At 55.4% G+C, this 139,914-nt stretch overlaps 3 protein-coding genes across 9 annotated transcripts; all 3 read right to left on the bottom strand.

Moving 5' to 3' along the window:
• Window positions 1–2,355: 2,355 nt before the first annotated feature.
• Window positions 2,356–3,436, bottom strand: PIN4 (peptidylprolyl cis/trans isomerase, NIMA-interacting 4). The gene is made up of 4 exons (XM_041484596.1): window positions 3,146–3,436; window positions 2,918–2,985; window positions 2,683–2,802; window positions 2,356–2,531 (listed from the first exon to the last, which is right to left on the bottom strand). Exons 1-4 carry the CDS (start codon window positions 3,183–3,185, stop codon window positions 2,373–2,375), a joined length of 387 nt encoding a protein of 128 aa, XP_041340530.1. The 5' UTR covers window positions 3,186–3,436; the 3' UTR covers window positions 2,356–2,372.
• Window positions 3,437–5,760: 2,324 nt separating this feature from the next.
• NHSL2 (NHS like 2) lies at window positions 5,761–21,508 on the bottom strand. Of its 4 annotated transcripts, none has more exons than XM_041484593.1 (8): window positions 21,477–21,508; window positions 12,487–12,639; window positions 11,551–11,687; window positions 11,256–11,460; window positions 10,258–10,389; window positions 6,992–9,181; window positions 6,763–6,895; window positions 5,761–6,441 (listed from the first exon to the last, which is right to left on the bottom strand). In XM_041484593.1, the coding sequence occupies exons 1-8, from the start codon at window positions 21,490–21,492 to the stop codon at window positions 6,129–6,131; spliced, it is 3,279 nt and encodes a 1,092-aa protein (XP_041340527.1). In that variant the 5' UTR covers window positions 21,493–21,508; the 3' UTR covers window positions 5,761–6,128. The 4 variants fall into 4 exon arrangements, with proteins under 4 accessions (XP_041340527.1, XP_041340526.1, XP_041340528.1 ...); XM_041484592.1 differs by lacking the exon at window positions 21,477–21,508 and adding an exon at window positions 15,809–16,521; XM_041484594.1 differs by lacking the exon at window positions 21,477–21,508 and adding an exon at window positions 15,809–16,521 and having other exon boundaries at window positions 10,258–10,338.
• A 41,486-nt stretch (window positions 21,509–62,994) lies between these two features.
• MID2 (midline 2) lies at window positions 62,995–126,406 on the bottom strand. 4 transcript variants are annotated; one of them, XM_041484589.1, is made up of 10 exons: window positions 126,384–126,406; window positions 110,284–111,005; window positions 83,738–83,833; window positions 79,981–80,088; window positions 77,730–77,878; window positions 77,133–77,260; window positions 76,006–76,149; window positions 72,191–72,352; window positions 67,286–67,493; window positions 62,995–67,104 (listed from the first exon to the last, which is right to left on the bottom strand). In XM_041484589.1, exons 2-10 carry the CDS (start codon window positions 110,947–110,949, stop codon window positions 66,702–66,704), a joined length of 2,064 nt encoding a protein of 687 aa, XP_041340523.1. In that variant the 5' UTR covers window positions 110,950–111,005; window positions 126,384–126,406; the 3' UTR covers window positions 62,995–66,701. The 4 variants fall into 4 exon arrangements, with proteins under 4 accessions (XP_041340523.1, XP_041340522.1, XP_041340524.1 ...); XM_041484588.1 differs by having other exon boundaries at window positions 126,252–126,386; XM_041484590.1 differs by lacking the exon at window positions 126,384–126,406 and adding an exon at window positions 126,315–126,335.
• Window positions 126,407–139,914: the final 13,508 nt, after the last annotated feature.

Genomic DNA, 139,914 nt, shown 5'->3' with positions numbered 1-139,914 from the left:
CCTCAGGTCAATTGCCGTGTTCTCTTGTGGGTCTGTGCCTTTAAGCACAGAAAGTTTAAAATTCTCAGCATCTAGGATTCCAACACCTCTCCATGCTGGCAGCCCTGGAATCATCTTTCTACCTTCCAGGTTTTGCTGCTCCTCTCCCCTGAGAAGATGGGGACAGTACAGTCCCATGGCCACTGTACAGCCCAGCTCTGTGGTGCTGCAGTTCCTCCCTCCTTCGGGTTTTAAATAAGCCAATTTGGGTGCCTTACAGACCTTCCAGTTCCAACCTCTGCCACAAGCAAGGACTTCTTCCAGTAGACCAGGTTGCTGGTCCAGGTGACTGGTCTTGAAACACTTCCATGGATGGGGCAGCCACAGGTTCTCTGGGCAACCTGTGCCAGTGTTTTATCACTCTCACAAGAAAGAATTTCTTCCCAATAGCTCTTCTAACCCTGCCCTCTGTCAGCCTGAATCCATTACTCTGTATCTTGTCATCCCAGTTCTGGATAAAGAGTCCCTCTCTGGCTCCCTTGTAGGCCCTTTCACATACTGAAATGTGCTATGAGGTGTCCACACGACCTTCCCCAGGCTGAACAGCCTGAAAAGCCCCAACTCTCTCAGCCTTTCTTCACAGGGGAGATGCCCCAGTCCTCTTATCGACTTCATGGCCTCTTCTGGACTTGCTCCAACAGTTCCATGTCCTTCTTGTGCTGGGGGCCCCAGAACTATGTGCAGGACTCTAGGCAGGATCTTGGGAGTGCAGAGTAGTCCTGCTGCCTGTATTCCTTTGTGTGCAGCCCAGGACATAGGAGGTTTCTGGGCTGGGAATGCTCACTGCTGGCTCATGTTTTTTCATGAGTTTTTTTGTTAACCATCACCCCAAAGCCCTTCTCCCAGGGCTGCTCTCAATCCCTTCTCTGCCCCTTCTGTAGCTGTGCCTGAAAATGTTCTGACCCAGGTGTAGAACCTTGTACTTTTCACGTGTTCCCATCTCTCCAGCCTGTCCAGGTCCCTCTGGATCCGTCCTTCCTTTCCAGTGCGTGACCACACCACACAGCTCAGTGTTGTCAGCAAACTGGCTGAGTGCCTCAATCCCACAAACCAGCAGCTTAAAAGCTCCTGATTCTGGCTTTCAGTGACTCTGCCCCTCACCAACACAACCTGTCTGGTGTGTTGGTCACTGGGCTCATCCTGCCAGTCTCACCTGGTAACAGCACAGCAGCAGATACAGATGTTTCCTTGTGCCATGGCTTTGCCTTCTGCAATACTACACTGTAGCACAGGACACCCACACCTGGCTGAGCTGTGCAGTTTGGGAGAGGAGCTCTTTGTATTTGGAACCAGAGCAAACACGGCAGATTCTGCTGGTGCAGTTGTCTTAATGTGTTTTTGCCAAAAGAAAGAACAGGGCTCTGTTAGCTGGAAACAAATGGTTTATTAACAGAACACCATTACATGGGGCAGTGTCTGCTCTGGGCAGCCTGTCTGCCCTCCACTGCAAGCCATTCCTTGGCTTCTCTGAGAGTTCCATACTCAGCAAAACCAACACCCTGAAAAGGGAGGGAAGACCTTTTCTTCTTTGATGTTTCCTCCTCATCTCTGAGCTCTGTGCATGGTGCTCACCTGTAAACAAAGCTGGTGCCTGTTGCTGGAGCTGTAGCTGGTTCGGGGGCTCTGTGAGCAGGAAGGGGACCATGGCTCTAGGCTGGATTCCTGAGATGGCAGGAATCTTGCTGGGCTGCTTCCCTTGCACACCCCACAGCACAGGGGAGAGCAGGAAGTGGCACACAAGTGTTTAGCGACTTTTTTTCTTATCCAAACCTGTGTTATCCAGTTTCTTCCCCCAGCTCTGAGTGGGCAAGATGGAGCGGTAGGAAGAGATGAGTCTGCGCTCAGGAGAGCTCTTCCTCCCCTCCTACCCCCAGCTCTCTTCCCTGCCTGGCCTGACCCAGCTCCAGTGTTACCCACCCTCCACTGAAGGGACTGTTCTGCAGCTCTGGAGCACAAACTGCACCATGTGAGCTGTCTGCATCCTCCTGGGGAGGATGGAGATGGAGACCAAGCCCTGGGGACCCCTCTGTCCCTTTCTGCATAATTTCTGTTTGCAGATAAAAACCTGGGCACCTCATTCTGCTGACAGACCATTATCTCCACAGATGTGGAGAAGCAAGAGGCTGGCCTGCCAAGCAACAAAGACTTCAACATCTATAAAAGGCTCTTGTTTCACCCTTCCCAGGGACACTTTACCTCTCCAGGCAGGGCCCTGCTCTGCTAGCACAGCTGCCTCCAGGCATGTTGCTGGTTATGCCCAACTTGCTCCAAGGCCAGGGTGTCTGGGAGTCAGGATTCAAGCAGTCAACAAGGTCATCATGGTCATTCACATTTTATTTTCTGCCTTCCACCATGATAATATGGTATCCGAACTTGGTCTTGACGGGAGGGTCTGTGTACACGGGCTTGTCCATGCTGCTCACAGGCAGGGCAAACGCTGCCTCCTGGAATGGTCCCACCATGGAGCCTCTGGTCATCCAGCCCAGGTCACCCTGCAGCAAGGGACCGTCGGGGTTAAGCTCTGAGACTCAGAGCAGGGAGGGTGCGTGATGTGGCCGTGGGACAGGTCCTGCTGGTGACGAGCAGGACCCAGGCTCCTGCAGCCGCTGTCCTGCCCCACTGTCCTATCCCGGACTCACTCACCCCTTGCCTGGCCTTGTCTTCGCTGTACTGTGCTGCCACCTCGCTAAAGCGCTGTCCGGACTTCAGCTTCTCCATGGCCTCCATGGCCCGGCCGTGCTTCTCGCACAGGATGTGCCGAACCTGGAGGGGCGGACAGCGGGGTTGTGGCGAGCGGGGCCGGCGGGCGGGACGAGCCTGCAGGTGCTGGGGCGGAGAGCCCGCACCCTGCCTGGTCCCCGACGCCCCCCGCGCTCACCTTGACGGCGCTGCCGCCTCCCTTCGGGCCCTGTGCTTTGCCCTCGCTGCTGCTGCCGCTGTCGCCGCCTGTGAACCGAGCACTCTGACACCGGCCCGCTCCCCGCCGACCCTGCCGGGCTCTGAGACCAGCTTGGCCCCCACCGCCCCAGAACCCCCGCCCGGCCGGTCCCGGTGCCGCCCCAGAACCCCCGCCCGGCCGGTCCCGGTGCCGCTTAGCCCCGCTCACCCTTCCCGGCTTTGCCGCCGCCTTTCCCTTTGGGCGCCATCTTGCCGCCGTGAGGCCCCCGCGCCGCTCACTCCACGCCGGGCCGGACCGCCCCTGCCCCGCCCCGAGGTCCCCGGCTGCCCGCACGGTGTCGGCGTGGAGCGGCCGGGCGGGGCCGAGCCCGGCGGGGGCCGCGGGATACGGGGTTGTGCCCGCCCGGACGAGGCTGGAGCCACCGGGCACACAGGGCAGCGTTCGGCATCCGCGGCCGTACCCAGAGCCCGCCCAGGGCTGTCCCCAACACTGAGGGCTGTCGCCTTCGTCCATCCCACCGGCCCCAGGATTCCAAGCCCAGTCCCAGTCTACCCCTCCCCACTTCCAGTGCTCCCCGCGTCCTGTAGCCAGGGCCCAGGGCTGTCCCCAGCTCCCCCCCAGCACGAGGGCTGACCCCAGCAGTCCCCCCGGCCTTTTCTGTCCCTCTCATCCATCCCACCTGCCCCCGGGACGCCCAGTCCGTCTGCAGCCCCTCACACCATCCCCGGACCCCGCTCCGGCCTGTCCCCAGTGCCCAGCCTGGGCAGCCCCTGACACCTCACGGTGTCCCTGCGCCCCGCCGCCCCAGAGCCACTGGGGACACAGGAGTGCGTGGCAGACGTTGTGAAAAGTCCCAGCTAATGGGGCCGGTTCCCCTCGAGTCACCCAGGGCTGTCAGGGGGTGCCCACCTCCCCAGCCCCGGTCCCTTGGCAGCCCAAAGAAGCACAGGCACAGGCAGGCAGCAGGGAGCACTTTACCAAGCTGGCGAGATAAGAAGTACAACATTCCATAGTTGGCACCTTGGCGGCCCCCACCCCGGGACAGGGCTGTCCTGCCAGCCGGACTCTTCCCGGGAACCCACTGCCTTCCCAGCGGAACAGCCGCAGTCAGAGGGAGCAGGGAGCGAGCGGCCAGAGACGAGCACTCAGCCAGGAAGAGCCCCAGGAAGAGCACGTTCCTCTGGCCAGGGAAATTAGGATCTCCATCCCATGGCCAATCTCTGTCCCACAGCTGCTCTCTGGCCCATTTGGGTATTTCACCCCAGCAGCATTGGCTACTCCAGCTGCCTACTCCAGTTGCCAGTGATGCTGGGGTTGTTGCAGGGGGGTCCCTGCCCCGTGCTTGCCCCCAGCCCCCTTTGCCGACTCTGTCCCTGGTTTCCTGAGCAGTCATGTGCAAAATGTACCAGTCCCCAGAGCTTCCCAAGCTGTGCCCTGGTCCCATCCTGCACCAGCACCCTGCCATTGGCTGTGGCCACGGGATGGTGGTGAAATGTGGACATTCATTAGAGCTTTTTTGTGATTTTTTTTTTCCTGAGTTTCTCAGCCTGGCTCTTAATTACAGGCTTAAATCTGCAGCCCTGGGAGAGGAAAGAGAGAGATGGGTGAGTACCAGGAGGGAGGAGAGGGGAACCCACTGGATCCTCAGTGGGATCAGATCCAGGATGGTGGCAATGATGGGGAAGTGTTTGCCCAGGCTGTGCTCCCCAGGGATGCAGAGCTCCTGGTGGGGCAGAGACCTCCCAGAGCAGCCCAGGCCCCTCGGAGGGACAGCTGAAGCACTGCTGTGGTGCCTTGCTGCTGCCTGGACCCACTGCACCGCTCCCCCTGCAGCACAGGAGGGTTGGAGTGTGTGGAAATACATCAAGAAATCAAGCAGAAATTTCCCTAAACAACCTGTTTTCTTGTCAGCTGCGGCTGGCCCTTCCTGTTTCTCTGGGTGTGCAGCCGTGCTCCTGCTCGGAGCTCGTGTTTCCTCCCTGCCCCGCCCCGAGCCCCACCACAGCCTCTGTTACTGGCTGCTGGGCCCCCGTGCTGGAGCCAGGCCAGGAAGAGGCAGCTGGGAGCGAGGGGGACAAATCCCACCCAGGGACGTGCAAACCCTCTTCCATGGCCCCGTGCACATGACCTGATGGCACGTGTCCCACTCGGCCTTGCTCAGCTCCCTGGTGGCCAGTGGGCACAGGTGAGTGGTGGGCAACCCTGGGGGGACCCAGGTGTCACCAGGGAGGTGGCTCAGGTGATGTCCATCTGGATTCCAGCCACCACCTTGATAGTATCTCAGGACCTCTGGTTGCCAAGGCAGTAGGAGAAGTTGTCGCAGGGTCTGTCGTGGAGATGCAGGAGGCAGAGCTGGGGACGAGCTTCCTTTGCATGGCACAGCACCCTCATTGCCCCACTTGGCAGCTGGGTGCAGGACCCCCAGCATGGGGGCTGGCAGGGAGTGGGGTGGCTGCCAGACCCCCTGTGCACTGAGGCCAGGGGGACTGGCAGTGGAGGTGACCCCAGGGTTTGTTTTTGGACTGAGAGCTGAGGAGCTCCAAAATGCAGCATTTTGGGGGCTTTCAAGGGGTGGGGATTTGGCTTGAGGTGGTGGCGCTGGCTACGGACGCCAGGTGCCAGTTCCCTGTGTGACAGGGAGGATGCTCAGGGCAATGACAGGGGAACCTCCTGTGAATCTTCAAAAGCAGCCGCAGATCCAGCCGAACCCCTGGCATCTTCCCAAAGTGCATCTGTGTGTCCAGCTGAATTCAACTAGGGGATCTCTGCATGGGAAACTCAAGGTACAATGTCAAAGGGTAGAGAATCAAACATCACCATTGTGCATTAGAAAATCTGTTTAAAGTACCACATGCCAAAGGGACCAAAGAGTCTCAAGCTGCTTTCCTGCGGGCATGGGGCAACTCCAGGAGCTGTGATCTTGTTCTGCTTCCTGGGCAGGTGCCTTCAATCCCAGGAGCTGGCTCAGCCAGGGCCAGTTCCAGCCACTTCCCTCGTGGGAAGGGCCCAGATTTATGACAGCTTGGGGTCCAGCCACTGCCTCTCTGCCAGCAGCTCTCCAAGTAAGGAACAAAAGCCGAAGAACCCCCAAGCAGGATACAGGGGCTCCCCAGTATCCAGGACAGCCCTTTGCAGCAGCGCTCCCTCTGCAGCCATCACCACCCCTCCAGCTGGAGGGGCCCCTGTGTGGTCAGGGCTGGCTTTTGGGGCTGTTTGCACCATCCAGCTCAGGGGCAAACTCTGTGATAACCCTCCGGGCCAGCGGGTTCGTGGTCTTAAGCAGTTCGGCAGCCGATGGCCGAGTACCAGGGCTTGTTTTACTGCTCTTCTTCTGGAGCAGAGCTTTAAAATCCTCATTCCTGCTGGAAGACTTCCCACTGCTGCTCGCTGCTGCCAGAGACTCGCCAGCTGGGGAGCCTGAAGTCTTTACAGGTGAGTGGGAGGTGGGTCGGCTGCTGAAGGTGTCACCAGGCTCTTTCCGCCCCAAGACCTTCCTCTTTGACCTAGGCACCAAAGGGACACAGGTGGGAGCAGTCTGGGGCTGGGGTGAGGTCCCAGAGAGAGCGGCATGGTAGTGCCCAGCCTGCTCTGCTGGGGCAAGGTGACAACATGAGCATGGCAGGTGGTGCTCATGGCAGGTAGGACTAATCTGGACCCTCCTTGCTGGTTGCACTCTGCTCAAGGTAGCAGCAACTGGGCTGTCCCCAAGGATGAACATTGACCCCAGTATGGAAAATGGAGCTGTCATGGTGGAGGGACACTACACCCAGAGCTGTGACAGTGGGCGCAGGGGCTGTCGTCTCCAGTGCATGCACCAGCCTTACCTGTGGATCACCGTGAAGAGATCCTCCGTAGTGCGGGATGTTGTGAACACCTCATCGTCCTCCTCCACGATGGACTCAGCCGTCTTGTCGCTGGCAAAGCTCTTCTCTTCTGTGCCGGCTTCTGCTGAGCTGCCTGTGGGCAGGGAGAAGACAGCAGTGATTCCCCTGTGCTGCATGGGGAACCTTTATCCATGGGGTGATCCCACCACAGGGGTGGAGAGACCCTCACCTTGCTCTGAGTCAGGCTTGCTGGCAGGCGTAGTGCCCACAGCCTTGGGGGATGGTGGATCCTCAGCGTCAGGGTCACAGCAGGTGGGGTCAGTGTCCAGGGTGATGATGGGGCTGGGGGTGGGTGGCAGGTCCCTCACACCAGCTCCCAGCTGTGCTGGGGCTGGGATGAGCGGCAGGTACAGCACGCTGGGCTTTTTGGGCACTGGGGGGGGCACCTTGGCCTTCCTGCGCTCCACCTCAGCACCACTCCGCTCTGGCCGCAGCTCGTCCAGGCTGCCCTGTGAGAGCCGCCGGGGCCCCGTTGGGGTCAGGGACAAGTGGGGCTCCCCCAGACCCCTCCTCAGCTCCCCTCTCCGCAGCACCACGAAGGCATCATGTGCCAGCCCCTTCTCCTTGGCGGTAGTGCCTGGTGGGGATTTGGAGGACAGAGGACCCTCCTCCTGCAGAACTGGGGGCTTAGGCAGGATGCACAGGGGGCGCCTGGCCAGTGGTGGCTTCTCTGCCACGGGTGGCTTCACTTTTCTCTCCGGCCCTGGGCAGGGGACATGTGCTGGCTCCTCTGTGTGCTCTGGGCCATCAGCATTGTCCTCTGGCTCTGAGCGGCTGATGGAGCGGAGGCGGACAGAGCGCAGGTCAGACTGTGTCACCACGGGCATGATGGGTGTGATGGGACTGGTCTTCTGGGCCAGCTTGCTGCCAAAGGTGGAGTCAGAGTGGTGCCGGCTGACCTTAGTCTTCCCCTTCAGGGAGATCTTCAGCCCTGAGAGGTCAAGGTGGGCGGGTGGAGTCAGTGGGAGGTCAAAGGACAGCCTGCCCTTGGGGCTCCTCTCCATGGGGGACGTGGGGGGCAGAGAGGATTTCCTCTCGGGGACCAGTGGCCTCACACGCACCTGGTGTGGGGAGTGCCCGAGGATGGTGGAGGTGGGTACCGTGGGGGTTGGGGTCTCCGACTGACTGGAGTACCCACTGGATGGGGACATCAGCCCTGTGGGCCTGCCTGGTGAGGATGTCTTGAGGTCTGCCTCGGCAGAGAGCTGGGAGGGCGTCGTGGCCCTGGACACTGAAGGGGACATGAGGGACTCAGAGCTGCCCCGTGTCTTGGCACACTCAACAGCTGTGGTCCCTGTGGTTGTGCTTGAGCCAGAGAGGGACTGGTAGGGATCACTGCCAGCCCTCCAGTCTGTGAGATGCCACTGGTGTGGGGCAGCTGTGCTGTTGGGCTCTCTGCCTGCACTCCCCTGGGGGTCGGTGTGCACCAGCCGGTGACCCTGGAGCTCTGGTGGGATGCACAGGCTCTTGGGCCGCTGGTCCTTGGGCAGTGCCGCACTGAGCCCCACATCACCGTCCTGCCCCTCTTTGATCAGCGAGACGCTGCGTGTGGGTGGCGAGGGCTTCTTCTTGGCCTTCTTCAGGGAGATGCTCTTGGAGCGCCGCCGCCGCTGCCCCTCAGGCTCCAGCCCCAGGGAGATGTTGTCAGTGCTGGTGCTGCCCTCGGAGCTAGCGCTGGGGTAGCCCAGGGCATAGTTGGCGCTGCCCCGACGGGTCTCAGCATATGCAATGTCCACAGAGCACAGGGACCCTGAGTCAGTGGGCACTGACAGTGACCGCTCACGGAACCGGCACCCTGCCCGCTCCACCTCCAGCTGTGCTGGCCCTGCTGCTGGCTCCAGCTCCTCTCCGCTTCCCGGCAAGAAATTCCCCTTGGCTCCCTGGATGCACCCGGAGCTGGGGGGGGAAGCAGGCACTGGGCCAGAGAAAAAGCTGGGCCCATTGCTGCCCATGCACTCTTCTGTGGCACTGAAGAAGGAGGTGGAGGCGGCAGGTGAACCTGGGCTGGGCGATGGGACGAAGCCACCTGGCGAGGTGCAGGTGGGCCCCTTGCCTGGGCCGGGGGTGAGGTTGGCGAGGCTCCCATAACTCAGGGGGGTCGAGGGTGGAGAAAAAGGGGTGCCCTGTGTCCCATTGCAGGCACTGGCACAGGAGTTGGTTGCCCCATCCATGGCAGGAGGTGGCTGGCAGCAGCGGGCCCCAAGGTCACTGAAGGTCTTCCTCAGTGGGGCTGAGAGGGGTGGACGAGGGCTGATCTCCTGGAGCGTCGTTCCCCTGCTTGTGGTCTCAGGCACAAAGCTGCAGGACAGGGACTCACCGATGGGTGTGTGTGTGCTGGATGTGGGGCCGTTGGCACTGCCTGCGGGGAGAGACACAGCCTGGTGAGCACTATCCTGGCTCCCTCACAGGGATGTAGCCCTGCTCTGCATGCTGTCGCAGCCCATGGCCAGTCTTGAGGCTGCATCTCTGCCCAGGCATAAAATGTGGATCTGTTGGCTGGAATGTGCCATGGACAAATAAACAGCCATGGCAGGAGGCTCTACCCATGGGGACATCAGTCCCATGGCAACCAAAGTGTTGCCCTGGTGTGCTGCTCCATGGTGGGGACACAGATGCGGTTCAGGAGGAACCAGGTCAGGAATCGCCAGCTGGGACAGGGAGGGACATGGTGGCTCACAGTGCCACCCCATCACAGGAGCCAGCAACCCTGCTCTGAACACCCTTAGCAGACAGGGATGCTCAAGGCTGTGGTGGGCTGAGATCTGACTGACACCAAGGAGGAGCTGTGACCATCCTGTTGATGGTCTGACCACTGTCATGGGAAGAAACCTTCCTCCTACCCCATGAAAACTGCCTTGGAGCAGCTGCTGCCATGGCTTCTCCCCCTGTCTCTACCTGCCTCCAGAGAGAGGCTGGCTCTGATTTCTCTACACCTTCCATAGGGGACAACAGGACAAAGCCCCTGAGCCACAGTGGCTGCTGTTCCCAAGGGTCCAATGCCAGCCTGGAACACTCCAGGCACTCTCACATGGCATGGCCAGCTCGCCAGCCCCAGCAAAGATCTGGCCAGGTGTGTGCCCCACAGCCATGGCACCCTGAGACACGGTCTGCCCATGGGGAAGGTGGTCACAGGGAGCTGTTGGAGCCGAGGCTGGGTGACTCCCACCTCAGAATCCTGACTCAGGATGAAGGGGCTGTCCTTGATGCCATGCCAGTTGCAGGCCAGCCCAGTGTCACCAGTGAGTCCAGCACCTCAGGACCTTGGGAGGGCACAGAGTCAGTGTGATGCCTGCACCTCCCCGCGGTCCGGGTGTCCCCAGGAGCCCGTCTGTGCCTGGGCTGGCTGCCAGCCCCGGGATGGCTGTGCCACCATCAGGGCAGTTCTAGGGGTTGCCAGCCCTGCCCGGGTGCTGCCTGCGCGGTTCTTGCCGTCACCTTGGTCTCGCAGGGACAGGTTAGGGAATCCAATAATGGTCCGTCTACGCCGCAGGGTGGACTTTGGGTTCATCGCGGTCTCTGTGTTAAACAGGGAGTGACGAGCACTCGCGTGCCTAGCAAAGTGCTGCCCTGTAGCCAAAACAAACAGCGGTACGCCGTGGTGCCGGGAGCCGCTGCTGGGCCAGGAGCTCAGCCCCCTCCATCACCCGTGTTCTCTGTGTGTCCCCAGCCTGGGATGGTGACACAGGTGGGAGTGTGGGATGCAGGATGTGGGACGGTGTGAGCCATGTGGGGTGAGCAGGGGGGAAATGGAGGCACGGTGGGAATGCTTCAGATGGAGGTGGGATTGATGGAAAGCCACAGAGACCAGCCCTGCACTGCGTCTGCGTTAGTGAGGCCGGGCCCCACACCACTGTGTTGAGCTAGACTGGGGATGGGTACATGAGGCATGGAGAGGCAAAAGGGACCAGTGTGGCCCTGGCACAGCTCTCCATGATGGAGGGAAAGTGCAGAGAGACACCTCTGCCCTTCAGAAGGGGCACCTCACCCAGCCACCAGCCCCCAACTCTGACCTGGGCCAGAGCATGGCACCTGCGTCTGCAAGGACTGGGCAGGACCGTGCTGCTGGGAGCTGCAGCCCTGAGAGGATGAGCAGATGGACAGACAGGGGAGACAGGATGCACAGTGTGTGGTAAGAGCCCAGGTGACAACAGACCTGGCTGGCTGGGCATTACATCAGGGATGTGAGACCTGCCAGCAGCATGCCCAGCAGACCAGATGCACAAAGCTGCAGACGGCACGAGAGATGGCTGGGAGTGATGGATGCCAGCATGGCCCTGCTGTCCCCTCTCTGCCCTGGTGCCCACCTAACCCACAGGAACACAGCTTGCAGCCACAGCTCCCTCCCACCACCCGTCCCCTGCCCCAGATGGCTGCGGGGTGCATCTCTGCCTGCACCCCCTGTCCCCCCGCCTCGCCGTGGGGTGCTGCCCTACCGGAGACATTGATGGGGACAATGTTGGTCTGGATGGAGCTGGGCTGGTGCCACTGCTTCTCCTCCACGGGGGGCAAGGGGAAGGCCCTGGGCCAGGGGGGCTGCTTGTCCGGGCTGGTGGGGAGGCTCAGGGAGGTGTCAGGAGGCCGAGCACTGAGCACAGTGCTGCTGGTGGTCTCCTCTTCCGCCGTTCGCTGGCTCGGGGGCTACAGGGAGAAAGGCATATCAGCCACTAAAGGGACAAGGGTGGAACACAAACAGGGACTTGCTGCCCGCCCTACCACCTCAGAACTCACCATAAGCACGAACTCAAGGCGCTTGGCAGGTGGGGGTCGAGGTGATGGTTCAGGGGAGGTGTCGGGGGGCAGGTGACCAGCAGCACGGAAGGTCTGCCCGGTGACCCTGCTCTCGGTGTACTGCTCCTCATACTCCTCTGCAAGAAAAACGGCACCTGGGACCCCGCTCCTGCTGCCAGATCCCAGAGCAGGGGGGCATGTGAAGGGACGGTGACTGTCCCCTCTGGCTAGCTGGCCATCCCTGCTCAGGACAGACAGCTCAGAAGGTGAGGAGGGGAGACCCCAAGGAGGGGAACTGAAGAAGTGCAAAGATGCCAGCAGCTTGCCCCACTCCTCCCGGGGTGCAGTCAGGTGATGTGGTGGGTCTCACTGGGAAACAGCCCCACTGGGGACAGCCAGGAACTCAGAGTGTCCCCATCCTGTAATTGTTGAGCTAATTAATGCTGGTGGCTGTGGACTGGCGGAAAGCAGGGCTGCTCAGGCTGACTTAATGAGATTACAAGCTGGGCTGCTGATCTCATCTGATGCTTGAGGAGCATCTGAGCCAGGGCCATGTGACAGCCTGGGCCAGAGACTGGAAGGAAACAAAATCACTGGCCACATCGATCAAGTTAGGCAGATTAGTGGTAGGTCCCTTAGGCCCTCATGAGAACTGTGCTGTGTAGGGGCTTGGGGGTGCCCTGGTGGCCCCACTGGCATCAGTGGCCCCAGCAGGCAATCCTGGTCCCACTTGCAGCCGTGACTTGGGAGCAGAGATCAGTGAGGGACTCCTGGAGGCTGGGACCCCCAGGAGGGGCCTGTGTGAGGCCTGTGAGGTCCAAGGAGTAGCTCAGACATGCGTGTGGGAGATGAGCTCACTTTCACAGTGGTCACCTAGCCCGGGCAGCACCCACCCACCACCCTCACCCAGCGCACTTCAGCCCCTCTCCTTGCTACCTTGCAGCAAGCTCTGGAGGTTGAGCTGGGCCTCCTGGTGCAGCTGCTCCATGCCCGGTGGGCGCCCAGCTGCCAGGAAGACGTTCACAGGTTGCTGCCATGGCAGCTTGGCAGGGGCGGTTTTCTTGCTCTCGAGGTCCAGGTTAGAGGTGGCTGCAGGCAGGAGAGAGTGGGGTCAGAGTGGGGTCAGAGGCAGATGGGGGGCGGCTTCCCTGCAGGTGCTGCCGCGAGACAGTACGGTGCCAGCACAATGCTCATCCCACCCCAGCTCTCCAGGAATGCTGGGATGTGGCTGCATCCCACCCTGGCAGGCTGCTGCCTGCTGGGACCAGCCCTCAGTGCCGCCGCCACTCTGGGGGCTGGATGCTGTCCCTGAGGGCTGCCAAGAAGGGAGCTGGCTGAAATTGGGGAAGGAAGCCAGCCCTGCCACCCGTGCCTAACCGCGCCCGGGCGCAGGAAACGCTGCACACTCCGGTGGAGCAACATCCTGGCTGTGGAGGAGCAGAAGTTACAACTGAAAGGCAGGAGCCAGGGACCTGCTGCTTCCATTGCACTGCAGCTCAGGGTTCACATGCCCTTCCCCAGCGTGGACACCCCCAAAGCTCTCCAGGGAAGGAAACCTCTTTGAGGATTGCTCAGACCCTCTGAAACACCCTGATGGGCAGAAAAGTCCCTGGGAGCAGGATCTGGGCTCAGCAGTGAACTGGCCCTGTGGGGAGCTGAGCGCTGCTCCCACAAACATGCTTTGCCATGGGAACACTGCAGCCCTGGCTGCACTGCTCTGATTGGAAGTGGGTTTGTACCTAGCACGCATTCAAGGGAGTGCCACCATTGGCACACTGCCTCCAAGGGCATCCACCCCGTCAGGCACAGAGTGGGTCTCCATGAGCTTTACACAGTGATATGGATGACCAGGATCTCATCCCTGGATATTTAGGGCTCATCCTCCACTGCATGGTCTTGTCCCCATCCCCATCAGTTGAGATGCTCCGATTACCAGTGTGTGTGACAAACACTTCCCCTCTGCCACCTGCAGTGCAGTGCCTGGCCCCAGGACCACACTACTGCCCTGCTGCCAAAGCCTGCTCCATGCCAAGTCCCAGCTGAGGCAGCAGAAGCAATCCCACATACCTGGGAAGGGGAATTGCCCCAAAACAGGCGTGGGACCCCCAGCACAAGACACATTTCCCTCTGCCCCCATTGGTCAGGAAGCTGTAGTCCAGCTCATCTGCACTTCATTGTGAGCATCCCCCCTGCTGCTCATGGTGCCATTCTGCCTCCATGTGCCTTCCTGCCCCCAGATGCCCTCCGGCCTACAACACTCCTGTGCCCCTGGGTGCCCTCATGCCCACCCTTCCCCTAACTGATGGAGCCTGCACAACACCCAGCTCCCCAAAGCAAGGTGCCATGTCCCCACCCTAGTTACTTTTACAATTTGTTTCCATAACGACGGGTCTTAACACTGGGTTTTTTTTCCTTTCTTTTTTTTTCCATTCCTCCTCCTCTAAATAATTTGACTTGTTTCCATACCAACCAAGAGGTGTTGGGGTGTATGTGTGCATGTGTGTGCCATGCACAGGGTAAGGTTGGGCATCTGCCCAAAAACCTGACCCCAGTGCCAGGGGCAGAGACAACACCTTCCCCTCTGCAGACTCCAGACCCCACAATCTGCTGTTTTTGGCGAGGTGGGGATCCAGTGCTACCCTGTAATTTCTGAGAACAGCCCAGTGGTGCACCCCAAATCCTGGCTTGCTGCACTCCCTGCCTGGCTCACTCAGCCCCAGCCTTTGGCCTCAGCACAGCTGATGCTGCTCACCTTTTGCCCATATATCCTCCTGCAGCCACCCCCCACCAAGGGCTCAGGGACATCCTGAGCAGCCCCTGCTGCCCCTGCAGCTCTCCAAGCCCCTACTGCCGTGCCCGGAATACGGGAGCTCACCTCTGCTCCTCGGCCCTGCTGCCGAGTCACCCCAGCCACCCACCTCGGGTGCCGACCACGTGGGCAAACCACAGCACCGCACCCGGGGCCGCCCTGGGCGCGGCGGAAACGTGGCAGCACCCACGCCCAGCACCCTGCCCCGCCGCGGGGGCAGCTTTGGCCAGAAGGGGAACATGCAGTGCCGGGGGTCCTCCCCCGTGGAGCTTCCCCCTCTTCGCTGACACGTGCTCATTTGGGACTATGAGTGACACTGCAGTCCTGAACCGCTGTGGGCCGTGGTGCAGGCACTGCTGGGCTGCTGACATTGCCAAGGTGCTGGAATCACCAAGGCATCGTGGGCTCCATCTCCCCAGCAGGGGAGAAGGGGTGGGGGCAAGAACTGATGAGAAGAGCACTCTCCTGGTGCCCAGATGCCCCAAACGTGCACTGCAAGGACAGCACTGTGCCAGAGTGAGCAGCACCCTGAAGCTTTGGCTCCCTGGGAGCAGCCACTCTGAGGGTGTTTTGCGAGCAGTGGCTCTGAAGGTGTTTTGGGAGTAGCACACCAAGCCCACCGCATGGCAACTCAGCAGTGGGGTGTAAGGAGCCAGCAGTCCTGGTTCAGTGCCACTGCCACAGTGCTCCCGAGAGACAGGCAGTGTTTGGGAGCAGCCTGATGCAGTCTCAGTGCAAGGGCAGGTTGTAAGTGTCCAAGGAAGCCCAGCTGCCACCTCCATCTGTGGGCATGGGATGCCCCAGCCAAGTGGGAGTGTCCAGCAAGAGGAGACAGTGGCTGGCCAGGATAGTAGAGCTGAGCTGAGCCAATGCCCTTGGCAGTGACCCTCCTACCACTCTTATCAGCGACAGGCTCAGAGCACAAAATACCTCTGAGGGGCTCTCACCCCGTAGCAAATGACTGCACTACATGAAGGCATCCTGGGACAGCAGAGCCAGAGGGACAGCTCCATCCCACCAACCCCAGCAATCTAGACCTAAGCCTGTCCAGCCTTTCTGCTGAGGAAAACTGAGGCATGGCTGGTGGGGGGTTCACCATACTCCTTGCTGGCACCAGGCACCCTCCTGGCCCCAGGGTGTGCAGAGAGGAGCAGGCAGCATCCCCTACCCTGCCTGCCAATGGACATCTGCCTGGAATGTTTCCAGAGTCAGCACCATCAGCTGCAGCAGATGCTGCAGCCTCGGAGTCCTGCTGAGCATGAACCAGTGTCCAGGCTCAGGGTGTTGTGGCCATGGCAGGTACACAACGACTGAGGCTGAATTCCAGGGAAGTTCGCTTGAAGGGGAGCTGAGCTCTACTCTCTCCTGCAGGAACGGAATCCCTGCAGGTCCCCCAGCCCCTCAGTATCTCCTGAGTCACCCCTGCTCCATGCCAGTATCCCTACTCACCCACAGCCCAGGCATCCCGAATCCACAAGGAGATATTTGACAGAGCCATCAGAGCTGTTTCAATCCAGGCTGAAGCTCCTGTGAAACGATCCTCTCGCTTGAATTCACTGCCAAACTTCTCTCTCTTAGGCTCTCTCCCCACGTGCAGGAGGTGCCGGGGGCACGTCTGGAGCCGCTCGGACCCTCTCTGCCAGCATGGAGCACTGTCAGGAATGATGTAACGGCAGCAGCAGGCGATGCGCCATCAGCAGAGCAGCCATGGCAACGGGTACGGGCACAGCGGCAGCTGCCGCCGCCGGTCCGGAGCACCGAGCACGCCGGAGGGCGAGGGCAGTGAACCCGGGGGCCGAGACCGATGCTGCCAGCGCCCCGAGCCCGCCGGCCGGAGCCGTGTGCCGCAGCGCCGGGACCGTGCGCCACCAGCTTCAAGCGAGTGCCGCGGCCTGCCCCGGTCCTGGACTGCTCGCTGCCGGCGCGTGCGGCTTGGGGACATTCCCGTGCTATGAGCCAGGCGCACGCTGCTCCACCGCGAGAGGAGAGGAAGTGAAAAGAGCACACAGAGGGAGCTGGCAGCAGCCACAGAAACACCTCCTGTCCCAAGCTCACCCCCTGCCGAACCGGACCTGCCGGACCAGCTCCCTGCGGGATGTGGAGCTGCGTCCACGTGCACGACAGCCCCAGGGCCGGATGCCCACCCAGGTCTGAATGAAATCCTGAAGCGACTCCCTGCTGACAACCCCAGGCCCAATGCCACAAGGCAGTGGTGCTCACTGAGCAGACCTGCCCTGTGTGCCACTTGCACACACTGCGCCTGGGATGAGCCCTCACTGGGGAAGCCAAGAGACTGTGCTTTCTCCAAATCTGACCCCCTCCAGGACACCTCCCGCTGTCACATGTCTGGTGGCACAGCTTCAATCCCCCAGTGAGGCAGGGCCACCTGCACAGGTGTCTGACCTGCTGGTCGTTGAGGCCAGAGGGGCAGGAAGCCTTTGAGAGGTGCCATGCCCAGACCCCAGCTTGGCCATGCCAGGACCCTGGTACAGCACGTCCCCGTGCTCCCACACAGGTGCCCAGCAGGACCAGAGGCACTGAGAAACAACACTGTCTTGACACACCGGATCTGCCGGAGGTTTTCGGCTCTTGTGCTCTTCCAAGCTCCCTGTCTAACAAGGAATCAGCTGCTTTTTGTAGTGATGGGAGATAAAGGCACTGCAGAAGTTGCTTGCGGCAGGGCAGATTTGGCAGCTGTGAGGGTCCCTCAGCTCATGGGGAGAAGGCTAGATTATGTGAGGTTTCTATGAAAACCACTAGCAGCAAACCAGTCAATAAGGTCCCTGTCCATCGGCAGGACTCAGAGCTGCAGTGTGCAAGGACATTCAGTCCCAGCAGTGCGATGGGCCCTGGTCAGGGAGTTTTGGCAGGAGGGGAGGTGTGTGTGCTGCAGGATTTGGCTGGCAAGCCTGGCCCAGGAGGAACCCACTTGTGCCATTTGCCCGTGCTGTGGGGATGGGAACCACCCACAGCTGTGCTGGCAGCAGGGCTTGGCCCAGGACCATGCTAGTCAAGGTGGACTCAGGCTGCTCCCTGACAAAGGGCTGAGATCCACTGCTCCCAGGGCCAGAGCAGCAGCACTAGGGCAGGCACTGGAGCCCCAGTCTGGCTGGACCCAAATTCTTGCACCAAGCCCTCCACCACGGGCCAGTGCCCAGAGCCCTCTCCCAGCCCTGCTGTGGCTCCTTGGGAGCCTGGCAGCCTCCTCATACTGCAGCCCTCACTCTTCCATGCTTCCCAGCAAAACTCCAGCCACAAATCTTTCCTGAGAGCGTCAGGAAGCCTGGCATGGCAACCTGTCAGACCCAGCCGGTCCTGGCAGCCCAACATCACCGCACCATGGCCAGAGGAACCAGTGGGCACAGAGAGGCCATGGCTGGTTGCCCACCAGCCTTCCCACGGTGATGTCCCCAGCCTGGCTGGGGCTGTTTGGTGGCACATGGAAGCCCAGACAGTGCTCACCACTCTGCCCAGGGTAGGCTGCCTGTGCCAGAGGCTGCTTCCAGAGGCTGCTTCCAGGAAAGCATGGCTTCCCCTGTGCCCAGCTGGTTTTACACTCCGCGGGGCCAGGACAATGTGAGGAAGTTGCCTGAGAGGGAAATGTGGCCAGAGGCCCTGGGACAAAGGGGCCTGAGACCTGAAATCAGCTACAGGAGGACTGAGAGCAGTGACAACAGCGAGGGTCCTGGGTGTCCGTGATGTTTGTGTCGACCGACAGTCCACGGTCCCATGGTCCTCCCTCCTGCTGTCAGCACCACGTGGAAGGTTCTGCCAGGAGGGCACAGAACCACCGGGACAGGCAAGACCTGTCTCCGCAGGACTGATGAGTGGTCAGTGGGACATATGGGCTGGGAGTCTCTGTCTTTCTCTTGCTTTGTCAGAGAAAGGACACCCCACTAGGCTGGGGTATGGCAGAAGGATTTAAAAGGGACAGGGACACTCCACAGCTCAAGTCAGCCTGGGAAGGTGGCACAAAACTGGTACTGCTGGAAGCACTGACCCTGGGGGCTATTGCATGGCCTCCAGAGGGTCTGCGCCCAAGAGCTGCCCCCAGCCCGGGGATCTGCCCTGCAGAGTGAGCAGTGCCTGCAGATCCCACCGCCCCCACTGCCCGCCTCAGCCCTGCCCTACTGCCTGCCTTACCTGCCCGGTGCCAGGGTGCCAGGAGCCACTCCACCTTGGCCATGGCTGTGAGTGCTGGGGGAGGCTGCTCGCTCCGGCCACCCAGGAGCTCCTGCCTCAAACCAGGCTGAGAGCACTGAGCTTCCCCCCGTCCTCGCTGCCTCCAGCTCCAGCGGGGAGAGGAAGCGACCAGGAACTGACTGTTTGAGTCAGCGCCACAGCCCATTGTCCTGGCCCCGGCCCCTCTTCCTTCCCCAGGGGAGGACGGTGGAGGGACCATGACTCTGCACAGCCCATCCCACATCCACCCGCCCTGACAGTGGGTCACCCAGGAATGCACATCCCTCTGTGTACATCCCTGCTGCAGCACCTGGAGAGGGATGCTATAGCCAGGACAGACTGGACTCCCCGAGCTGGACAGGGTCATGGAACCAAAATATCCCCCAGCTGTGGCTGGAGCACCATCTGAGAGTGGTGGGTGACCTGGGGGGGGGACACAGCACGTGGGGCCCTGTCCTCTCAGCAGAGCATGGCTGTTCCTACATGGAGCAACCACAAGCCTCCTTGTGGGGAAACGAGCACCTGGAGCCTGTGGCTGCCCCTGGCCCGGCTGAACCGCTTCCCGCCAGCTCCCCCAGTCCTTACAGCTAACAAAACTAGGGGCCCTTCTGAACCCCCTGGTTCTTACCTGGGAGCTGCCAGAGCTCCCAGAGCTTCATCTCACTTCAGCTCCTTCCAAAGCCTGCAGCAAAGGCTCCTCAGGGACCACTTTCCCAGTGCCCCAGGGCTTTGTAAAGTTGAGCTGGCTCCTCCCAGGGGATGGAGGCTCCTGGGAGCCAGGGCTGCAGGAGAGCCAAGAATGCTGCCCCAAGCACAGGCTTCATTCAGGAACATTCCCCACCAGCAGCGACCCACACCCACCACGGGGCTGCTCCTTATGGAGCCTCAGCTCCCTCCCCTTAGCAGATAAGCTCCAGCCTGGACCTGCTGCCACCTCTCTGCATGGAAACTTGTGTGCAACTGCTCAGGGATGCCCCAGGCACTGAGGTCCCAGCAGCCCTGTGAGTGTCCAAGTATTCGTTCAAGCTTTACACCCAAGACAAGTTTTGAGCCATGCAGTGCCAAATCCCACCCTTCCCTGACCCCAGCCAGATGCAGCTCTCTTCAGGGAGGCCAGGCACCTGAGGGAGATATGCTGGAGATCTCCAGGCTGGAGGGCAACTGTGACCTGAGGACAGAGATGAACCAGCTCTGGCCACGGCCTGGCCCTACAATCCTCCTTGGGCCCTTCCCACAGCTCCAAGAATTCCTTTGACAATCCAGAACTGTGATTAGTTCTCCCTCTGAGTGACACCAGGTGGGAGAGGCAGGCAGGGGGCAGAGGAGTGGCCGATGCCCTCGGCACTGCTCATCTTCCATGCCTGCAAATGGGAGCCAAGGGCACTGTGCTGGGGAGTGAATGGCACAGCATCCCTCATCCCCCACAACCTGCAGGCCAGCACCTTGTGGTCCAGGCACTGCCTCCTGGTAGGGAACGGGCCAACATCCCATGATCCCTCTGAGTCCCACAGTTCAATCACTGCCCACTTCCCATGCCCCCAAGAGGGGAGCCAAGGATGATGTGATGGATACCGACCAGCGCCACACCTCTCACCCCCTCAGACCCTCAGCTCAGCCTCTCTCCTGGTCGCCTCCTGTGCAACCCCAAGTTCTTGTGCCCCATTTTGGTGCTTTGCACCATCCGCTACAACAGCGGTTGCAAAATTAGAAGGTGTCAGGTTGTGCTGCCACCCTCTCTGCCCACTGATTATTAAGCTGTGACAGTCATTTGGGCTGTGACAAGCAGTTCCCATTCTCCTGCAGTTTCTAAGCAATCTTCCCAAGGTCTCTCCCAGGGCTGTCAGTTCCCTGCTGCTGCCCACACTGCTGTGTCCCGCTCCCAAGCCAGCAGGCAGGGAAAGGGCAGCAGGAGCTGGGGCCAGCAGAGCCCAGCATGCTGCACTCTGGGACTCCAGGACTCTGATGGGCCTGGCGCCAGGAGTTGTGGCAGACCCCAACTCCCGGCTCTTCTGGCATTCCCAGGAGCTGGGCTGGAAGAAGAGTTGGAGCACTGGGGAGGACTGCTGAACTGCCTGGACCACCTACATGGGGACAAAGGAGTGACCAGACAGGTCCTGCTTCTCTGACCCTGCTTCCTCAGAGGGCACCTGCCCTCACTGCCCACTCCCAGCTCCACGTGAGTCCTCTGCTCCCTCTGCTCCCCCTCAAAAAGCTCCCTGCAGAGCTGCAGGGCTGTCCGCCTCCCTGAGATTGTTTGTGGTACAGGAGCCCCCAGACACCCACCACCACTGCGATGTGTGGGAGAAGGGAGCTGGGCTGCGGGGGCTGCACAGGCACTGGGCTCCCTGCCTGGGGGGGCCCAGCTCCAGGGACAGCAACTACAAGGGCTCCCCACTGCAGGGCTGGCTCCCCACACCTTGGGGCTGCATCCCTGTCCCCAGGGCTAGCTCCCCACTGCCGGGGCTGCAGCCCCAGGCCCAGGACTGGCTTCCCACAGCTTGGGACTGGATACCCATGCCGAAGGCTGGATCCCCACTGTCCCGGCTGGCTCCCCACACCTTGGGGCTGGATCCCCATGCCCAGGGCTGATTCCCCAGTGCATGCGGCTGGCTCCCTGTAACCCGGGGCTGGATCCCCGCAGCTCGGACAGCCAGCACCTGTCCCACACGCCGGGGGACCGCGGTGGCCCCACCGCCAGCCCCATCCGTCAGGAGGGCAAGCCGTCCCCGTCAGGAGGCCAAGCCTCGGCCGGGGTGACCTCTGCCCGTGTCCTCCAAGCGACCCACCGGGACCGGGCAGCGAAGAGTGCCGAGCCGCAGCCCGAGCAAGCCCGAGCCGCCCCCTGTCCGCCGCCGCAGCCGGGGGTCGCGGGGGTGGCGGTGCTCCCGGGGGCGGCGGGGGCGCGGGTTCGGTCCCGCCCCGCCCGCGCCGGTACCTGTTGCCGAGCGCATCCTGCCCCGCCGCTGGCGCCGCTCCGAGCCCAGGCGAGCAGCGCCGAGCCGCGTCAGGCGGCACCGGCACCGGCCCCCGCCCCGCCGCCCCCTCGGAGCCGAACGGGCGCCCAATGGCGGCGGCTGCGGGGGCCAGGCGGGGGCGGCGCGGGACTCGGGAATACCGGGGTGATGGGGATGGGGTGGGGGGATTGGGGCTGGGGAGTACTGAGGTGGTGAGAATGGCGGTACCGGAGCTGGACACCCCCCGAGGCGATAGGGATTGTGGGGTATCAGGGTGATTGTGGGGCGGTGCCGGGGCCGGGCACCCTGAGACCACTAGTGTGGGGATACCACGGCTGGACAGCCCCCAGGGCGATAGGATCGGGCTGGGGGCCCTCGGGCTGGGTAGCCCCTGGGGAGTTGTTTGGTTTAGGGATGAGTGGAGGGAGTCCTGGGGCTGGACAGTCCCCGGCGTGGTGGGGATGAGGTGGTGCCAGGGCTGGGCACCCCTGAGGCAATGAGGGTGTGAGGTCCTGGGGCTGCGCACACCAGGGGTGTTGGGGCTGGGTGGGGACGCCAATGGCCTGTGGGGTGGGTGGCTGATCAGGGGATGGATGGAGGCAGCTCTGGGGGTTGGGTCGGGGACTGACAGGAGGCAGAGGTCAGCTCCAAGAGCAGCTGGAGCCATGCACAGAGGGAAACAGGAGGTGTGGGAAGAGCTTTGGGGCTAGGTTTGGTCAGGAAACCTGTGTGAGAGCTGCAAGACATTGCAAGAGCCAGGCCTGGGGGTGATGTCATCTCAGGCAGGAGAAACAGGGTCGTCTCTGTCAGTGCCTCCAAGGTCCCCATTCCTGGTATTGAGAGTCCCAGGCAGTGCCATGACTGTACAAAGCTCAGCTGCATGCAGGGACCCTCAGGAGCATTGGATCAACTACTGCCCTTCGGTTTCTTCCCCTGGCTCAAACCTCATCATATCCCTCTCATGGGGAAAAAAGCCCTTCCAGAGTGCAGAAACCTGTCCAGCATGCCAAGACCTCCCACGCGCAGAGCGCTTCACTCCTGGGAGCCAAGAGGCATTGGGATGGCTCAGCCCAGTTGCTGTGTCCCAGGACCGAGCATCTCTGACACATCGGATCTTGGCATTCATATAGCAACAGAAAGGACCAGAAAGCGCTGGGAGGTTGTTATGGAAACAGCCACAAATTGGATCAGTACTTGGTGCAAGGAGCAGTTTATGTGACTGATGTGGGAGCAGGTGGGTGTGACAGCCGCAGCGGTGCGGGGGCCCTGCGGTGGCACCCCGCTGCCCATGCTGTGTCCCTGTTCTGGGGCTGGGCTGTGGCAGTGCCTCAGCTCACAGGGACCCGGCCATGGGGCTGTAGGTACCTCACCCAGCCTCTGCACTCCCCAGGGAGGTGAACGACTGGGGCGAGTTGGGGGTGGTTCGCAGAAATTCCAAAAAGAAAATACTTTCTGCCGCTTCCCCAAGCCCCAGCTGAGCCCAGCACACGGTGTCAGGCAGGGGGGCAGCGGTCCCTACACAAACAGCCCCACTGTGAGTCATGGTGCTGCGATCCGACAGCGTGGCCATTGTTCTCTCGCTGCCCTGGGGAGCCCCGCCGGGTGCCCATCACTCCGAGCCACTTGTCACCTTGTGCGGGGCAGCCCCAGGCCCCGCATCCTTCTCGAGCCCCGTGGGCACACATGGCTGCCTTTGCTGTCCTGGCCACACGGCGCCTGGGAGCCCAGACAGATGCGGGGGGCTCATCCAGGACACCGGGCTCACCGTGCCGGGGCCCAGGGCAGGAGGGTGCCGGTGTCTGAGCGGGGAGGTGCCGGTGCCACGGCTCAGTCCGGCCCGGCGCGGGAGCGGCTCCGCTCTGCCTTCCCGGAGCAGACCCTCTCCTGGCAGAGAGCGCAGCTATGAAGAAGCCATAAACATTTGCTAAGTGGCCGAGCTGGTTATTTTCGGGCCAAGAGGCCATATTAAAGCTCACAATCAGCGAGGCAGATGAGCTCATTGGAGAAGAACGGCTTGGGGCCGGGCCAGAGCCGAGGAGCGGGGCCAGGGCTCCCGGCCCCGCATCGGCACCGTGGCGAGTCACTCCCAGGGCTGTACTGGACCCTGAGAGGTGCCACGTCCCAGCAGAGCCACCGGCAGGGTCCCCGCCAAGCTGGAGGGCAGAGCTGGGACACCGAGCCCCACAACACCTTATGTTGCTGAAGGTGACCCCCAAGCTGCCCCTCGAGGCCTGGCAGGGGATCTCCGTGCTAGGCTGGAGCTGCCATGACACCTTCGTGCCACCTCGAGTCCCCTCCAGGCTCTGCATTCCTGGGATTCCTTCAGTGCACCAAACATATTTCGTTGTTCTGTGTGCTGGTAACTGCACTGGGGGCCTGACCGTCCTGCCCAGGACTGGCACTGTCAGGGCTGCCCTCCCTGCTCCCGCTGTGCCAGGGCAGCAGGATGCAGTCACCTGGCTCTGCTACACCCTGGGCAGTGTGAGAGCTCGGCATGGAGCGGTGTGTGGGGTCAGGCAGAGTGGACAGGGGTGCCCCAGCCCCCATCACCCCACAACCTGCGCCCACACCCCCAGAGCTTCCTGTGAATGCCCCCCAAAACAGCTGTGCCAGAGAGCAGCGTGGAGCCAGGCTGCCACCACGTGCCATGGCACCATCACTAGTACCTGTAATTTATGAGCCTCTTACAGCAGACGTGGGGTGCGAGGGGTGCCATTGGCACCTCCCCCGCACTGCCACTGCATCCCCCAGCCCCTCTGCAGGGGCACGCCGTGCACCTTCCTCCTGGTGGGGTCTCTGGGGAGGCTTCCTGTCCCAGCCCGAGTGGGTGAGGAGGAAGAGGAGGGACACATCCAGTCCTTGGGCTGGGCACGGGCACTGCCAGGGAGCAGAGGGCACCGCGTCCTCCCGGGGCTCTGCCCACTGCCACCATTGATTTCTCCTGCCTGCGAGCCCTCCCGTAATGAGCACTGGGTGCCCAGCTGGCCCCATCCCACCATCCCCATCCCTTGGTGCAGACGGGCAGGAGTGAGGAGCAGGCGGCTGTGCCAGCCCTGGGGCTGCTGCTACCTGCACCCACCTGCAGTGACAGCCACCATGTCGCGCACTCACGACTCCCTGCCCTTGTCCTCCGGCGCTGCTAGGCCCTCCCGGGGCAGGGCAGGGAGTCCCACAGGCAGGAAAGGACAAAACTCTTACTTACCCAACTCTGCCTCTTCCTCTCCTCACCGGGCCCCAGGGCAGGGGTACGGCAGCAGCCCCACACCTCAGGGGATGCCCCGAGCCCCCATGGCCGGGATGGACTGGCGGCTGCCCTGGACGGGAGCGGGAGATGGCCACAGCGCCAGCTCTGGCAGTCGCTTGCTCGCACTAAATCGAACCAGGTTTCTGGAGAAAGGCTGGATGGAAACGCTTCTCCCACCCCAGCCCAGGCCCTTCTTAAAGACATAGCTACACAACCCTGCTGCGGGTGCTGGAGCCGTGGAGATTGAGCGGGGATGGAGCATCCTGCCAGCCGGCGTCTTTCCGGTGGGTCTGAGAACCACAGCAAGGGATGAGATTGGTGGGGAGGAGATGGCATCCACCACCTCTGCTGTCAGCTGTGCCAGCCTGCGTGGGTGCTGTGGGCAGTGGCAGCTGACCCTCCTCTAATTAGCAGGGGTCAGGCAGCCAGGTGAAGGTTTCCTGCAGCTGGCAGCACCCTGTGGCTGTCAGGGAGGTGGCTGTCCATTCCCCCCTGCCCTTGGCTGGGGTTCCAGTGCAACAGGAAGGGAGCTGGTCCCACACAGGCAGTGCCTTGCAGGTGGCCTCAGCAGCCCACGCTCTGCCTGACAGCCAGGACCACCCGGGAGGCTGCTGCCTGCAGCTGTGGGGAGGGGAACACCCAGGGGATGGTCCCCCCGTGCTGGGTATGCAGTGGGGGGATCTGCTCTCCCTGCTCACAGGACACAGCTACGGGAGAGGCCCTCGGGACGGCTATGACTGGATGGTGATGGACCTCTCTCTGTCCAGTGGAGAGGTGTGGGCATTAGGCAGCCATGACCACAGCAGCCAGCTGGGAGGGAAGGGAAAGCACTGGAACAAAATCCTGACACAGGGGGAGGTGATCTCAGGGCTGACCCCAGAGTCCTGCCATTTCCACAGAGCACAGACCAAGCACGAGACAACTTGGGAGTGTCCTTCCAGAAGCACTGACAGCACAGATCCTGGCACCGTCAGCATGCCAGGAGCCCCCATCTCTGCAACAGACACACGTGTGCACACGCAGACATGTATAGAATCACAGACACACATGTGCACACTCAGACATGTACAGAATCACAGACACACGTGTGCACACGCAGACATGTACAGACTCACAGACACATGTGTGCACACTCAGACATGTACAGAATCACACACGTGTGCACACGCAGACATGTACAGAATCACACACGTGTGCACATGCAGACATGTACAGAATCACAGACACACGTGTGCACATGCAGACATGTACAGAATCACAGACACACGTGTGCACACGCAGACATGTACAGAATCACACACGTGTGCACACTCGGACATGTACAGAACCACAGACACACGTGTGCACATGCAGACATGTACAGAATCACAGAAACATGTGCACACTCAGACATGTACAGAATCACACACGTGTGCACACTCAGACATGTACAGAATCACAGACACACGTGTGCACACGCAGACATGTACAGAATCACAGACACACGTGTGCACACGCAGACATGTACAGAATCACAGACACACGTGTGCACACTCAGACATGTACAGAATCACAGACACATGCATGCCAGGGGGGTTTGCTTTGCACTGAGGATGTGCAGTGCCCTGCTGTCCCCTTCCTCCTGCCGGGCTATGGGCTCTGAGTCAGGATCCAAGCTCACAATGGGGCCATGCTGCTCCATATGGATGCAGCCGGCCATTCAGGGTGCCAGGAAGGGAGGAAATGGCCTCTCACAGCCACTTTCTGGGTAACAAGTGGAATTACCTTTTTCCCTGTCTGCTTTTATCTGCTGCCATTAATTAACTCAAGGAGTAATGATCCTCCTCTGATCCCTGCACTGCCCACCATGCCCAGTTTCCCCATGCCACGCAGCTCCCTGTTGGCTCCTGGAGCTGTCCCCAGCTGCCAGACACTGTGCTGTGCCAGGCTGGCACTGTGCTGTGCAAGGTCAGGCTCCAGTGGACACACAGGGGACGGTCATCCCCCATGTGGATGGGTACTACTGCAGAGCCACACGCCTGCTGCTGCCCAAGGTGCCAGCCTGATTCCCTGCCAGGCATCCCGGTGCCAAGGTGAGCAGCCAGCAGGAGAGCAGAAGGAGGATGGCAGAGTCTGCTGGCACAGCTGAGGAGAGGATTCTCTTTGCCAGCATCCTTGGTCTGTTTGGCACTGTGCCAGCTCCTGCTCAATCCAGACTTTGTGCTGGCAGCCAGTGGCTCCCGGGCACGCGCAGGGACTGGAGTATGGCCAGCCCTGTGCCAGCACCTGCAGGGCAAGAGGCAAGGCCAGCGGGTATGGCGCTGGGCACTTGGGGAGTGCAGCCCAGGCTGGGAGCTGGAAACCCATCCCCAAGGGACTGCTGGGCTCCTAAGCAGCCAGGAGGGTCCCTGGTGGGTCCCTGTGTCCCTCCTCAAGGGTCATCTGCTCTCCAAAGCACAGCCCTGCAGCCACTGGTGCCTCGCTGCCTGGATAACTTGCACAGGTGCCATGGGGAGCCATCCTGCACTCCCACCTCTGCCTCCCTGAGCACCACAGAGCTCCCTACAGCTGGAGAGCCTGCTGCCAAGGCACGCTCCAGCGCTTGCTTCCACACGGAGGTGAACGCATCCCACATGCTGGCTTAGGATGACGCAAATTCCAAGGAGACACATAGCTGAAGCCAATCCATGTTCCTGGTCCATAAGTGCTGCCATATTCCCAGCCAACGTGAGGCTGTAAGTGCTTCCTAAGAAGAACCAGGAGCACCGGTGCTCGTGGAGTTCCTTCTAAGCTTGCTCTGCAGAGGCGGGCCCAGGCAGGAGGAACCAGAAACACCAGGGGTGTCTGAGGCTGCGAGGGAGCAGCAGTGGCTGTACTCCCTCGTGCTTTCATGCAGTTCTTACTGGCTGATGGGGGTCCCTCACCAGAGGACCTGCTCTCCCCAGGGGACCTACTGCCCCTGAGGGCCACAGCCCAGCTCCTGAGCAAGGGCCACCAGCTCAGCTCTCACATGAATCCTTCCAAAACACCACCCAAGGGTGAAAACACTTACTTTGGAATGAGTGTTTAGATCCATCCAAGCAGGAGTCTCAGCCCTGAAGAAAACCCAGGAGGGTGGAAGAGAGCTTGCAGCAATGAGCTGGAGATGCTGTCCTCAACATCAGCTCTAAGGATGTCCCCCGTGTCCCCCCCAGCATGGTCAGGCTCTGCCGGAACCCCACACCCATGGGCAGGGGAGCCAGGGGAAACTGTGGAGGTTGGAAAAGCCCAGACAGGGCTGCCCTTTCCTCACAGGAACATCAGCAGGGTATCCCGCCCCTCACACTGCCTGCAGCACACATTTTTGGGAGTGGCCACCAGCCCACTGCCCAAGACTGCTTTCATCCAGAGCAGGGCTGATGGGGCCGTGTGTTATCCATCCAAGCAGCTCTTGCTGAGCCGTCAGACGGTTCCTGTTAAGAGGAGGGTGTGGCTCCTCTCCCCCTCCTCTGGCAGCCAAGCCAGCTATCCAGCCTTGGTCTGCATCCCACTTCCCACCCATACCAGCAGCCTGGGGAGATGTGCTCGCCCCTCTGACACTGCAATCACCACTAGCTTGGGGAAATGCAGGCAGAGAAAATGTCTTGGAGGTCTGGAAGGGTTTTTGGAGCTGCTCTTCCCTGCAGAGGAGGCTGCAGTGGGTTGTGGCTGGGATGAGCAGTGCTGGGCTCCTGAGGGGGAGGCCTCCACAAGCCTCTTCAGCACTACTGTGTAAGGCTTTGGCACTTCTGTGGGGTGAGCAGCCCTCACCCCACACTGGCCACAGCCTGTCCTGGTGGTTAAGAAGGCTCCAAGAGCCATTTCACAGTGGTGGTTGTGGCCATGGCAGGCCAGGGCTGCTTGGGAAGAGAGCATCAGGGTGAACTGAGGCCATGTCTCACTCTAAAGTGACACCTCTTGTCTGAATTTGGGACATCTCCTTCCCATGGTCCTGCAGTGAGAGCTCTGCACCATTCCTGGCACTTTGTTCTAACTTGAAGGGCACTAACCCCATGGACAGGTGCTGACAAGGGCAGCTGTGTGGTCAAAAGAGTGGAGCTCAGGTCGGTTCACGTGGGTGAGCCTTGGGACTGCAGTTACAGCTTCAGCCCCTGTCCCAGGGACTGAAGGACAGACAGCCACTTCAGTCTGGCAGGAAACTCCAGCATGTCAGAAGGGTTTTTTTCTTTCTTTCATTCCTTTTTAAAAAATCCAGTCTCAGAATATGGGGAAAAACATCTGTGCTAGCTCAGGCAGGGAAGAGTTGAGCAGAGGGTGTGGGGGGCAGTGGCTCTGGCTGGCCGACAGCTCTGTCTCGATGGCTGGTTTCAGAGGAGGCTGGGAGGTCAGAGGATGGGAATGCTGCACATTTCAGCAGGAGCAGTAAACAGCTGCTCCTGCCAGCACAGCCTGGGGTTCCTTCCAGAGAAGTGTCCTGCAGCTCTTCAGGGACTGCACCTTGAACAGCTCTTGGCGCTGGCCTCATCCTCTGCTTTGCTGAGATTTAGTTCTGGAGCTGCAGGGTCCTGAAGAGGAGGTTGAGTGATACTGGCATTGTCACCCTCCAGGACGTGGCTGTGTCAGTGGCAGTGTGTCAGGGACAGGGGGCCTGGTCCATGCTCTGCTCTGGCCACAGTGGGACCTTGCACCCAGCCGTGGCATCCTTGGCTAGCTGCACCGAGGGATGAGGAATGCTCCCAGCTCCTGGTGACAGGCGTGAGCCCTCCCTGCTCCCCCCACAGCCAGTGGATAAGAGCAGAGGAATCCAACAGCCCTTGGCTGCCGTCTCCTGCTGGAAACAGCCACACTGCCTCGTCGGACAAGTGTTTCCCCAGCCCTTTGCTGTGTGATTTCTTCATCTGGAAGCAATGCTGCTCCACTAGCATCTCCCCTTCCTCAGGAGGATAAGACAGCTTCCTCAGCTCACAGCTTCTGGAAGCACCAATGGACATGTCCTTCTGCACGGTGGTGACCTGAACTCCGGAGCCATAGGGTGAGGAGGCCCATGGCTTTTGAATCTTTCTAACCTGTCTGGTAGGAATCAAAACCAGGCAAAGCCTTGTGACCCAGCTGAGGAGGCCCAAATCTGGAAGCTGGCCCAAGGACCATGCTTGGGCAGGGGAAACCAGCACAGGCCCATGGGAGCTGGAGTCAGGTGATCTGCGAGGGCTGGACAGCCACCCCCATGTCCTGCCTGCACTGCAGATGGGCTTTGGTCATGCCTGGAGCATTTCTACATCCTGAGAGCTGTCTGGTGCCCATCTTGTGTGCTAAAGGATGGAGCTACTCCAGCCCAGGCTGATGTTGGGTCTGCAGCAAGGACGTGCTGCGGCTGGTGCTGTCTGTCTCCAGCCCTGCCTGGGAGCCACCTGCTGGACCTCCAGCCTGATCTCTCCCTGTCCTTACAAGCTGGCCAGACAGGCTGTGACATGTCACCTGGACCCATACTGCCGAAGTAGAGGCTGCAGCAGGGCATGACTGGTCCTGGGTGATCTCCCCTGGAGCATCTTCCATGGGCTTCCATACAATTTTAAGAGGGGAATTGTGATTTTTGCCATTGGATCCTCTTCAAGAAACGAAAACGGAGGAGAAAATAAGCCCCAAACCCAGTGTGGGGCATTGTTAAATGTTTGCTCCTCACTCCTGGGTCCCTGCTGTCCTGCAGCTCAGTGGGAAGTGTCCTCTCAAGCCCTGGGCAGCCATCACTCTCCTGCAGTGCTGGTGCCTCACAAGGGGCTCCCTTCCCCCCAAGACATGATTTGATCCCCCACCATGGACTGATGCTGGAGCACTTAGCAAAGCAAACTGCCACTGAAGTACCAGTCAGAATTTTGTTCTTTACCCAAGTAAGTTCAGTCACACTGGAAGCTCTGGCATCCTGCTGGCTGATAGCGGATGGATGTGGAGCAGGTGAGGGGGTGAATGGGCTGTGTTCCCTCAGGATGCAGGGAGAAATGAACCTCCTAAGCCTCCTGAGCAGCAGGAGTACCACTGAGCAGCAACTGAAAGTGAACTTGGCTCTGTTCATACTGCCCCATCCCTTCCCACAAGATAAATCACAGCATTTTTATCATTACATGCCTCTGACCCCAGCTCTGAGCAAGCCCAGCACATCTACTCACATGCATATTCATGGCCCTGATGAGGAGTGGCAGCACAGGAGGACAATTTGCTGCTGCCTTACACACACACACCTGCAGCTACCGGTGGTGTTGCTCGCCAGGTGCTTGGAATTAACTGAATACACAAGGGGGACCTACACGCTCCACCTGCTCACAGCAGCACCGGCAGGCATCCCTGACAATCCCCCCAACAGCATCACTCTGCCGTCCCCTACACCACCTCCTCCATGGTGTCCTCCACTGTCCCCCCACACTAGTGCCTGCCACCACGGTGGCACACACACAGTACTCCTGTGGCCACCTGGAGCAGTCCTGGCCTGCTGGCCAGACACAGGCAGTGAGGGACCATCTGGCTTCGGGCACGATCAGCTCCTCCTCCAGCAGACCCCGGTCCAGCACGTACAGTGATGCTGCTGCCAGGTTTGACACATGCTGGTGCAGTGCACGGGTCAGCTGGGGTGACCGTGAAACCTCAGTGTCCCCTCATTCGTCCTGGGCAATGCACAGGACAGTGGGAGCCCCTTCCCAGTCTAATGATGGGTCCACAGCGCTGTCAGGAGCAGTGCAGCTCCCACACTGAGCCTGGGTGCTCTCCTCGCTCCCAGCATCCGGGACGCGAGCTGTGAGGATCTGGCAGTCATTTCCCATGGCTCCAGGCGGATGGAACACCAAGGGAGCTCTTGCGAGGGGACTTGCCAGCAGCAGAGGCACACGCTCTGCCAAGGGCCTGGGAAATGCGCGGTGCTTGAGGGGAACGTGCTGGAGAAGCACAGCCCTCCCTGCCCCGCAAAGCCTTTAAAATAAACTTCTATAAACAACTCCAAAATGAGCTTATTTTAAGATCCTCCGAAGCAGCGCTGCCTGTTCCTGACCCAGCACAGCAGCCTGTGCCAGACCAAAATGCTTGGAACGGGAAGTGGAAGCAGTCCGAGGCAACCCAAACCCTGTGCCTGTCAGGAGAGGGGATGAGCTGACACAATGCCTAGATGACAACCCAACATTTTCCCCAGATACACAACACCCCGAGTGAAAACTGCCCCACACTGGGCATGACAGCCCCCTTGGTCCCCTGCCCCAGGATGAGGTGAAGCACCTGAGGCAGGGACAGTGTGGGGGTGGCAAGGACCAGCCCTGACAGCCCAGTGTCCCCGTTTTCTCAAAACAGCTCCCAGTAATTGCTGACACAGCATGAGGTGTGCTTGGCTGGCAGCCTGGAAAATGCCCACTGTGAGCAGGGAAATAAAGTCCGGGCAGAGGGAAAGGCTGCAGGGTTGTCCTGGCCTCACCCCAGTGCCCTGGCCACCAGCATGCCAATGGCGCCTCACCCCAGTGCCACGGCTCCCTGGCTACCGGCACCATGGGCCTTGGCGAGGTATTGCCACCCCTACCCTGCTCCCCCAGCCCTCCCTTTTGTTGGAGCAGGGATGATGGACCCCAAAAGCAGGAGCTGGCATGGGTCACCCGCCCGGAGAGGAGACACGGGGTGACAACGTCGGAGGAGCAGCAACGTAGCCCTGCGGCACTGGGGCAGGGAGCGGAGCCCCTCGGAGCGAGAAGCGGCCCCAGCAGTGGAGATGGGGCCCGCAGGACGGTGTCCCACGGTCCGTGTCCCTTACCTGTGGCGGCGGAGCGGAGCGGGCGGCCCCGCAGCAGCGACTGCAGGCGGGAGGCGCGGCGGTGCAGGCGGGCGGCGCGACGGGCCAGCGCCCGCAGGTGGCCCTCGATGTCCCCCAGGAGAGCGACCGAGTGGCCGCAGAGCTCGGCCAGCTGCCGCAGCAGGGCGAGCGCCGCCAGGCTGCAGGTGTCCCGCAGATCGGTCAGCGGCCCCGCCGGCCGGACCCGCACTGCCACGCTCCGTCGGTAGAACGGCATGGGGCGGATTGGCTCGCGGCGGATCGGCTCTGTTTCCCCCGCTCCTGTTGTCCCCCGGCCCGGTTCGGTTCAGCCCAGGCAGGCACTGTTCCCCCCGTCGAGCCCCGCGGCTGCGAGGGCTGTGGTCCGGCCGCAGAGCCGGGGCTCGGAGCCGGTCTGTGGGAGGAGGAGGAGGAGGAGGAGGAAGGGGAGGGAGGGGCGGCCCCGCTTGGGGATGCTCGGGCCGGCGGCGGGGCACGGCGGCAGGAGCTGCGGGGACGCTGCGGGCTGGCTGCCGGCCGGAGCCCCGGAGCTGGCGCGGCTCGGGCCGGGGTACGGGCACCCGTGCCAGTGCCGGCCGCTCCCTCCCGGTGCCTTGCCCGGGGGCGCGGGCTCCCTTCGGTATCGGCAGTTCCCCGCTGCGGACTCCTCCAGCGCTGTCTCCAGCTGCAGCCGTCCCTCCTGTGCTGGGACCGAGGGCTTGCGGAGCCCCCCGAGTCCTGCCCCGGCCTCCTCGGGCTCCGCGGCTTCAGCGTCCCCCGAGGCGGGCGGCGCCCAGCAGGACACACCGTTAATCCCGCATTTCCCCCGAATTTCCCGTGGGTGCTCCTGCTCCAGCAGCTGCTCCCTCCCCGTCTCCCTGCTCCAGCTCCCGCTAAAGCCACTATTTGGGTAGTCCCGCGGTGGCACCAGGGTGCAGTGGAAACGTCCTGGCTGTCCAGTCCCGGGGAGATCCAGGCTGCATGGCTTCTGGCAGCAGTGAGGGCAGCAGCAAAAGCTGAGAGAAGAGTGGCTGTGGTGGATGTAACCTCCAATCCAGACTGCCCAGCACGCCATCCCCAGCAGCTCCAGTTGCCTGGGACAGAGCAGGACTAGAATTCCTACTGGGAATTTCCCGTGATACCGTTTCTCCATGCATGGTGAACCTTGCTGGATTCCTGAACTATTCTTGCTCTGCTTGGGTTTGTGTAAATGTTTGCGCATCCAAACCTAGCTCCATGGGGCTGCTACCACTGAGAACTATCCTTTCCCTTTCCCTTTCCCTTTCCCTTTCCCTTTCCCTTTCCCTTTCCCTTTCCCTTTCCCCTTTCAGCTTTGTGACATTCCCTGAGCTCCTCTCTGTGCAGAGAGCTGAACAATATCTCATGCAGGAGTCTTGGAGCTATCCCGTGTTGTCATTCCCTGCACCGATGGACCTGTAGTGGTTGCCACTGCCTGGATGGAATTTGAGGCAGAAGGAGCTGAGGAGTGCTGGTGCCTGGGCTCTGTTCCCAGCACAGACAGGGAAACTGAGGCACAGTGCCACACCCTGCTAGGATGTGGGGAGGGTGAAGTCAGCCCGATTCTCTTGGCTTGGGCAGCCTCAATCATGAATCATCATCCGGGTGAGGAGAGCATCTGGAGCCCATCAGGGCTCTGCTCTCTCCCCATTCCCAGCCCAGCCGCCCTTCCCAGCACTGACCTCTCCTCCTGCCAGCCGAGAAGGAACACATGGACAGTGTGGCTTTTACTGTGGTTTTTTTTTTCAACACAGATCTGTGTGTCTTGAAATTCAAGCACGAGGCCTAAACTGTCCTCCCCAGCAACCTCAACACCCACTTGGGCAATGTTGTGCTGGTCAGGGCAAGGGCAAGCAACCCTACTGAAATGGGAATTTATTGAATTTTTATCTGGTTTTCAGGCGGTTTTCCTCTTGTTCTGCCTCATGATGCAGGTTTGTTGTGGCAGCAGTGCCCAGGTCTCGAGGCTGGCTTAGCGAGGAGGATTTTAAGTCAGGTAAGTGCCAAGGGCTTTTCCTTTTGCTTTCTTTGTGCCTTTGCCTTATTTCCAAACCTTTTTCTGTAGCTGGAGAGGTGTGAACACCTTGCCATTGAGTGTGAGCTGAGATCCAGACTCCGGGAGCCAAGGGATTCATAAAACCATGGTGTAATGCAACAACCTCAATAAATGACAAAAATCTGGTCACTTAGCAACTTAAACTGGTTTATTTTTTGTCCCCTAAATGGATTGTATTTTCTTGAAGTCTTCTGTCAAATATTTAGTGTGAGAAAATTACAAGGGCCCTTTCCATGTGAAGTAAACTGCATCATGAAGTCACCACATTATTCTGATGATCAGGAGTGGGGCTGGGCTGGGTGGGAGGGCTGGAAATGAGGAGCCACAGCCCCCTGATGGCTCTGGAGCTGTGGACAGGCCCAGGGAGGGATCCCGGGAGCAGCAGTGCCAGAGCATTGTTTTGGTTCTGGGCAGGACGGGCTCCCTTGGGCGGGCAGAGCCGGGTCCGGGGGCTCTCCGGGGTGCAGTTGCCGTGCCGGATGTGCGAAACCCTGGCGCGGGGAGGGAGCGACGGACTCGGCATCCCGTGGGAAACAGCTCCGCTGGCCAGCGGCTGGGCAGGAGCGAGGCCAGTTCTGCAAATACTGATTGCAACCAGATGTCACAGGGATCGCCTTCCCTGCTCTGGCTCCGCTCAGCCCGGCGGAGAGCATCCCCTCCGAGGAAGGGGAGGCGTGCCAGAGGGGACACCTCGGGAGGGCTCTGTGGGGCTTTGGCTGAGTCTCGCTGGGTGGAGGGGGTCAGGGGATGGTGGTGCCCAGACCCTGGAGGGGGTCAACAGACGGTCTTGAGCTTCTCCCCCGTTTGTCCTGAGGACTCCCATTGCCTCTGCCTTGTGTCTTCTCACTAAACATCTGGCGATTGAGTGAGGATCATCGGCTCTCCACACGACTGCGTGTCCCATATTGCATTCCTGGATGCTGGTAATTCCAGAGCAGTGTCACTGGTTGGGCCAATTCCAAGACGTTCAGTGTCCAGCAGCCAAATTCTCTGCTTTTGCAGAACTGCTTCTCACTGCTCCAAGACCTCTGGAGCCAGAGCAACACTCAGCTGGAGCCCAGAGCCGTGCAGGTGAGCCAAGCGTGGCTCCTCATGGCCAGCTGTGTCACCGCCCCCACCAGGGGCTCACTCCTGCTGCTCGGATGCTGGACCCCCCGTGCCCAGCGCGGGGACCCTACCGGCCTCCCAGTGCCCACTGGAGGGTGCTGTCTGCCAAGATTTGCTCCACGGACGCTTCAGAGCAGCTCTTGGTGAGAAAAAAAATAAGGAACGGGTTGGAGTGGTTGTGGTGGAATCTGCAAGAGACAGCAGTGGACCCTGTTGGGCACCACGCAGGATCCTCACCGCGGCCTCATGCCCCAGGACCAGCTCCTGCCCCCGTGTGCTCCCCCCGTTTGATTTGTCCTCCCAGGCCCTGCTGCGGGGCGGCGGTTCTGTGCCCGAGCCGCGCCCCTCTCCGCGGCCCAGAGCTCTCTGCCTTGGAGCCGGGGTGCCTGTGCCTGCCCGCCACCCTCTGGGCTGCCTCTGGGACGTCCCTGTCCCGCTCCAGAGCCCGACAGTTCCTGCAGCCCCCCCGCTCTCCCTGTGTCTCCTCACCCCGTGCAATGGTGCCGAGGAGATCCAGCGTGGACACACAGGCTGCCAGGAACATGGGTCTGCTCAGACATGATCCCGTGGCCCAGAACACTGAGACAGGACAGGGAACAGCACCTGGGATGAAGATTTTTCTCCCATGCAATTCACTTTATTTCCCAGGCTACACACAGGTTTTTTGGAACTTCATCTGAGGAGCATGAAATATCCTGAACCAGGCCCATGGATCCAGCTCCCACCACCTCCCAGTCCCTGTCTTCCTGCTAAAAATTAACTGGCACAGCCCATACCCCAAGGGTATCCTACAACCAGGTCTGGTCACTGATGCCATTTGCTACCAAAATGTGTTACAGCATCCCCTGTTCTTGGCTCACACGTGGTCCTAATCATTATAGCAGCTCATTTTCCCTCCAAATTCATTCCCTCCCACCCTAGCAGTCCCCCCCGTGCACTCCAGGGGCTGGGCTTTTTGCTCCTGAATAACTTGTGTAGGTGCTGAATAACTTGTTCATTGAAGAGAATGTTCAGCTACAAACTTGTCCTCCACCTCCCTGGCTTGGCTGTTTGGAGGTGCAATGGACTTTCTGGGTTCAATTAACTTCCCTCTGTGTTGTCTGTGGACTGGGCTGCCCTGCCCAGCCCTTCGTCCTTTCCATATTGCTGTGGAAAACATTAGCGTGGGCAGCGCTGAGATCCACAGTGAAAAATTGAATACCAAGTCCCTCAGTTTTCTGTTCAAGTAATTTTTTCCATACAGGCACTATTCCCCTAGCTCTTACCTGTCTGTAGTCCTGCAGGTCTCTGGCTACCCCAACCATCTGCACCTCCTGCTGGGAGCAGGGGGAGGACCAGGGATGTTTTGGAGGCACTGACATGTTTTCCATCACAGAATCCATGTCATCCCATCTGTGCTCCATTAGCCTATTTTTAATCACAATTCAAAGCCATTTTCCAGGAACAAACACAGACTCACTGGCCTGTAACTCCTTCAACCCTGGTGATGTTTTGGTTCCAGGTATATGAATCGCTGCCAGGTAGAGCAGAGGCTGCACTAGCAGGATGAATGTTCATAGCATCATGGAATGGTTTGGGTTGGAAGGAACATTAAAGGCCATCTCATTCCATCCCCTGCCATGCGCAGGGGAACTTCCACTATCCCTGTTTGCTCCAAACCCCATCCAAACTGGCCTTGGACACTTCCAGGGATCCAGGAGCTGCCATAGCTTCTCTGGGCAACCTGTGCTAGGGTCTCATCTCCCTCACAGGGAAAAAATTTGAGAGCAGATCAGCAATTAACATCTCCCTTGTTGTATTATTTCACCCGCTGAGTCACGGTTGTGCACCAAATTGGTTTTTATTCCCTACAAACCTCAGCTCCTGCAACCCAAGACACTGAATTCCTCTGATGCCCCACGTGTATGTGCAGACTCCTGGCACCACGTCCCTCCTGGGGAGGGAATGTCAGGACGAAACACTGCACTTCAGTGAGGAAGTGATGTGAATTTCACAGGTTTCATGTATTTTTTGAGTTTACTCCCTCCAGATTTCCTTCCACACCCGGACAGCACGTGCTGTTCTTGCTTTGTGGTGACCCCCCTGAGCCCCGTGTGGCAGACCAGCACAAACTGGGGTGTGAGGGGGTCCACAGCTGGTCTCTTGGAGGCTTCCTCCCATGAGAGAGGCCATTCCCTCATACTGACATGTAAAGTGTCCCAGTACTGGGGCCAGGCTTGTGCAGTGCTGCCCATGGCTGGGATGGGGGATCCCTCTGGGATAGGGGGTAGGGGAAACAGGGGAGGGAGGGAGTGGCAGTGTGGTTCGGAGAGTCTCAGAGGGGGCACTGAAGTGGGGCATTGTTCCTATACCACAAGATCCTCCAAGTGGGGAAACATCCCAGCAAGCACTGTGAAACAAAGAGCACATGGGGCAGGAGGAGCCTGAGCAGGAGAGGAGACCTGTGGATCATCCCAGGGGGCAGGACCTCTGTCCATCACCCACTGTGCCCCAGCTGGACCCACGCCAGCGCAGGGAACAGTCACGGACACGCTCACGGGCTTGGGGTGTGCTTAGAGCAAAGCACCTCCCTGCCAAAATGTGACTCTACATTTTGGGCTTCGCACTGTGTCCTTTCCTAATCCAAACTTTTAGTGTCTGATGTGGCTGTGAATGACTGAACTGAGCTGTGTGTGGTGCAGCAATATATCCAAATAATAGGGGCTGCTTTATATGCAACCTATACCTCAAAGGCATGCTACACCACCAACATATTTTTCCCTGGCTTCATATAAATATTTATAGGGCCTGGGGTGGGGGGGTGGTGGTGTCAGTACATGAAAATAAATAGTGTCACTTTTTGGTACCGCAGCACATATTTCTAGAACAGAAATTAATTATTTCACGTGTACATATCCAGCACCAACGCAGACCACGGAAGGGAGCGTTTGACGCCGTGCTCACCCCTGGGTGGCTCTGAAGAGCTCCTCTGTGAGGACGTCCCTGTCCTCTCCTTCGGGGTGTCCCTGTCAGCTCCATCCCGGCACCGGCACGGTGGCTGGGTGTGATGGGGACAGCTTGGGGCCTCTCCTGTGGGTGTCACTGTGCAGTCACTCTAGAGCTGCCGAGCAGCGCTGTCTGGGAGGGGATTTGGCCCAGCAGAGGGAAGGAAAATATTCCTCATGGCCTGACATGCTGCCAGTGTTGCTGACGGCCAAGAGCTCTGGATTTGGGCGCTGGTCCCCCTTGGCCTGTCCTTTTCCAGTTGCTCTCCCCCTCCTGCTAAAATCCTGGACCTCACTCTTGGTTTCTCCTCCTGCCTCTGGCTCAGGCTCCCACTCCTCCTGGGCAGCTGCTGGGGCTCTGAAGGGCTGTGGTAACTCCTGGAAGTCCAGAGCCGGTGGGAAGCAGACATGGAGGAGAGGACCTGCCGTGGGTACGGGTTTATTTTTGACTCCCTTTCATCCCTGCTCTGATACATTCAGCTGTTTTGAGCCTCCCACACCTTCAAAAGCCACTTGTTCCAGTTTCTCTTCGGGTAAAACCTCACTTTTGGGTTGAAAAGCTCTTTTTGGAGGAAGAACTTGATCCACGTTAAACTTCTCACTGCTCAGGACCCTTCTTCCCGCCTCGAGACACAACCAGCAGAGGCCGAAATCTGGGTGCCGCCTCTGCCCACGCAGTGCCCAGGCAGCCCCAGGGCTCCTCCCGCGGTGAGGGGAGCAGGGACAGAAGATGCTCCCGTCGAGCCCAGAGCTGTGCAGCAGCTCCGGTGGGAATGGAGCAGCCAGGGCTGGAGAGGGAGAAAAGCGACGGCAGGGAATGGGCGGAGCTGTGATTTCTCGTCTGGAAATCAATGAATCAGCGGGTCTGGCACTTTTCTGGCATCTCATCCCACTCAGACATCCAGGCGGGAAGCAGCGCAGGGAGCCGGGGGCTCTGCCGTGCAACTGAAGTCGGAATCCAGTAAATACCTAAAAATAGCAACCAGCTGATCCCTGACCCCATTAGTCATCTCCCTCCCCAGAAGTGCAGATGAGACCAGCCTGGAGTCCAGCTGAAGCCCTGCGCCTTCCCCGAGGGAGCTTTGCTGAGGACTCACATGTGTCCGCAGCAGCCCAGCGTCATTCCATCACTGGTGGTGAAGGTGGGGCGGCAGCAGGGGTGGGATGTGGGGTGGGATGTGGGGTGGAAACGCCTGTGTTTCCTCTTACAAGCAGATCCACCCGAGACAAAAGTCGATGGTTTTGATTTCTCCTTTTATCTCGCAGCAGTTATGTCATTTACGTCCCAGCACTGTTGGCCATTTCAAACTCAGCATTCCTGGTGAAATCAGCCAGAGGCACTTGATGGTTTAACTTGTGACAGTTTAATTCCCTGTCCCCTGTTAGCATCAGCTGGTCTCCGTTTCAGAATTAGCAATGGTAATTGATACCTGAGCACGGGATAACTGCTCCTGGGCTGTGCTCCAGTCAGCCCCAGTGACAGATCTGTCAGTCACCAGGTGATTTATGCAGGCTCAGAGCCTCACAGGGATGGGTTTTGGTGCTCCTGATGCAAACTGCTTTTATTTTTTCCTCACAGCCTCTCATGCTCACTCACAAGTTGATGCCCGTCGTTATCATGGTTTATTTGTCTGAGCATGGGACAGGGCGAGCACTGCATTTGTTACACAGACACGGAGTGGGGGCACCCTGGACCTGCGAGGGAGTCCACATCCCAAAGCTCCTGTGCATGCCAGGAGCAGCTCTGTGATGTGCCAGCTGCGGGGCTGCAGCCCCCGGGCACCTCTGGGGGTGGTAAGGCAGCACCTTGCAGAGCCCAGCCGCTATTCCCCTGCAGGGCTGGGCAGAGGGGGTCAGCATCCTGCCCAGGTGCTATTGATTAGGTGGAACATGCTTGGATGGGGGGCTGGTGAGCACCTCAGCACAGCGACAGTGCCCCATCTCCCACAAGGACCGGAGCTGTGGTCCGGAGCTTGTCTGGCATCACTGCGGGATCCTCAGAAGCCAGCCTGGGGTGTGTGGCAATGCCTGCGGGGTGCCTGGCGCTGCCAGCAGCACTCCTTCCCCGGTCCCCGTGGGCTGGAATGAGGTGCTGTCTGCCGGGGAGGGTGGGGAGCTGTAAAGCTTTGCCTGGACGGCTGTGGTGCTGCCCTGAGGGATGGGGTGCGGGAGCAGCTGCTCCCCGCGGGGAACACTCCTGTCCCAAGCACAGCCTTGTGCTGGAGTCACCTTGCTGCCCGAGGCCAGGCACCTGTGGCCGCGGTGTGTCCCAGCTCCATCTGGCACACGTGGAGGCAGACGCTGCCCCAGGAGCCCGGGACGGCTCAGCAAGCAGCCGGGAGGCACGGGGAAAGCACTCACCAGTGTTAGCACACAGCCAAAAACTAAATAAAAGGCCCTTTGTCCTCCTTCTCATTAGTCTGTGTCTCCCCATGCAGGGGAAGTAATTATCCATTTCTTCACGCTGTTGTGTGTTCTTCGCTCTGCCTCGGGTTCGTGCCCAAACACCTTGTCTGCAGAGTGAATTGATGCTTCTCACTCCCCCATCCCCTGAAAGGGCTCTGTGTTCCCTGTGTTCCCTGTGGATGGGCTTTGTCTGCCTTTGTTTTGCCTTTTTTTTCCTCCCTGGTGCCCACTTAATTAACCAAATAGGGGCAATTTTGCCTTTAGGGCGGGATTATTTCCCACATGGGAGAAGAGCTCCAGCTCTCCAGGCTGTGCCTGCGCTCCCGTGCAGGGATACTCACCAGAGCTGAACCGGTGTGGGAGCTCAGAGCTCTGGACCCCCTGCTCCAGGATACCTCTCTACCCATGGGATGTGGCCACCTCTTCAGGAAAAATAGATTCAAGGTTATGAAAGTAAAATCTCTGCTCTCTTCCACCAGATGTTACCCAAAGGAGTCTGAACTGCTGTGACCCAAAGAGCAGGAGGTGATTTTCTGGGACAGGATCTCATGGTGGCTGAGGAAGGAATAACTCTGGCTGTGCCAGGTTTTAGTTCAGGTGGCAAATTGTGTGCTCAGCTCCTGGGCAGTGTGTGAGCTGCCTCAGCCTGTGTGTCCCACACGGTGTGTCTCCGGGTGGGATGGAATGTCCTGAGAGAGATGGGATTCCTGTATGTTCCTTTGACAGCCCTGATGGTTTCCCATTTTAGCCTTGAGCACTTAAAACCCACCTCTTGTCTCCTGGTAATGATTAACTGAGAAGATGTTGTTGAATTAAGACTATTGATGTCCCCTCCTGAAGGTCGGGCTGGTAATGAAGTCATATGATAGTGTTTATGCTCATACTAAATTAATTAGCTGCCGTTTTCGTGCCTGTTAATGATTTGTTTGTGATGTTCTTCGTTGTTGTAATGGGGGACCAGTGACTGATGGACCTCCCTTCTTTAGGAGTGTAATTTAAAAGGCAGCAATTAGGGCATTTATGCAGAAGTAACAGCTGGGATCCAAACCTTGGGTAGGGTGTGTGATCCACACTGTCTGTTAAATGCCACAGTTACAGTTTATGGGCTCCTGCCTGAATTTACATCAGGTTGCTGCAGTGGGATGGGATCTTTGAGAAATCCATGAGTGTAGAACAGAGTTCACAGCCTTGTGACGAGGCTGTTCCCATTGGAGCTGGGAAGGTGCAGGGCTGCATCCCTGCTTTGCTTGTTTAGGATCTCTGTAAAGCCAGGTGTGGAGCTACTCCAGCCCAAGTTGGGGGTGCAAGTCACTGAACTGAGCTCAGCCACATTCCAGCTGGGGCAAGAAGCACTGGTGTTGGTGTGGTATGGTGGGGCATATTTCACAGAATCATGGAAAATCCCTCCTCCCTCCAACTTCTTCAATACAGCTGTCCCCCAGAACTGCCCAGGCCACCACTAACCCATGTCCCCAAGTGCCACATCCACACAAATTCCATGAGTTTGGAGCTGTCCCTCTTGGCTCTGGCCAGTGCCCTCTGGGGCCAGCTCTCAGCAGGGTGTGTGGGGCTGCTCTGACCTTCCTGTTCTCGTGGAGCATCTCCAGAGCTCCCTGTTGTCTCACAAAACTCTGTCTGTCTTGTAGGAAACAAAAGATCAGAACAGGCTTCAGAAGAACGGCTTCTTGGCAGATTGGCTCTGAAATGGAAACGGGTCCTCACAGAGCTGAAGTTTCCCACTCTGTTATTACCACTTCTCAATATTCTAAAGATATTTAAGGCATTTTCTGAACATACACTGGGGAGTTACTTTGGGTCTCTGTCATTGAGACCAGCACGGATCTGTGACTTCTTTTTGGGACAAGCTTGTCACCTATCTCTAGTTCCGTAGAAGCTGTAACCCATCCCCTCACAGCCCTCCTGTGAAGAGTAAAACCAGGAAGAACCAGCACTTGTCACACGGCCTTCACAGCGCAGGACTGTCACTCCTGTCACTTCACCTGTTTTTCTGCCATTGGCATCCACAATTGTGCCTAACTTAGAGGTGCCCTGGCACTGCAGTCAGGGCCAGGGCAGAGAGGGAGCTGGGTGCCCTTCACCCTCCCAGAGACAATGTGCCACTGGAGCAGATGGACAAGGGGCAGAGGACGTGCCGCGAGGGTCACATACATCCCTACATTTTCAGCCAACACTTAGGCAGAGAGGGAACAATATTCCCTGTGTCTGATGAATATTAAATATTCCCCTAGCCATGAGGTCCCGGTGTGAATCAGCATATGTCAGAGCTGCCTCAGTGCTGGCCACTGAGAGGGGCATTCATTAGTAAGACATTTTTATGCATGAAAAGAAAAACATTCTGATCCCTGTGGTTGGCAGCAGGCTGGTGTTTTACAGTTCTGGGAGGGAAAGAGGGATCTGCTTGTTGGCACACTGCCCTGAAATGTTTATCAGCAAACATTTGTCCTTGTTTTCTTAAATAAAAAAATTGCATATTGCATGTTGGAGTAACAGTCTGCTGGAAACAGGCCCTTTGGAAGGGAATGGGCAGTGGAATCTCTGGTTGCAGAGATGCACTTCTCTTCCTTTAATCAGAAGTATACACATGGTTTGGGGGAAAGTTCAGCTGGGAAGAGGAGCAAGGGGATGGAGGAGGTTAGTAGCAGAGCCATTAGGAACACTGGGAAGCAGAAATGGAGATGCAGGGGTATGGAAGCACCAGGAGCAGCTGGGCATGGGGAATTAGATGGAACAGTGGACATTAGATGGGACAGTGCTCCATCTAATGTCAGGCTCGGTCTGGACCCAGAGGCCAGTGTTACCCAGACCACAGCACACACTTGATCAGAAGGAGCCTTTGCTCCGGTAATGGGAAGGGGGCACCAAGGGACAGCATCACACAGGGATTTCTCTTCCAGAGGGCAAGTGGTGCGTGAAGATGCCCGAAACCAAAGGCAAAACACTGTGGGCAGTGATGGCATCTGGGCACTGAGTTAGCAAACGTGGTCCCCAGACAGAAGATCCCTCCAGTAAATGAATTTCAGAATTTTATTCTGAAATACATAAGAGCTGCTGCCCTGGGCTGCAGGGGCTGTGGTTACAGCAGCACATGCTGCCCCGGGATGGGGACCCTGAGGTCACCTGCACAAGACCCTCCTGCAGTTCCCAGGCATTCCCAGGGCCAGCTCCTTTGGTGACACCACTCCCCAGGTCCTTGCACTACTGGCTGCAGGGAGAAATGGTGTGAGACTGGAGGCAGGTTCAGCTCGCCTCGGCCTCTTCATGGGCTTGGGGTGCGGCACAGAAAACTTTCTTTTGATCCTTTCCTGGATCACTCTATCTATTTAAAGTGATTCAGTCACAATGTGGGTTAGGAAAAGGAGTGATTCATGTCAGCACAGAGTCACTCGCGCGGCAATGGAGCAGGTCAGCCACAGATACTCCCCACAGAACCTCCCCAGCAGAGGGGCTAAGGCAAGTGCTCTTCAGCCATGGCCTTATAGGAAGATCAGAACTGGAGCCCAGCTTTGGAGGAATCCTGGAGAGACTGCCAGTTTTTGTCCTTAGCTTGTGGCCACTAGGCAAACTCTGCATGTGCTGATGCCACTGCAGACATTTCCCCTCCCTCTGCAGCCTGGAAGGTATTGGCTCTCAAGGTTCATGTGCAAGGATTTCTCTTCTCTTGCTTCTCCTTTGTTGAATCAGTGGAGGCAAATTAGGGCATGTGGAGCTAAATTGAGCATTAACTGTACTCCCTTCAGAACTGCATCTGTAGCCTCTCTGGGGAAATCAAAATGATTTCAAAATGTGACTGGGATCAGATCCTTCCCTTTCCAGTGCTGGAGAACTCTGGGCTTTTCAGAGGGGTCTCTGAGAGAAGCTCCTCATGAAGAGCAGGGCTTTGTGGAGGCATGAGCATGCAGATTGGCTGGGAAGGGGCTGGAGTGTCCCACCTGCCTTGGCTCCCCCTCCTCAGCTCTGCTCCCACATCTCGTGGTGCTGCTGTGCCTTTCCCTGGTTTCTGCCATGCTCCTTGTGCAGAGTCAACAGCTTGGGGTGGTGGCATCAGTCCCTGCAGTATCTCTCACAACCCAACTCCCCACTGCTGCTGCAGGACCTGGGAAAGCTGCTGAGAGTCTGGAGTGAGAGCTCCAGAGACTGTCCCACCCCTGCGGAACTTTGTGTGGGTTTGACGTGTGCTGGAGCCCCCATCCCTGCCCAGTGCACTGCCCCCAGCTCAGCTTCCTCCTACAGGAATCCCTGGCAGCAAGGACAGCATGGGTTCCCTGAGTCCTGGGGAGCCAGACCCTCCCTTTGGGCACTCCTGTCCCACAGGAAGATCTGTGGCTGGGGCTGCTCTCCATTACCCTGTGACCAGGAGCTGTTTTCTGTCACTGCCTTCATGTATTTTTTCCAGATTACAAGCTTCAAAGGCAGCGTGATGGTGAACCACCACCAGCACGTGGAGTGGTGAGGGACATTCCTCCTCACTCTGAAGGCACCTGGACTAGGGCTGGTGCAGCTCCTGCCTCTCCTGGAGGAGCCCAGACCACCTGGCCAAGCCTGAGAACTCTGGGATCAGTATTTCCTAGGCACAATTTGGCCAGTGATGGTGGAAAGGTGCAGGAAACTCCTACTTGGCACCTCATGGCTTCTGTGGCACAAGGTGAGAAGTCCTGTCTGGAATGGTGCCTGCAGGAATAATGGGGTAAAAGCTGATGGAGGGAATGGCTCCAGTAGTGAGGCTGGACTGGGTGGGAGGGAGCCTCTGGCTACACATACCAGAGTCACTCTGGGGCTCTTTCCCCTTCCCACTCTTCCCAAGCTGCCCTCTCCAAAAAGGCTTGTCCTCAGGTGGTTCCATCTATAAATTCCAGGTGAGTTAATGAGACCTGAGAGATGCTCATGGCTGCATCAGCACCAGTGAAATGGTGCTCTCCAGTGCATGAGGTGAAAAATTCAATGAAAAACAGCAGGAGCCACAGCCTGGGGTGGGCTGTCCATCCTTCCTGCTCCCAGTGCCAGCACCAGGAAGGGGGGATGGCAGCAGGATGAACACAGGAGCTTTGATGTGCAGGGTAAAAGCTGCACTTGGGGCCTGCTGAGGGTGCCAGGGCTGGATCCACAGAAGCTGCTGACAGAGGAAAGCGTGTGTGGCTGGCTGAGCTTCCCTCGGGAAGCATTCCCCTGGGGGAGGCTTTACTTGCTGCCTGAGGTGAGGAGCTAAGTCAGGCTGTGTATCTCAGGAAAGTCCACATCCTCAGGGGCTGCAGGATCTTGACAAGCCCCTTGGGAACTCTGAGTGACTCCTGGAAAATCCTTACATATATGGAAAACCCTCCTGCACTCATCAGCTATTCACCAGCAAACCTCTGCCAGCCAAAACCAGAGAGCTTGAGTGCTGCACAGAGGAGGAGAAAACCCTGAGAGAGTGGTCTGGTACCTCAAGAAACAGCTGATACCCTCTGGAAATAGATTGTGTCTCTTCCTCTGGCTCCTGAGCTGACCCACCCTCCCTCCCTGCCCTGTGAGTGCCACTCTCAGGCACTGCCAGGCTCCGGGAGCAGCAGCCAGGTGCTCCCAGAGCCTGAGCAGGGTCTCCTCTTGCTCATTGGATGGGAATTGAGCAGTTGCAAGTGGCCTGATAAGGTTTGGAGGGAGCATTAAAGACCATCTAGTTCCAATCCTCTGCCATGGGTGGGGGGGGTGAGATGCCTGAGGGATTTTCCTGGGATGCCCAGTAGCCTGTTGTAAATACCCTGGGGGTACTGTAGAACACACCTGGCCTTTGGAAAAACACCCACATTCCCTAAAACAGTTTCCCAGCCAAAGCTGAGATGTTATTTAATGAGCCTTGAGTTTGGATAAGGCTGATTTAAGCAGATCCTTGGGTTTTCTCAGCTATACAGGGCTCCGAATGAGCAAAAATCCAAGTTTCTGCCAGGAACAAATGTGTGTTTGCACAGATGGGAGGGTTACCTGGTTCTCTCCATCTGAGATGGGTTATTTACCATAAACATGTTTGCACTGGAGTTGTGAAATGAAGGCATGCTGATTGAAAACCTTGGAGCAGCTGTTGTCTCGGCATCCCCCAGGAAACTGTCACTGCCAGCTTTTCTTCCCATGCAAGTGACACTGCAGATCAGCCTAGGGAATGAGTGCTGTGTTGAGGAGGGGTTTCTGTCGTGCTGCCTGGGGAATAGCAAGTTCCTGTTTGATGCATTAAGCAGCACGTAAAAATTTAATCAAAACCACATTTATTATACATGATAGTGGGGGAAAGAAAACCTGGTAAGGGTTTCTACTCTTCATTAACTGCCTTTAAATGACTCAAGAGGAGAGAAAAAGTGCTTCAGCGTAGCAGAAAAGCTTGAAAATAAGAGTCTTGCCATTAGTATTGTCGAGGTGACCCAAAAAGTGTTTGGAGCAGATAAAGTCCCCCTGGATAAAGTGCAGTGCCTGAGGCAGCAGCTCGGAACAACCCAAGGCATTGTGGTGTGCTGGGGTCTTCATTCCCTGGGGTCCCTCCGTTCTGGCTGGTCCCTCCTGTGTGGCACCGGCTGGAGCTGGCGCTGGAGCAGGAGAGGCTCTGTCTCTGGAACTGGCTTTTGCCACGCTGGATGCAGTGGCATGGACACAGCCAGTGGGTGTGACTCCATGTGTGACTTTTGCTTCTCCTCCAGGAAAGGCAGAGGTGTCCCCAAGGTGCTTCAGGTGTGGGCAGGGCTCAGGGTGATCTCAGGTGGATGATGGGGGCTTCCACTGCAGCTCACCATCCCCTGGATGCTTCCTCAGCAGACAAAAGCTCTCGTGCCCCTGGGCTGGCGCTGGGGGAACTTGGCTGCTCCTCTGCTCTGTTTAAGCAGAGGTTTGGTGAGCTCGGGCAAACAACACAAGCTTAGGAAGGCAAATAACTGTTATTTCCAAGGTTACAGCTGAGTGGAGGCACGACAGCATCCTTCATTGGTGGAAGGGAAAACCAACAGGGAAGAAGCTCTTGGACTAATTCAGAGCAGAAGGAAAGGGAGGAGGCAGAGCCTGGTGAGGATGAGGGAATGGAAATCTGGGAGGTCTCCTCGGTGGCATTCCTTGTGCTCAGTTTGTCCCATTCTCCTTTTCTCTCTGGAGCTGAGGGCACCAAGCACGGTGCTGTGGAGCCCACTGGAGGGGAGGGCTCGTGCCCAGCCCCATCCAGGCAGCGCCTCACTCGGGGTGAGGAGCAGAACCTCATGGGAAGCCGTTCCTGGGAAAAGCCCCTGGACTAGTCTCCATCTTTCTGGGACAGCAGGAACGTGTCTCCAGCTTCCTGTAGGATTTTAGGCAGGGACAGAAGAGTGTGGAGCACGGGAACTCACTTCTGGCCACTGCTGTTCTGAGACCGTGAGGGGCCGAGAAAATATGGGCAGGTTTTTATGGAAAGGGTGAAAGCCTAAAGTGCAGATTGGAATTCTTATGGAGCACCTCCATAAGCCTCTTTCCTCATGGCATGCAGCAGCACTGCCAAGGCTGAGAGTTGTGCTGTGCTTGTCTGAGCGTGGCTTAAACAGCTGGAAGGGTCTGGAAGGCTCAGCCTGTAGGAGGGGTCAGGGCAGCTGTGCTGCTCCTGCCCTGCATCCCAGCAACCAGTGCTGTTAGACCCTCTTCATGGGGTGGGAAAGTGTCCCCTCCTCTTAAATAACCCCCTTTGCACCCCCTTCTCTGCCTCCTCCCTGCGCCCGCTGCCCTGGGGCAGCAAGAGAAAGGCTGGGGTTGGCACTGCTAAGAAATCAGATAAATCAGGAAAAGAAAATATTTTTTTTTTCAGCAGTTAAATGAAAAAAAAGAAAGAAAGAAAAAGAAAAAAAAGAAGAAAGAAATGAAAGGAGAAAATCTGGTGAGAGGAAAATTAATCTGGAAATCAGGTCTCTAGGAGTCAGGGGGAAATTGTTTACAGAGAGAAAGTTATTGCAAAATACTGAATGAATAGGATTTTACCCTGTCAGACAAAAAATGCAGCTGAGGGAAGGCTGAGCTGGTGGCAGTGGTAATTGGTTCTGACTGTAATTTAAACAAGGCAGAAGCTGCTGGAGCAGGGTCTGACAAAGAGAATTCTCCTGCTTGTGAGAGGAACTGGGTGGCCTATTGCTGGAAAACAACTTTGTTGAAATGTTTAATTTTGTGATTTTTTTTAAAGGAAAACAAGCCTATTTCACTTTCCAAATTGATGTTCTTAAATGCAATGTGGGGGTTTTTTTCAGATTAAAATGAAACAAACCTCATCCCAATGAAATAGTTCAATAAGAAAATGGTAATGCTTCTATTTTGGAGAAATCCAGAGTGGTTTTATTTGTTTTATTTTTTGCTTTAATATTGGGGTGAAAAAGAAATCCTTTGCCCTGATCTGGTGTGCCTTTGTGGGACTGGAGGGGTTGGTTGTGCTGGCTGCAGAGTCTGGGAGCCCTTTTGGTAGTGAGGGGAGAAAATGTTGAAATGTAGAAAACACATGTCAAGAACATGATGAGGGATTAGGAGGTTATTTGGCTCTGGCTGTGTTGTTGGGTTTTCATTGGAAAATCAATATTAATCTTGTCCCCATGTGTCAGCAGCAGCCACTCAGACTCCTGCAGATCCGTGGGGATGAGCTGGTCAGTCAAGTCACCTAGATCTAAACACTTGGAAGGTATGTGGAGAAGGGAAGACTCCTTTAAGGCCAACACCATGTTAAAATGTGGGTTTTTCCTGCCAAGACTCCCAGCCAAGGGAGCCCTGTTCCCACCACATCCCTTTCACTCCATCCCTGCCCCATCTTGCCTGGAGCTCCCGGCCAGCGCTGGGCGGACATGGGAGCTCAGGAGAGCTGTGCCCAAGCACCGGCCCCTGACCAGCACAAACCTTTACTCCAGGGCAGCAGCACCAGAGGGCTCCCATTTCAGTCCAGTCTCACACATGGGACACTCCCAGGGGTTTGGAAATCCACAATGCATCCATGCCTGTGGTGACAGCTGGAGCTGTCACCAGCCAGGGAATACAGGAGATAAAATTTTTATTTAATAACAACTGTTGCCATAAAAGAGGGAAATGTGGAGTGAATGTCCCAGAACTTCATTGCTATCCATGGATTTAACTGAGGAAAGTTACTGCCACCACTGCTCATATGAAAAATTGTCTCCTGATGACTCCTGGGCAGAAGCAGTGCTTCCCAATTTGTGCTTTTTTGGTTTAATCTGATGTCCTAGCACAATGCCATCAGAAGGAGCCAGAGCTGTTAAATCCATCCAAGCCACGCTTCCCAAAACAGCTCCTGAATTTCCTTTCTCTCTCAGTGCTATTTATATTCCTTGTGCTTATGGCGAGAACTCAGCTCCAACGCTGCCTTTTCTGCAAGTAAATAAACCCTCTTTTCTCCTTTTGTATTCCTTTTTTTTTTTCCCAGTAGGGCTGAAATAAGCACTCGAGCAGCAGCAGCAGGGTGCAGGGGGCTGTGAGCTGGGGCTGAAGGGGTGAACTCCCTCCCCATCCAAAGGGATCAGGTGAGAGGTGTGTCACAGCCAGGCATGCTGGGGACCCCAGGGCTGGTTCACCAGGACTGGGAAGGATGCTGGAGCAGGGAAGCCCATAACCCCACTGGAGCCCAACCCCTCTCCACATCACAGCCACATCTCAGCCACCTCTTTCACGGGCAGACCCCCCCAGCAGCCCTGGATTAAGCTTTGCCTCCTTTTTTTAATTTAAAATCCGGCTGCCTGCAGATGCATGCGCAGCTTCAGTGACTCCTCGGTCCAAAAAGCTGCTGAGTGGATAAATGGTTTGAAATGGTTGATGCAGAAACTGGGTCTTGGCATTTCCAGGAGGAGGAGCTCCCATGTCTTTTCATTTTACAAAGTGCTTGGAAATGAGTTAAAAGATCAGCTGAAATGGAATGGAAATTGTTTGAAGTTCTCTAAATATGTGTATATGGGTACACACAGAGGGGAAAAACGGGAGAAAGGGGGAATTCTGGTTTCAACTATTTTCTTTTCACCTTAGGTATATTAATTTTAATTCAGCTTTTCATCAGGTTTTGTAAAAAACTCTTGCTTTTTATTTTTAATTTTCTTGAAGATGTTTCTGGGATCAGGATACAGCATCAGCAGCCTGGGGAATAGGGAAGGAGACTGGCACAAAACCTTGATATGTCCCAAGGTAGTGGTGATGGAAAGCACCTGTGCTAGGAGTTAGGGAAGGAAGGAAAACCTTTGTGCAATATGAGTGCATCTGTACTAAAGGCTTACACAGCATCCACACTAAAGGGTTACGTGGCAGAGGTGTGATTATGTGGCTCATGCAATTATCACCATCAGGGAGGTGTTTTCCAGCACAGGGCTGAGGAATTCCATTGCTGATGAAATTTCCTTCCTCTCTAATTCCTGAAGCCATTAATCTGAACAGACTTTTATCATCCCCTTGCTGCCTTCCTGTGCATGCAGGATGATAAATGATCCACGGGCCACTCTGGGTCGTTGTGTTGTGATTTACTGCACAGCCTTGGCTCTGGGGCTGGGCTCTCCCTCCCTGCTGTCCCCTGCCACCGGGCTGGGCTGGGCTGGGCTGGCATGGCTTTGCAGGGCAAGGACCCAAGACTGTGTTTGGGGACTGGAGGGGGACTTGACTTTTTTGTCCAGATAGCAGTTTCTGCTTAATTTTCAAGACTTGGGTTGACAAAAGCATCTTTGGAAGTAATGTAACAGCGTCCTGCAGCGATGGCAGATTCGGAGCCAGAGGCGCTAAACCTGGGATGTTGTGCAGGGAAAAAGGCAGCTGCTCCTGCTCATGCTCTCCATGGCTCCTCCGTGTCACCAACACTTTGTTTTCTGACCTGTGTTGTGCACCACGTAGCTCGTGCCTCCCCGTGCTGGGGGACGCTGTGGGAATGGCACAGGGATGCCTCCTCTCCCTGTCACCATTGCTCCCATGTCACACCATTACTTGCTTAGGTCAAGCACCTTTGGTGATGGAGGGGATTTAAGCACCTCATTTGATGCTGAGCTAAAGGTGGGAATGTGCACTACTTTTTTCCCAAAAAAACCCCCCACTCTGGTGGTTTGTCTCTGTTTAAATCACATTTCTTCTCTGGGAGCCTTCTCTGCAGCACAGCATGCTGCAGCCTCATAGAGGGTTTGGAAATGGGGAAGGATAACAACACAAAGAGGACATGTCCCTGGCTCCTCCATTTGTGTTGTCCTGTTCTATTTACCAGCTCTATGATGTGCTGAACTATTTTACCATCATCCATTTTCTTCCACAAAATTTCATTTGAATTCCCAGCCCTGATGTTGTGGATGTACTGGACATCCATCAAGCTCTTGCTGCCTCTGAGAGCGCTCCTGTCCCTCACTCCTGTGCTCATCTTCCCTGCTTCGAGGGAAACAATGGCTGATCATGTATTCCAAATGCCTTGTTCCTCTTCTGGACTTATTTTCCAGCACAGGAATGTTCCCTGTCCAGCATGGATGCTGCATACCAAACATGCTGCAGAGCCTCTGACGTGTTCACTTCTTTTCTCTAATAGCCTCAGGTTTATCTTCTCAAAATCATTCCAAAGATCTTGCTGATGACTTGGGAGGAAGTAGGCATGTGCTTGGTGGTGTCATTGTGGGTGTGAATCTTAATGGCAACCTGCAAGGTGTGTCTGACTGAGGGAGGGGTAGCACCCCCCCCGTGCCACCATGTACCAGCAGTCCTGTGTGCGCTTGGGGATTAAAGAGACCAGTCTAATTAAAACAATATGAATCCGGATTTCCTGAAGTTGGACTGGTTACTGTTGTGTCATGCTGCAGCAGCCTGGAGCTGTGAATTAGCCTGGTCGTGCCTGGCCCCGGCGAGCTGCATGGCCAGGGCTGCCAGCACCGGGCTTTGAATCACATCTGCTCAAGGTCTCCAGCAGACTAGAAAGGCTTAATTCCATGGCTTCAATAAATAATGTGTCTGTTTTAAACACAGACAGTAATTCATGGCCTCTGTGTAACAGTAGCTCAAAGATCTTAATTTAAAAGGTCTTTATAAGGATGATGCTCTCATGTGCTGGGGATAGTTACGGAGTCTCTCATTTTCAAATTACTGGGTAGAACTGAGCCCTGTTTTAATCTGGCCATTAATTAGAGGGAGTAATTGTTGCCCAGTGTCTCTCCAGTCGCTCTAATGGGAACAGGAGCAGTCATTTAGTGTGGTGCTGGTGGACGGAAGCCTGTGGCACTCAGCTCTAATTGGGTCCCAGCCCTGGAGAGGATGGGACCGAGCAGAGCCGGAGGCTCCAGACTGCCTCGTTCATGCCTTTGGTCGTGATGAATTCACTGTCTGACTCCCGTGACCCACGGGCGGGGACGATGCAATCCGCGCTAATGAGAGCCGGGCTTGCCGGCAGTTCGTGCTGCCGGCACGGAGCGGGAGCGGGCTGGGGTGGGTCCTGTCCCCCGGGACCGGCTTCTGCAGAGCCCCGTGCCCGCGGGGAGCTGCGAAATTGGCACGCAGTGTCTGACCCACGCCTCTGGCTTGTCCTGGCTTTGGGACGTGGCAAGGGGCACTCGGCAAGGGGCAGGGGCTGCGAGGGAAGGGGAATGGAGAGGGAGACGGAGCCGAGGGGCATCTCCCGGGTAAAGGATGCTCGAACCACGGGGAGCAAGGAGAGGACCAGGAACAGGGAGTGAGTGAGGGTTTGGGAGCTGTTGGGGGGACTGCGAGGGACAGGGACAGAGAGAGCAACCGAGAACAGGGAGAGGGACAGGGAGCAGAGACTGAGCGAGGCTACAGGAGGGGGTGGAAAGGAGGGAGAAGAACTGGGAGCAGGGAGAAGGACTGGGAACAGGAAGCAAGGGAGGATATGAGAGGTGATGGAGAGGAGAGAGAGAGGAATTGGGAGCAGGAAATGGGGAGGATAAGAAAAGCAATGGAGAAAAGCCCATCCCATGGAGCAATAGGATCAAGGATGGTCTGAACACCTGAACCACCATTTGCCTTTCCTTGCCCAGTGTCCTGGAGGTGATTTGTCAGAACAGGGGCTCCCTGGGTCCAGAGCCTGCTGCCCAAGCCCAGTTAGGGTTCTCCCAAAGGAAACATCCAAGATGAGGAAGCCAAATCCACATTGTGTATTCCCATCTCCCTCTCCACTGGTGTTTTTGTCTGATTCCCGTGCCTCACTCCATCCTGGAGGGCTGCAGTGAGCTCCATTGAACTCCATAGATCAAACTCCCAGGATCTACTTGGGGGGAGGGGATGAGCAAAAAAGGCGACTTTAGGAGGTGTTTTTCTTCTGCAGCCAAGGTTTCAGAGCTGTGGCTCTCGGCACCCACATTGTCCCAGCACGGAGAGGGGGCGGTGGGAGAGAAGGAAGGCCTTTGTTGTGGGGCAGATATTTATTGAACCCATTTTCACCAGTGGATATAAAAATTGTTTTCATCCTGATCAGGCTGCAGTTTCCTCCCTCTCCTGTCACATGCTCCTGCTGCCACTCACCCAGTGAAGCACTGCGGCTCTGAGAGGTGGCTCCTTGGAGCACCCAAATTTCCATGGGTGCCTTTGGTGGAGATGGATGGGGGTTGATGGGGGCAGTCTTCTGGGATTTGGGGCTGCAGCTGCTGAATGGAACAGTCTGGGCAGGGACCAGCATCACTGTCAGCACTTGCACCCCGAAAGTGTCTTAAAGTGAAACGGGGTCATTTCGCAGCAGAGGGGAGAGGCTCTGCCTGGGGATGGATCCTGTAGGTGTGGCCCTTGAGGACGTGCATAGTGGTGGGCTTGGCAGTGCTGGGGGCATGGCTGGGATTGATGGTCTCAGAGCACTTTTTCAATCTAAATCATTCCATGTTCCTGTGTGCTGCAGGCTTGCAGGGAGAGAAGCAGGCTTGGAATCAAGGATAATCTCCACATGCTGAAAAAACAGCCCAAAATCAAAGATAGAAAATTCAATAATAACAAGGGCAAAGCACTGCACTTAGGCATCAGGAAAAAAAAAATAGAAGCATGCAAGAAGATGAAAGGAGGAATAATTGGCTCTGCAGTGGATTCCCACTTTTTTATTTATTTACTTCCAATTTTTTATAAAAGCAACTTCCCAGACCTGGGGCAGCAGGGCCAGAGACAGATTTTCACACTTGTGGGGAGACCAGAGAGTGGGCAGAGGGGCTGGGATATTCTCTGGGTGTCCCTTCCTCCAAGCACCTTGACCCAATGCCAGGTTCTGCTCTCCCTCGCATGAATTATTTCACAACCTGACTGACTACAGGCAGCCCCCACCCTTCAGAGAAAGCTCGAATGTTTGGGATAAAATGAGGTCCAGGCTGAGAGGTACCCTGGCATCATCCCAAATGTGCCCATAGCAGGATGGAGCCAGCCTGGAGCTGCAGCCCCACATCATCCCTCACCACTGGAGTGACTCCAGGACTGGGAGCTCCAGGCTGCAGAGACAGAAGCACTGGAGTTAATGGATGGGGAGCAGGATTCAATGTGCTTTAGTGTCTGTTTGAAGAGTCATGGAACACTTAGGGCTATTTAATTGAAAGTAACTGTGCAAAACCCAGAATTAATTCTTATTAAACATTCACAGTGACATTTTCTTAAGTGGAAATTAAACAGGGATTAAGGTGAAGCCTCCTAAGACTCTCCCTGTTGTGACCAGGAATATTTTAAGGCACTGGAGTATGTTAAATTTGAAGAAATGAGCTGATCTGGATGCACTCGTGTTTTTCCCTCTCTCTGTGTGGCTGCTCAGGCAAGCAGGGGGAGCTGGAAGTAGAACCATAGCAAATGGAATCATGGAATGGTTTGGGTTGGAAGGGACCAATCAGATATTAAAAAATATCTGATTCCAACCCTTGGCCATGGACAGGGACAACTTCCATTATCCCAGGTTGCTCCAAGCCCCATCCAACCTGGCCTTGGACACTTCCAGGGATGGGGCAGCCACAGCTTCCCTGGGTACCCTGTTCTGATGGGAAACCCCACGGGAGCTGTCCGTGTGTTTGAGGAAGGAAATAGTACGGACAAGGAGAGGGCTGGGAACAAGGGAGGGCTGGGAAGAGTGGCCAGGAAGGATGGAGTGTCAGGGAAAGGGGCACCTTGAAGGCCCTCTCCCTTTCTGGGGCAGAGCCCTGGTCACTGAGCAGCAGCCACGTGGTTCACACTGTTCCACTGATGAGAAGCACGACCGGCTGAGAAGGTAAAAATTTAGCTGGACATCAGGGCAGGAGAGCTCCTGTGTTTTTTATATTATGAGGTTCCCAAGAGAGGCTGTGTGACACTGTGCCCAGAGCTGGAAGGAGGAGGCTGCTCACCAGTTCTGTTCAGCACAAGGCTCCCAGCTTCCGGGTCCGGCCATCTCCTCATCCAATGTGCTATCCAATTAATTAAATATTCTCTCTTCCAGATTGCTGGCTGAGGGTGACACACGCTTAATGAACAGCTGCAGGTCCCTAATCACATTGGCAATTAGGAATGTAATTAGAGCACTTGCAAATGGTTTTCATGCTGATAAAACATGACAGAATGGAGCATTTTCACTCACTGTCAGCTGCCAGACAATCTGTTACCCATCTAATGGCAATTTAATTACAAATTCCTCCACTACCCTGGTTTCCGGTCACTTGGGTCCATGGATAATTGGGCATCTCTTGGGTTCTGCTGAGGCGTCGCCCGGCAGCGCTGGCCTGGAGCTGGCCGTGGAGCACAGGGATTTCTGGAGAGGAGGGCCGGGAAGTGCTTCCCTCCCACCTGCCTCCTCCTGGGCCTGTCTCCACCTGAGGGAACGGCTGGAGCTGTGCCAGGGAGGGTTAGGTGGGAGATCAGGAAAGGTTCTTCCCCAGAGGGTGCTGGCACTGCCCAGGCTGCCCAGGGAATGGGCACGGCCCCGAGGCTGCCAGAGCTCCAGGAGCTTTTGGACAGCGCTGCCAGGGATGCCAGGGTGGGATTGTTGGGGGGTCTGTGCAGGGCCGGGAATTGGACTTGATCCTGATGAGTTCCTTCCAACTCAGGAGATTCTCTGATTCTAAGAGGATTGAGGGGAAATCCAGGTTAAATAGAGTGCAGGGGCAGGCCCAGACACACGGGAAGGGCTGTGCAGAGGGACAGGGGGTTGATCCCAGCTCTCATGGTAGGATTGATTACCTTGACCGATCCAGGGGAAAATCCCACTTGGCTAAGGAGCCTTGAGGACACAAGTGTTCTGTACATGATGTCTGATGTACCTATTCCCTCAGGGATAAAGGGCTCCCATGCCATTAGCCAGCCCCAAAGTGTTCCAGTGCTGCCTGCCCTGGGCAGGTGAGGGTGGCAGTGGCACAGAGGGATCATCCCCACCTGGCCACTTCCCCCTTGCCCACCTTCCCAGGCCATCTGGGGCTTTGGCCATCTCCGTGCTGGCCACCTTGGGCCCCTGTGGTGGGGACTGGGTTGGGAAGTGCTGGGGCTGTAGCTGGGGACAGTGGCTGTGGCTGTGCAGGGGACAGGGCTTAGGCTGCATTGTGGCACAAGGATGAAGGTGCTCAATGGGCCCAGAGGATGTTGCTGTGTATTTGTGCAGTGAGTGAAATAACACTGTTAATTTTGTCATCAGCAGCACTTCTCTCCATCCTCCAGGTGCCGTGTGAATGTTAAGAGACTGTTTAATTCATTATCAGGTGGAGCAGGATTAAAAAGCCCATTTTACAAATGAAGACACCACTCAAGAGAAGTTATTCACATCAGGGAGACACACTGGGAACAGAACAGATGGATTTTAATGAAAAATGAAGGGTAAAGGTCTGCCAAATGATGGACATATATTTTGGTACATGAAAGCTCAGAGCCCAGGTATCAATTAAATCATCAATTCCGAAGCTGAAGGTGGTGATGGTTCCTCGTGATCATCAGTCACAGGTAATTTTCTCATTGTTCTGGTGTTTAGCTTCCTTGAATCATGGAATGGTTTGGATTGGAAGGGACCTTAAAAATTACCCAGTTCCATCCTCCAGTTCCATCCAGTTCTTCCTGCTCTGCCCTGCAGCCCCTCAAACCACTTCCCCATCGCTGCTGCCCTGACAGCTCAGCACTGGCCCCGTCCCTCAGGTAATCACTGGCAGGCTGTGGTGGCAGAGGCACCTGGGCACTGGCAGGGGCACGGGGGGTCTGTGCCAGGCGGCTGCTGAGTGCGGAGCAAAGGCAGCGGCTGCAGCACACAGAGCCAGGCTCATCCCAGCATCCGGCTGATCAAAGGCAGTGAGCCCAGCACAGCTCCTGTCAGCGAGGAGCTGTAATGAGGATTTTCACACAGACAGCCTCTGCACAGAGAATCCCAATGATGGATGTCAGCCTGCTTGCCTGTGTAAATAAACAGGGACAAATTAGAGCCAGGGAGGGAGGAGAGCAAGGGCCACGTGGAGAGAAGGCATTTGGCTCAAAGTGGTGGGGAATAGGGGGCAGGGAGGCTGTGGCTGAGGGAATTTTTGAGGCTCAGTTGCTCACTGTAGCTGTGGAGGGCTGTGTGTGCCTCGGGGATGAGGCAGCCTCTGCTCTGTGCAGCCCTGGATCCACTGTGTGGTGCAGAGGTACCCATGGGAGCCTTCCTGTGCCCCCCTCCCTGGGCAGGACTGGGAGCCCACTGCTCTGTGACGTGGGGTGATGGGGCTCTACTTCAGCTCTAGGAGTCCCAGGGCACTCTTGTCCCTCCCAGTTCCTTGTGCCTTAATTTCTGCTGGTGTTTACTTTTAAAACTCCTGGGAGTGCTTGGCTCCTCGCATCCTGCACTGACCCAGTTCTTGCTCGTTGCCATGGAGAACTGGACTCAATTCCATTAACAGTCCCTGTGTTGCTCCTGCCTGGCTCCGAAGCCTGGAGGATGCAGTGGTGAGCCTGGATGGGATTTTCTCAGGAGAGGGGCCAGGACAGTTCCTGCAACTCAGGACTGGCTTCTGGAGCTTAGGACAGTTCCTGCAACTCAAGATGGGTTCCTGCAGATCAGGAGAATTCCTGAGGCTCCCCCTGCAGCCATTTTTAGTCTGACACACAAGCACTGATGTCCTCACCACCTCTCTCCTGCCTCTCTCCCTCCCTTTCACATGTCTTAAATCCCAGAATTATTCAATAAAGGCTTCTGGTCTCATTCCAGGTGTTGTCCATCACTCCATAGCCAGACCAAGAATATTAAGCTATGCTCAGTCTAACGATCAGGAACACTCAGTTTTAGGGGGTGGTTATTGAGATGAGTATTTAAAATCTCACGTTCCGTTAAGGATTAATTTGGGCCAGCCCAGACTCTAATTCGTTCACCTTGTGCAGTCTGTGAAAAGGTCAGGGTGTCATTTTCTTTTCTGTCCATTTATTTAACTATTGGGGTTTTTTTTCCCAGCCTGGAGTGAAATCACCAGGTAAAGGGATTTTCATTCCTGGATGGGAGAACTGTAGCATGTATTCCCAGTGAGGATTATCCCACCCCAGTGCAAGCCATTGCTGTTGCAGACAGGACAGATGAGATATCTTGATGTCACTCACTATATAAACCCAGTGATTTTTCTTATCTCTTCACTTTTGCAGCTTCCCAGAGCAGGGGGGAAACCCCAGGGCTCCCAGGCAGTGTGGTTTTAAGCTTCTCAGGGGAGGGATTTTTAAAATTTCCTATTTAATGACCTACAGAAGAAATGAAAAGTAAAAGGCCAACAACAACCTTCCAGTCAGTCCCCCAAAACCTGCCATTAGCCTTCCCAAGCTCATGCCACACTCTGTTTTTTCCCCTCCTAGTTGACTTGTGGAATGCATTTCTGGTTTGATTTTCAGTATTTGCGATGCTGAAACCTCTTGTGTCTAAAGTACATTCCTGGAAAGCAGCAGCAAAGCTCATTCCATCATCTCAGAACAGCCTTTTCCTTTCTGTGAAACAACCTGCCATGTGAGTGATGGTTTTAAATTGGCTTTCACAACGAGGGATGCCGTTTCCTAGAAACCCGAGGCTGACAGAGAAAGGCATCAGATAAAGCAGGAAGAGAAAGGGAAGAGCTCCTTCCTGGGCTCATGCTGACACTGGCTGTTTAGGGTAAAGAGGTGACCAGGGATGGCATCCCTTAACCAGCTTCCCCTGGTTTCCAGGAGCTGTGACAGAGAACCCTGGACCATCACCAGCACTCGTGAGAGCTGGAGCAGTGTTTGGCACTGGCTGGAGGGAACACGGGAGCAGTCCCACGGTGGGGATGGCTCTCAGGGAGTTGTGGCCAGAGGACACAGAGGTGACACTGCCACATTTCTTCCCCGGCGCCACCCCAGTACAGGCCGACCCATTGCCATCTGCTCTTCCCTTGCCCAGCACCCCCCAGTCATGCCCATTCCTCAGGCTGGCACCAAGTGGGCTCTGAGCCGAGCCAGCCTGAGCAGCCCCAGCAGGGACAAGCTCCCGGCTCTGCTGTCCCAGTGCTCCTCATCCCTTTGGGCCTTGCCTTGGGCTGTGGTTTATCCTGGAGATGGGTTCCTAGTTAATGAAACCCACGGGTTTCAGGGATAATGAAGTGCTCCTATGGAAAGCTTCAAGGAAAATGCCTCCTCCCCTCCCAGGACTCATTTCCCCATCTAACATGGTGGTTCTACGGACAATGAAGCAATCTCCAGAGCTTCCTCTCACTCCATCGGGGTGGAGGGAGGAGGGATGGGGCGAGTGTGAGTCCTGGCACCCCTGGGACCCTGCTTTGCCAAGGTGTGCCCTTCCCAGCACCTCCCATTCCGCCAGCTCTCCAGGCACTGGGCTAACATCCATCCTGGTGATCCGCAGCAACGCCCACGCCCAGCCCGAGCCAGCGAGGCAGGAATCCTGCCAGAAGCACGGGGGAGCAGAGTGTCAGACACATCCACGCAGAGAATTCCTGCCTTTCTGGAAGCTCTGGATGCACTGAGCAGACGGTCCAGGCTGTTGAGCTGCTGTGACAGCCAGGATAAGCCCCCGATGAACCCCCGCAGGGCCCGAGGCTCACCCGGGACCGATGGCTGCACGGGGGTGTTCTCACGGCAGTTTCGGGGTGGGCTGACAGCAGAGCCCAGCAGTGCCTCACCTCTCCACACCGAGACTCTGCTGTTCCAGTGCCCATTTGTGGCCATTCAGGGAATGTTTCTCCTTTGGAAGGTTTTATTTTTCAGTTTAAAAGAAAAGAAGGTTCCCACACTGTGTCAATCCCATGGAGAGGGGAGCAGTCCTCTCCCAGGGATGACTGTTCCACGGTAAAAGGAGACGATCTGTGTCCCCTTGTATCTGGGAATAACCAGATTTTTGCTTGTTGTGTCCTTGCTGCTCGCTGGCTGTTCACTGGGCTCTGGGCAGGCTGGGCAGCAGGGCTCCAGGTCCCTCCTGCCATGGGTTGGGGCACCTCTGGCTTTTGGAAACTGTCAGGATCTGTTTGCCTAGTGGCCAGAGCTCAGGAGCACCTGCAGATCCCTGCCAGACCCCACACACTTGTCCCAGGACATGCAGCAAACCAGGCTGGAGCAGAGGGATGGGACGGAGGAAGGCGATGGGGTTGGGACAACTCCCTGGCAAGCTGCAGTGGTCTGGGGCTACCCTGCTGGTCTCTGGACCAGGGAATAAAATGTCTGGAAATGGAGGCTGTGGGCCCTGGGCACTGCAGCTCCCCACTGCTCAGTGTGGGGCTCTGGGCAGTGGGGTCTTTGTGGCAGAAGCAGGAGCACAGCACCAGACCCACTCATCACTGCTGCATGTCACTGACAGCCCACAGCAAGGGCGCAGCTCTGACCAACGCAAATGCCACAGGTTTGTTCCTAGCGAAACAACTCATCCTCCAGGCAGGTTCCATGTGCTGGTGGTTTATCTTTAACAGGAAAAGCTTGGAGCAAAGGCATAAAGTAAGAAATATTTAATTCCACAGTGTTGGTTTGCACCCTGCTTTCCACTTAAATATTTTAGGCATTTGTGCTCCAAAAATGGGCTCTGTCTTCTGCGGGTTTGTGTGCCTGCGCTCCCCACCATGGGGCTGCCCCCAGTGCGCCTTCTCCAGCAGCTTCTGCCCAGTGGCACCACTCCAGCATGGGCTCTCCCCACTCCCTGGGCCAGTCCTGCCTGGTGGGGCCCCTGGAGAGCCCAGGGATGTGCAGCCAGGGCCGGGAGAGGGGAACCTCCGGGCTGCTCCCTGCTCGCTGCCAGTCCCTGTGCACGGCAGGGCTCTGTGCAGGAGCGGTCACAGCCAGCGCTCAGCCCCACCACCAGCTCCATCCCCACCCCCTCCAGGCCACGGCTGGGGCAAGAGCACCAGGACATGGCTGGATATGTGTAGGAGTGTGCCCCCGGTTGACAGAGTGACAAAACTATCCTTTGTTCCCCAAAAAAGGAAAGAAGCCCAGAAGTTTCTCTCATTGATTAGGGTAAAAAGCCACCTCATAGGACCTCCGGGACTTCACCTCAAACTTAAGGGCAACTAACTGGATAGAAGCCAAAAAGTCCCACCTGACCAATTGGGTAGCAAAAGAAGAGAACAAAGGAACTGAGGGCTTTTGTGAGGTGTTTTTACCAGGAGCAGATCTCTGCACCTAGCTCGGGTTTTTCTGTTTGTTATTTTACCTTTTATTAAATCTTTTTGTTTCCAGCACTGCAGCAGAAGCCATCCTGCTTATTTTATGCCCCCAAAAGTAGCTGAGCTATCTTGGGTGTATTATATAGGCAAGCTGGCACACTCAGTGTCCTGGGCAATGGGACATCATCCAGGGGCTGGCAGCAGGGTGCTCAATATTTCTGTGTACAGATGTTTTTGGATGGAGCTTTAGCGTCCCCTGTGCCTGGCCACCCCATAGGCTCTCCAGGCTGGGCTGAGCCCAGCACAAGGAAAGCTGCTGCTGGATGGTACCACAAATCCCTCTGCTCCTGTGGATGCACAGCCATATGTTTTGCCAGGTTTGGGGAACACTGTGATGGCCAGCAAGAATATCCCAGAGATGCCCTCACCTTATGGCCTCCCTCACACAGAGACATACCCAGTAACATATATATATTATATTATATTATATATATATATATATATATATATATATACACACATGTTAACAAAGAAGTTGCAAAAAAACCAACAAAAAGGGAACAACCCAACAGGAAGAACAGCCCTCCCCCCAAGTAAAATGGAAGCAGGAATGTTACACGTGGAAGGGGAGGCTGAGGGGAGCCAGAGTCCACACATCCCGAACTTGAGCGCTGGTGTCAGAGTGCAGAGGAACCAGCAGCAGCACTCTGGTCCCCTTCCATGTCCTCAGCAGGGCCCAGGGACGGGGCTGCCGATCCCCAAATCACGGTGACGACTGGATGGGCTCTGCTTTCAGCACCACAAGAGGACAATGTGGGTGACTGGGAAGGACGCCCAGCCCCTGCTCGGGGTGTGGGGCTCCCCAGTCCCCATCTGGCTGGGTATGAGACAGCAGGTCCTGGCATGAAATTAGTGTAATTTCATCAGGTGCAAATGTCATGTTAAGGGCTCATGGTCTCTGAGCTGAGGATGCTGAATGCTCCCTGAGCCCATCCCAGCAGCGCAGGCCCCATCCTCGGCACTGCCAGGGCCAATATCCACCTCCAGTGTCTGGCATCCCATGGGACCGGCAGATGTTTTCCCACGAAAAACATCCAACTTAAAGGGTGATTTAGCTTCCCAAAGTGAAACGAGGCCATGAGCCAGGCTGTGGGGACGGCAGGCTGCACCCTCCCTGAGCTCCTACGCTCCGGGGCTGGAAGAAGCAAACAGAGCTGCTCCTCTGCTCAGGAGGAGTCAGAAGGAGGGGTGTATTCCCTGTGCTTGCCCTTTCAGGCACCAGGGGCAAGCAGCCTGGAGCAGAGGAAAACCCCTCTCAGCTTGGTAGGGCCGGCAGCAGATCCTTCCCCAAGGTGCTGCCCACCCCCCTTTTCCAAAAAGCACAACCCAGAGAGATGGCATGCTGGGGAACACTCTCCTCCTGGGCAAAGCTGCCACCGCCAGACTCACCAAACATACATCTCCTTGGCCAGGTCACTGGCAGGGCTCACCAGATGAGTTCTGAACTGGCTCCAGATGAATTCAACCTGTCTCTGGCACAGCCCCCATGGGATGAGCCCTAAGAGCCCTGTCCAAGCCACGCACTCCCAGAGCCTGGGTTTTAGCATCACAGGATACCCCAACAAACCCACCCTGTGTTTGGGAGCATTGTTGAAATGCCCCTTGACCTCTGGCGGCCTTGGGGCCGTGACCATTCCCTGGGGAGCCTGTTCAATGCCTGACCATCCCCTGAGTGAAAAACCTTTTCCTGACATCCAACCTAATCCTGCCCCGACTCAGCTCCAGCCGTTTCCTTCAGTCCTGTCACCGGTCACAAGAATGAAGAGATGGGTGCCTGCCCTTCCACTCCCCCTTGGGAGGAGCTGAAGGTGACAAAGAGGCCTCCCCTCTCTTCTTCTCCAGCTGAACAAACCAACTGACCTCAGCCACTCCTCACAAGGCCCCTCCAGACCCTTCTCCATCCTCACAGCCCTTCTTTGTTCACTCTCTAATAGCTTCATGTCTTTTTATATTGTGGCGTGCAAAACAGCCCTCAGGGCTCAAGGTAAGGCTGCCTCAGCCCAGAGCAGAGCATGACAATCCCCTCCCTGGCCCAGGTGGCCTGATGCCCCCAGAGCAGGGATTTCCCTGCTGGCTGACTGAGATCCAACTGGCCATGGACCGGTACCCCAGGGCCCTTTCACAGCTGCTCCACAGCCTCTCTTTCCCCAGTTCATAACATCAGGGTTGCCCCATCCCAGGCACAGAATCTACCACCTTCCCCTGTTAAACTTCTCATGGTTGGTGATTCCCCATCTGTCCAATTTGTCCGGGTCTCTCTGCAGGGCCTCTCTGCCCTTGAGAGGGTTGACAGCTCCTCCCAGCTTAGTGCTGCCAGCAAACTGACTTAATATCCCTTCCAGTCCTGCATCCAGGTTGTTAATGCAGATGTTGAAGAACACAGGGCCGAGGATGGAGCCCTTCAGAACCCCACAAGTGACTAGTGCCACCCTGATGTCACCCTTTGTGCCTGACTCACGAGCCAGCTGCTCACCCACCCCATGTGTTTATCCTGCTGTCCAGAAGGATCCCGTGAGGGATTGCTAAATCCTGCTAAAGTCCAAAAAGATTCCATCTCATGGTTTCCCTGGATTGATCAGGTGGGTAACCCTGTTGCAGAAGGAAATACAAGCAGGGGTAGTTCCCTATCAGCAAACTCCACAGGGAGAGGCTGGTAGAACTGGGTGGTCGCAGCTCACTGGTCCCCACTCCCACTGAGGCACCACATCTAGAGGAGGAAAAGGGGTTTCAAATGTCACAGAGCAAAGCCCAAGCACCAGCTGCCTTGGGCCACCATAATGCCTGAAATCCTTGCCCCCCCAATGTCCCAGCCACTCACATGCCCACTGGCCCCAGACTGTGCCACAGACCCCCATGGTGGCAACAGGAATTGTGTGCCAGCCCAGCTCCTCCTGGTCTCTTAAATAAATCTGGAGACTGGAGCTTGGCCAGGGGACTTGATGCTTCTGGCTACTGGGAATACTGGAGACAGGCAAAGAGCTCCCAGTAACCAGGGACTCTGAGACTCTGGGATAGACTCAGTCCTTTGCCACAGAGCAAACGGATGGCTCCACACTCACACCACCACAGAATCATGGAATAGTTTGGGATGGAAGGGATCTTTAAAATGCACCCAGTCCAATCCCCTGGCATGGTGGAGAACATACCAGAAATCAAGATTCAGTGTCATAAATTGAGATTTTGGGTCACAGAGCATAGAGGTAGTCTTTGAGCAGGACTCTACTGTGGGCTTGGAGTAGGAAGTTGAGTTTTTGCTGCTGGGACACCAGACAGGACACTAATGGAGACCTATGTGGAGCAGGGCACTGCTGGCCAGACCCTGTGTCGGGAAGGAGCAGCTGCCAGTCTCTGTCCCAGGGGCCAAAGCTTCTCAAGGATGCAGGCCTCCCCGGTTACTGGGAAGCTCTCAGAGGAGATGGTGGGCTGGGGGTCCGTGGCTCTCCACTGCAGGACCTCGAAAATTATCAGGAGCATGCCATCTGCAGCACAGACAGCCACTGGGAACACCCTCAGTGCCATCTTCACTCCCAGACCACCACCCTCCCTCCACAGGGCCACCATCCACCACACAACCACTGCCAGTGCTCACCGAGCCCAAGGGCTCCAAGCCTTAATCCACCCCACCAGGGAAGCTACCGAGCCTCAGCCACACGGAAAGTCCTCTCAGGAAAGTGCTGCTCAGTGCTCTGGGTCCCTACACCAGCTGTCAGCAGGGTCCAGAGCCCATCCCTCTCGTCCCAACCTGCGCCTCATGGTATGCACGAGCCATTCCCTGACCACCATGGCACCTCAGGTCACCCTGAAACCTGCCCTGGCCTTTCCAGCCCCCCAAGGGAAGACAGAGCCATCGAGGTGACAATCTTCTTGGGGAGAGATGGGAGCAACCACCAAAGAGCTGCTCCAGCCACTCTTGCACACCCTGGAGCTCACCAACAGCAGTTGATTTCCAGCTGTGGTTTGAGGTTCTTCCACTTTTTCCATTAAAGTAAGATGGATGGTGCTCGACTGCTCAGGCGCCACAGTGGCTCTCTGGCACAGCTGCCAGTGGGCAGCTCTGGCCAGCTGTACCCACCGGCATGGCCAGTGCTGCCACGGGGCACGGGCAGGCCTGGGCAGCCTAGTGACAGGCTTTCATTCCTGACACGTATGGGGACTCCTGGGGCTGGCAGTTACACTCCTGCTGTTCGGGATAATCGATGAAATCTGGGGCAGGAAGCCCCGAGAGGATCATCAGGGATTTGTTCCAGATGGTGAAGGTGGGACACACTGGCAGGATGAAGGAGACTTCGAAGGTGTGGAGGTGGAGGGAGTTGGCCGGGTCGTAGAAGGAGAGCGCGTTGTTGTCATAGTCCAGGAGGACACCGAGGCGCTTCATCTGCGGGTGCACCTCCACCAGCATCTCCTTGTTGTTGTGCCGTACAACGAAGTTGTTGTTGCAGCGGGAGAAGACCCAAGAAGAGGAGTTCTTCCCAATCCACTCGTTTTTGGGGGCTGACTTGTAAGCCACACCGATGGCATACCTGCAGGAGAGGAGAAGCTGTGCTCAGCATCCTCCAGGCTCGGCATAGCACCAAGCCCCGCCCTGATGGCTAGAGCACCCTGTGCTTTCAGAGCCCATCTGCTGTAAAAGGGCACAGGCTGGGCATCTCTGGCAGAGGCTGGACTGGGAAAGTATCCCCCCTCACACAGGTGGTGCCTTACCAGGTGGAGGATCCCACCACCACCTCCCAGTAGTGGCAGCCGCTGTCGATGAAGACGTTGCCGGCCGCGCCGTAGCAGCCTGTCCCGCTGAACCTCTCCGGCGTGTGGCTCTTCTTCAAGGAGCTCTCGTCCTTCTCCATCTGCAGCCCGTCATTGGAGATCTTCAGCTTCTTGTGAGCCATCTTGGGGTCCAGCTTGAATGGCTGACCTGTGGGGAGGAGACACATGGATTAGGATTTGTGTTATTAGCATCATGGTGCAGGAAAGGGGCTTCTTCACATCCCGTGTTCTCAGCTTTGCATATTGAATGGTGGATTGCTTGGGTGTTTTCCCCAAAACCAGACCAGATCTGGGTGACGTCCCAGAACTCCAACCAGTCTCCTTTTTTGTTCATGATTTCCCTCTGGAAGTCCTCAGACTATCCCTGGATTTGCAAACAAAACCCCAAGATGCTACAAAGAAGCAAACTGAGTTCAGGTGAGTTTTGCTGCTGTGTTTTCATGCGAGATGCAGTAAATTGCACACAGGGACCAGAGAGCATTTCCATAGGGATTCACCTGCCTCAGGACAAAGCAAATGACTGCTGACTAGAACACCCCAAGTTCTGCCAATATCTTCACCCTCATGTTTTGGTACCCAGTTCGAGGCATGACTAGCTGTGTCCTCCTTCACACTGTCATTTTTGGCTGCAGACACAGAGTCCCAGCAAGAAGAAACAATGACACCACCACGTCAATGGGGTCCTGAGTCTGGGCTGGGGACCCCCAGAACATCCAGAAAACCCTGGAAAGCCAGGAAACACACAAGGAGAACCCCAAGACACCTGGGAATGTCTGCAAAGAGCTGCAGCATCAGCGAGCATTGCAGCTGCAGAGCTGAGCTCATCTGTGCTGTGCTCTGTAACCTGATGGTAGCTCGTGCTGGTTTTCCTTGGAGCCCAGTTTGCTGAATAATTGAGTTGAGAAGCCTGAAAGTAAAGCTGCAAATTGGCAGTGACCTGCCCCCTCCTTCTTCTGGCTGCTCTGATCTTTCTGCCGTATCTTTTCCTGGCAGTAATGCAAAGAGACAAGCTCTGAGGAAGTGAGGTATAAAAATACTTGGCTCCATCAGGAGAGAGACACTCACAGCTCTGTTTCCAAAGGCAACCCCTTGCTAAGGTCAGTGTGAAGAAGTGGAGCCCAGCCCTTATCACTGGTTTGTGCTGGCATGTCCTGGAGCAAGTGCTTGAGCTCCATGCACAGGCAGTGAGTGTGATGGGCAGGCTTGGAGGGGTCGGGGGGTATTTCAGAGAACACAGCCAGGCACCTGCTACCCTTCCCAAAATATCACTCTGGCACTGGGAAAAAATATAGACTTCAGAGAGGTCATAACACTCCCAACCTCAACCCCTCAGCATGGGAGCTGCCAGAGGAAGGGGAGTTCTGACTGTAGCCCTGCTCCCACACCATCAGCAGCCTCTGTGCCCCCCAGCCACTGTTCTCCAGCCCTCCAGCCCTGCCCTGCAGACAGCTGAGGCTTGCGATGATTCCTCTCATCATTAACATTTCCTCTCATCATTAATGTGTAGCTCCTGGGATGGTCACTCAGATTACCTTTATCCCACAAATTCAGCTTGCTGGGATATTCCTGATAGCCTTTTGCTGGTCATCCCTGCATGAGGCTTGGGAGCTGTGGGGAAGCAGCTGCCTTCAGGGCTGGACACAGCAGGCTGCACCCCTGGAGCATTTATCAGCTGGATTAGCCCTCCCTTCCCGAGCAGAGCAGAGGAAATCCTGTCTGGCACTGGGTGTGAGGGAGCAAAGAGGAGGCAGCCAGAAACATGGTCAAGGTCAGTGGAATGCGGGGATGGAGCCAGGCAGAGGGAGGTGTGTGCTGGAGCTGCATCCCCACCCTGCAGGACCCCAGACACCCACCCCCTTGCCCTGGACCTTGCAGGGCTCCTGCACCCATCACAGTGAGCAGGGGCTCACTGGCTTGGGACGATCCTGTCACCCACCTGGAGGGACAGCGAGAACAGGCTGCCAGCTGCTTTACATAACAGCTATGGAAATGACTGGAATGAGATCTCCAGGAGCAGGAGACAACATCCAACGCTCAGCCAAATCCAGGACCAGCAGCCCAGCCCACCGGGGGTCAGTGCAGAGGTGCCACTGGTGCCAGCACAGCAGCTCCTCTGTGCCCCACTCCTCTGGCTGCAAGGGCACAGGGACAGCGCAGGGTGGAGAGGGCGGACAGCTGGTGACTGCATTTGGCCGAAAATGCGTGGAGAGAAAGGAGGGATGGATATGAACTCTGCACCCAAGGATGCTGCAGGCGCCCACCATGTTCTGCCCAGAGAGCAAAGAAAGCTGCAGGGACACAGGAACACAAAGCCAGCCCTCCTGCAGTCCGTCTCTCCTCTCTGCCTGCAGTGGCAGGGTCCCTACGCCCACCAGCCATCCAAGATGCCACATGTGGGGTACAGGACACCCACAGAGCACAGCTGCCAGCACCATCCTGTCCTCCCTGAGGACATCACCCTCAGCAAAGAAAGAAACAAAGGTGCAGCACTGTACTGCTGAGTCATCAAGTCATAGGAAAGCCATAAATCCATCTAAATTTTCACAGACTCCCTGCTGGGAAGTTTCTGCAGGGATCATCCTGCCTATAAAAACACCTGCACTAACGTGATTCAGTCAGTAATAGTGACCTTGCAGCCCATTGCTCAGGCATCAAACCCACTCCTGACATCTCACATGGGATGTGGATGGAGCCATCCTGTAGGACACTAAAGTCTTGCCAAGATATGCAGAAATCAGGAAAAGCCAGAATTGCAAGGAAAAATAAGGCCAGGATGCAGTGGCCAAGGCAAGGGCTGTAAAACCCATTTCCCTGCACTTCATTTATGGCAAGAGCTGGGCCTGTCCCTGCATTCCATCATTTCCAGCTACTTTTGGACACTCGCTTCTAAATAAGTCCTGTTCAGGCCCAGCCTCAGCAGAAGATGGTCTCTCTGACACTAAACCAAACCTGTTCTCCCAAGCTGCTCTGTTCAGGAATGCAGATTTAGTGCCAGCACTGACAGCGCTGATGCTGAGGAAATCGATGTCTCCTGACACTGACCTTCTGGCGATGGAGAGATCACTCCAGACATCCCTTCAGGAACAGAACGGGCTGTGAAATATGTTAATAGGCCGTTTCTGTGCTGAGCTGCTGACACTTCCACCAAGGTTACAGCAGTAGGAAAGCATGGGTGTGATATCTTCTGGATATTGTCCACTGGAAAAGGAGAAACCATGGTCCCAAATACCAGCAGGAGGAAAAGCCAGTGGGGGCATGCTGGGGCTGCAGCACCACTGGACACCCAAAGGAGCCCTTGTCCCGAGGTTGGCCACAGAAGGAAATAAATCAGTATATATTGTATCCATATATATGGCTAAATCAACCTTTCAGGAATTCAGAAGTTTCCATAAACACAGATGGCAGAGGAACACCAAACTGGTGGCAGAGACGGATGTGCCCATCAATGCCACATGCCTCTCCTGCTCAACATCTGAGTAGGAAGCGAGTCCTGTGGAAGGGACTTTAGCACACCCACAATCACACATAGCCTGTGCTAGCACACCCACAATCACACACAGCCTGTGCAGTGTCTCAGGTGGGGCTGCTCCAGGTTTCCAACATGCAAGAAGCTGCTGCAGACACATCCCTGCAGCAAGGGGAGCTCAACACCTGACTGGACTCTGATTGAACCCAGTCCATCCCCAAGCAGGAGCCATCAGAGCTTGCTGGCAGCTCTGGTGACTGGCACTCAGCTGGAATCACAGAGACCAGACCCTGTTCAACAGGAGCTGCCACCACGGCCATCCGCCCTTGCTACCAGCTTCCCAAGCCACCCATTCCTCACTCCCAGAGCGAGCGCCTTTCAAAGCCACTGAAGCACTGAGAAACAGCAACTGCAGGAGGGATAAATTTTTAATGAACAGGCAGATTGGGTTGGAATTTGCTCTTCAGCAGCTCCCTCAGCCCCACTGCCTCAATGTTGTTTTATTCAGTTTAATGTCGCGCAAAGAAAAGGAGGAGGTAGAGGTGATAAATCACCATGAAAGCCTTGCTCAGGCAGAAGCAGCTGTTGGGAGAGGGACAGATGGGAGGGCTGTGCTCACGAGGACCACAGAGAGACATGCAAGCACTAGGAAGGCACGAGCACAGGGCAGACAGCCTGGAGAGACAACTTATTCCTCCCCCAACATCTCACACTGTCTCTCCTGTGTCACCCTTCAGGCCATGGGTGCCACTGCTTCTGCTGTCTTTGCTGTCTTTCAATGGAAAAAGGTTTCCTATCACAAACCCTGGAGCTCTGTCTGTGCCAGAACACACAGGTCTAGCTCCACTGCTCTCAGAGCTCAGTTTTCCCTAAACACATTTAACCTTCCCTGGCATCCCCAGGAATATGGAAAGAAAAAGCTTCTGCTTTGTGTGTGGCTGCAAAGCCCCATCCACCACCATGGAGACACTTTTCAATCTTATGGCTTTCCAAACCACAACCCTCTTCAAGCTAAGCCACACACAAGAACACAGTTCTCTGTGACTCCTCGCATCAGCCCCAGAAAGCCCAGGGATGTAAAGCCACCAGAAGAATGGACCATTACGACCTAAGACCCCAGGGATGCGTGCTGACCAGAGCAGAGGGCTGATGGGAGCCCCTGGCACCACACGGGGTATCAGGAAACCTCCCTGAGGTAGGGAAGGAACAGAGGCACCAAGGGAGATGGGCACACCAGTGATCTAACAACACAGTGTTTCCATCCCACTGCCAGCCACTGCCCGCTCACCAGGGGCACTCAGCCGTACCCCAGGCACCCCGGTGCCCTGGAAACTCTCCTCCCCCAGCTGCCACGGCCAGCTGAGTGCCTGGGCACCTACTGTTGGTCTTGAGGCGGGCAGGCTCGCTGTTCCGGCTGCCCGCCTGGTTGATGGCCTTCACCAGGAAGATGTAGCGGGTGCCACTCTGCAGCCCGTGCACCGTGTAGTGGTTCTGCTTGATGTTGGGGACGATCATCCAGCTGTCCATGGAGTTGTAGAGACCTGCAGTGCAGGAGAGGGACAGAGATTTATTCCCAGGGAAGGACAGAATACAAAGCCTCTGTGCTGCTAATGCAGAGCTCATGACCCGTGTGTCCCTCGGAAGGATTTACCACCTGCCTGGGAGTTCAGAGTAGCACGGAAATTTCCAGAGATGATAAATCCCAGCAACACAGAATCTCTTCCATTATCACACAAAGGCAGTGTTGGTAAGGCAGGACCAGGGTTGCAGCACTGGCATTTTGGGATGCTGCCATGGGAAGTGATGGGGAAAGGGTGCAGAGAAAGGGAAATACAGCCAGCAGCACCCTCCAGCCAGGGCAGATGGCAGAGGAAGCTGCTGGTGCCTGGGAGGGGGTGATGGCCACTATCCTCCCACCACCACCCCACCGTCACTCTCTCCCATGTCTCCGCTCCCGCAGGACAGCCTCCTTCCTGCTCAAGGGCCCCAGTATGCAATTCCAGCAGCAGAAAGGGATGCACCTGCACCCAAATCGATGTGTTTGCGTGCTCCTGTCCAGTCTGCAGTGCTCCAGGAAGTAATAATCCATGGCTAAGGGAGGCTGATGCTTGGCTCCCTGAATAGACTGGTCTGCAGAGTGGTTCAAAGAAAATAAGCTCCCAGTGAAGGGATCCAGATACTTGGAAATCATTCAGCAGGCGGAACTCTTTCTGGAAATGGGAAGGAATGAAGAATCCAAGACCGTAGAGGTGCCAAACTGACTGCTGCAGTGATTTGCAGTGCCAGAGCTACAGGGCCTGGCATGTGTGGAAATGTAGTGCTGTACCTCAGGTGGGGTGACACAGCGCTCCAGGAAAGGGGAAAAGCCTTACATAGTGCCACAGGCTGTTCCTGCCATCGGCATGACTGGGATGAGGATCACCTGCAGCTGCCATGAGCACCTGAGTAGCTGAAGTGGGGGACAAAGCTCTGGGGCTCAGGGGAATCCGGGCAGCTACCACAGCACAGGGGTAGGGCTTTGAGCCAAAAGGAATAAGGAATCATGGAAGAAGTAGCTGGAGGCTTCCTAGATCTGGTGAGAGGTGAAGAGTGCATTGTGAATTTGGGGTGACTGGAGGTGGGGTTTCAACACGTGCAGGGCTGGGAGGCAGGAGCTGGGAATGCTCCACACCTTTTTTGCAATGGCTTCCAATTCATTTATCTTCAGTGGCTGGCTCAGCCGCAGGACAAGGGCAGGCTGCAGTCCCTGTCATCCTGAATTTGGTTTGGGATACACATGGGAATGGCTGAGGGGCACAGAGGAGTGTGATGTGAAGTAGAAAATACAACAGGAATTCCTAGATCTGGTGAGAGGTGAAGAGTGCATTGTGAATTTGGGGTGACTGGAGGTGGGGTTTCAACACGTGCAGGGCTGGGAGGCAGGAGCTGGGAATGCTCCACACCTTTTTTGCAATGGCTTCCAATTCATTTATCTTCAGTGGCTGGCTCAGCCGCAGGACAAGGGCAGGCTGCAGTCCCTGTCATCCTGAATTTGGTTTGGGATACACATGGGAATGGCTGAGGGGCACAGAGGAGTGTAATGTGAAGTAGAAAATACAACAGATGCGATCCTGATTGCTGCCTGCATGCAGAGCTGCTCTCGTTGGAGCACACAGCTTCCAGCCTGGCCTGGTCGGTGTCACCTTCCTGCAGGAACGACCAGCTGGGGATGCTCCTTTAGAAGAACAAGGTGGCTAAGAGATGACAACGAGAAGGACTTGACCTTCCAAGTAGGTTTCTTTTGCAAAACAACCTCAAAGAGCTTGGCCTTGAAGACTAACCTCCTCGCTCCTACCCTCACCAAAGCTTTAAAAAATCCCTTTTATTGCAGCATTCATCATCCACAAAAATGTCTGGCTCTTGCCAAACTCTTGGCTTTGATGGAAGAGTGAAGGGGATGGGTTCCACAGGCCAACTCTGCACACCTTGGAAAGGTATTTCCTTTCCTGGTAAGGCTCCCAGCCCCTGCTCAGTGTTCCAGGGTCTCTTCACATGAGTTCACACGGTCCCACGATCCAAACTGTGCTATTGCAAGGGACAATAAGTTATCGATTTTCTTCTCAGGGAATTAACTGATGTTTTCCTCACTTGTTCTACAAAGAGCAACCTGGAGGTTGCTGGCTGGCCAAGGAGGACACTTCTGACATGTGACCCTCTAGGCTCTCCTCCAGCACTGCCGTCACTGTTCCTCACAGTTCCTCCTTTCCCAATGCCTGTGCCAGGCCCCAGAGGTGGGCAGGTGACTCATTCCCAATTCCCTCGGTGTATGGAACTCCAAGCCACATGTGTCCAAAGTGGCACGTGGGAAAAGGTGAGAGCAGATCCTTCCCTGCCATCGTCCCAGGGCCAGGGCACAAGGTGCAGCAGGGGAAATCCTGAGTGGAAAAGGGCAAAATCCTCCTAGCTGAGGGTGAGGAAGCAGTGGATGCTCCATCCCTGAACAGTCCTTCTTCCTCAAGGAGCAAGCCCTGAGCCCAGAGCTAGCACACATCCCTTCAGACATCCCTCCCTACCAAAACCACGAGGTGACACCAGCAAGTCCCCAACTTGTCCACAGCTGGAAGTGCAGGGGACATGGACCTGGTGGCCATTCAAGAGCAGAGCAAGAGAGGTGGCTGAGCTCTCCAGGCTTCCAGAGGACAAAGAGCTGGAGACAACGTGCTCTAGCTGGGAAAGGGAGGAGAGCCAAGCAGGGCGGGTCTGGCTGCAGCAGCACCGGCACTCGACAGCCACCGTGGAAAGGAAACGCATCATCTTCTTTTCCAAAACAAGGGGAAAGGCTGGGCCAGGGCTGAGGAGGTGAGATCCAGCTTGGAAAGTCACAGGAAACTTTCCCTGGCAGCTTCCTGCACATTTCAGAGTGCACTGAACAGCCTTCCGGAGCCGTGACACCAAGCTGCCGGTGCCAATGTCCTTCCAGCCAGCAGGACAGACTGACAGCAGCCCAAACACCCGCTCTGAGGCACCTCGTCAGCACTTCTCACAATGGCAAGTGCTGCTAGGAAAACCAGAACAAAACTTTCTCACAAGCCACAGACCATCAGTGATTCTGTCCTCAGTCCTCAAATCAAATCCCATCCCTGTGAGACAAATCTGTGGCGCTGTGGAAAAACAAACTAGGTATGGCAGTAATTTTCATGAAAAATTACCAGGAAATATGCCTCAGAGCTGTCCCAGAGGGTTTATAAACCACCTTAGTTATCAGCCACGGAGCAGCCAGCGCTGCCCTGCGTACAATCCCACGCATCCACGGATCTGGGAGCTGTGAGATGGACAGGAGCCTCCAATGTTCCTGATGCTTCACCAAGCGCAGACCAGAGCACCTCAGGGATGCCCCCCACAACGAGGAGGTGTCCATTGCCCTGATCCACTAGCCCTTGGTAGATCATTTGCTGCTGTTTCCTCCACAAATACCCAGCCTTTAAAAACACTGATGAACTTAAGAACCTTTTCCTTACAAAATCCCAGAATGCTTTGGGTTGGAAAGGACCTAAAAGCTCATCCAGTGACACCCCCTGCCATGGGCAGGGACACCTTCCACTGTCCCCAGTTGCTTCAGCCTGGCCTTGGACTCTTCCAGGGATGGAGCAGCCAAAGGTTGTCTGGGCAACCTTTTGGTTGGGATTCCTTGCTGAGGGGGAGTGTGGTGACTTACTGATGAAGTTGGCCTGGCCAGTGAAGATGGTGTACTGGAGCTCATAGGAGCTGACGCTGAACTCGTCCTCTGACATCCAGTGCACAGTGATGGTGTCATGGGAGGCCGTGCAGAGCTCCTCACGGACTGACGGTGGGTTCGGTGCTGTGGGATGGCACAGACCACAGACTTTGGTCAGTTTGGGCTTTCCTTCCTTAAAAACCCAGGCCTTTTCCACTCATGTTAGGACTGAGATGGGCTTGCGGCAGGAGTAGTCTCTCAACACCAAAACCTCTCTCATTTAATCTGTCATTGTGTTTCCCACTGAACTAAACCTTTTAGTTTCACAAGGCATCCAGAGGTCAGAGCACAGGGTTTTCACTGCTTCTCCATCAGGTCTGACACCCTCACCCTGAAACAGGCTGAAAACCCGCTTCCAAATCCACTTATTTCCCTGCCCTGGTTGTGGAGTAAGTATTTTATCCCATAACTGATCTGGCCATGCTTGTGCTAATCTTGCACTGAAAGCTGATCTGCTTCATGATGATAAAATTGGATTTGGGTGAGTGAGGACGTCCTTGCCTCCCTGGAGCTCTCATCCCTCCAGTGCTCCAGCACAGGCTGATCCAGCAGCCCTTGCTGCTCCCAAACCACCGAGGGCAGCGATCAGTCTGTGCTGGGGCATCAGGGCAGCACTGAGGGGCCCACTGAGGTCCCAAGGTCCAAGGGTTCGTAATTTAGGACCAGGTGACCCAGAAAAAGGGCAGGAAAAGAGAAATGTTAAAGCACAGAGTGCCTTAGAAGAATAATAATTAGTTAATTCATCATTCCTCCTCTGTAATCCTTATGAACCGTCATACAATCCTTATCCCTCTTGCATCCTTATGGGCATCAGCCTCCCCCACCAGGTCATGGAGACCATAATTTTTAAGCTTTCTGGTCTTTTCCATGGGTCCTCCAGGAGCAGCAGTGTGAAACAGGAGGATGGGGACACGTCACTGTCCTGGGTACAGCACAGGCCCTGCTCTGCCACAGATGACCTGGCGCTTGTTACTGGTTAAGTCCTAAAATAGGTCTGCCAGCCCTTGGGGAGCACAGGGCAGGGGACTGAGGGCAAGATACACAGTGGAGCAGACCTGAGCACTCACCTGTTAGATAATCCAGCCCCTCCAGCAGCTTCTTCTCTCTGGAAAAATCTAAAGCAAAGTTTTCAAAGGCATCATTAAAATTGATATCTGGTATCAGGACTTGCGAGGATGCAGTTGCCATGGCGACCCTGGAAGGAAAGAAGGGACCATCAGTATGCAACAGGGTGCATGAGGGAGGCACAGGGATGGAGACAGCCTCCCTGTGCCTCACCTGCTGTCAGGAAAACAGCTACCTATGGACCACTGCTCCCACCCAGGAGGGTGGCCTAACCTGAGGACAGGTTCCCTGAGAGTGGGGGGGCTCCATCCCTGGGGTTTACAGCTTTGACTGGCCCCTGAACTCCCTTTGGACTGGCATTCCCACTACTTTCCTACCTCAGGGAAGGGGGCTTGCTTCCACAGAATTGTTAGGACCTGCCATGCAGCCCCTGTCCTGTGAGGGATGGGAACCTGGTTTATTTGAGGACAGCACAGTGGGAGGCTGCAGGGATGGCTGGGGATCTCCAGGGAAGTGACTGGAGGGGACTCGGGTCATCTCTGGGCAGGGACCTACAAGCAGGGGCCACCTCCAGCAGCAGTGTCCTGAGCCCAGCCCACCTCTCGGCCACATTCCTGGCAGTCTGCAGGAACCGTGCGTGGTCATTCTCCTTCAGGATGTGCTCGGCCTGGTTGATGAGGACTGTGGAGCGCTCCAGGCACTGCCGGCAGTTGGCAACCTGCTGGGCCAGCTTCCGCAGCTTCATCACCTGTGGGAGGAGCAGAAGCTTGAGAGGCACAGAGGGAAGGAAGCCTGAGCCAGCAGCTGATCATGGTGAGCAAGGAGCAGTGAAAGGGCACGGGAATGTCCCAATGGCTTTGGGGAGGGAGCACAGCAAAGCACTTCCCATGTTCAATTTTGCTGGGGGTGGGAAAGCCCCAGGGCACAACCTGCATCTGCTCTGAGGGTCCTTATGTGATGGACCCTGGAGAACAATGCATCCTCTCTCCGCTCCTCCTGTGCAAATGCAATGTCCCCCCATGCCAGCCCGAGGAGAGCAGGCTGTCATGAGACTCCTGCCAGTCACTCAGCACAGGGCAAGGGAACCTCAGCAACAGGGGAAGGGTTTACAGAGCTAATGGAAGATATCACATTCACAGGTGCTGAACTGAACTGCTGGGTGACCAAGGTATGAGGGAATCTGCATGTTCTCCCTCTCCCTTCTCTCAGGCTCCACACATCCATTGGGCCATTTGGCAGGCAAAGCAGGGCAGAACAAATGGAAAACCAAATGGCAATCCATCAGGAAAACAGAATTCCTCACTCCTCAGCTGGAGCACTCCAAACCAGCCACTAGAGGTTACTCCTTTCTCCACTGCTTCTGCAGACGGTTTGGGCACTAATCTGTGCCCTTCGCCTCTACCCAGCTGCCAATTGTAGGAAAACAACATCTTGGAGCTTCCAGGTCTTTCTAAGCATGGCTGGAACTGGACAGCAGAGCCTGGAAGAGTCAAGGAAGAGGGTGGGAAGAGCAAGCAGACAGACAGATGGACCGGCACTGTTATATAAAATCTGTTCCCTGGAGTGCTTGGGGTAGAAGCAGGATTTCAAAGCTCCCACTGCTGCCAGGGTGTCCTGGAGCTGCGCCGGTGGCTCTTCTGCCTACACACGTGGTGGAACCTGCTCCCAAACTGCCGGGCAGCATCTGTATTTGGGGCTTGGCCATGGGTACCATGGTGGGACCCCAGTGCACACCCAAGCTCAGTGTCATGCAGGCTCCCCTGGGCACCCTCAGAACTACAGCCCTGCAGCCCTCTCGCTGCTGCATGTGGAGAGCCCAGAAGATGAGGCTGATGTCTCAAACAACAACAGCTGGACAGCTGCAGAGCCAGCTGAAGGTTGTTGGGGCTGGAGAAGGGGCCCCAGGGAGGTAGGGCAGCACTGTCCTGGGAGAAACATCCTTGCTGTGGCTCCTGGAGATAAGCACAATACAGCACAACACAGGAGTGAGGTGAAGCAGTGGCATGGATGTAGGGGAATCAAGACCACGAAAGACCCCTGAAGCCTATGACCCATTTACAGAAACATCTGGAAGAATGGACTGTTCATGAGAACTGATTTGCAGGGAAAGTGAGAACTCCCAGGAAAGGCAAAACTTACCTGTAAAAAGGTCCCCCACATAAGCACAGGCAGTGCCCCCAGCACCCTGACCCATTTGTCATTCCTTTCAACCATGAGTACCTATGAATCTTGGGTCCCTTCCCCTTTGGGGTGGGATGCTACACATAGAAACCACCGGGAAACACCTGGAGCCACTGGAGGAAAGGTCCAAACAGTCCCACAAAGATGAGGGTGAGAAGCAGCTCCCTCTCAGCTGTGCTGCAATGCAGAGCATGCAGCCTCTGCTCTCTCTGCAGCACTGGACTATGGCCCTTCAATATTAATTCCACATTATTCTATTAGAACCACAGTGATGAAGAGCCCTGAGGAAGCTGTCTGGAGTGATCCAAACCTCTGCACCGACTTGTCACGCTAACCAACACACTGCTCCTCCTCCAGCCAGCACATGCTTCGTCCTTGGCAGAGGAGCCCTGGGGCAGCAGCAGTGACGGACACCTGGATATGGGCTAGCATGGAGGGAGGCACCAGGGGACACCTGGAGTGTGGACAAGGAGATGCACCGGTGCTGCTCAAAGCAAACCCTTCATGGCAAGGCAACACACGCTGCTGCAGCCCCTCTGCCCGAGGCTGGCACATGGCAGCATCACTGGCTGCAGGAGTGCTGCTCCTAGAGAGGCAGACCCTGCAGTGGCCACCCCGTGGGCACAGGAGGGGACCTGTGACCAGGACACATGAGCTGGGACCCCTCACCTTTGTCTCCTTGATCTTGACAGCGATGACCTGCTTGCGCTGGCGGATGATCTCCATCAGCTCATCACACTCCTCCATCAGCTTGGCCTCGTGCATGGCTGTGTTCACCTGGCCAGGAACAGCAGCACACAGGTGTCGGGAGGGATACACAATACACAGATTTTAGGAGGGACATATGACCCACAGGTGTTGGAAGGGACACACAACACGCTGTTATGGCTGTGCTCACAGTGGTGCACACACAGAGTGCACTGGGGCACAAGCAGAAGTTCCAGTCCTCTGCCTCCAGGGAAGACCAGTATCCATGGTCCTCCTTCCATGGGAGGATGGACAGGACAGGACAAGGGGGAATGCACTTCATAGAAGAGGAATCAAGCCCTGGCACTTCATTGAAGCACACTACAGGACAGAAATCAGTTTTCCTCATTTTGTACTCCCAAACCTCTCTGAAACAAGGAAGCCTTGAGTGAACCACATTTTTGTTACAGGATCTTTTTTTAAACCTGGCCAGCAGATTATGCAACACTGGAGTGGGAGACAGCTGATGGTCTGCAAAGAGAGCTCCACTGAGGAAAAACAGTGGAAAATCTTCCCAATCTGCTGCATGTGGCAGGGGGTGGGGAACAGCCCCAGGGTTTGGAGCCTGCAGCAAGCTGCTGTGGCAGAGCTGCTGTGCTGCTGTGGCAGAGCTGTTGTGGCAGATCTGGCAGCACCCTGGTCCCTCAAAGCTGTGTGACCACAGGGATGGCTGTCACCCCAACTTCCCAGAAGCACAAACCTGGACACCCCCTCTCATTCAGCTTCTGGGACACATGAGGGTGAGGGAATATGAGGCTGAAGGCTGTGCACAGCAAGGGGCAAGAAAGAAATGTTGGGCCAAGGGACAGGGGGGGAGATTGGGGCACCTCAGTTTGGCCCTGGGTCCACCCCTCCAGCCAGCTGCTGCCCAACAGTCCAGCTCAGGCCTAGAGTGCTCCCCTTCCAGGATGGCTACAGGACAACATAAATCTGTAGCCATCCACAGCCTAAATCTGAAAACCTGCCCAGGGCAAGAAATCTCCCCTCAACCATGCTGATGTTTGGGGGGCTGAAGGCAGGTAAAGCTGCAAAGGACACCACAGTCCCTTTCCCAGTTGCCTTCTACTTCAAAACAGGACATTTTCAAGGCTGGGGATCCCCCAAAGGGCCAGCAGAGCACAGAGGGAGTACTGCAGACCAGAACTGCTCCACTGGCAAAGCCCTGGCTCAAGAGCACGTGGACACTGGCCAAACCACTGTATGGATGAGCCAGCTCCCAGGTAAATGCTGGCTCTGGGGGTGAATACTCAGCAGGTGCTATGGCTGCAGGAAAGCTGGGCAGCTTTTAGTTATAACAAGGGAGAGAAAAAACATTTCACTCACCTCAGTGCTGGGGGGCGAATGTGCTAGGGACAACAGTCCTGAAATAAACCAGCTCTGGGAAAAGCCTGTCCTGCCCCTCGTGGGGATGAGAAGCAGCATCTCAGCCCACAGCCTGACTCATGCGCAGGCAAGCCTCCTCCTGGCAGCTCGAGGACAGACAGAGGACCCCATCCCACCTCCACAGTCCTCAAGAGGTTTTTAGCTGTGGAGCAGCCGTGCCTTGGGGACACCAAGCTCACACTGAGGCTGCCGTGACACAGAGGCCACAGTCCCCTGGCACACCTGCAGCTTCTGCTCTGCCCACAATGGGACATTGGGCTGGTACCATCCCTATTTTACAAACTCAGCTTCTCTGCAGGGTTGTTCTCTGCCCTCCTTGGTCCACATTTCCATCACTGCCACAGGATTTGGCCATTTCAGCCTCTCTCAGCACAGCCGCCCCATGCACCAGAGTCACTCTGAGGGGCAGCACAGGCTCAGGGCCTTGAGGACACTTGCAATGCCTTTCTCTGGGGTGAACCCCTGTCCCCCAAGGTGTTCGTGGCACCATTCTCTAGACATGCCATGAGACTTACACCGAATGTTTCTGAGGAGCAGAGTTCATGGGGATTGCATGTGCCTGCCTGTGTGTCATGTCTGCAAATATCTCAGAAGCAAAATTCCCTGGAATCAGATTGATGGAGAGCACAGATATTTTCTGCTTCACAGTTTACTGTGCTCTCTGCGAAGGGGCCTCTGAGGGCCTGGCTGTGCATTCAACATAGCTGAGAAATGTTATTTGAACTGTTATTTTAAGCAGAGTGTCTGACAAAGCTGAAAACTCACAAGCTCTGTCAAAAGTGACAGCTTAGAGGTCTCAGACTCTGAGGATCAGACAGAAATACCAAATATCTTTCAATTTATCCTATGTCAGGTCATTAAGACATCGGAGCTGGATTCAAAGGAATGGGTTTGGAAGGACATCCAGCCACATCCCTGCTCCATCCCTGGTGGGTTCTCATAGCCAAAGCATGGCCCATCAGAGCAGCAAGGGCTGGTGACTGTCACCAGAGCTCTGCAAAGTCATCCTGCCTCCTTCTCTCTCTGCCAAACATCCATGCTATCTGTATTCCCAGACTCAGTCCAAGCCCACTGAGCCCTGTGGAAGAGGAAGCCCAGGAGAGACCAATCCAACAAAGCCATTCCTACTGAATGCCCAGGCAGAGAGAAGCAGGACAAACCTGTGACACAGAAGGCCAGCGGTGCTGCAGAGCGAAGTGGGATTTTTCTGCTCCTTATTTTGGCTGGAAGTTCAGAGCATCTCAGCGCCCTCCTCCTTCTCTTTGCACATTGTGACAGCGGCTGCCAGCTGCTGGCGGCACACTCGGCCCTGCTGGCACTCACAAAAAGGGCTTCTGCGCTCACTTCCTCTTGCCAGATCATCAGGACATTATTGAGGGAGTGAAGAACAAAGCCCTGATGCTGCCTGCAGAAACCACAGGGCTTGAAGCACCTTCATGGCCCCAGACGCCGGCTGCTCTGAGATTCAGGTGGTGAAGGACAAGCTGCAGCTCCCTAGGCAAATGCATCATAGATGCTTTGCTGTGGGGAAACGGCTCCACCCTGCACAGGAGGATCCCTTGTCCTGCTGCAGTACCCCTGCATCCCGCTGCAGCATCCTTGCATTCTGCCACAGCATCCCTCCATCTTACTCGCAGCATCCTGAGGCAACATCCCCACATCCCACCACAGCATTCCTGCATCCTGCTGGGCCCATGGGATGGCTTGGGGGAGTGCAGGGGAGGCACAGGACTTGCATGCCCTGCAAGGCCTGGGGTGCTGTGGGTGCAGTAAACAACTGCTGTGTTCCCTCAGGCACTGGCGAACTCCCCCTGAATCCATGGCTGCGATCCCGGCAGCTGCCTGGGGTTTAGTCCTATGGGAAGCTGGTGGTTCAAGGAATTGCTGCATGCTTGGTGTCATCCAGCCGAGACCTCTTTGCAGGCTCAGTGTTACCCAGTTGAGGAGCCTTGTTACAGGCTCAGTGTCATCTGGCTGAGACCTGTTTTCATGTTCAGTTTCACTCAGTCTTCCACCAAAAGCAGCTGCTGCCCCCAGCACAAAGCAGTGGGCAGGTCCTCCTGCCTAGAGCCAGCTCAGCAGCCCATGTCTCTTCTCAGTGGCTCCCAGTCATGACAACTCCTTCAGACCCCTGGGAACCATCCCTGAGTTCTCCACTGCTTGGGACTACTCCCCACACTTGTCTCTGCTCCCAGGGGAGCCCCAGGAAAGGACTCTGGGGTGATCCGTGCATTGACTCCCTAGAGCTGGGAGCTGCCCCGGGCACTTCCCCCAGCCCCCCCTGGCCCTCACCCACCTCCACTTGCTGGCAGATCTGTATCAGCTTGGCCATCTGGTTTTCCAGTTCGCTGTTGCGTTTAACCAGGTTGGTGAGATTTGTCTCCAGGGTTTGCTGCAGGTCCAGAAATGGGAGAAAGAGGAAAAATACAGAGATCAGCAAAGCTGGAGTGTCCTCAGTCCCCTGCCAGCAGCTGAGAACCTCTGCCACCAAGCACACTACTTGAGGGAGGGGCACTGGAACAACTTTGGGCAAAGACTCTGGGGGTCCTCGGCAGCTCCTGCCCATGCCAGCGGGCTGTGCCACACACCGAGCGCAGCACCGCGGTGACCCTGGCGTGTCACTAGGTGGGGAGGACAGCATGGGTGTCTACCCTTTGCCACCCCTTTGAAGAGCAAATTTTGACTATTTTCATCATCAATTTTGTTCTGCACAGGGTGAGGGAGATGAACAAAAGCCTGAGAAGCCATGGGAGAGGGATGTCTTCTCTGCCAGCCACTTCAGCTGGAGCTACAATGGCACAGGCAGGGAGAGCTCAGCTGCACTGAGCTGGTTTTCATTCCCCAGCCACGCTGCCCTTTGCTCACTAGAGCAGATCTCAGCCAGATCACAGCCAGTGGATCTGGGCCAGAAGACTATGAGCAGTGGATCACGGCTGGTGGATCCCAGCCAGCAGCTCCTGACCAGTGAATCATGGCCAGCAGATCTCTGCCAGCAGATCACAGCTTGAGAGGACAGGGATGCAGGGGCTGCTTTGGTGCCCACAGGCTGCACTGTTCTGGGAGAAGGAGGGGATCCAGTGAAGCACGGATGAAGAGCCCATTTGAGGGGATATCGACACTCGTGGCCATGGGGGGAACACAGTTTCTGGGTTAACAATTTCAGAGACAGCATTGCCAGTTCCACGTGCTCTGCTAACGCTTTATAACAAAGCACTCACTACCTGTTGCAGCACTTGTCAGGAAAGGATATCCTATTAATATTTTAAACTCCAGGGCTGGAAGAGGGTCCCTGAGGTGGTTCATTCATCTGCAGGTAGGAACTGCAGTCTGAGGCTTTCATCTGACTCCAGCAGGCCCATAAACATGGCCCCTCTCTGTACACATGGGTAATTGGGAGCTACTGAGCCAGGAGAACTTGAATTACAGGCACAGAGCACAGGCAGAGCACTCATTCCTGAAAAACCAATGGCTCCTAAAATATCCCAAGCTTGTTTGCAACCCTGAAAATTGCTGGCCAAGGGCAAGTAAGGCAAAATGCAGGAACAGGCTGGAGAAATGGAATCAAAACCAGAGAGCCTTGGTTATGTCAGAAGGGTTTGCAGAGTGGGGCTGTATGGATAATGGAAAGCCAGCTGCTCCCACCCTCCTCTCCTCATAACCCAATATTATAAACACCATTTCACTACAGCAACGAACATTTCACTTGCTAATTACCTCCCTCATCACCAGCGTGGCTGCACTGAGGTTGCAGCTTTGAACTCACACCAGTCTGCTTTAATCTTCCAGGCTGTGATGGAGGGCAGGGAGGGGGGCCAGGGTACAGCTTTGAAGCACAAGTGCCCACACCCCATTTGCAGCATCCCAAGTTTTCTAGGGGATGGTCTCATTCCTCTCATCCACAAACACAGACGAATCCTGTCCCCGAGCACCAATCCCTTCATCACACATCCTCTGTGGCAATCGGAGGTGCCATACTGGTGCCAGTGAGGGTTCCACAGCCCTTTGCTGCTCCCCTGCCCCTCAGTGCACCCACAGACCCTCGCTGCTAACCCCTCTGCATCCCAGGAAAACACAGATGGAATGTTTCCATCTGTTTGATGTGCTGAAACGAATAAAATGGGCTTGAAGCCTGGATCACACCAGCTGGTTATTTTGTAGGTGTATATAAATTACAGCAATTACAGGGGTTGGGTTTTAATTGCTTTATAAAATGCCTGTCAATACCCCAAACCTCCACCTTCTCTCCTGAAATGCAAATAGGTGATTTCTCTACAACTGGGGAGACAAGTGAGACAAAGTGATAAAAAGGCCTTGAGCAGGAGTCACTGGGAAGAAGGGCCTGGGTCACCCAGGAACAGCAGGGCCAGAGAGGGAAGTGCCCAGGCACCTTGGGACAGGGGCTGAACCTCCCCCATGCCAAGTGTCAAGGGACCCACAGGACCAAACCCTCCCATGACTCCAGCAGAGTGCTCAACACCTGCACCCCTTTACCTGTCAGTCACCAGATACACAATAAATCCATTCCCACCCCGCCAGAGGAGAGTAATCACACAACACTGACCTGCAAGTACCAATGCTCATGTTTGCTCAGTTACAGGCACAATGAGCAACAACTCCTTTTCCTCCAAATACCAAACAAGCAGTTGAACTAAACATGGATTTATTTCTCTGTTTGAAGAAGGCATCAAGGTTGCAGGCTCAAGACAACTTCAGGAACCATAAATACGTGGTGTCCTCCTAGTCCCTGTGCTTCATCAAACACAACCTTGCCTGTGCCTGGCCACAGGTGCTCACCATGGCCAGTCCCCAGCCCATCCACCATGGCAGCTGGTTCACTCTGAGAAACGCTGTCAGCCTTGTGGCTTTAACCAGCTGAGAGATGGAACAGAGCAGGCTCTGAGCCCCAAGCAGGTGGCCAAAGAATAGACTCCCTACGCATCACACAGACCTGAGGGGGGTCCAAGTCCCCAGGGGTTTGGGCCACGCAAGCCTCAGATCTCCTCCAGTGGCATGAACTTGTGGGTGTGGGATGGGAGGACCTGGGGAACCCTGGAGCTGGGGAAAGCCCTAGGGACAGGAATGCAGGGGTGGTGGGTGGCTGCTGCCATCCCTCAGCACTGCTCAGGAGCAAGAGACTCAGCCTGGCATGATGGCACAGAGGGTGTCCTTTGGCTCTGCCTTTCCCCAGAGAGGTTTCTGCATTTATCCTCACGGGAAGGCAGCCGAAACTGGAGTGTGATACTTCCAGCGATTTACTCAGGGCTTTTCTCACTGCCCCTGTTCATCTATAATCACTTCCAATAATGGAGGCAAATCCCTGCCCTGATCCTCCTGCGTACCACAAACACGTATCGTGTGCATCCACAAACCCACGTGCAGGCACACAGATACCAAGTCAAACCCACTCCAAAATGCTCCCTACATGCCCAAGTGGCAGGAAAACCAGTTCCTGGAAGCCAGCAGCATTCACCAGCCTCACCTGGACAGGGCAGGGGATGAGCCCCTGCAGCGGCCATTGGGGATTGCTGCCATGCTGAGGATGCATAGTCAAGCCCTTGGGGCTGAGGATGTGCTGCCAGGTCCCAGCACGGGGCACAGTTCTTGCTGGGTGTCCTCTGACTTGTTTTGGAGCAGCACAGGGAAGCCAGATGTCACCAGGACATTGCCCAGGGCATCAGGAGTCTGCCATGGAGCTCCTAAGGGAGCTGCTCATTTTTTAGAACCACAACACTGTTGATAGCATGAGACAGCTGTAATCGCACTGGAGCCGTGGGAACCTCCACCCATGCCCCTGTTCCTGCCAAAACACCGCTCTGCACTGAACTCCTGCCCCAGGCACCCACTGTGGGGATGATGGAATTGATGTGGTTTGTCTCAGGAATGCTGGGGCAGCTTTCTGGGGAAGCAGCAGCTGGACAGGGTAACCTGCAGGTAGCTCCCACCAGGGTCGTTCCGACCCCATCTTCTCTGGGGGGATTTTGAAGCAGGACAGTGACAGTGGGGTTGGTACAGCATCCTCTCACTCCACTGGCAGCTGCCTCTGCACTGCCAAACTAAAATCACAGAAGTTTGGAAGGGACCATAAAGCTCATCTCATACAACCCCTTGCCATGGGCAGGGACACCTTCCACTGTCCCAGGCTGCTCCAAGCCCTGTCCAACGTGACCTTGGACACTTCCAAGGCATTGACAGAACTGCACAGATCAGGCTCCTCTCAGTGGCCACAGCAAGTCCAGAGCCTGGCATTGCTCCCGTGCCAGCAGGCGCTCCCACGCCCACCTCCCATGGCTGCACAGAGGGCTGAACATGGCACTGCTCACTGCCAGCCCTGGCAGCAGCACATACAGGTGATTCAAACTGGAAGAGGGGAAATTTAGGTTAGATATATGGAATACATTCTTCCCTGTGAGGGTGGGAAAGCCCTGGCACAGGGTGCCCAGAGCAGCTGTGGCTGCCCCTGAATCCCTGGAAGTGTCCAAGGCCAGACTGGACAGGGCTTGGAGCAACCTGGGATAGTGGAAGGTGTCCCTCCTCAGGAAAAGGGGTATAACAAGATGAGCTTAAGGTCTCCTTTAAGCCAAACCATTCTGTGATTCCATAATTCTATGTTTAGAATAAATTCCCACCACCAAGAAAAAAAACAACTTTGGGGAGAAATGTGCAAAGCCAGTCACCTACTGGGCTTTGCTCAGAGAATGTCCCTAGACAACAGGACATGTGACAAAGGGACAGGACTGAGCTGCCATGTGTGACATTAATGCATTTTAAGTCACTTTGGAGCCAAACAGACTGAGTGAGAGCTGAAACCTCTGCCAGCATTCAGGGCTGCTGTTGCCCCACTGGCAGAGCTGACCTAGAACCCAAGCAGCTCTGCACAGCATGGGCGTGGGGGGCTCTGATGGTGCTGAAGAGTCAAGAGCCAGAGCCTGAGCCAGGCAAAGGGGCTCTGGCAGTGACCCCGACATGGAGGGGATGGGGACCGGGGGGATGCACTCAACCCACACACACCTGAGGGTGTGGCAACATGCCCCATGTCCCTATATCAGTGTGAGCAATAAAAGAGCCGCTCCAAATCCATTAATCAGGTTTAATCCCTGATGATCTATTAGGCTTAAACCCTGCCTTGCTCTTTCTACACTTACTTCAGTTGGGAAGCAGCTCTGGAAGGAAGCTCCCTATGGGGAGCAGGGCTGGGGATGCAGGTGGCACACGGGTAGGTTTGTCACAGCCAGGGCCCCCAGCCACATCCACCCTGAGCCCTGTGGTGGGAGTCACCCATGCTACCTGGGCACACAGTGCTCCAGCCATGTCCCCAGTGCCCAGCTTGGGGGTGGCCCCAGTCCCTCCCCTTCACCTCACAGAAAGCACAGGGTAATCCCAGCCTGGCAAGACCTAAGGCTGGATACTCTGACAGTGGGGTAAATCCACCACTTCAGTGGCCACGCTCCAATTTGTAAATGGGATGAAAGAAAGGAAGGAACTGTCAAGAGCCCACAGCAGCAGCTGTGCTGGGCTGAGCAGGGACTGGGGGAGCAGGCAGGCAGGTGGGATCCATGCTCCTCCTCACAGCATTCCCGCATGGGCTGCATCAGTACAAACTGTGTCTTGTGTTTCCTTGGGAATTTAAATTGAGGGGAGAAAAACTAAAGCAGAAAAACTCGAGCAAACAGGGTGAGCTGAGTATGGGATTTGCAGCCGCTCTGAGTATGGGATTTGCAGCTGCTGCACGTGCTGCTGCCGAATCAGCACATCCTGGATTTGTGTCTTGTCGGCTCTTCTGCAGCTTCTTCTCATGGGCTGACCCAACCAGCATCACCCAAATCTGCCTGCTTTTGGGAAGCAAACCTGTTGCTTGTGCCACATGAGCTAAAAGCACACTGTCATGCAGCTGCCTCACCCATGGGTCAGTGTGGCTCATACCCACACTCCTATGGGACACCATTACTAGTGCCACACATCTGTGGTGGCTCCAGCATTTAATTATGCCTGCAGAGCTCCTCCTTTTCTAGGGTGCATCTCAACTGAAGAAATGAGAGGGACAGAAATGGCTGCAGGTAAAACTTGCTCCATCACCTGCTGATGGAGTGACCTAGGGTCCCACTCACCTCCTTCCAATGCCTCCTCACTCTTTGGCCTCTGTTACCCAGGAACGTGACCAAATGTTCCTGCTCCTACAGACAACTGAGGGCTGGGGAGTGCCGCAAGTTCTCCTGTAAATCAAAGGTGTCCCGGGGAAAAGTCACAAGGGGGAAAAGTCACACAAATTACTTTAATGTTGTTGTTTCTCCAAAGACGCTGATTAGTTGCAGACTTGGTCTGAGCATTGTCTTGGCAAGGTTTGTGTCTGGCTGCCTGGTGCAGCTCCAGGGTGCACATTCCCTGTTCCTCGTTTACCCCTGTCCCTGTGCTACTTAACAGCAGTAGGGGCTTTGCTTCCAAAAATATTCCTCCAGGCAAAATACCGTAAGAGCCCGAACACCTGGAAGTCCTTGGCTGTCCTCCTCAGCGCAGGGAGAAGAGAAATGGCTGGTGGTGGGAGAGAATCTCTGCCGCCGGAGCTCGGCCACGCACGCACGTCTCCCACAGAACGAGCTGTTCCTTGGCACGCCACACGGGCTGTTGTGGCAATCAACACACACAGGTAACCAGGGCGACACCACACCACAGGGGAAACGCCAGGAGTAGATGGATTTCATTCCCTCACCAGCAATGCTGGGGGCACAGACACGGGGACACTGCTCCTGCAGGCTCCGCTCATGTCGGCAGGCAGGGCTGCCAGCCCCGATGGATCGTGTGCACGCAGTTTATCACAAGGCTGTGTTTTTATGGCCTCTCTGTCTCCCAGCAGGAGGCTCCAGCGTGTCTGTCAAAGCTTGTTACCCCTACACCAGAATTCTACTTCTCAAAACAGGCAGAGGATGAACAAAACTTGGCATAATAAATGGAGTTTTCCCACACTGATGTTCTTAGCATTCCCAACTGCAAGGTCACTGAGCAAAAGTATTCGTCTTCACCAAATCTTCCAGTTTTAACCCTTTCCTCCCAACAGCCGGTTTCCTGGCTATGAGAAAAAGGATGGGAATAAGGCAGCTGACACACTCCCTGTTAGGGGGTGACCAGACCTTCTCCTACATCGTAAGTGTGCGGCTCCACCAGAAAGTCTGCACAAGGCAGAAGCCTGGCAAAGCACAGCACATTTCTGCAGTTCCTGGAACTGGAAGGGAAGACCAGGAGCTACCCAAAGACAAGTTCAGCTTCCACACTTCCACCAAATACACTTCCAGCAGAGGCTGGTTCCCTTCATTCCTGTGACAGGGCACAGCACAGCAGCGTTGTGGTATTCCCTTTCCTGCAGCCTTCCTTATCAACCAAGACATTTTGGGACAGATCTTGACACCCACTTCCAGGCCATGGGGAGGCAGGGCATGTGGCAGGTCAGCACCCGGGCCACAGCCCCCCCAGCAGTCAGAGGGCACGTGTGAGGCACACGGCTGCTGCAGCACCAGACATCCTCCCAGCCCAGGGTGGGGAACTCCTGTGAACAAGGCAGGTGGCAGCAGCTCCCACAGCACACCCAACAGACTGCAGAGGACATTTAATGCCACCCTGCACTGCCTGCTGCCTCAATGGGTATGATGGGGCCAGCAGCACCCAAGGCAGCTGTTTGCATCTGGGCAGGTCCCCCAGTTCCCCAAGCACTCACCAGAATCAGTGAATCCCAGAATGGTTTGGGTTGGGAGGGACCTAAAAGCTCATCCAGTTCCACCCCCTGCCATGGGCAGGGACACCTCCCACTAGATGAGGTTGCTCTAATCCCCTGGCCTTGAACACTACCAGGGATGGGGCAGCCTCTGGGCATCACAGAGGTTCAAACTGGCAGAAATGTGTACGGCTGATTTAGGTCCTTCAGTCTTTACATCCTTCAATCTCCCCAAAGCCATTCTACTCCACTTGCATATTATCCTGGTTTTCTGTACCATTACAGAAGTATTGAAAATGGTTTAAATATTTTATTAAATTCATCCTCAATGTGATAAGCCAGTTTTTTTCCTGAAGTCATCTGAGCATGATATGCTTGGCGGAGCTGTCCTAGTTAAACATCGAGATTTTACTCCTCAGTTCAGGCCGTGTGTTTTTCAGCTTAAAAGAATGTGATTTTCAGACATCTTATTAAATGTGCTACATTTGCTATAAAAAATTCCCAAACTACAGTGAGCCTGGAGCGTATTTGTGCATTTCCCACTATTTTTATTTATTCCTTTAAAAAGATAGAGTACAAGGAAAAGATTTCCAGTGCACCAAACAATGCCTTTTTTCCAGGAATTTTTCTCTAGGGAGTAATTCCTGGTTCCTTCCAAACCAGGAGTTATAGAGGGGTCATTTTCTGATGCTCTGCTGTAGGAACCACCACAACTGCACAGCCTGAGGGGTAGAAGGCCTGGGGAACACCTCCCCATTTCCCCTCTCTGCGTTCACTGCAGGATAGGTGATGGTGAGCAAAAGAAGCCAGTGGTGGCAGCAGCCCCAGAGCTCCCCACCAGCCGTGGTCCCTCCCACGGGCCCCAGAAAACCCCAAAGCTCATTTTGGGAGGAACCCAGGAAGCAGCTCTGTTGTCCCCAGTGGAGCTGAATGTCACTGGAATTCCTGCTTCTCTGAAAAATCCCTTCTGTCAGAAAAGTAAGCCATTAACAATGATCTTATTTTATTCTGGCACAGTGATGAAACCACAAAAATTGAGGAAAGAGAGAAAAAACCTGAAAGGAGACGCTGCAGATGTCCACCTGCTCCTTCAGTCTCAACCTTCCAGCCTTCCATCCTCTCGCGTTTCTGTCTCTCCTGTGCAGCAAAAGGGAGTAATTTGTCACCCCTTTGGGTCACTGTGGCCTTGGGGATGATGCTCAAAGCCCTCCGTGCACAGGAGGATCGCTCTGAGGAGGCTGCAAGGGTTCCTTCCACCTCTTGGGGTTCCTGCTGCTGGAGCTGCAGGATCCAGGTGCTGGCAGCAGTGCAGATCCTTCCCAAGATCCTCAATGTCCTAAGGACACACCCAGGTGAACAAATCCCTGCTGCACATCCCGCCAGATCTGGGGTCTGCAAGACCCCTAAGGGTGGATGGCTCACAGGGTCTCATGCCCAGAGAGCTCCACCAGCACCACTTCAGGGAGAGCAGCCCAGCAAGCCCTGGGGTACGGTCAAGCAGGAGTCACCCACAACCCTGGGAAGACAGAGATTCCAAAGGACAGGCACAACACACAGCCTGAAACACAGAGCAACAGTCTCAGGCACGGGGAAGGATTAGAAACCAGAACACACCACGTGCCTGGAGGGGCTGTCGTAAGGCAGAGGGATAACCAGAGAACAAACCAAAAACAACACAGCTCAAGGAGACATCAGACCATGAGACATCTTGAGAGCCCCACATCTGAGGACTGACTGTCAGGCATAAGCCAGCACCCTGGCACTGCTGGCTCTGAAGCCAAAGTGAACAAAACCCTTTCAAAGTATAAAAGACAGATAATGCTTCATTCCATAAATATGTATATCTTCTTGGAAGAGTCGACTGGTGGAAAGAAGATGCATCTTTTGAATGAGTTCTATGAATACATGGTAGGCAATGAACACCATCAAAGTTTTCCTCAAAAGAGAGGAGTGGAGAGGAAAGGAGAGGAGGGCAAGTAAAAGGAAGGAAGGACAGAGCAGGGAAAGGCAGGGCAGGGCAGGGCAGGGCAAGACACTAACTCCAGTGAGCAGCAGTCTCCAGGGTTGCTCTAAGGACACTGCAATCATGTTAACTGCTCTTGCTGCAGGTAACTGTCTGGCTGGGAAGAGCCCTTTGGAATACTCTCATGGTGTGTGAAAATTCAGAGATGGAATTTCCAGGGCAAAAGCCTGGCACATACTGATGTGAGGTACACAGGTGTGTCTGAATAGCAGGAGATTCAGTGTCACCAACAATTACTAAAGACAGAAGAAGACAAACTACCTGAAAGAGCATCAACAAGCACTTTTTCCATTAAAATGTCCTCCTCATCTTCTGGGGCTCTCAGTGTGATTCAGAACCAGGAGAGTTTCATTAGGCAAAGCCCTGTGACACGGAACGTGTTCTCAGGAGCCATGGAACCATCCCGTGGGCACCTGTGACACCTGGCTCAGAGCATGGCTGGGGTTCCACAGGCTCCGACAGCCTTTCCAAGCAGCATTATAATCTCAGGGGCACAAACACCCATCTGAGGCTGCTAAAGGAAATCTGGGATTTGGCAAGTCATTTATGCAAATTCCTATCGACACTTAATAAACAGCCAAGCTTCTGTGGCAGAAATGAAGAGATGCAATTCAAAGGGAATGCACTGAGCAGGGAGTTTAGTGCTAGAGAGAAACTCATGGAAGATTCATACATTCCCAAAGAACATCTGGTTCCATTCAACATCAAAAAAGCTACTTTGCGATTTTCACCAGATAATGGGTTTATCAAAGATTTACTAATCACTTCATTCAATTCCTATCTCACCTCCCAAACCAAATTAGCAAAATTTAAGCACAAAAGAAGGAAGAATTCTGAAGGAGGTACCTGTTCCCCTCCTCCTCACTATCTGGGCTGCACATCAAGATTGAGATCTGGCTGCTCCCAAACAAAATGGGAAACACATAAAGTGGCTTCTAAACAGAATTCACGCCTAATTCACACCTAAACACCGGGAAGAAATGGTTTGAATTACAAATACAAAATTAGCTGGAGTGTGAAGCGAAAGCTCCTGCATTTTAAATTATGGCAGGAGTCATAGGAGATCATTCTGCAGAGATCAGCCAGACCTGGCACCAGAGGTCGGTGACAAGTGACAGGGGTGACACCAAGCCTGGCTTGTGCTGTGAGCATGACACAGGATTCGGCTTTACTGAGCCAAAACACTGCAAAACACAGTTTTCATCTAAAATGTTACACTGCAGAACAAGGTTTTAATCTAAAATATTAACTGGCAATAAATGCATAAATTATTTCTGCAAATGGTTCAGGCTCCAGCCTGCCTGTTTGTCCCAGACTGAGGTTTGTTTGGTGTCTCATCCTCCTCATGCTTCTACTGCCTTTATCAGCACCTCACTGTTACCTGCCATGGCACTGGCACCCAGCTCCTGTCCCTATGGATTAATTTTCAGTTCCTCCATCTGGGTAGAGCTGGGTAGAGGCAGAGCCTGAAATCAGACAATCCATGCTGGAAGGGATGAGAGCTGGAAGTGGATGGGGAATGAGGGCCAAGGAGGAGGAGGAAGACGAAGAGGTTTTGCTGGGTGACAATGTCCAAGGATGGGGAGGGACCACCCAATAGGAAAAGCTCAGTAAGAAACCCAAAGAGATGAAAACCACTCTGCCTATATTAATCTCTGGGGCTGTGAGACCCATCTCGGGGCTGTGACACCCATCTCTGGGGCTACAACAGCCACCTCTGGGCTATGACAGCATTTCTGGGGCTGAAACACCTGTCTGAAAGACGTGACACCCATCTCTGGGCTGAAACACCCATCTCCAAGGCTGTGGTACCCATCCCATCTCCGGGGTGCATCCCACCTACAGGAACTGGGTTGGGCAGCCAGAAGTACCACAGCCACCTGCCCCAGGGAGCCCCCTCCAAGCCCCCTCCCAGCATGACACAGGGCAAGCGAGTCATTGCCAAGACTCCTGAATATTACCTCCTCAGCCCTCCTTTTCCATAGCCTTCCCCCCCAAGCCCACTCCCCATCAGGAGCGTCTGCTGGAAAAGGGCCCTGAGCTGGCTGCCAATGCCCGATAACAGAGCACCGAGCCCGCGCTCGGGAGCCTTCCCGCTCCCAGCGTGCCCTGAAAATTCATCTTCCAGCTCCGAGATCAAACAAGCTGATCAAATGCTCCAGCAGCTGGGTTTTAATTCCCTGTTGATCCAGCTCCTGCGCACACTCGGGAGCCTTCCTCGCTCCTTCCCCCATCTCTGCAGCAGCAGGCGGAGGAGCTGGGGCCGTGGCACAGGCGGCCGAGGCAGAACAGCAGGCCGGAGAGCGTCAGGAACCACACGCATCTCTTCACCTGTCTCATATTGAAGGATTCCTCTCAGTTTAAAACCTTTTCCAGGCAAAATACCAGAGAAGTTCCTGCAGATGCCAGAGCAAAGATCTACTTGCTTTATTTTAGGGGGCAGGATCTTCCAAGGATTCCCTCTCTTCTGAGGGAGAGTCTGATGGACAGGAAACCCCCAAAATGGGGGAGATTTCCCAGAGAAACATCCCTTGCATTTGGTGGCATCACTCTCAAAAGCTTGGGCACGTGGGGACAGTTTGCTAATGAGGATTGCAGTGATTAGGAGCATCAAATTATCTTCTGCAGCACACAACAAACAATGCTAATGGTGGGATAATGTCAGGCGGAATCACAGTGGATTGGAACAGCACTGATAGCACATGTTAAGCAGACATATAATTACAACTGTGGCGCCTCGATAATATTAAAAACGCTGCTAATTAGACTGATATAAATAGCAAGATTAATTGTCACAAAACTTCAGTGTCAGGGTTGAAAGGCAGCTGCAAACCTTGCTCTTGAGTCAGCACTCAGGCACCAGGGCCATAAGAGACAGCACCCAGCACTGATGGCACCCAGAGTTTCATGGCTGCACCTGGCAGCACCTGATCCCGATGGAGGGAGATGGCATGAGATGGGCAGCAGCAGCAGGAAGACACAGCCCAGCACTGAGCAATACAAAGATGCCTGAACATCCCAAAGATGCCTGAACACCCCGAGGACAGCCAGGATGATCCTGGAGCATGTCCCCACGCAGCCCTGGCAACCTTATTTTTTCTGGATTGACAAGGGAACAGCCTGTCTGAAGGAAACAACCTGCTACTTTCCCTTAATACCTTGAAGACAAAGGAGAGTAGCATTGGGAGCCATTGATGACTGCTCTTGCACTGGGTCCTTGCTATGTTCCTGCCCAAGTGAGCACGAAGACCCTCCAAGGATGGTTTAGAAACCCACATCCCACTGCTGGGAAAGGCAGGACAGGAGCAAATGAGGACAATGAAGCCCAATGTGCCCCTTGGCAGACCTCCCCTCTCATCCACAGTTGTCCCCTGCTGTGAGAGGCTGGCATGGAGCAGCACCAGGCATGGGCTGGAGGGTGACACCACAACCCAGGTCTCCCTTCCTCACCTCCCCTGGCAGAAGAACCAATTTGGATGGAAAAAGTGGAGCAGCTGGCCAGAAGGGGTGGGTCCCTTCTAACTCGGGACATTCTGTGATCCTATGAGGTGTAAACCCCGTGCAGACTGCTGCATAAATAACCTCCTCCCAAACTCCTGCTTTGGGTGGGATGTGCCTGCACTGAACCAACTTTTCCACCTTCTCAGCACCAGCACGGTGTGAGAGCTGCCGGGGGCACGCTCATCCCCACGTTCAGCCGGGCCATCCCACATTTCCCGGGGAACCTGCCCTGAGTTTCTCCCTGGCTGGCCGGGAGCCACGCCGAGGGGAGTGGGAGCTGCTTGGCTGGGTGAGCGCTGCGGGTGCTCCGGGCTCCCTGCCCCAGCACCTGGCTGCGGGGGCAGCAGGCAGGATCCTGGGAACGCGGGGAGCTGGCACGGGGAGCACTCCCCGCTCCCGGCCCAGCCATGCCTGGGCTGGCAGGTCTCCGTGTGGGCGCTGCCAAAGCACGCAGCAGGACGCAAACCCCTGGGCTTCTCTGGGAAGTAGAACCAACACACCAACAGCTGCTTGGGACGGGGCTTATTTTGGCTGATTTGTTGCTTATGTAAAGCCAAGGTGAGACTGTTCAAACCAGTGCTGGAGATGCTGAGATAGATGCACTGGGTACAAACTGAGCCTCGGGGTAAATGTACCAATGCTGGAGAAGGCTTTAACCCCTTGTGCGTATGCAAGCAGAGAGTCCCAGTCCTTCTGCCTTTAGCCCTTCGCTCTTTTGCTTCTGGAAAAGTAAACAAAATGCCTAAACCTACCAAAAAGTCACCAAAGTCGTCACCAAAGTCATCACCAAGCAATGGCACACATAGCATTTTTGGAGTTTCTTCTGTGGCCAGAGCCTTGGTGCTGCCTGGGGACTCCTTTTGCCCTTGCAATGCACGGAGTGCTAGAGGGGACTCGGCAGAGATGTAGAAGGGACACTGAATTTCCAAAGCCTTTGTATCCCAGAGTCCCACCAGACCAAGTGTCACCGGGGCTGCCACAGGAATCCTGGGCCAGCAAAGCCTGTGCACTTCCCCCCGCACAGCCAGGGCACCACGGGTGACTCCGATGGGCTGAGGCCCACACCAGCCCAGGGGTCCGAGCCCACGGCCTCCTCCAGCACATCCCAACACGCTCCTGGGCCGCCCCAGCACAACGCCCGTGCCAGCTTATCCAGCAGATCTTGGGCACCAGCCCCATGGATTACTCAAGCTCCAATGTGTTATGGCAATGGGCACGAGAGAAAATGCCTGAACAGGTTTTCCCTCCTGGAGCAAACAGCCCTGCCTGCCGTGGCTGCCCTGGGGCTGGGGACAGTGGCACTGCTGGCAGGTGCCCCGAGGTGCCCGAAGGCAGGGGGTCTGAGCAGTGCAGAGGGAGCCCGTGTGCCCAGCCCTGCTGCCCTCCTCAGACCCCCAAAACCATGACCATGTGCCAGCCAGCGGCGCCGAGCACCCCAGGAGCTCCCCAGCCCGTGCCATGCTGCTGCCTAAGCCTCTCAACAGACCACCTCCAGGAACGAGACTGGGAACCAACCCAAGGCAGACTTTCCCAAAAGTTACAACATCTGGGAAGCGAGGAGGGGAGGGACCACTGGAGCCTTCGTGGTGAGCACAGGGTAAGTGCTCATGCCAAAACCTGCTCCAGCTGCTTCAAACTTGGCTAAAGCTGCACCCAGTGAAGTGCAAAACTCCCATCAGCCTTGTTCACTTTTTCAGGAAAACCCCATCAATTTCTGATAAAAGGAAAAGTCTCCTTCCCTCCTCTGCACTAGGAAGGAAACAGGATACAGCCAGTGAAGGTGAGCCTCAAGCATTGTAGGCAGGACCCCAGGGCCACCCATGGACCTTTGGCAGAGGTTGATAAGGGGGCATTGTCACTGTCACCCCGTCCTCACAATTGCAGACCATCTCCACATGCACAAGGTTTCCCAGCACGGACCAAGAGCATCCAGCTGTTTCTCTGGGAGAGCCCTGGTTCAGGCTGGAGCCACCATCACTGGCATGCAGCAGCAAGGGCTCTCAAGGGGCAAGCAGCAGGCCCCAGGCAGCCCCCGACCCTGGGTCCCCTGCCAGCCCCTGCCCACCAACCCTGGCTGCCCAGCACAGGCCTTTCATTCCATCCCAGTGAGTCAGAGCCTGGGGGAGTCATGAGGCTGGCTGGAAAATCCCAAGAGTTTCAGAAAATAAACAAACACCTTGTGGGTTTGCTTTGGTTTTTTTTTCCCCCCCAAGCCTTTGGACTGGATTTGAGTCAATGTTTGAGCTTCTCTCCGAAGTCTCGGCATAACACACATACCAGCCCTGGGATGCTTGATTCCACATGATTTTGATTTCACATCCCCTCTCCTCCCAAAGGAGCGGCTTCCCAAATTCCCTGGGATAGCTGGGATGGAGCTTGAACCAGAGACACCCTTCAGTGCAGTAAGTCCCACTGGGGCCTGGCTTGGTGGGCAGCAGACCGGCACCATCAGCACAGGGAGCTGCACAGAGCACCCCAGCTACTTGGGGTATTGGCTTGACTCCCACCTCCCAACGGGAGAGAGAATCTGGGAACCCCAAAGGCCCCTGCAGCAGCTCCCTACGAAGTTCCGCAGTGGAGCAACACCTCAGGAAGACTATGCACACGGAAGGAACAACAGGAATTCCCACATCCAGGAAAATCGCAGCCTCACCTCTTTGCACCCTTTGCCACCACACCAGGAGCTCAGCTGCATCAGCCAAAACACTTGGGCCATTCTCTGCAGCAGATCCTGAGTTATTATAATGAAAGGCTGACATAGGAATCCTGCTCCCAACCCCTTCCCTGCCCACTCCTCCTGCTCACTCCTGGCCTCAGCAGCCCCTTTCCTGCTCATCCACCGATGGGTCAAAAGGCTCTTTCAACATTTAACGGTGTCAAGGCACAAGAGTAACCCTCCCGCACTGATCTCCCCGGCAGACCCCAACCCTGAGGGTCACTCACTGAACCTTGATCTAATTTGCTTTTCTTTCCTTTCTTCCCACCATTAGTCTCCTCATCTTTCTTTAGAGACTATCTTTGCCAATGGGAACTTTTTGTTCCCTCTGACGCCACAGATTTATGTGCTGGCAGGGCTGCTGTGAGCAACAGCTTCCATGAGAGGCCTTGGCCTGGGCTCTGGAACAGACCCATTAGAATTTAATTTCTATTTTTTTGTTTGACAACAGTTAAAAAGTAGCTTTTGAGCACTAAATAACTCACCACAGATCATATACTAGAGAAGTGCAGGACCCCTTCACTAACCCAAGGTTACACAAAGCTCAGCCGTGGGCAACTTGAACAATAAACTCCCTGGCTGGGCATGACTTGGATTTAAATGATTCCAAAACCGTCACGTTTATTACTCTCTATTCTCCTTAATTTTCCCTGCTCTCCCTGTGCCTCAGCCCAGCAGTGAATGGAGCTCAGTGCCAGGGCTGCCTCTCAGGCGGGACCCCCAGGCATGCCCTGCTCTGCTCACACCCAGTTCAGATGAAAAGATGGGAAACCCCCCAGCCTGGCCCCTGCAGCCCAACCTAGGTGAAGGTGGGGCTGAAGAACAGCCCCTCCTACCTTCCTGCTGCCCAGAATGGGAAGGGTGTGCTTCCCGTGCCTCTTTCTCAAGGCTCTGGTCCCATACAGAATGGGCTTTGTCCCTGATGCTGTGTTAGAAGCACGGAACAGCTGGGAGGGCACGGGTGAGCAGTGAACAAGGTGAAGGTGCTGGTTGATGGTTGAACTCGATCTTAAAGGTCTTTTCCAACCTTAAGGAGTCCATGATTCAGCGTCTCAAACCCCGCAGTCAGAGTTTTGACCCAAATGCACCACTCACCCCACGCCCCTCAGAGCAGAGCCATCACCCAGGAGCTGCTCATGCATTGCATTAATTAATCCTGAGGAGAATATAAAATAACTCAGCATCAGTCTGAGACACAACCCCCATCTGGCACAGCCTCCAACCAGAACCCAGAAAAAAAGTAAGAGAGAATAACAAAAAAAAAAAAAAAAAAAAAAAAAAAAAAAAAAAAAAAAAAAAAAAAAAAGAAAAGGAAGAGAAAAAGTGGGAAGAAAATGGATTAATTCCAGAGTTCAGGGAGTGACATGTTTAATTGCTAATGTGGCTTTGGGATTATTCTTTTTTAAGACTTTTTTACCAGCCCAGCTGGTGTCATTCTCTAATACCCAGCAAGCAGCAAACAGATTGTGGGAGATGAGTTGCACTCTCGCTGCGCTTTCTGCTAATAAATAAATAAATAAATAAATTCAGATCAAAGGAGTGAAAAAAAAACCCTTCTGGTATTTTTTTTCCCTTCTGTTTCCCAACTGGTCCCAAACATATTTCCTGCTGGGACTGACAAGGAACACTGTGAAATTCAGAATCACAGCTTTAAGAACCGAGTGGCATCAAATGAAACGGAAATGCTGGGTTTGAACAAGGAAGGAAGGAAGGGGGTGAGCAAACACGGTCCTGGGCAGAGGCCTGGCCTTCCCAAGGCAGGGGCATTGCAAGGGCTCAAGGGGGTCCCCAGGCTGTGCCATCCTCCTTCACCCTCTTCCCAGTCCTAAACTTTAATACTGATTTTTTTCCAGTGGCTACACTATCACTGTGTGGGAAGGGAAACAAGAAATTTCCCTCTCATTTCACCAGGAAAACAGATAAAAATGAGCTCCGGACAATAATTTCTCCTCTTCCAGGGCATAACAACCACGCTACACCTGAGGTAGATTGCAGGGCTCAGAGATGGTGATGAGGAGAAGGAGGAACACAGATGCCCAAACTGCGGGTCCTGGCAGCACCTGCCTCCCCCAAAACCACCGGCAGAGCCGTGGGGCTGTACTGCTGGCAATGCTGCCTGCAGGGTGGGCTTCCCCTGAGGGGTGCTTGGGAGATGTGCCCAAGGAAAGCACAAACATAGAGAAGACCAAGAAATAAATAACCAGCACTTTGTCTCCAGTGGAAGCATCAGCCATGGACCAACACCAGATTCCTCTCTGAGCACTGCTCTGGTCCCCAGCAACTGGCATTTGTTGGCATTAGCAAGCCCAGCATGGCCTGTGGGCATGCTCCTAGGGGAAGGGAGAGGTCATTCCCAAGGGAATGCTCTGACCCCCCAGGTGAGAGGCTGTTCCCAAGAGAAATGCTCTGACCCCTCGGGTGGAGAAGCCAGCACATCGCAGCTCACACCTGGGACTGGGCAAACCATGCTCAGTGGGAGACTTCAGCCTGGCACACATCACCTGCAGCCCAGCCTGATAAAAATTCACCCTTTTGTCTCGTGACTTGTGAGATTAAAGCAAAACCCCAGGACACCTCCAGCACCAATGGAATAGCAGCAGCCCTCTCCAAGCCCGGGGTGCTGTGAAGCAGCCCACAGCAGCTGTGAATCTCCCCTGCCTCCGATGCACTGCTCAGGGCTGGCACTCCAAAGGCACAGGAAGCCCATGAGCATCCCAGGAGCAATCTGCCTCTGGGATGGCATCCAAGCAGGGGCTTGCCAAGGCCCACAGCAGTGTGATGCCATGTGGAAGCCTCCCCGCAGATACACACAGGCTGTGGGAGTGGGCAGAGCCTGACCTTGCCTGGTGAGAGGACACTGCATGCCATGCCCTGCTCCATGGCCCCTGGAGATGGGCTGAGTCCTTGGTTTACTCATTTTGCCTGTGTCCCACTACCTCCTCCTGAGCCTCCTGAGCTGGAAGGGGTGGCTGTGACAGTAGGAATTGCAACCCCTTGGCTTTTGCCAGTAGATTGATGTTCCCAAGGGGCTGGGGAAGAGATGTCACTGCATCCTTTTCTCCAGCCCTGCCACTGGAGGACAATACCTCATGGTCCCTGTACTGGTGCCTGAGTCTCTGGGAAGAGAATGCAATGAAAGCCACAACACATGTCCCACCTCCATCTCTGCAATGCATAAATAACCTGCTCTGTCCTCACCTGGCACATTCCAAACAAAACCAGTAAGTTTATGTTGCAAACAGCATTCCTAAAACACATTTCTAACACCCCCCCTGCTCCAGCTGCTTTCTCCTTAACACCCTCTCTAAGCATTCTTCCCTTTTCCAGCCTGCATGGCTTCCTGCTGGATCTGACTGTCAGGAGTCTGCTAACAAAGCCACTGCTGTTGGAAGCAGATGTGGCTGAAAAGCAATTCAGACTCTCCTGCCTTTAACCTAGTCATTAGTCCCCTAGAACATCAACATTCTTGACTGCACCATGGGCTCACAGCTTCCCAGCATCCTGGCCCAGCTTTATGCCTGCAGATGCCATCAGGGAATAGCCAGCTTTCAACTTCTGCACCCAATAAACACACAATCCTCCATCCAGTCTTAATAAAAAATAGTTCCGTGCACCAGTTATCCAGGAAAAACACCATTTTGAGAAGTATGGAAATACTCAGGGTGAGTTATTTTGAGATGAAACTTTACAAACACACTTCAGAAAGAGGTATGGGTTTTGTCAGGCATCATGCTGCAGCTCCATTACCCCTGAACCACTTGGAAACCTCTCCTTCTCCATAGTACTGGGAGAGCTTCAGGCAGGACACGGCTCCTTCCTCGGCAGGCCAAAGAAGGGGCTTGTTTTTCTCATGTTTTCCATTATAGGCTGGATTTTTATGGATCACTCTACCACAAGCATCTGACTCCAGCCAGGACACAAAGCTGCAGTGAGCACATCCATCAGGCTCTCTTGTCTCTCGACCTTTAGTTTCCAATTACCATCATCATAAAAATAAACAAACAAAGCCAAAGAACTCATGCTGAAAGACAACCCGTGCATGTTTTCTTTTGGATACCGGATGTCTGGTTCCCAAAAGCCCTTTGGAGAAACAAGGGAGGAATCTGGATTTATCATTTTGGCACATCCTGCATGACACACACCTTTTTGCACGTTATTTGCTGAGCTTATCCCATAAACCAGAGATGCCCACAAGAGCACAAAGGGGTTCAGCTGGCTCACAACTATTTGGCTGCATATTGTGATGATTTTGAACACTAAAATGCCCAAATCCCAGCCTTTCACAAGCAGACATGAATGCTTGGAAAAGCTGGAGTGCTCAGAATGGGCTCCAGAAGTCCTGTGCTCAGAGGAGATGGCAGGGTGCAGGGGATAGCAGGATGCAAGTTTATCCAACAGCTTTCTCAGGAGGAAAAGGTGTTTCCTGCGGGGACATCCCACCTGATTCCCTGGCCACCATGGCTGCTTGCACATCTGGCCATGGGGCAGGGGCCTGTCCTGCCCAGGTCTCTCCATCCTGGAGCACATTTGGTGAAGTTCCACATGCACAGAGCTGAGGGTCAGAGCCAAGGGGAGCTCATGCCGGTGGTGGTGTTTGATATCCCTCCCAAGAACACTGCTGGACATGTTCCCATCCAAGTAAAATATTCTCCCAAACCAACCAAATGAAGGGAAGGCAACCAGCAGGACCAGGCAATGCCTAATCCATGCCACGGAGACTAAGATGATTGCAAACATCCCCGCTCCCCATATCTGAGACTCTGTTTGCTCCACGCAGCAGAGCCAAGGACATTGATCAATGCCCCAAAGGGCCTGGCTCGCACAGACACTGTGAACACCCACAGACAGCCCTAATCCTGCTGGGCATGGCCAGAGCCCCGCACAGGGACGGGCAGGTCAGGGGGACTGAGCCTCATTAGTGTAAGGAGTCAGCAGCAACTCACTCTTGGTGCCATGGCAGTGCTGCCACCCAGCCTGGCTGCACAGCATCCCGCCTCCTGACACAATGTTCTACCTCACACCTACAGACTGCATCCACTGCGCGTCACGCAGCACGGCAGGGGCACGACACCCTGCAACAACAGGGCTCTCCAGCTGCTCCAGACGTGCCCTCCTCTGACCACCCAGCCAAGAGCTCAGAAGCAGTATCAGAGGTGCAAGAACTTGTTTATCTGGAAGTCAGCTCAGAAAATTTTGGGGACACACCTCTGCTTTCCTCATCACAGACCTACCTGTTTGTTGATAGAGATCAAACCCAGGTGGGCTGATCTGCTGCTGTTCACAGAATCCTTTGGGGTGGAAAAGACCTTTGAGGTCAAATGAAAGGTCACAGCTCCCATGGGGAGCAGAATCTGTCAGCTCCACAGTAGCCAACAAGCACCCTTCAGCAAGAGGATGGTTTCCCTGGAGATCCTGAAAGCACAAAACAGGAGCTGGGACACTCGGTAGAACCAGCCTACAGCTGGTAAGGTAACCCCCTCCCCCTCCTTCTCAAGGTCCCTGAGATCCATCTCCGCTCCTGACACAGGAGGATTTATCAGCAGATGTGCTGCTACTGCATATTGATTTCTCCAAAAAGGCACATCAAACTACTTCAATTGGATATTCAAAGTTGTTTTTAAAAAAAACCAAAAAAACAAAAAACCAACACATCAGCTGTCAAGGTAAAATCACTTAATTACACCTGTCAGGTGTTTCACAGGCTAATGTGATAATAATAGCAATATTCAGTATCAGAGAGCAAGGTTTTGAGCCTTCTGAGAAATTCATCTGACACTCAGCTGCACGTAGCTGACTTTCCAAATTACTCAAAGCCACTGAATGTTGCTGGGACCCATTTTTCAGGGACACACATGCCAGGAATCACCAAGCAGAGCCTGAGAAGAGCCAGCATCACCCCCAGTGCTCAGCCAGCAGCATCAGCTGAGCTCTGCTCATTCCCACTCTTGAATATTCATTGTAACCAAATACAATATATCCTGAATATTAAACAAAAGCTACTCAGGGCAGGAATATCAATCCCTCAGCAAAGCTGCTGGTTGTTTGGGGAACAGAGGGCTGCCAGCTGTGGGGAGAGGGACAGCATTGCTGCTCCTCCATCTCCCAGGGAGGTGGTGCAGGGGGAGGAGGGCTGGTGGCCTTGCAGCAGCCACCCTGCATGCAGCCCAGGAGATGCAAGGGCACCCGGCCCCTGGGCACAGCCCACTCCACCCAGCCCTGCAGCCCAGCGCTGCCCAGCCTTAAAGCAGGGCTACGCTCTCCAAAACTGCTGGCTATGCATTTTTTAAAAGCAAAAATGGACTTTGTTTCCCCCAAATGAGGTGTTCACAGGGTGGCACCTTCCAACATAAGCAGCTCGAGACCCCTTGTCCCATCCCACTGAGCTCTGCCCAGCACAGTCTGCCTTCAGGGAGGGCTTGTCACTGACATGGCTGAAGTGACAGGAGCAGAAAGAGGGGAAAACCCAAACAAAATAGAAAATGCAGCAGCTGTAAATTCTCCAGAAACGCAGCCATTGGATGGGGAAGGATGGAGACTCGACCATCCACAGCCCCTCTGTGCAAGAGGGTTGCCTGAAAGAGAGGCCTTTCCGAGCAGCTCAACAACCTGCAGAAGGGAAAGGTAGACAGGCAACCACACCCTGCTGCAGAAACACGAGGTCTTTGATCAAAGAAGGTGACACCTGTTATTTAAAAAGAACCTCACCTGCAAACTATCTTTCTCCCTCCAGAGAGCTTGGACTCCAGTTCTGGGCTGCCATCTCCTAGGACACAAAGGCTAGAGATGAATCCTCCAGCCTCATCCCAAACATAGAGCCACCAAGGGATTTTCACACAGTTTTATGCTTTCATTTTCCAGCTCAGGCTGCTCTTGAGATAGCAACATTGAAATCATCTTGGATGTGAAGTAGGTTTGCAAAAAGTGAGAGATTAATCTAATCAAAGCAGTTTGCAGCTCTGCTACCTCAATATCCATAATAGCTTAGTTATTAATAAGGTAAAAAAGGAACACTCTCCCTAAAAAGATTTCTGGGAAGCAAAGCAAATTATCTAAGATCCCAGCCCTCAGTGCTGGTTCCTGGCCCCCGTGACCTCCAAACAATCAAAATTTAAGCAGGGATGAGGGTGATCTTCTGGGTGTTCAGTGCCAGCTGAGGGCAGCGATGGGATGAGAACCCTGTGGTGGGGACCCTGGGAGTGGCACAGGTCCCCCTGCTCAGGGAGGTCACTTGATAACAAAGCAGCTCTGAGATAACACTAAAAACACCCAGAGCTGCTGAGAAGCTCATGGCTGAGCTGGGGGCACCCAAAGGCCCCTTGCCCCCACAGCTGAGGCTGTGGCACCTGAGGGGACACGTGTCCCCTCCTCAGGTCCCCACAGCAGTGGGGGGTCCCAGCCTCCACCACCACCGACCTGGAGTGAGCCTTGGCTGAGGCTGCATCCCCTTCTCTCCCCTTCTGGAAATAAAGCAGCCAACGCATCCCCGATTCAGGGCTCAGGTGCCAACAGCTCAGACACCACCAGAACTCTGCTCCTACTGGGAACTGCCCCATCTGTTCTGTGGGAGTCTCATCAGTCACAACTGCAGCCCTTGTCCTCAGCTGACTCTTCTTGGTGTGAAATAGAGATATACACACCAAAATTCCTCTGAGCCCCACGGCAGTGCAGTAAATTATAAATCGAGCAGCAATCTGTGACTCACCCTGCACTAGTGGGAACACACTTGAAGCTCCCAGGTGGAACAAGTCCCATGGGGAAGCGTGACGAAGGGTTTTCCTCAATTTTCTACCCTACCAGTCTCCTAAAAGCCTTGGAATCACTACTGCTCTCTGCACAATTTGTCAGCACAGGGAGGCTTTGTTAATCCTGGTCTCACTCCCACAGCCCCACGGGAGGCAATGCTGCTCTCACAGGTAACAGAGGATGGGTTTTCCACCTGGCTCATGGCTCTTTCTCCAGCAGAGAGCGGATGTGTTACAAAACACCACACTCCTCTTTCTTTTGCATATTTCCAGCCTGTCAATCTACAGAAAACACAGTACCAGCAAAGGAAAAGCCTCCTCAGAGCTGGCTCTTCTCTGGCTCTTTAAAGGGAGCAGAGCTCATGGAAAAGCCACTGACAGTGGCCAGTAATTAAGGCAAAATCCTTTCGTCAAATACTCCTTCCACCAGAAATCGTGGATGGGGGAGCCAGCTGGAGCTCTGCACACAGAGCTGTCCTTGCTGTATCCCCCAGTGCAACAGAGCTGTTCTTGCTGTATCCCCCAGTGTAACCCTGCCCCAGCACGGCAGCAGCACTGCAGCATGGGCAGGACCCAGGCAGGCACTGCAGAGAGGATGCCAATTACAAATTTCAAGCAATCTGAATTTATAATAGGCTGAGATTTCACTCGGCAGATAATGCACTGCTGTCCTGGGCACTCGCTGTATCTAGGTCAGGCCATTAGTTTTGCTCTTAATCTACACACAGTTTTAATTTCATCTTTAATGTCGACTTCCAGCTAGTGCTCAACATCTCAACCCCTCCCACACCCACGGAGAGGGAAAACAAGCAGCACCATCCTGATGTATGCTCCCAGCCATGCTCACACAGTGGGAGCATGCACTGCCTGCTGCACTGGGGAATCAGAGAACCATGGAATGGTATCTGCACCTGACAACCCTTGACATGAACCTTCCCAGGGACAGAGAATGTCACCGCATCCATCCCAGCTTCAGAAAGCTCTTGGACATGATCCAGCACTCCATCCTCTGCCCCATCCTGCCTGGCATCCATGGGATCCCTGCTTAAATCCAGAAAACTGCTCACACCAGCTGGAATTGTAATTTACGACATAAACAAATGGAGTAGAAGATGCACAAAATAAACCCATCACATGCATTAAAGGGATTAAAGATGGTTCCTAAAACATCTGGAGGTGTCTAATACAGTAGTATGGATCACTGCAGAGCATCCACAGGGAAGTCAGGCTGCTGGCACACGCTGGAGACTTTAGATGTAAAACCAGCTTGGAAGAAAGGGGAGCACTGGGAGAAGGTTTCTCATTTACACACACTAGTCCAGTTTCAGGCACTCAGCTCTTCTAAAGAGACAAAAAAAATTCCCCACCAAAGATTTCTGTGGAAAGCACAGGCCTTCTGACAACAGGAAGTTACTCACTTCAAAACCCAATTTTTCATCAAAAAAATCTAACTTGAAAGGCGTTCCCAGCTCACTCAGGATGCGGGATCAAAGCCAGGGATTAAGTGCATCTGCTGACTGCTGGCTGCCTGAGAGCATTGCAGAGCTTCAAGAGCAGCCACCGAGCTCAGCAGTGACGTCCTGAGGAGGGGACAGAGGGGCAGAGCCCTGCCTGGGCACAGGACATGGGGCAGGCCCATGGGAGGCTGCAGCAGCTGCTCCACTGGCCACAGATTCCCAGGCAGCAGCATCCTCTCAGCACATATTTAAGGATTTCAAGTATTTCAGGTACTTGCAAGGATTTACACTGCTGCCAAGGAGCACACAGTGGTCAGAGCTTGGACCGAGGCCACGCAAGGAGATGGCATAAGATGCCAAAACAAATACTGGCTCTGTTGGTGAAGCCCAGCATCAATCCTGAGCAATTTCTGCAGTGGAGGCAGAGTGTCAGGAAAAGAGACACCCAAAACCAGCCCCACCAATGCACAGCCAGAGGCAGGGATGCGCCGGAGGATGAACCAGAAGGACACGCACTGAAGTCCTCTCCAGGTAGCTGTGGCCACACTCACCCCTGCTCCCCCAGCAGCTCCAGCCCTGCAGAGACTGAGGAGCTGGGCAGGATGAGCGGCACAGGAAGAACGCTTTCAGCAGCGCAGAGCTTCCGTCCATGGCCAAAATCACTTCGGACTCTTATTTAAAAGGGAAAAGTGTTCTGGCAACCTGCTAGGCTTTCTCAAAAGGATTTGCCTGGCTGGCACAGACTGGATCAGGGAGGAATATTCCAGTGTTTTAATTTCTCTGCCCAGGTTTTATTGCATGCAAACATACATGGTCACTGCTTTTGACGGTTTCCAATTTGCTAATTGAGACATTTCCTCATGGAAAAAGAATGTCCTGGACTATGGACAGGGCTGCTGGCGCAGCTCTGCACACCGGGGAAGCCTAGGTGAGGATGATGAGATGGGAGACAGGCAGGCAAAGCAAGCCTCCCCAGGCCCCATTTGGCAGCACTAACCCAAAGCCAAACCTGGTGGCTGGAACATGAAGAAGAAACACTTAGGACATCCCATCCCATTCCTCATGCCATCATGGGTGTTTAGTCACAGCACTGGGCACCTCGCAGCAAGTTCAGGAAAGTCTGGAGACAGGAAGGTGGGAAACCAGCCCAAGAAACTGGACATCTAGGAAGATTTCTTTCCAGGCACCAGTTTGTTTAAAAACAACGAGGAAAAAATAATCTGGTCTGCACAAAAAAAACCCCAAGTGTTCTGTGTTTTTGCTGGAGCATTGAAGTATTCCTTCTGCCCTCAAAATACACGAGAGCGGAGAGAGTGGCTTTGTTCTGAACATGAACAGGTCAAAGATCCCAGAAAAGCACTTTTGGGGCAGAACGGGCCTAGAACATGAAGGGAGAAAGGCCAGAGGAACCAGCAGCTTAGAAAGGCATAAGCAGGGTTCTAATGGGAACATGACTGCTGCCAGAGCCACGCCCCACCAGCACGACCTCAGATGGGACTTGCAGTAGGTTTTTTTCATTTAAAAAAAAAGGAATGAAAAGTGTTGTGCAGGCTTGTTCAGAATTCATGGGGGGGTGGAGAAGGAATTCAAACTTCATATAGGTCAAACATCATCCACACAGGTTCACATCACATTCACTTCAACCTCAGCTCCTACATAAAGACTGAGCTTCAGAGCACTCTGGAGGAATCCTGCATCCTTACCTTCAGCTTCTCGAAGCGATCGCTGAGCGACGCCACTTGGTGGTCGCGGTGGCGGCCCACCAGTTTACATAAGGCACAGATGAGCTGGTCATCAGCGACACAGTACATGTTCACCTTCTCGTTCTCGTGCTCCAGGCACGTCAGTCCGCGGAAGTGCGCGTCGGGCACGGGCTCCACCAGCCGGTGGCTGGTGAAGGGCTTCTTGTTGGGGTGGGTGGCCCGCAGGCAGCGGTCGCAGTAGGACACCTCGCAGGTGATGCAGGTCTTGACGGCGTCGCGGGGCGGATCCTGCTCGCAGAACTGGCAGGCGATCCTCTCGCCGGCCACGGACATGGTAGGGCTGTGGCGGTAGGTCCTCTCGCGGCGGCTCTCGCTGGGGGAGTTGGGGCCGCTCAGAGACGCCTTCTGGAAGCGGTCGATGATGTTCTGCAGGGTCACATTCCTCTTGAGGCCCTCCAGGCCCCGGTGGTTGAGGGAGATGACATAGCGGCAGGTCGGGCACTGGAAGGCGGTGATGGGCTCGATGGACTCGCTGGAGGAGCAGCTGGACACCAGAATGCGGTGGGCACAGCTGAAGCAGAGGCTGTGGGCACAGGGCAGCAGGAGGGGGTCCTCGAATAACTCCAGACAGATTGGGCAGGTCAATTCTGACTCCAGTGTTTCCATCTTTAGTTAACACAATCCTGATTCAGCATCAAAAACCAGGGAAGGTGGTCAGGAACCTGCAAGGAAGGAGAGCAGAGATGTGAGACTACAGCTGCACTCCTCCAGCAGCAGGTGCCTGGGGGGGTTGGACACATTACCCACGCAACACCCTGACACCCTTCACATTCTGACGCTGTCAACTCCAGCCCTGCCAGGCCCCTGCAAGCACAGGCTGGAGCTATCTCACCACACATGGAGCAGAGCCTGGAGTCGCAGTGGGACAGGAGCCGTATGGAGGGGATGGGAGAGGAGGAGCAGCAGGTCCTCTCACCCCTTCCAGACCAGCCAGGGCAGGACCTGGACCATAAGGCTGGAGACAAAACCAGGAGAAACCACAGGATTTCATGTTTGTGTTGGTGTGCGCTGCCAAGACCGGGGTGTGGCCATGCTGGCGTTCCATGCAGAAGGGCTGCTCTGCATGGCTCATATAAACATCTTAACATCCCCTCCAGCAGCTCCAGGCCTGCTTCTGGTGAAGGAGAAAAGGCAAATCATGTCGTGGAAACTCTGAGCAGAGCAGGATGGGTTCCCATCCTGCTCCCTGCTTTTCCTGGCCATTGCATTTTGGAGCAGGGTGGGGAGGGCATAGCAGAGAAATTATAGTTGGCAAAGTTCCACTACTGGCTGTCCTCCGCTGCACTCCACAACAGCCAGGGATACCTAAATCAACTCCAGCTGAAGGCAAACAAGCTGTATTTTTAGCTCCCTTCCCTTGCACGAGGCTGGAAAACAGTTCCCAGCAGGCAACTCAACCTGCTGCTCCCAACTCTGCTTTGTAGAGCACCAGGAGCTGCACCTCAAGTGCTACCCAGCCTCTGCCAGCATCCCAGCACATTTCCAGTCATGCAGTGATGTGGAACCAGACCCAGCCTCTCCTTTCTCACCCACCACCAGTGCACAAATGGTACCTCCCGATTTCCTCAGCCACAGCAAGGCAGGATCCGAGTGATGCCCACTGTGGTGTCCCTCATCGCGGACGTAAGGAGAACCCTGTTCAGTCACAGCCACAGGGACCCCTCACCCTGGCACCGCTGCAGGAACTGCCCCTGTGGGAGGGAACATGGTGCCCAGCCCAGCCTTGTTTTCACCCCTGGAACACCCTGGTGTGGTGCACAGGTTCTGCTTGCGGAGAAGATGAAAAACCCTTCCCTGGGAGGGTGGGCAGGCCCTGGCACAGGTTGCCCAGAGAAGCTGTGGCTGCCCCTGTATCCCTGGCAGTGTTCTAGGCCAGGTTGGAGGGCACCTGAAACAACCTGACATCGTGGAAAGTGTCCCTGCCCATGGCAGGAAATTGGATGAGCTTTAAGGTCCTTCCCAAACCAGAATGGGATTCTATGAAAAAGGGCTGTAACCAAAGTGTAGGGGGATGACCCAGCAGCAGGAGGGGGTCTGGCTGCTGGAAGCCCTGGGCTGCTGCTAGCACCTGCAAATGGCAAATTACACAGGTGCCAACTGGGACATGCCCACCCCATCCCACTGAACACATCAGCTCCATCACCCCCACCCCACTGCACCATCTCTTCCCCATTGTCTGAAATAGGATATGCAAGTGCCTGGAGGAAACCCTGAGCTCTTCCCTGCACCAGCTCAAGGGGCTTATAAAATAAATCCCTTGGATATTTTCATACGTTCATGCTGAAGCAGCTCCTGCTGGCCAAATGCAGCCCTGTACACATATACATACATTTAAATTTTTTTTTTTTTTTCCCCCCAAGAGAGACAGGGAGAAGTCGCTGGATCCAAACAAGCAGAGAAGCAGGAGGGCTCCCAGCAGCTTCCTCTGCACAGCCCATGGAGGGTTTCTGAAGCCTCGGAGCTGCCGCAGCCATGGGAAAGCAGCGGGGAGGAAGCGCTCCTGGCCCTGTGCCTGCTGGCTGTTCGGACTGTCCTGGATCCAGTGGGTGCAGGCCTGGCAGGAGGAGGTGTCCCAATACACCCCCAGTGCTCCAGGCACCTCCCAGCACTTGGGCTGGCAAACCTCCCGTGCTGGTCCCTCCCGGTGCCAGAGCTGCAGACACAGAGGCTGCCTGGCCCCAAGGGTCCCACACCCTGCTGTGCGAGCCCAGCTGGGGGGCACAGCCCCTCCTGCCTCCCCACATCACTCGCAGGTTCTTTCAGGTCAGAAAAGGCAAAAAAAAAAAAAAAAAAAGGACAAGAACAGGATTTGTTTCATAGCCTGACTAATACTGCGAAAATAATTTAAAAATCAGGATTGGCTAAAAGGCTCCCCAACACCTTGTCAGAGCCAGTTGTCCCACGGAACAGCATCTCACACTCCCACATCCAACTTCAGGCTGCACATGCAGCTCCATTGCTATCCAAGGGAAAACAATGCAAAAAGTTTAAACAGCCTTTAGTTTTGTAACTGAGGGACGTTTGTACATTAATCTTGTTTTCCTTGCTGGGACAAGAGCTTTTACCTGTGACACATCCAAGAGGAGTCTCAGGCTGGGACAGAAGCAGGAGCCCTCTCAGAGGTGTGGAGGAGGCACAGGAGCCTGCTCCAAGGCAGCTCAGCAGCAGGGACACGAGCCTGCCTGGAGGTGCCGGTGCCCTGCTGGAGGTGCAGGAGCCCCCTCGGAGGAGGGAGACGAGCCCTGCTCCAAGATGCTACACCTGGCAAAGCAGCCATGCTGCCATCAGAGCCTTTCATGCCTCTCACTTTGATGTTCTCTTTCATGTCCAGGACTGACACAGCTCAAGGAATAGTTGATTAGATTAAAATCTGCTTTCTTTAGAGTCATTAACTCCCTAAATATAAAAGTTATAAAATACTAACAACTGTTTATAGACAACCCCATGTCCTTTGTGCCCAAGAGTCAATGGCCCTGTCCATGCTGGCCTCTAATGACAATGTGCAGCACCAGCAGGTTAACAACACATGACATCCAACCAAACATTTTTCTGTGTTGATCTGAGCTTTGCCCAAAACTGAGGGAAAAGGGGGAGGGGATGGGAAATCAATGACTAACAGAAGAGATAGGCAAGGCCAGCAAACCCCAGGGGGGGCAGAGCTGAGGATGATGCAGGGCCAGTGCAGAGCTAGTGCCAGGTCCTCTGGGACACAGTGACCGCTGCTTTTACTTCCAGCCCAGATGGTCTCCAAACCCTTGGCCAGCCTGGAGCATGGTGAGGGTGCACGGGTTACCCTTGGCAAGTTACACCAAGGGTTCTTGGATACAAAGGTTCCCCCACCTCTTCTCCCAAATTATTATTTTCACAGTATCAAAGCACTTCATAACTGCCTCAAGTTCACGGGTTTGACAGGAGAGCTGCAGAGGTTTGGCACCAAGGGAAGAAGGAAGGAGAGATATGGAAGGAGGGATGCTGCCCACATCACCCCATCCATACCTGGGAGGGGGACATCCTAGTGTACCTCACCTGAGGCCACAGGCAGCCAATCCAAAATTCACGCTTTCCCCTCGAGCAGCATCCATTTTTACCCATGTTTTCCAAGTCCACATAAAATTCCCTCTGGTCTCTCCCAGCACCAACCCAGGGCAGAATTTGGCCAGTCTTCAGAGTCCCACACCAGGCTATCTAGATGTGTTCAGACAAATATTAATTCTGCAGGTTGGTATTTTCCACACCAAATATGATTATTTATTTCCCCTTCCCCTTTTTATCCCTCTTTTTTTCTTAACTTCCCCTCCCCCTCAAAAAAGCTCCAGCCGAGATTGCTCAGCCCCTTCCAAGAATGAGGCTTTAGAAAAGCTATGCTGCTCCACCCGTGCATTAACGAAAAAAGTAATAAAATATGGCAACCCTTTCCTTAATTGGAACAGTGACAGCAGGATACAAAATCTGGGCAGCAGTTGTCTCCATCCTTTTTGTTGTCCTCGGGAAAATTAGTTCAAAACGGGATCAGTGTTGAGGGGAGGACAGAACAGCCCGTGCAGCAGCCACATCTCGTTCGTCTCCCTCCTGAGGAGCCCAGCGCAGCCCCCACGGCAGCAGGGACCCGTTCTGCAGCTCGAGGGGGAGACGTCCCCCCTGCACTTCCCCAGCTCTGTCAATGACCCTGCACTCCTGCCAGCTCAGCCGTCCCAACCAACTTGCCTGAATCTGCCCTTGGGATGGGCCTGTCCAGGAGAAACAGGGTCCTAGGAGGGAACACAGCCCCAGCTGCATAATCAGCAACAGCTTCTGACCTAAGGAAGGCACCCCAGAGAGAGGGAAGGCCTCCAGGCTCCTCCAGCCAATTCACATCCACCGTTACTGATTTTTTCTGGGCTTTATTTCCATCAGCTGTGCATATTTAACACCAAATTTAAAGCTCAAAGCTGCAGCCAGCACGCAGCATCCCTCAGCCAGGCCAGCACAGAGCACCCCTTGGCCACATCATCTCCTCTGCTCCTCCCTCCCAGAACACCTGAACACATCAAACAGAACTTGGCCCTTCCTCCCACCACTCCCACCGTAATAAGTCCACAGATTTGTCTGAGGCTTTCTGAAAATCCCAATGATCTGTCTCCCAGCTGCCCTGCCCAATCACTTTATTGCCATACTAGAAAAAGAACACAGCCTGCTGCAGTTAAACTGGATTTCCCTATAAAAGCCTGTGTTGCTGTCCCTAATCCATCAAACTGAAACAGCATTTCCATACCAGCTTTAATTATTTTCCCAGCCAATTTGCTCAGTACTAAAGCAAGGTTGCTCCACATCATTTCCACTGCTCTCCCTGTATCTCTTAAATGAAAGACAGAGCCAGGAGGCTGGGTTCCCATGCAGCAGTTCACTTCAGTGAGAGACCCCTGTGTGCTGGCAGTTCAGTTGCTTCACTCTTAAAACGTCCAGAAGAGCCGCCAGAGCCCAGCAGGCACTGGCCATTTGTGCTCTTTAACTCTTCCATTTGCACAGCACCTTATTCCCTCTGGGAATTTCACCTTCATCGTGAAAGGCAGCTTCACTGATGGGATAAGACCATTTTGCTCCATCACAAAACCCCCTTACTCCTGGAATGTCTCCTGTCAGGCTCCAAGGTTGGGAAGGGCTGTCTTGGGTTTCCTGCATGGGACAAGGATGCTCCAGCTAAAGCCTACAAGGTCTCCACCTCATTCACCTCCATGATGTCAGAGAGCCAAGCAACAAACAAAGATCCTTTGTTTGATCTCCATTGATATCCTGGTTCAAGGGAAAATTTTGCCTCTTTTTCTACCAACATTGCCCAGGAAGGTGACAGCTCCTGGAGTGCTTACACAGGACCTCAGCACAGCATGTGTCCACCAAGGGCTCCCAGGGAACGTGGCATTTTGGAGCCCTTGAGCTGCAGGGTGGATCAGGAAGGATCCCTGCAGTTTGCTCCCTGGCTCCTGCAGCCATAAGGCAGAAATCATGCCATGTGGATTCCTCATCAGCTGGAGGGGTTTGAAGACACCCCAGGCAGCAATGGCACACACTGTTCTCTGGGACATGATGGGGCAATTCCCACTGACACCATGTGGGAACCTTTCCCTGCCATCTTCATCAGTGGCCTGGGGGTTGACAGGACACAAAAGGCCCAGGGCACCTCTCCAGCCCCTCCACCGTGGCAGGTCCCTGGAGCACAGCACAGTTGCTTCCAATTCCTGGGGAAGACAGCAGTTCTCCAGGGTCCCCAGCACTTCCCTCCCTAATCCATGAAACCTGGGGCTGCAGCAGTCTCAGGCTCTGGTAGGTCACAACCCATGGCAGCCCTCTTTCCCACACACTGCATATGTCCGTCCATCTGTCCATCCACCCATCCATCCATCGATCCATCCATCCATCCATCCATCCATCCATCCCCCCTGCAATGAAACCCACAGTCCCTGCCTCTCTGCCAGCAGCTGCCCCCACAGCTCAGGGGCTGAAACCTCAGCTGAAGCTAGCGGGTCCCAGTGATGCCGAGGGCTGGAAGGGAGGGGCCGTGGCGCTGCCAGGGATAGCGTGCCTTATAGCAGGAGCAGACCCACCTTCCCAAGGCCATTGCAAAACTGAGTGACCCCCTTCCAGCCTGGCCCTTGAGAAAAGGAGCTGGGGACCGGGCATGCCACCAAAGTGGCACATCTAGCACTCGCACAGCCATGCCATCCCCCTGCCACCCTCCCTGCAAATCGTCCCTCCCCTCCCACCACAGGACTCCATTGCTCCCCTCCCTTACCTCTCCTGCAGCTCTGTGCTCTCCTGCCACCCTGCTCTGCCAGCCTCTTCAGCTGATGCTGTACAGCAGGCGAGCAGACCTAGCAGCTTCTGAAAACAGCCCCGCTCCCAGCTGGCTTCTGCCAGACCACACATGGCAGCAGCCTTTTGATCTGAGCCTTTCTCCAGGCACACCCTGTGGCTCCGCATCCTTCCCCTCTTCCTCAGCCACTGTCTGCAATGCGACTCCAGCCCAGCCTCATCCCTACCACAGCCACCAGCCCCTGGCCCAGCAAGGATGAGGGAGGGCATAGCTGCAGTGGCAGCTGGTGCTCTGGAATAACCTTTGGGCTCCAGAGCAAGTCATGGCTCTTATCCCCCAGATGGACGCTGCAGAGATCATCCAGCTTGCACAGAGGTCTGCCTTGCTGAGGAGGGGTGCACTGCAAGGAAAACCCCTTGGTCTCTCCAGAGGCTGGAGCAGCAGCAGCCAGCTCCTGTGCTCACAGCCCCAGTGCTGTACTAGGGGACCAGCATCCTTCAGAGTCTGCACCCCACGAGGCACACCAGGATTATCCCCACTCCAGTGCTTCCTGGAGGACACCAAGCGCAGGACACTGGCACAACTCACCCACAGAGGAGCGTACTCAAAGAAGTACAGAGACATGACCACAGTGAAGGCAAGGCTGGGCTCGTGGCAAAGCCCACCATGGGAAACAGCTGGGAAACGCAGACCCAGAGCTGGGAAGGTACCGGTGCTGCATGACCACAGCGAGGGGCCAGTGCACACCAGCAAGGAGCTGGCCCCGCACCAATGCTCTCCAGGGCCCCTCCTGCTGTGCAAAAGTCAAAGCTCTGCTGCAGGGATGTTTTCTGGGGGATGGAATAACAACAGATCCACAACCAATGAAGGGGGGTTTCCCCTGCACAGCACAGTCCCACCCCAGCAAAGGCACAGAGCCCAGGAGGGGCATCCCACCATGGTGCCCCCAACCTGTTGTGGGCACTGCCCCTCTGCACCACCTGACTCATGCTGGCAAGGGAGAAAACTGAATGGAGCCAAGGGAGCAAGAAGGACTCCAGAGGGGACAGGAGCTGCTCTCTGAACCAAAGGCTCTGTCACATCCCTGCTGGCCCAGGGCTGCCGTGTGTGCTGATGGAGCTCCGGGGAGCACATGCAACCCCGGCACCACACCAGCCCCCAGCCCGTGGGAACACACGCTGCCGATGCCATCGGTTCAGTCCCACATTGCTGCTCAGTGCGGCAGCAGGAAGGCGGCAGTTCCGACCCCCGGGCAGATCCCGGCCTCCCTGCACGGAGGCTGTGCAGCCAGTCCGGAGCCTTGTCGCTGTCCCGACCCAGCGCCTCTCCAACCTCCCCGCCCCAAAGCGACAGATCGGCAGCACTTGCCAGAGATACCACAGGGCCGGGAAATCCAAGGGCCATTGTGCTGCTCTGTGAAAGGTTAAATATATCTGCACAGCTCCTTAGGCTGCATTCCTGGGAGGCTGAAAGGATAAACAACACTTCCTGCAGGAACTGGAGACAATGGGGGGATAATTAGTGCTAATGCCCAGTGCAGAAACAAAGCAGGTAGCAGATATTTTGGACTTTTCCACCCATCTCCTTCCCTCTGCCCCTCACCCCGCAATGCTGAGGAAGAGGCACTCAGACTGGCATAACTGGGCTCCTGGGCCAGCTAAAAGAGATGAATGATTTAAAAGGAGGAAAGCTGCCGCTGTTGAGGGTTCAGCCTGGGGCTTCACCATTCCAGGCTTCCAGGCGCACGAGCACTATTCTCGGACACACGTTTCTCCCAGAGCCAGCCCAGCTCAAGCTGGGCCCATACACGAGGGTCCCAGCAGAGGAGGTCTGGAGATGGAGCCGTGCCCATGCCCAGCCAGCGATGCCAGCGCTGCTCCGGGTCAACCACGAGCAGACCGCAAGGAGAGCTCGCGCATCGCTGCAGGAAGGGACCCACGGGAGCCCCACGCCTCCCTCCGCAGCCAGCCGGAGATCTGCCGTTCCTAGTTACCTCCTCTTCATCACAGTGAAGGCCCAACTAGCGCTTGTTTTCAAACTACAGCAATTTTTAATCCTTTTTCCTACCCCAGTGCCTTGGGAGTGCTCCACAGGCCAGCCACATTTCCCAGTCCTCCTCCCGGTGCTGCCGAATGACAGAGCGACCCTGTGCTCCCTGGACACTTTTCCAGCGCATTACACAGGTCATTTAAAGCCTTTCAAGACAAAATGCTCCCACGCCCTGAGGTGACTCAAAGCCATTAGCATCTCTTTGGGGAGGCCTCTCCACTGCTGCACAGGAGCACTTTTGCCCGTCATCTCAAAATAAAATACATTTATAAACGAAAAAGCATCAATTCCCCTTGGCTCAGCCTCCCCCTGCAATATCCCCTGGCAAGGGGCTGGATCCCTAGAGAGAGGAGGAGGAGGCTCCAGCACACAGAACGGACAGGTATGGCAGAGCCACTGGCTGTCCCCATGTCCCATGGTCTGCTCTGAATGTCACCGACACCCACAGTGGTGTCCTTCACACTTTATGAAGCACATCAAAGGATGCTCCATCAGCAATACCTCACTGCATCCTCTGGGACCAGCCCCAGACTCACTCCCCCAGCCACCCAGGAGCAGTTTCCTTAGCCAAGGGCACCAGCACAGCCGTGCCACTGCAGGACATGGATTCCCATGGCTCATGCCAGGATGGGGACTAACTGCCGAAGGCAGGCACGGAGCTCACAGAGCCAGGGTAGAACCATGCAGCTCACCCCATCACCCCATGGATCAGCCTGTGGCAGTGGACCAGGGAACAACCCTGAACCCAGCACAGGCTGCATCCCAGAGCACATTAAATCGAAGTCCGCTATCCCCACCCAGCTGGGTGGAGGACTTGGACCATGCTGGTTCTCTCCATAACCCCTGTTCCTGGCCAGCTTGCCTCCACCACACTGCATCTCTCCAAAGCTCTATTCCCTGCTCTGAGGGGCAGCCAAGGTAATTTTGGCAGCATGCAGGAGCTGTGGATCTGCCCGCCATCCCATTCAGCTCTGCTCAGCTGCAATTCAGGACATGAAGCAGGTAACTACAAAGGTAATTTCCTCCTGCCATCCCTGCTCCCTCCCTGTGGGCTGCTGGAGGGAGGCAGAGGCTTCTGGCTGGCGATAAGAGGCAGGGCACAGACAATACCTGCTCTCACACACTGATAAGTTCTTTAATGATCTGAAAGGAGCCCAAAACGTTCAGAATTTTGCATTTGTCATGATCACAGATGATTCCAGAGCCTCCTTGGGGGTTTGACACACCAAGGTGCCTCCAAGAGCACCTGACACTCCTGATACCCCATGGGAAATGGCTGTGGCTCCACAGACAGGCAAAGCACACACCTGCTGAGGAATGACACAAATTCCTGGACGCAAATTCCCGTGGTGCTGGAGGGAGCACAGCACTCTGCAGGGTCACTCCAGGACTGACCACAATGGTGGCCAGAGGCTTGGGCAAGTACTGACAGGAGCAACAGAGTCAAAAAAAATTCCGCCTTAAAAAATTAATAGTATGTGTATAGATATATATTCAGCCTGGCAGGCCCATGGTCTGCCTCATCCAAGTGCTGGAGCACTGAGCAGCACCACAGCCAGCAGTGCCAGCATCACAGTGTCACAATGGGTCCCAGCATCAGCCCAACAGTGAGGGTGGCAGCCTGAGCCAGTACAGCATCCAGCCAAAACCCCAGCCTGCTCCTTAGAGAAGTGTTGAGCCACGGTCACCATGCAGATCAAACACACTCCACCCCCCAGGAGGCCCAGGGGGCAGTGAAAGAGAGCTGCTGCCCACAGCCCCACGCCCTGAGCTCAAAGGCTGGTGCTACTGCCCCAGCCCACCCCTGCTCTGGGTTATTGACCATCCTTGAGACCACCTTTCCCTGCCTCACTGCATTCAGTCCTGTTATACAACCAGGTTCGTGGGGTTCTTTGAGGATCATCCACAAAATGCATTAAGCTACTCTGTGTCTCTTTGAAAAGGAAAGCTAATTTATTCCTCAATATTGCTGCTGTGGTGTCAGAGGATGCTGCAGGCTGCACCCTGGACAGCTGGCACATTGTCACCTCCCCTGTGCCGCCACAGAACCCCACTCCAGCCAGGCCTCTGCCTCCTGCCTGAATGCAATTTTTCCCCTTCAGTCAACCAACTCAAAATTGGGTTTGTGTAGTAGTTGATTTCCTGCATCTGCAAAACGAGAAATAGACTGAGCAATTAATTTCTCTCTAAGACACAAATCTCAGTAATAAACACAATAATGACATTCTGCAGAGGCATGGAGCCCTTTCATTTTGGGATCCCACAGAAAGTGTGTGAAGCTGGGGGATCCCTGACACAGCTGGCACACAGACCTGCTGTATGTGTTCCTGCATGGATGCAGCATGAGTCCCTTGGATCTGCCCTCAGAGTCCCAGTGATGCAGCAAGTTTCCACTTATCTCTCATACTGGCTTTTCACAAGCCTGTGGGTCTTCCTTCTCTAGCAGCCTCTAGCAGAGTCACCAGATAGTGAGATCTGTAAAATACAGTTCTGAGACCTGAGAGCTTGCAGCATCCAACTGCAACATCTGTAAAAAAATCTCAGAAAAATCAAAAACTCCAACTCCTCCAAACAAAAAAAAAAAAAAAAACCCCACAACTCTCCCCTCCTCTCCCTCTCCCACATTTCCCTTCAGTCACTCTACTCAGAGTGAAAAACTCGGAAGCTGTTTAACCCACACAGTGACAGCAGCATCCCCATTCATTCACAGGCCGCTCTGGCTGAGATTCCATTCCAACCGGATCCCATCCACACCCTTTTCCTGTCCAAGGGCGGAAATCCCATGGGAAATGCCCAAAAGGAAGCAAACCAGATGCCACCACCCAGTCGGGAAGACCTGGTGGCGGCATTGGGCTCCTGCAGCAGCTCCTCACTGGGACCTCACAGGCAGCCTCCCCTTCAGCAAAAAACAGTTTCCATCACAATTACCACCACAAGCCTTTTCCACTGTGATTTAAGAGACTCCCCCGACTCAGCACAGTCCAAAATGCTCCTGGACCATGCCGGGGCAGCCTTGGCTGAGGTGGCAGCAGACACAGACCACACCAGGCTTTCCCACACACCCGGGCACCTGATGGCACTTGCAGTGGGGCAGTGTCCCCTCCCCAGTCTCGGGCTCTGGGAGCAGTCGCTGGTGTAGCACCAGGGGACATTTGGGACAGCCCACATCCCCTGTGAGCAACCACTCGCAGAAGAAAGGGACATCATTTAGGGGAGGGAAAGGGGGACAGGGACATGATATTTAGGTTGGACATCAGGAAATGTTTTTTCACCCAGCAAGTGACTGAAAACTGGGACAGTCCCCCCAGTGAAGTGGTGATGACCCCTGGGGCTGCCAGAGCTCATAAAGCACTTGGACAACGCTTTCAGGCAGATGATAGATTCTTGGGGTGTCTGTGCAGGGCCAAGAATTTGATTTACTGATCCTGATGGGTCCCTTCCAACTTAGCCTATTCCATGACTCCATGAGAAGGATGACAGCAGCACTGAAACACAGGGAGCTCCCCAGCAGAGAGATGTCCCCTGCCCTCCAGGCACCCAGGGACTTCAGGTTTGTTTGCTGGGGGAGGAAGCCAAGCCCACAGTGACACAGAGATCAGTGAGCTGCATGGAGGCTGACTGGCACCACAGAGCTGAGACTGCATGAAAAGAAGATAAAAAGTGGTCTAGCCTGAGCACCCCACCGGCACCCCAGATTTTTGTCACCCAGCCCCATTCCCATACTGGAGCAGGCCTGGGGGCCAGCAACCTGCTCCTGTCCTTGCTGTGTTAAAAGGCATTACCAGGGGCTGGGGGCTGCCTTCCCCACAGCAGTGAGCTGGCAGCCCCAGAAAACAAGGGCAAAGATGTCCCCATCCTGGCCACAGGACCCACCTGGCCCCAGGGCAGGAGGTCAGAGCAAGGCAGAGTGATGCACTGCCAGCAAGCACAACTGGCTGTTTCCTGAGAAAGGGCAGCACATCCAGAGGCACAAAAAGGGCAGTTCTGCCACTGGCCATGCTCCCTGGGCCAGGGGCTGGGACAAAGACAGGGAAAGGGCACATGTTGAAGCCACCACATCCTGCCAGCATCGGCAGAGCCCCACCACTGGCACTCCAAAAGCCAGGGCTGCAGCATGCCCAGCTCTGCCCCGCATTCTCCCAAGGATGACACGGCCACAAGCTCCGGGCTCAGCACCGTGCCCCTCCCTGCACCCAAGGATGAGAGGCACATCCAGGGCCGCTGGCACGAAGATCCAGCCCAGTGTTTCCAGCACTGTGTAGGAACACATGCCCAGGATCCAATGGGTGAGATGTTCCCTGCACACCACTGGAGCCTCCCACCCTTGCACAGCACAAGGCGCCTTTCAGAGCCACACAGAGACACCATTCTCCTGCTGGTGACCTCCTTGCCCTGGCATTTTTGGGACCCAGGCTCCACAGTAACGAGTGACGGCGTTGGAAGCAGCAGCCCGAGGCTGGTCATCAGCATCTCCACAAGGGTGCTCGCTGCTCACAGGGGCTGCCAGGGCTGCCCGTTCGCACAAGATGACGGTACAGCCAGGCATTCATTAGGCTGCAACACACACTCACTTTCCAGGCAAAGAACACTAAAAACAAGGGAAAGCAGCAACACAGCTCCAGCCTCCCCAAGGCTTCGTCCCTCTCCAGAAGTGAGCTCAGGGGAGCAGCCACAGACCCTCTCACCCCAATGTGGGGAGCACCAGCCTCAGAGGGGTTCCAAGCAGACTAAGGTGGATTTGTTACAGAAGGCATTTGTAATCGGCAGCAGCAACTCCTTCCAGAGGAACAAAATAATCACACTGCTCATCAGCTTCCTTTAACGAACGAGCTGTGCAGCCTGCAGAGACAGTTCTGGTTCTAGCATCTCTGATGGGACAGCCTAGGTCTCTCCAGTGACCAGCCTTCAGGATGCACCAATCCCTTAAAGCCAGGGGTTGACCCAAGAGCTAAAAGGCTCAGGGTGGCCCTCCCCACTACAGAAGCCCCAGCTGACAGTTCAGAAACCCACAGAGAGCCCAGGGAGTCGTAGAGTGGGTTTGGAAACACCTATCCATCCCTGGAGGGGAGCAGGAGGCAACATAATACTGGCTTTAAAAGTAAGTCATTTATCAATCTCACATGATCCCAGGGCCAATCCCACTCTGCTCACAAACTGGCACACACACTGACAGACACCCCTGAGCCATCCATGCCTGTACCTCAGAGGCCAGCACAGCTCACCCGGTGCACGCTTTGCAAGGCAGGGATTTACTGCAGCTCCATTTCTTTTGCAAAGCAGCACTTCCAAACCAGGCAGGATGTGGGCCGTGCACAGGCACGGCCTCCCAGCCGCCATGGAAGGCTGCACAGGGCACAGACCCAGCTTGGATCGCAGCAGCCAGCACATCCAGGGCTCTGTAGCCACCTGCCTGAACCGAGACAGCTGCTGCTGTTGCTGGCATCAATTCATCCTTCCTCCTTGTATTGCTATTGCACTTACTGTATTTTCCCAGGAGCATCCTCAGGGAACATCCCCTCGGTGCGAGAGTATTCCAGCACTGCTGCCTGGGCCAGCCTCCCTCCTTCCCTCCCTCTGTACTGTGGCTGGTTTTATTACCCCTTGGTCAGGGGCACAAGCCAAGCCTTGAGTCTGCTCCTCGATGGTGAAATGCAGCAGAGACAACCTCAGCACAGAGCCCATGACACCCGGGGGAGTGGAGGCAGCTCTGCACAGCCCCTCCAGCAGAGACCAAGGGTCACTGCCTGCTGCAGCCGGGGTACAGGAGGGAAGGGCACTGCAGAAGGGTCTAGGAGCAGCTCGAGCCCATACTCAACGCCTCCCCGGCAGGCCCACAGGTCGGTGGCACCTTCCAGATTTGCCAGACACTGCCCGATGATGCCCCCCTGGCACCTGGGAGCCAACAGTGCCCTGTGCTCCGCCAGGCACCGCTGCCAGCTCCCACCCGGCTGCGGCAGCTCCTCCGGCAGAGCCGGTCTCCTTGAAGCTGCTTCTGACAACAAAAGCTGAGCCAAAACCTCCGGGCTGGCTGGGGAGACCTGGGCGGCAGCCAGGAAGGGCAGGAGCCATTAACGCCGGCGTGTCCGGACTTGAGGGAATGACGGAGCAAGCAGAGCCATCTGCCCTCGCCGGAAACTCCGCAGACCGCTGGGCAGAACGGCCCTTCACCGCACACCAGCCCTCGCCAGCTGTGCACATAGGGGCAATAAACCTGCGGTTGGGATGTTTTTTGAGGCAAAACAGGAAAATAAAGCGCGAGAAAGAGGTGACACTTGGGCACGCTTTCCAGCAGCTGCAGAGATCGTCGGCGCAAGCAAAACACGCTCCGCTGCCAGCAGTGACACCCCAAAGTGCGGGCAGTAGCCCGGAAACGTCCCCCGGCCCCCAGCGCCCCGGGGGACAGCGCTGGCAGACCTCCCACACGTGGCCGTGTCTCTCCTCTGCGGCTTCCGAAGCGCCGGTCACGGAGCCCGCTACCATTAACTTCCATGGCCCTGGAGTTCATCAGATTCCAGCCGCGCTGGGGGAAGGGGTGTGGGGGGGCCCAGCAGGATCAGGGCAGCACCGGCCCCGCACCGGCTCTGCGGCAGCGACGACAGCCCGGCACCACAAACCGCCGGGAGCTGGCACGGGGCTGGGCGGCGAGAGGGGATACGACAGTCTCCAGCGTAAAACCCGGGGCGAGGGGGAACGGCGGGGGCATGACGAGGGGCGCGCGGGATCCCTAAAGCCGCGGGCGGGGAGCCGGCGAGTTCGTATCCGCTCCGCCGGTAACGCACCGCTGCTCCCTAGCAGGATGGCTCTCGGCGAACCGGGTGAACGGGAAGGCCGCGGGAAGCCCCGAGCGGGGACAGGCCACCCGGGTCTCCCCGCCAAGCGGCGGAAGGTGACGGAGCCGGCTGATAGACGCACTCCGCAACGGGGAGAGGCGATCGGGAGCCGGGGGGAAGCCGGCAACGGTTCCCGGGAAGGGCGGCAGTCGCCCGCCCCGGCACTTGCTGCAAACCCGCGGGAAAGGCCGCGCCGGGGCCCCGACGGCCGGTTCGGTGCTTCCTCCCGCGCCGGTACCTACCAGTGGGTCGCGGCATTCCCTCCCCGACTCGGTGCCGCCTCCCGCCCCGATGCCGGTACCTACCGGCGGCCCGCGGGAGCCCCCCCGGCCCGCCCCGGTGCGCCCGCCCGCCCCGGTGCCGCCGGTACGTACCGGCGGCCCGCGGGAGCCTCCCTNGGGGCGGGGCCAGAGAGAGAGCGCGGCCTCGCCCCTCCCTCTTGGCCCCGCCCCGCCGCAGGTGAGGCCGCGGCAGCGGCGCCGGGAGCGCGCCAGGGATCGGGCGGCACCGCGCGCCCCTCCGGGGACGGGGCAGTGTGTGTTCGTGCGCTGGGGACACTGTGTGCTCGCTTGGGACGGGGACAGTGCATGTTCCCGTGGGGTGGGGGGCACTCGGTGTTCCTGTGGGTTTCGAGGCAGTGTGGGTCCTTATGGGGTGGGGGGCAGTGCGTGTCCCATGGGATGGGGGACACCGTGTGCTTCTGTGGGGTGGGGGGCAGCGTGTGTCCCTATGAGATGTGGGGAACTGTGTGTTCCCGTGCGATGGATGGCACTGTATGTCCGTGTGTTTATGGTGAGACTTGGTACCTTGACAGCAGGTCTTTCAACACATTTATTTTTTTCAAAGTGAAAAATGAATTAAATGTGGTTTTAACCACCTGGTTCAGCATCACAAAGGGACGTCCCACCCAGTGTTCTCCATACAGCAAACCAGCTCTGGGTGAGGTTGGATTGTGATGTGCAAAGTGCACATATGTATGTATCCACAGCAATAACATCAAAGGGAAACATGGGAGGGGAAACTCAGAACTTTAATTTATTCCTTGGTAATATGGGGACATGTGGCACAGGTTATTTATATTTGAAGGCAGTCCAGAGTGTAAAATGAGCCGTCTTTTAAAAATAAACCTGAGGAAAAATACATCCAGGGTCCTGGTGCATCTGAAGGTGAGGCCAGGCGAGCTGCCGGCAGGTGCTGGAGGAGGCTCTGCGAGCCCTGAGCCTGTGCCCTGAGCCCATCATCACTGCACACACGCAGACAGGCACCGTGCTGGTCCGGGCGGACCCTGGGCACGCGGCAGCTGTCCTGCTGGGGCTCTCCAGTGGGACAGGACACACGCAAAGCCGCTGGGCAGCCAAGGCTGCCTCCAGCACCATGGCTGGCCTGGTTCTCACCTGGTTCGCTGTGCAGAGGGATCACAAATGCTTGCTTCCAGCAGGGTCTGACAACAGTGGAGTTAATATGCACCATGTTGTTTGCATTAAACCCATCTCTGCTTTTCTAGCAGTGAAAGCACAGCCCAAGCAGCTGTGGCCAAATCACAGAATCTAGAGCTGTCCTGGGACCTGCCTTTGTCTATGTACCTGAGCAGAGCAATGTGAGGTGAGTGGACAGCCTGACCAGAGCCCTGTCCTCTGACCCTTGGACAGGCAGGAAATTAAAGCTACTTTTCCAAATTCAGAGCGACCTGTAGCCCACAGCAGGTAGCCAGGGGTGGGCTCAGGCTCTGAGCAGAGCCAGAGCCCATGGCTGGGCAAGAGCAGAGATGTGCAGCCCCCAGACATGGCACATTGGGCTGCAGGGAACTGAGACCAGTGACAATGAGCAGATGGCTGGAGGTCACAACAAAGTCCAACCACCAAGGGTCGCTGAGTGACAACCTGACTGCCCAGCACTCGCTGAAGTGCTGGAGTGCAGATACCAGTGGCGGCTCAGCCCTGATCTCTGAGAGCCTCAGCCTTCTTCCCACAGCAGCCAGGGACACAAAGCCACAAAACCCAGATGGTGGCACTGTGCAGTGGTGGCCAGCTCCATAGTGTGCCCATATCCCTCCAGTTCCCAGTTCCAGTGCCAGCCTCACTGCAGAATGAGCAGGGCCAGGGAACAGCTGCAGGGGTGGCACAGCAGAGATTAGCCTCAGTGTTTCCTCTGCACACTGGGAACCAGCTCGTGGGGCTGGAGCAGCTGCTGGGTGCCCCAGTGGAGATCAGCCCCTGTGCCCCTCTGCTCTGCAGGATGTGGCTGTTGCTGGCACTCCCAAGCTGAGGGGCTGTGGTGGGTGTGCGCAGCTGTGGCAGCTGTCTCTGAACAGACCCAATGCCAAGGCCCAGAATGGGCTGGGACCCACCAGACCACAGCTCAGAGACACAGTATATTTAAGTCTCAGACAGTTTTCCTCATGGATCACTGCAGATGCCAGCCTCCCTCGAGGCCTGGTGGGTGCTGGATTAGCTGGGATCCTGCATTAATCGGCAGAGGTGGCAGAGGTGACCTTGGGCAAATATTTACAATTACTGTGGTGTTGTGTCTGTGCATGTACTCAAAACACAGAAGGGGTAGGTTTCAATGGCACTTTAATGAGCTGCAGGGCAGCAGAATGGTAGAGCTTCTCACGCTGATGTGCTGAGTAGTTCAGGGTTGGGAGATCGTCTTCATCTGCCCACAAAGGCTTGTTATTGTCAGAGTGGAACATGCTCAGCAGTCCTTCTACGTCCTGTGCATTTTGAATAGGGACCATCTCAGTTTCTGCATCACACGGCTCTTGAGTGTCTTGCTTGGAGTCAGGGAATTGTGATTTTCCCACCTAAGGCTGGTCTGCACTCACATCCACATTGCACAGACAGGAATGGAAACACTTGAGTTGTGCCGTGTGCCTGGGATGCCAACTGAATAAATAACATGAGGTTATAAGGCAGGATTCCCCCTCAAAAATTTGTTCTTCCAGTGGAAAGCACAGAGGAAAAAATCCTTTTAAGTTCTGCATCCCTCTTCCCGCTCCTTCTGAAGAGCAGGCAGGCAGTGTGGAGATGCTGAGGGCTGGATTGATGAATCCCCGCAGAAGAATTTCTTCTCGATTCTTTTCTACATTTTGATGTTTTCATTTCTCCAGTTCTCATTAGCACCTCCTTTATCCCCAGTTCTTCCCCAAAGGCATTCTGCTCTCGCACCCTCCTGCTGCGAAAGGAGCGGCAGAGCAGGGATAGAAGTGGATGCTGTGCACCATCTCATGTTGAGGCCTGGAATTTCAGAGCCTGATACCAGCTCCAGCTCTCTCCCATGGTGAGGGAGGTGGAGTACTCATCTGTGCTGGAATTTACTCTGCTGGATAACAGCGATGCCTCATCTCACACAAGGGCTCAGTGGCAGTGTTAAGACCTTTGTTAAGGCCCTGTGGTCTGACAGACCTACCAAAGTCCCAGCAGCCAGATGAGCTGTTCCACAGGCTCTGAGGGCTGATTTCTGAAGAGGAAAGTCTGTTTTCCCAAGTCCATCCATTTTCTGCATTCAAACCAACCCTGGATGCTCCCCAATCCAGTCCAGCTCTTTCAGAAGGGTCAGAGGATTTTTGTGTCACCCTGTTTGTGAGCAATCCCCTGCTCTGCCTCCCCTCCCCAGGACCCTCAAGAGGGAAAGAATGCAGGCTTTGATAGGTGAGAACAATCCAGCCAGGTTTCCAGTCATCTCCTGCACATCTCTTACTGCCAATGCCATTTGTGCTCTCCCATGCCCAGCTCAGCAGCTGTGAGATTTGCTCACAAAGACCTGTTGTGCCAAGGAAAAGGCTCCTGAGTCCCTCAGGTCAGGCTGAGGGACATACAGAGGGATGACATGCTGCCTGTACTTTTCCCTGGCATCCTTGGGCTGTGGGTCCCCACTGTCACATATTCATGTTGGAAAAACATGCCCGATGCTTGCGGAGCTCAGGGATCAGTGTTACACACCTGTAATTCTGCGTTCTGCATGACATCCCATGCACAAAGCCAGCTGTGGTGGCTGCCCGTGCACGGCAAAGGGGCCCAAGCCCATCCAGCCTTGCACCCAAGTGTTGTGGCGGGCAGGGGTGGTGGAGTGCCACCACCTTCCTAGAGAAGTGTCTTTGAAAAGACGTCCTGGGTGCACAGGCACGTCTTGCTCTAGCCCAGTGGTTTCAGCCACGAGCGACGCAGAAGGAAGGGACGGAGTCTTCCTACAGGGCTCCACAGAAGGTCTTTATTGAGCTCTTACCGCAGAGGGGTCCAGGCACCAAGAACTCACTCAGGAAGAGAGAGCAGGGGTTTCTATAGGGATAGTGAGGCAGGTGTGGGGCAGAACGTCAGAATGAACAATGAGGGCACAGGAGCAGAACTAAGGGGAAGGGCCAATGGGATACATGGAATCAACATACAGCAACAATGCATTCTGGAGGAAGCTTTTTTCCCTTGCCATGACCACGAGGTTGTTGCTTAAGGGTTGTCCCTCCAGGGGAGTGGGGTAAGCTTTTTCCCAGCTGGTTTACTGGCCTCCATACCCAAGAATACAATTTTGACCCCTAAACAATCAATTGAGTAGGAAATAAAACAAGAAGGAAGTACAGAAGTTACTCCCAAGGTCACGCACTGCAGAGCGCAGCACTGCACTCAGTAGGACGTGCACTGCAAGGAGCAGGGCAGCGCTGCTGGAGTGTTCCCCATGGACTTGATTTCAGGCTGCTGGATCTGCTCAATGGAGCATGCAAGGGGAGGATTGGCTCTCAAAGCACAGAGATTTCTAATGTGGTTTTATGAGAATTTCTCCTTCCTCTGACGTATTTCCAAAGCTGCATTTGAGAATGTCCCTTTGTACACACACATCCCTGTGACAGCACAAAGGGAAAAGGAGGTTGCACCACACCTGCATTCACCAGGTCCTAGCCAAGGATGGCTCAGGCTGCTGTCACGGGGCTCCTACAATCACCACACTGGCTTGGGAAATGCTTCAGGTAACCCCTGTGCTGTGCAGAAGAGAGGCCAGCTCTCAGCAGCCAAAGCAGCCTTCCTTAACCCCAGCCAGCTCCTGACACCAGCAGGGCTGCCCCGACTCACCACGCTGCAAGGAGCATTCCCCCTCCCCAGCTCACGGCACGCACACACTCAGGGCAGCCCTTCCATGTTCACATGAACCTCCCGCTTTCTTTGAGCCTCACACACTGACAGGTAACAGGTATAGTTTTTTCACCCCAGCATTAGGCTATCTTAGCAATTAAACAAAGCAAATATGCACTTAGTAGGACCTAGGTCAGGCTTATAACCAGAAAAAAGCAATATGCTCACTCCAGAGCACTCAAAATTTCCTCAACAGTCATCATCTGCCCTCAAAGGATAACAAAGACTTTCCAAAAAGGAAAGATGCGCTCTCTCAGCTCATATATTCCCGTACCCCCTTGCCTGCAGCACCCAGCAAGTGATTCCTCCTCCCTGTTCACACCTCATCAGCTGGAAGTCGAGAGAAAAAATGAATGCTGAGCTTGAGGGAATTTGAGGAGACACAAATGACAGCAGATTCTCCAGTAGCACCTCTGGGTAGGAGCACGTGCTGGGCAGGGGACTGTGAAGACAGGACTGAGGTTTGCCAGAGCAGGACCCCTGTTTTGGCTGAGCAGGTGCCCACGCCTATGTGTGGGACGCATGAGGCTGTTCTGAGCCCGCTGCCCACGCTCAGTAAATAACTCATGTTCCTAAACAGCGCTGTCTTTGTTACTAAGGCAGAGAAGGGAGCAAAAGGCTCATTGAGGGCATTTACTGAATCACGCTGTGAAACAGAGCTGCGAGGTCTCAGACATCTCCGTGGCCTGGCTGCCCACGGTCTCTCCCCAGAGGTGGCACAGGCAGAGCGGCTGCCCAGGCACAGGCGTGGGATGGCGAGACTGCAGCGGGCGAAGCCCAGATGTTTATCTGGGCAACAGGAGCCGGCAGGCCTCCTCCTGGGAGGCAGCTGACCTTAGGAACAGCTGAAACCCAGGGAGAGAGCTGGACACAACCCTGGTTAGGGAGCTGGTTTCTCTCCAGCCTGGAGAGAGGCCAAGAGCTTTTAGGCAGCCTGGAGAGTGGAGCTTGCCTCACCGTGTCCCACTGTGGCAGCCAGTCAGATGAGACTGAGGCAGGCCGTGCAGAATAGAACAAAATGCAAATCAGAGCGAGAGAAGCTCATCTCGGGAATAACGTGACGTGCTGCTGTTCAGTGAGAGCAGCTGGGAGAGCAACTGATGCTGCAAGCACAGTGAGTGAGGCTGCATGAGGTGACAGGGACACTGACAGATGTGGCTGAGCCTGGCGGGAGAAGACCCTTCCCATGAATACGGTTGCCACCTCACGACAGGTTGTCAGCCCTCAGGTCCACATGCGAGGTTCAAGTGAAGCCTCCCTGAGCTCCAGCCCCTTCTCTGCACCCCTCCCCCAGCCAGCTGTGACTCCCCGGTGTCAGGAGAGGAATTCGCTGTGGAACAGGCACTGGCCTAGCAGGTCCAACAGGGTGCACTGCCTGCTGCTCCGCTCCTCCCTCGGCAGGCGTGGGGCTCGGGAGCAGAGCCGTGTGTGCTGGTTCCAAATTAAAGTGATGTTCAGGCTTGATGGGAAATTGAAGTCTGGAGGAGGAAGAAGAGGAGGTGGAGGATGGAACCGTGCACATGTGTACACATACACTGACTGTCTTGCCCCCTCCATTGCTGCTGGGGCTGGTGAAGGGAAGGGACGTCCCATATGGGAGCTAAAACCGTGTAGAGAAGCTGAAAAGCTGAGCTGTGGTAAGGCTTCAGAATTTCAGCTGCTTCCCATAGCAGAGGCCATGGTGACACCAGTCCAACCCATGAAAACTTGCGTGGGCAGCTGACTCTGAGTGGGAAAAGCTTCCTTCACCTAACACAGGTCTGGCACAAGAGCTGAGCTGGGAGTTATCACCCAGCAGTTCAGAGGGGAAACACAATTCACTCAGCTCATTAGGAGAGTGATTAGTTACTCAAACCACTTACTGAGGATTGTGGTGGGATCTCCACCACCCGCTCTGAACACCCACCAGCCTGTGCTTCATTCCCAGAGAGACAGGACCCAGAGCTGAGCTGATCAGGGTGGTGAGCTGCCTGGTCATCCCAGCTGCCCCCAGTCTCTGGGGATGGTCCATTCAGCTGACATGGCAAAACAAAAATATTGTTCTTTTGCATGGAGATAAAAGGTAAAAACGTCACATCTAACGGCTCAGAAGTGTTGTTACGGAGGTGGTTTATCTCCTTGTTTTCCAGAGAGGCTCCTGCTTGACCAAACCACTGTGCAGCTGTCCAAGGATCTCAGTCTTCAGCCGGTACCAAATTCCTGTGAGCAGGGCGCTCACACTTATTTTTTTATTTTTAAAGCTCCAGCAGGATTGTCTTACCTCACCATCTACTTAAAGTAAGGCAAGTTTCTTGCCTTCCCAGAAACTCACAGATGCAAAGAGAATGTCAGTATAAGGTTTTAAGGAGATCTGATGTTTGTTTGATGGAAGTAGACTTCCCAACACTGTCCCTTCATGCTGGTCGCATCCCGAGGTTTGTGCAGCTGCTTTGCTGCTGCTGGAAAAGTTGGTCTCACTCTCACACAGCTCATTATTGTAATTGCAGCTCTCATGAGAAACGTGCTCGTTCACCGGCACATCCATCCTAATGGCTCCTGCCTCACTGCCAAGGATAAATCATCACAAATCAGGGCTTTGAGGACTTTTGGAGAGCACTTCTGCTTCAGGTGTTTCACTCTGTTAGTGAAGAGGCCCTCTGAGACACCCAGTAGCCAACTGAGACTTGTGTTTGGGGAACACATTGCTGGCTCGACAGAGTGAGGAAAAAAACACTTTCAATTCATTTTCATAGTGAGCAGGACATTCAGAACCATGCTGCCTGGCACCCCCTCCAGCAGGCAGCCCCAGGGAGTACCTGGCCCAGTCCTCACAGGTGCTGAGTGCACTGGGTGAGGTTTTTTCAACTTTATAGCCACTCACAAAGGTTTACAGGTCTGAAAAGAGTATTTCCACCTGCTCAGGAGGGCAGGAAAGCTGGCTCAATGCACGGGATGCTGCTTTCTTGGGGGGATGTTGCTGTTGGAAGGGGTTGGTGCTCAGTGGGCTGGGCAGAGCTCAGCACCTCCCCAGGCATTCTGCAGGAGATGAGGGTAGGGGAGCTGTTGGGAACCCCCAAGGTGCTGCTCTGGGCTGCAGTGGGCGGGGGAGCTCCAGGGCTGCCCATAGCCTTTGCAGGGCATACAGAGTGCCCCATGCTCCCAGAGCTTGCCTGTCCTGATGGGAGCAACCCAGAAGAGTCCTGAGGGACTGCGTGTGTGCTGAGCCCAAGCACAAACCACGGATGGGAGTCTGAGGTGATGGAGCTGAGCTGACGTGTGCTTTGGCCTCATCCTCAGCCTTCATCCCCATCCCTACGTGCAGAGATATGGGGCTGGGGGAGCAGAGCCCAGGAATCACCTTAGTGGGACCTTGTCAGAACAGGGAACCCAACCCTGTGCTGAGCACAGCGGGGATGAGCACAGTGGATGCTTGCAGGAGAAGGTCTGGCCGAAGGTGGCCTCACCCCCTCCATGTCACCAGTGGGATTTGCCCCAGCAGGACTCCCCCAGAGCCCTGTGGATACACTCGGACACCTGCAGAGCAGTGCCACACAGCCCTGCCCCTGCCTGCACCAGAATCAGCCCTGGCTGGGTTCCCACCCACTGCTGCCATTATCTCTGGCTGGGATCAGGTGGTGCCAAGCCCTTTTTGGGTGAGAGGCAGCTCTACTGGCTTTGCACCACAGCAGGAGCCATGCTGGGAAGCAGGCAGGACGAGGGCAGTGCAGGGAGCGGTGCCTGCCCTGCCCTGTCCGGCTGCGCGGGACACCAGAGGGATGCAGTGGATGGCCACAGAACCAGCCATGCAAGGCCACCCGAGGCCGGCCCAGCCGCCACTGTCCCTGCGCAGGCTCTGGATCCCCCTGCACACAGAAGAGCAGGTTGTCTGCCCTGCTCCACAGGAACCAAGAACTGGGGCTTTCCAGAGACCTCAAGGGGCACAGAACTCTGCCCTGCAAGCCAGGACATCAGCGATAGCCCCACGCTACTCCCAGGAGTGATTGTCCTTCCCACTGACTCATTCCCACAGGCACAGATAGATTTAAGTCCTTCCAAACTTAGCAACAGTCATGGAGGGTTTTCCAAAAATCATTCATCAAAACTTCTGCAGATAATTATGAGTTTGTTGCTCATTTATTAGCACCAGGCTGTAATTACTTGGTATCCAGATGATTTGCTGCACAGATCATGTGGTGTTGAGTAGGTCAGATGAGTACAAGCCTCAGATTAGGATTTTTAAGTGTGTTTTCCCAGGGAAGTCCACAATGCATCCCTAAATGCTGCTGTGCTGTCAACGGCACATCTGTGGGAAGGCAGAGGCAGACATGGTACTTTGGGATAGCTGTGGATTAGCCTTTATAGATAATTTTGCTCTGTTTTATCCAGCTATAGCAATGTGCTGCAGGGGCATTGCCTTGTGTTTTCCAGGTGTGTCACACATGCATCCCTGTGACGCTTTGCCTGTACCCAGCCAGTACCTTTTCAAGGCATTTTGCTGTTCAGTGGCCAGGTGCAGCACATAAGTGGCCATGCAAGAGCACTTGGCCAAAGCCCTGCCCCTGTGACCCTGTGGTGACACTGTCTTCAGCCACGTTTCTGCTCTGCATTCTTGGGACCAGCCCTGCTGCCAAAGCTCCCAGCCCTGGGGCCGTGGCTGTGCCATTGGGGTGTGCAGGCGGTGCTGCCCGTTTTTAGAGGGGAAGGATGCCATGGTGCTGGAACTATCCAGGAACACAGGCAACAGATGCTTTTGGCAACAGCTGCCCTTCCTGGCTCTGTTTGGACACTATGGCTGCCATAAAGAGCCTGTCTTGTTGCCCACACCCCCCACAGCAGAGGCAGAGCAGGAGCTGCCTCTCCAGCTCAGTGGGGAACGGAGATCCCAGGAGCTGTCAGGGCTTTCAGGAGCTCTCGTATGGCAGGTGAAGCTCAGCTGGTGATGCTGCTTTGTGTCAGGGCCAGTACCAATGGAGGCAGAGCCCAGGCTGCCCTGGGCAGGACATTCCCTGTGAGAGCTATACAAGATCCCCCTTTATTGTGGGGATGGGTAATGCCATCTGCTCAGTGTGCCTGGAGTCCCTCTGCATGGCTTTGGCTGGGCTGGCTGGGCTTGGCAGCACAATCTATCCCAGCACTGGAGTGGGAGAGGGGCTTCCTCACATGCAGTGAATCACCTGCAGAACCCAGGGAGTTCTGGGCTGCCTTTGAAGCACTGGTTCATCTCTTTTGTCAGCATTCTGTGGGGGAGTTGAACATCCCACATACCCCAGACCAAAGGTGGTTTGAGGGGAGCCAAGGTGGGATCACTGCCTGGCTTTGTGTGGGGCAAGTCAGGATAAGCTCTAGCACCTCCCAGCCCCAAAACTGGCGTCAGCCTGCTGCCCACAGAAATTTTGCTCCTGGAAACCACCCTCGTGGCTGGCCACAGCCACCCCAGCTCCTCTGATCCCTAGCACATCTGGTCCCTCTGTGGTGAATCATGTCCCTCCCCTCCCTTCCCAGCTCTGTGTGTGTGGGGCATGTGGGGTTCAGAGGGTCTCCAGCAACCCTACACCATAAACAGCAGTGCCTTCAGCGGAGCAGGTGTCTGTGTGGCCTCCTGAAGGGCACATTAACCTCTGGGAATGATGCCAAGCATGAAGAGTGAGCCACACATCCCAGTGTAGGAGTTAACTTCAGTGTCTGTGGCTCCATCAGGGCTCATCACTCTGCTCTCCACAGCATCTTCCTCCTCCTGCTCTCCTCTGGGCAGAGGATGCTCCACAGCCTGTTCCAGAGGCAGCACATGTGACCACACACGCTGTGTCATCCCCTGTGTGCAGCTACCTGGCCAGGAGCTGTGGTCTCATTTGAATGACTTGCCTTCAGCAGTTAAAATCCTTTGGCCAAAATCCCAACTCCTCAAAAGGCTGGAGGCCAGCTGTGAGATTCCCTGAGGAGCCTCAGCATGGGCAGGAACAGAGAGCTATGCCACAAGACCAGCTGTGGGGAACAGGAACCCGTGTTGTTCAATGGCTCTGAGGAATCAGCTCAGTCACTTGGAAAAGGGGACCAGGAGAATGGACCACCTCCCACAGTGCTGGATGGGGTCCCCAGGTGCAGCTCCTGTGCCTGTGGATAACAAGGAATGTCACCCCTCCTCACCCCTTTGGTCATACCATACTGGTTGCACGTGGTGGAGAGGTCCCTGCTGTGGGACACCTCTCAGAAAAACAGTGAGGATGATGCCAAGATCTCTTTGGAATTTTTTTTAGAGCCACCAGAAATACACGGCAAGATGATATCCTTCCCCATGGCAGCTACCTGAGAGGCACATCTGGTTCTCTCCTGGTGGCAGACAGGGATACTGCCTCCCCACAGAGTCAAGAGCCCTGCACGTGTCCTACACAGTCCAGAGATGTTCAGCAGGGCTAGGGGTGTTCCAGTACCACCTCTGGGAGTTTTACTGCAACTTAGAAATGAACAAAACCAGATCAACACCAAAGAACACTCACCAAACAGGAGGCTTTAGGGACCTCTGGGGTGAAGTACGAGGCATTAATCACCACTGGCTCTTCCCATGCTGGTTCTGTGCAGACTTTGGGCCTGGCAGACTGTGGGCATCTCCTGCCAGTACCACCAGCCACCCCCTATGAGGTCCTGGCTTCATGAGGGGTTGAGGCAGACCCGCTGGGGCAAAGAAACTTCAATTACTTATTTTTTGGATACATCTTCCATTTGTTATTGCTATACCCATTTCCCAGTGGCTGCTGCCTTGGAGAGGGAAACACTCCTTGCTGTTCCAGGCATTTTTCACAGGGTTGGGGTATTCTGATTTCAGGTTTCCATCCAGATTTCTGGTTTTAGATAAGAACTAACAAGCTGCTTGTCTGGGCCTGGCTGGAAGTGCCCAAGATGAGCAACCACAGGCTTTTACACCTTACTCCCAGTGCAAAAAACACACTGTCCCAGAGCAGGGTGTTGGGAGCAATGTGACCTCCCTCCCTGCGGCTGGACACAAGGTCAATGACAACACACAGGTGATTAAGTGATGGGCCACTTGTTTGCTAATGAACTTGCCTGTGGTGCAGTGAGTGCTCTGGGACACACACACCTGCTCAGTGTGCCAGACATTGCTCTGCTGGTACTCACAGGTCTGTTCTGTATTCATATCCTGTGGGTGCAGCATGGGACTGTTGGGCCCACAGTATAAAGAGGCTCGAAGCTGATCTCTGCAAGTGTTCTGACACCTTTTGATCAAAACACTTCCCCTTCAAGGAAATGCAGAAGAGGCATAAAATGAGCCCTCTGGAAATTTGGAGAGCTGGTGGTGCACATCACACATCCCCACAGCCCATGGCACGGGGAAGGCAGGAGCAGGACACAGTCTTTGTGTCTTTATGTCTTTGTGTCAGCTCAGGTGTGCTGGGATGGCAAAGACCCTCCTGTCCCTCCTGGCCCCGATGGCCACTGCTGGCTGCATCGCGTGGAGCACAGATCTCAGTGGGACTGGCTCCATCACTAACCACAGGCAGGCAAGTCAGAGTTAGCACCATTAAAAAGAGAAACCCTTCACCTGTCTCGGGGGGTCAGAGACAGGGGTCAGCATGACTCCTGAGCCCGGGTCCAGCTGGGTGCCAGCAATGTCTTGCTATGTCTGTCAGTTTTTGAGTGCCAAAATACAGAGGTGTCTGGGCTAACAACTCAGGCAGAGACAGGAAGCTGTCAAGAAGTGAAGCAGAAGGATTTCCAGCTCAACTGGGCACCTTGGGGAATCTTCCATTAGTGTCTTTAAAAGAGATGTGTCAATGGTTCTTTCACTGTCTCTTTATTTTTCTCTCCTTTCTTTGGAAAGAACTGAAACGTTCTGGGATTAAAATCCTTGCAAAGTCCCTTTCCACCCTGCAGCTTTAAAGCTGATCTGTCTGCACAAAGTCCTCCCTCCAGTGTGATTCACTGGGACAAAACTCTCTGTGGAGCAGTTCTTTCCCAAACAAGGACTCACAATGGAAACTTCTCCCAGCACACCTAGGCTCAAGCCTTGAGCCAAAGGCGGAATCAATTCAGCAGGGACTGAGCAGATCCATGAATGCCCTGGCGTGCTGGGCTCCACTGGACTGCTCTCTCCCAACAGGAAGACACTACTGAGGAACCAAGAGGTCTTAATACTCCTCCAAGGTCTTTGCCAACTTGCACTTCATGCTCACAGCAAGGAGAGATCAACACCCCCATTTGGGGCACTGTGAGATAGGGGATGCCCAGTGCGGAGCCCTGCTGGGCTCAGCCTGTGTGTAGGAGCAGTGGGAGGCTGGGATTCAATAACCCCCCCTCATCAACATGCTGCTTCTTTCACCGGCTCATGCAGTTTGTTCTGGGAGAGCTAAAAATAGGGCAGTGAGCAGCTTTTGATAGAACCAAAAAATTAAGCAAAAATGCTGGGTTTTGTTTCTGTTGAAAAGCATTTTCGAATGTCCTCGTGGCTGTGTCAGAAATGATAGATAGTGAATGGGCTTCAACAGAAAAGTTTGACCCCCAAGGAAGATGTGTGGGGCAGGCGGGGCAGGCTCGAGCTCTCTGTGGATTCTTGGCCAGAAGCCGTAGCACAGGGACCGTGTCAGGCACTGCCCTGAGACCCCAGGACAGGACCAGGGGCCACCATCACAGGCAGCGCTGCACAGAGAGCTCCCTCCGCAGTGCTGAGGCAGCACAGTGCGCTCTGAATAATTGAGAATAATGAAGGAATTTCTGCAAATCAAAGCACTTTTTTCTGATAACCTGCAGACAGAATCACTGCCTGAATTCATCAAACAAATCACTGGTCCTGATG

This window comes from Pyrgilauda ruficollis, unplaced genomic scaffold (genome assembly GCF_017590135.1).
Source record: "Pyrgilauda ruficollis isolate IOZ18807 unplaced genomic scaffold, ASM1759013v1 scaffold67, whole genome shotgun sequence".
Classification (NCBI taxonomy): domain Eukaryota; kingdom Metazoa; phylum Chordata; class Aves; order Passeriformes; family Passeridae; genus Pyrgilauda; species Pyrgilauda ruficollis.
Note: the sequence above shows the minus strand (reverse complement) of the source record. Positions and strands in the feature narration are given on the sequence as shown.

Excerpts from the sequence above, each read along its gene's own strand:
- PIN4 (XM_041484596.1), bottom strand. The coding sequence starts at position 3,185 with ATGGCGCCCAAAGGGAAAGGCGGCGGCAAAGCCGGGAAGG. Across the intron at positions 2,986-3,145 it reads CGGCGGCAAAGCCGGGAAGG|GCGGCGACAGCGGCAGCAGC; the intron begins GTGAGCGGGGCT and ends CTCGGTTCACAG. Across the intron at positions 2,532-2,682 it reads AAGACAAGGCCAGGCAAGGG|GGTGACCTGGGCTGGATGAC; the intron begins GTGAGTGAGTCC and ends CCCTTGCTGCAG.
- NHSL2 (XM_041484592.1), bottom strand. The coding sequence starts at position 15,857 with ATGGCTCTGTCAAATATCTCCTTGTGGATTCGGGATGCCTGGGCTGTG. Across the intron at positions 9,182-10,257 it reads CCTGTCCCTGCGAGACCAAG|GCAGTGCCAACGGCCCCACA; the intron begins GTGACGGCAAGA and ends CTCTCCCCGCAG. Across the intron at positions 6,442-6,762 it reads CTCTTCACGGTGATCCACAG|GTCAAAGAGGAAGGTCTTGG; the intron begins GTAAGGCTGGTG and ends TTTGGTGCCTAG.
- MID2 (XM_041484589.1), bottom strand. The coding sequence starts at position 110,949 with ATGGAAACACTGGAGTCAGAATTGACCTGCCCAATCTGTCTGGAGTTA. Across the intron at positions 77,879-79,980 it reads TCAAGATCAAGGAGACAAAG|GTGATGAAGCTGCGGAAGCT; the intron begins GTGAGGGGTCCC and ends CTCCTCCCACAG. Across the intron at positions 77,261-77,729 it reads GCCAGGAATGTGGCCGAGAG|GGTCGCCATGGCAACTGCAT; the intron begins GTGGGCTGGGCT and ends CTTTCCTTCCAG.